This window comes from Castor canadensis, chromosome 2 (genome assembly GCF_047511655.1).
Source record: "Castor canadensis chromosome 2, mCasCan1.hap1v2, whole genome shotgun sequence".
NCBI classification, from domain to species: domain Eukaryota; kingdom Metazoa; phylum Chordata; class Mammalia; order Rodentia; family Castoridae; genus Castor; species Castor canadensis.
Window position 1 is genome coordinate 173,669,907 of NC_133387.1, and position 105,842 is coordinate 173,775,748.

The 105,842-nt window shown below is 38.2% G+C and overlaps 2 protein-coding genes across 8 annotated transcripts; one reads left to right on the top strand and one right to left on the bottom strand.

Annotated features, from left to right (window-relative positions):
- Positions 1–9,362: 9,362 nt before the first annotated feature.
- Positions 9,363–23,171, bottom strand: Hepacam (hepatic and glial cell adhesion molecule). Of its 2 annotated transcripts, none has more exons than XM_074066438.1 (7): positions 22,316–23,171; positions 12,820–13,161; positions 11,870–12,151; positions 11,508–11,607; positions 10,670–10,743; positions 10,322–10,389; positions 9,363–9,808 (listed from the first exon to the last, which is right to left on the bottom strand). In XM_074066438.1, the coding sequence occupies exons 1-7, from the start codon at positions 22,398–22,400 to the stop codon at positions 9,506–9,508; spliced, it is 1,254 nt and encodes a 417-aa protein (XP_073922539.1). In that variant the 5' UTR covers positions 22,401–23,171; the 3' UTR covers positions 9,363–9,505. The 2 variants fall into 2 exon arrangements, with proteins under 2 accessions (XP_073922539.1, XP_073922538.1); XM_074066437.1 differs by having other exon boundaries at positions 10,322–10,392; positions 22,316–23,162.
- A 17,226-nt stretch (positions 23,172–40,397) lies between these two features.
- Ccdc15 (coiled-coil domain containing 15) lies at positions 40,398–102,091 on the top strand. Of its 6 annotated transcripts, none has more exons than XR_012445578.1 (18): positions 40,398–40,466; positions 40,904–41,089; positions 45,861–46,010; positions 46,613–46,801; positions 57,225–57,275; positions 59,791–59,913; positions 60,903–61,010; positions 61,782–62,639; positions 62,856–63,011; positions 63,574–63,696; positions 64,333–64,455; positions 65,640–65,762; positions 66,165–66,287; positions 78,321–78,413; positions 79,434–79,537; positions 99,533–99,709; positions 99,826–99,927; positions 100,031–100,046. XR_012445578.1 is itself a non-coding variant. In XM_074066439.1 (18 exons), exons 1-18 carry the CDS (start codon positions 40,464–40,466, stop codon positions 101,522–101,524), a joined length of 3,015 nt encoding a protein of 1,004 aa, XP_073922540.1. In that variant the 5' UTR covers positions 40,398–40,463; the 3' UTR covers positions 101,525–102,091. The 6 variants fall into 6 exon arrangements, 5 of the variants coding, with proteins under 5 accessions (XP_073922540.1, XP_073922543.1, XP_073922541.1 ...); XM_074066439.1 differs by lacking the exon at positions 99,826–99,927 and adding an exon at positions 101,349–102,091 and having other exon boundaries at positions 100,031–100,179; XM_074066442.1 differs by lacking the exons at positions 99,826–99,927; positions 100,031–100,046 and adding an exon at positions 101,349–101,481.
- The last annotated feature ends 3,751 nt before the right edge of the window (positions 102,092–105,842 follow it).

Here is a 105,842-nt window from a genome sequence, read left to right on the forward strand (position 1 = left end):
TCACCACCATACCTGCCTGGTTTGGGATTTCTTTTTTTTTTTTTTTGTGGTACTGGGGCTTGAACTCAGGGCCTTCACCTTGAGCCACTCCACCAGCCCAATTCTTTATGATAGGGTGTTTCAAGATAGGGTCTTGCAAACTATTTGCCCAGGGCTGACTTCGAGCTACGATCCTCCTGATCTCTGCCTCCTGAGTAGCTAGGATTATAGGCTGAGCCACCAGTGCCCGGCAGCTTGGGATTTCTTAAAGGGAAACTTCACACTGCTTATAACACAATCTACATTTTAATCTTTCAACCCTAAAACTCCTTGAGTCTCAGTATTTATTGCTTTGCATCCAGGTGGCCACCTGCTAGAGTAGAGTGGAGACTTCAAGGTAGAGGATCAGGGCACATCAGTAAGAAGCAGAGGATGGAAGGTAGTGAGCTATAGGCTGAGGATTAGCATCCATCCTCTTAGCAGTGGAGGGAAGTAGGCACGGATAGTCCATTTTCCCTTTCCCCAGGGCTGGGGTGGAGAGGACAGAAGATAGGAAGATAGAAATGACTCAGAACCTTGGGGACAAACTGGGAGATTCCCACAGAGTGTGTCCACATTCTGCTCAAAGACAGTGTAATAAGCTTCTGTGAGACCTTGGAAAGATTCCTTAAACCTGCAAATCAGTTTCCTTATTGGTAAAATGGGAATACTAATAACAGGTCCTAGAGTAATAATGGAATGAAATAAAGCATAAAAACAGTATAGATAGTGCCTGATACATTATAAGGGAAGGGTTTGCCCACTCTATTTGTTTATTTTTATGTAAGTCCCATTACTGAAACTATTTGAGCATCCTCCATGGGAATATTTTTCAGGCTCTGGAAAGGTGGTTGGAGTGAAGGACCTTTTCAGAGTCTTTCCGGTCCTGAGGCCATGTCTGTATCTATAGTGGATAGGCGTTGCAGCTTCCCAGCCTGCCATGTCAGCCCCTCCCTATAACCTGGTTGGCCACACACCCCTCTTAGAGCCCAGCTCCTGTTTACAGGTCTCTTCCTTCCAAATCTGGAATCTCAGTCATTTCCTGGAGCTGTTCACGGAAGGCCAAGGCCAGGCTCTGGGGCTCAAAGGAAGAGTGTCCAGCCTTTGTTCTCAATTGTTCCAGCCAGCTTCTCTGCTGGGCCCCTAACCCAGCTGACTCCCTCCCTTCCTCCCCCTCCCAGCTGGGTTCAGGTCCAGCCAGAGCCTTAGTAGCCTGCCAAGGGGAAAGTCTCATTCACTCCTCTTCCTCTTCCCATTTTAACTGAGACCAGGACACATTGGGATAGAATCAGAACAAAGGAACACAGTGGTCTTTGCAAAACGGGTGTGTGTGGGGTAGTTATGGATGTTCCCATGGGATAAATAATAGATGGAGTGAATGTACTAAGAGTTACCGAAGTGGAAGGGTAGGAGTTAGGATCAAAGAATGGAATGTGGGATTTTAGAAGTAGTACAGCCAGGTGTGTCAGCACAAACCTGTACTCCAGCCCTCAGGAGACAGAGGAAGGAGGATTATGAATCTAGGCCTGGGCTACATAGTGAGATCGTGTCTCAAAAAAAGAAAAGAAAAAAAAAAACACACAACAGAAACAAAAAACACGCAACAAATAAAAAGTGGAAATGCTAAGGATGGTAAGGGTGGTGACCAAGTCCATAGCTGGATTGTGGGTCTATGTGTGGCACACACAGCAGAGTAGGGTTTGTAAGGTCAAGGATCTGTAGGGCCAGATTAATAAAGGGGATATTTATATAGACAATGAAGTCAGGCAAGGAAGAGACAGGAAAGGATATGGGAGGGCAGGTGGATCTACTGTGCCTTTGGCCAACTTGGGGTTTCCCAGGTACTGAGCCTCCAAGAGTGATCAAGCTCTCCAAGGACATTGCTATGAGCAGTCCCTTCTTCAGTCTCTTCTGCTTTTATGCTTGGGGAGACTAAGCAGTTCTCTGCTAATGTTGTAATGCCAATTTGATTTTATCCAAGTCTCTATGATCCAGAAAGATGGTTTACATTTCCCTCAAGGGAGCAGAAGGCTAGTCACAAAGGATTTCAGATCCAGCCCTAGCCCCGTCCTCAGCTGAGTGAGAATGGAAAGTAAGACAGCAAGGAGAGGAACTAGTGCCATACTGTACGATGGAGCCCCAGAGTTGATGGCAGCTGAGGAATGGCCCCTACCCCACACTTGCATACCTCATGCCTGGAGCTGCCTTTGGTACAGCCTCTCCCCACTCCCAGACTCTGAAGAACTGAATACGAAAAACTGGAATGGAGCCATTCCCATAGGACATGAGGACTTCTACTCAGTCCAAGCATCTGGGGTACTCAGATATGAGTGTGATGGTCAATGGGACTTCCCAACAGAGAGGTATGTCTGGATGGCTCACAGAGGTCACAGTACTCATTTCCAGCAACCTGGTTCATCAGTACCCTGATTATCTCACTTCCACAAACTAAGGAAGAGCTGATGGCATGAGTCACAGGGGTGATGTAGATGGATGAGAGCTGCCTCCTGCGTTACTTCAGACTCAGTGACCAGTTTAAATAGTGCCTTCCATCACCCCTAGTGGTGGTGTTTTGTATTTTTTGTGAATAACTCGGTAGTGTTTGTAAGAGGGAGAAGAGAGAAGGATCAGGCACCTTCAGAGTGACCCTTCAGAGGAAATTTCTCTTCACCTCTGGCTCCTGCCTTCTCTCCTTTCTGTGATGTTTTCTTTTCTTTGTTTTTGGAGGGGTTGTTTTATTTTTTATTATTGCATTACTGCTGTATTGGAGGTACACTGTGATATTTATTCTGTGATATTTTCTGAAGATGCAGTCAGTCAGGGACTCCTGCTGGCCTCACTGGCAGGGTAAAAGGTATGAACTCATGAGGTAGTTGAAGTCAGTTATAGTTATGTTGAGATCCTGTTTCCATCTTGTATTGATGAAAAAACCTTGAATAAACTGAATAATTACTTTGAGTCATTTCCTCACCTGTAAAATGTCCACGAGTCAGTAGTGTGAAGTGTGTTGAAAACAGGTATGTGTTCATTGTCCCCTAAGTGTTTTGCTGAACAGCATACCCCTCTAACCAGCACAGCCACAGCAGTTGCAGTCACCCCCAGGTATTCAGGGGCTATGAGACCTCACCCTTTTTGGCCTTCTTGTTTCTTTTCTTTCCTCTTTGTTTGAGTCAGCTTGGTCTCAATCTCTACAAATTTTCATCTTTGCTCCAAGATACCAACAGCTGGAGGAAAATTGAGTCAAAAGAGGAAACAATAACACTCTCATTTTCACAAAAATTGCCCTCGTGTCATTTCACTGGCACAAGTTCTACTCCCTAGTGTCTGGTCCCATCCCTGGGACCTGAAATCACACGTACACTCTCAAACCAACATCTTCTTCACATTTTTAACACCAATGATTATGAGTCATACCTACAGCAAACACTGCCCACTTGGAGATTTCAAAGGCTGCTGATGGCAATATGTAACCATCTGTTGGTGTGTTCAGCAAGAAGGGGGAATCAGTTAGTATACTTTGTGTTTAGTCTGTCAATGTCCTACAACTGAAGACCAGTAGACATACCTCATGTTGAGCAAGATAGAGAGCATGTATGCCATGGGCAACTGTGGAGTGTCTCAGAAAGAGAGCTGCTAGGAAGGATCTATCATCAGATTGGGGTTATGATTGGGTGATTTTGAGGAGAGTCCAATGAAGCACCCTGAATTGGGTGCTCTCAGGAAGAGAGGACATTCTATGATGCTTTGTAGAAGAGTGTCTTTGGTAATTTCCTTGCAAAGTAATACTTAATCAAGTAGTTCTTTTTCTTTTTCTATTAGAAACAGTGCTGCCTTGGGTCTTCATTTTATGTGTCTCTGTTTTGGTATGAATGCATCCCCTCAAAAGCTGTATTGGAAACTTAACCCCTACTGTAACAGTGTTGGAAAGGGGCTGTCTTTCTTTTCCTTTCATGTAACGTCTGACAAAATAATATTCCACTGTATGGATGGACTATGGAGGTGGGGCCAAGTGGGAGCTATTTTGTTCATGAGTGCTCCACCTTCACGAAGTCATGAATGGATTAATGCAAATTAAAATCAGGCTTGAGGCTGTGAATTGGATCTCTCTTGTGGTTCACCTCCTCTCTCTCATGCTCTCTTGTCCTTTCCACCATGGAATAATGCAGCAACTAGGTCCTCGAAGTTGTAGGCCCATCTACCTTGGATTTCCTAGCCTCCAAAACTATAATAAATAAAAGTACATTCTTTATAAATTATTAAGTTTTAGGAACTCTGCTTCACATAGCACAAAATAAATTAAGGTAGTCTCCCAATATAACTGTAAGCATTTAAGAGTTTCTTAAGGGAATAAACCTAGGTAGAATTTCTGAGTCCTGGAGCATAAAAATATTCAACTTTAGATGATATTGACAAATTGCCTTCCAAATCAGTTGTATCAATGTCTTTGAACCACATCCTCAGAACAATTAGTGAACTGTACATAACATGGTAATCAAGTACATAATATAGTAATTTATAGTTGTCTTAATTTGCATTTTCCTGGTTAAAAACATAATAAAGCAGAGCATCTTTTCAAGGGTTTACTCACCATTTATGTTTTCTCTTTCGGGAAATATCATGAACACGTGGACCACTGAGGTCTTATTTAATGCCTTTCAATAAAGGTTTGTAGTTTGCTCTCTACAGATCTTACACATATTCAATTGAATGTAGTTTTAGCTAACTTGTTAAGCCTTGTGCTGCAGATTAGTTGTAAAGATGGCTGCAATACCTCTACCATCCTTTATCCTTATCTCCTTGTAATGCTTGTTTCCCCTTTCATCAAGAAGAAAACTGATTCCTCAAACCGTTGAAGCTGGACTGTCCTTGTGAATTGCATTAATCAAAAGAATATAGTAGAAGTGATGTTGTGGAAGTTCCAAGACCAAGCCTTAAGAGGCCTTGCAGCTTCTGCTCTTGCCTGGAGAAACTGTTTTGAGACTTCCATGGGAAGAAACTTGGTTTAGCCACAGAGAGCAGAGATGAACTACTGTAGCAGAGCACTCCTAAACCTACTGATGAACAGTAAGCCTCAGTCACCAGACATGTGAGTAAGGCCATCAGTCACTAGGCACGTGGTCATTTAGGCATCCAGTTCCAACTGACGCTGTTAGATGATATAGTCACATGCGTGACCCCAGGAAGCACCAGTAAATGAATTGCCTATTTGAGTCCAGTCCCAATCATTGATACTAAGAAGTGCAAGCAAACGAAATTGTTATTGTTTTAAGTTACTCAATATGGAAGTGATTTATTACTAATATTATGTCTAATAATTTGTTACTTCTTTTAAATTTGTTATATAGAAAATCACATAACTTAAATATAATGGCAGTTTTGGCTTTTGTTTCCAATCTTTACACTATTATTTTCTTGTTTTATCAGTACAATGTTGAATAAGGCTATGATTGTGAACATTACTTCTTCATTTTCAAAGAATCATTTCTAGTGTTTAACCATTAAAAATGATGTACACAGGGTTGGGAGTATAGCTCAGTGGTAGAATGCTTGCTTAACACACTCTAGGTTCAATCCCCAGTGCCAAAAAAGCTTTATTTATGTTCTTTTATTACAGTTTGTTATGAGCTTTTAATCATGATTAAAAATGAAATGCTAGAAATGTTTTTTGTTGTATCCACTGAGATAGTTTGTCTCCTTTAATCTACTAATGTGGCAAATGATATTTATGAATTTTTAATTTTTTTTTTTTTTTTGGTGATGTTGTGGCTTGAACTCAGGGCTCACACTTGCTAGGCAAGGCACTCTTATCACTTGAGTCACTCCACCATCCACCAGCTTTGCTTCTGCTTCAATTCTCTTTTGGGGGGTGAATTTTCTAATGTTAAGTTATTCTATTCCTGGCATAAATGGAGTTTGTTCATGAGAGCACCCTTTTTCACATTCTTGGATAATTTGCTTATATATTGTTGAGAATATTTGCATCTATGTTTATGAAATTGGCCTGTAATTTTTCTCTCATACTTTCATTGTCTCTTTTTTTTTGTATCAGAGCTTCATTGGCCTCATGGGATGAGTTCAAGAGTATATACTCTTTTTTCTTGTGACACTAAGGTTTGAACTCAAGACTTTGTGCTTGCAAAGCAGGAGCTCTACTGCTTGAACCATACCTCTAGTACATTTTGCTCTGGTTATTTTGGAGATGGGGATCTCACAAACTATTTGCCCTTTCTTCAGCTGTATTTTATGTATTGTTTAACACTTTCATTCAATTTTTATTTCAATACTTTTTTTTTTTTTTTGCAGTACTGGGGCTTGAACTCAGGGCCTTCACCTTGAGCCACTCCACCAGCTCTGTTTTTGTGGAGGGCTTTTTGAGCTAGTCTTGGGAACTATTTGCCCGGGCTGTCTTGGAACCTGCCTCCTTGAGTAGCTAGGATTAAGGTGTGAGCCACTGTCACCCAACTCAATAAGTTATATGCTTATTATGAAAATTCCACTTTGTTCTTTTGCAAATTTGGCCACTTGTTCATTTTTGTAATTTAATTTTCTATTTCTTTAAGCATTTCTTAATTATTTTATATCTGATCATTTTAATATTCCTAGGCTTTGGGGATTTACATCTATTGCTTCTTGTATCTTCTGACTCTCATTTATTTATTTGTGTATTTAATGACATTTTTTTGTTGTTAATTCACCTCAAAGCAGGACCTAGTTGATTTGAAACAGGAATATCTATCAAGTATCTAGGCTCAGGTGTCCAGTCTTAAGTATTTGGCAGAAGTTTCACATGTCAGTCATGCCATACCTATATGCAATCTGGTTTTAACCCTCACTGTACAAATGAAACTATTTATGCCAAATTGATCAATGATTCCCATGTTGCCAAATTTAATGTGTACCTTTATTGTTGTTTTTACTTTGCTGAGACTAGAACCCAATACCTCATGCATGCTAAGCAAGCACTCTATAACCCGAACAACACCACAACCCTTGATCTGCACTTTTAATTCCTTCTAAAATGTGAGCCCCTTTCTGAAGTCCTGATGCTCCCTCTTTCTTGAAACAGTCTTCTTTGATTGTATGATACCATTATTGCTTATATTTCCTCTTGTCTCCCTTTTATGTGCCTTTTTAGAATCCTTGGTGAGGTTCTTTGAATCTATTTACATAATATAATCTTTGACGTCGTCAGAGATCTACCATGAGCTTTCTTTACTTTCCATTCCATACACTTTCCAGAAATAATCTCATCTACTGCCACAGCTCAGCACCCTGAAAACACCCTATGTCTTACACTCCTCAACTTTTATACGTGCTTCTCCTTTTGTTAGCAATGTGTCTTCTCATCCTTTTAAGTAATCTTTCTAAGACTGAGATCAGGCCTGTTCTCTAAGACACTCTTGCTGACAGTCCCTAATGTGGGTAGAATAACTCTCCTGCGGACTCCCAGAGTCCTTGGTATCTACTTCTGTCATTGCATTTTATACTCTGTATAATAATCTGTTTACTTGTCTTCCTCCATGAGGTTATCTTCTGGGTAGGTCACTGTCCCGTGTGTAGCACAGAATCTGGTCAATGGTAGATAAACAAATGTTTGTTTAGTAAATAAAAGAACACCTGAATGAATGAATGATGATTTTGGAGTAGATGGTTTGGATTTTGGAAAGAGGGTAAAGGGCAGTGAAGGAAGATAAGAGATAAAGGAAATGATTTATGTGTTAAGTTGTTCATTTTGTTCTTCTTGCTTAAGTGAAAAAAAACTAACCATTTCATTTCATCAAAAGTTTATTGAGCATCCAGTGTGTGCCAGGCACTCTGCTAGATGCTAGTGATACAAAGATGAAGATCAAAACAAAATAAAGCAAAACAAAAAAAACCACTTCCTTACTACTCCCCAATTTAAGACAGATTTGGCTTGAGCCTGGGAAGCGGGCCCCTCAGGGATTCAGCACCAGGGTGTGTCATGCTCATCTCACCCTAACCTTCATCCCTATATCTGAAGTCAAACCAGCAGGTACCCCTTCTCCAAGACTTGCACCTCCTACCTGCTAGAGCTGCTTTCCCCTATATGCCTTATCTCATGATGGATGAGGCACCCTGTAATGTTAGGGGATTGGTTCTGGCTAAGGGAAAGTGCCTAGGGGCAGGGAGCTAAGAGATGTGCTGTTGGGGTAAGAACAGAGGGGGCAAGCTAGAAGTCTTGGTGCTCTCGAGGCTAGGCAAAGCATGCCTGGGTGTGGAGGTGGTGGTTCAGGGGCTTGGGGAACTGCGCATGGGATGGTGGAGAGTCTGAGTTAGAGCTTAGTTGTTGAGGAGAGGTCAGGGATGCAAGGCCCTCTGGGAACAGTAGGGAGGACAGGACAGAACACCTATGGTTTCTTTCTCTTTTATCTTTTTAACTGCCCTCTCTCTTCACACCATAGTCTATTGCCTGACCTCCATACTGTTGGAAGACAGTGGCCTGGGTATGACCCGACCTCTCGGTATTTGGATGATAGTATGATTAGGTAGTCTGCCCTGTCCAGTGGCCTGAGATGTGAGCATCTGGGAGCAAGGCAAGTGGGGGACAAAAGGCCAAGTTTGCCCTGACATGCTGGGAAACAATAAGCTTCCTCCACTCCCCATCACTTCTCTAGAGATCAGAATGTCATTCTCTTAACAGCTGGCGGAAGTATCAAAACCTTCCCAGGAATGATTGTTTGAAATGCTTGTTTTGTAAGGAAGCCAGGGAAAAAAAATGTGAGGGGTTAAAATCAGTTCCCACCAACCTAACTTTCTGGGCCAGGGGTGAGTGGGCATGCACTTCTCTATGGAGATAAATCCGCCTATCTTTTCATGAACAGAGACAGGAAGAATGCCCGAGGGAGGCTTCGGGAGGAGGCCAAGTGTGGGAGCCTTGAATGCTTTACTCTTCCTAGAGCCAAGGTCCCTATGCGGGCTCCTCCCCTACCACATTGTACTAGGGAACTAGGCACCCAGAGGAAGTATTCTAAGACCCTGCCTTCACAATGATTCCTTGGTGCCCAGAACAGTCCCTGTACAGCCAGGAAGTGGCATCGGACTTGTCCTTAGTTAAGGACAACTGTGCGTTTGGGGCAAATGTTCTTTCTAATCTGGACTAATGCCGCAGAAGGAAAGGGAGGTGGGTGAGAAGCATAAGGACTCCCTAGGAAGCGCCCAGGATCCTGGTGGGGGTTAGGTTACTGATGTTAGTTTCGTAAGACCCTTCTGGGGGTTGGGCCAGAAATTTAAAAATCTATATAGTCCTAAGAGTGCACAACCCATACTCACTGAGAACACAGCCAGTAAACCCAGAGCAAACGCAACCTGACTTCACCACCAGATCAACTCCCACCTGCGCATGCGCTCACAGATCCGCACTCCAGACACCTGCGTCCCCTCGCCCCTAGCTGGCGGCGCCTTCTCGGCCCAATCCCCGAACCGCCGGCCGCAGACCTTGGGCACCTCGCGGGGTTCCCAGGGCGGCTCAGGCGCTGATCTCCACCGGGCCAGCCTCGTCTTGCTCGCGGATTATGTGCACGCCCGCAGTCCGCAGTGTGCGCGAGGCGCTGCGCGAGCGGCCCGGCGAGCTGGGAGCCCGCGGCGGCGACGTGTGCGTCCGGCCGGTGGCGGGGGAGCGCGCCGGGGAGCGCGGGTAGCGGCGGGCTGAGCGGATGGGCAGCCCCGGCGAGCGGCCCGGCACGGGCGGCGACACGGAGTAGCCGGGCGGTCCGGGCTCTGTCGTGCTCCGAGGCTCTGGAACAGGGTTCTCTTCGGGCTCCGGGGAGTCCTGGAAGGACACGCACCGCAGGGGTCAGCGGACTGCTGGCCCAGTCTAGGGAGCGCGCCCGGTGTTGGAGCGCGCTGGGGCTGGCGAGGTGGAGTCTCCATACTCCACCTCCTGGTAGGCGGCAGAAAATCTCTTTTTCTGGGAACACACCTCACTTAATTAACATGGTGCCTAGCAGATAATAAGTGCCCAGTAAATGTTGGCATGCATTAAGTGCTTTGTCACTTTAATTCTCCTCTTTGCACTGGTTTTGGGATAGCCTGAGACATAGTCATGAAGTTGGAAATCAACAGAACTGATGTCCAAAGACCTAGATCTGTCACTTACTTACTTGTTTAATCCTGTGCAAGTCATTTTACTTTTCCTAGCCTTATTTTCTAACCTATAAAATAGGGTAACACAAAGATTTCACAGGTTTTCCAAGTACTATTGAGGGATACCAATGTGGTATGGCTTCCTAGCATGTGGTGGGGGTTCGCGGTGTTTGGGGATACCCAGCCCAGAGGTGCTCACCTTGTCCTTCAGGATGTAGAGTGCCATGGGGTTCTTCCGCTCCTGTTCGCCACTTCGTGGGAGAGTGTCTGCTGTATAGGGGAAAGAATGGGGTGCTGTCCAGGTTCAGACCCTCTCTACTAGCAGCACCTATGCTTTTCACTCCTCAAGTGACCAATCAAATCCCCTCCACAACCTCCTCCACAATATCTGAATTCTTAGTGTCCTGCCTTGGTGGCAGTCTTCTAGCAGTTGGTGGAGGAAGGGGCCCTGCAGAACTGACTTCCTTGTTGCCCATTTCTGCCTTTTTCCAGCAGCCCACTGATCTGAGTGCTGATGGCATGGGTGAGTGGGTGGCTGGGAGCTCACCTTCTGATTTCAGGCGGTCATCATTCTGATCCATGTACTCCAGAGAGTTTTGCTTCTCCAGCTTCCTCTTCTTCCTGCAAATCAAACCACCCCCACCAAGAACAGAGCTATTGAGGGGGACACAGGAAGGGTTTGGATGACCATGAGAGAGGACTTGTGACAGGAGGATGGGCTGGGTGTAGTATATTAGTTTTGGAATGAGTTGCATCTAGGTTTACGTGTTGAGGCTGTCACTGGCTTGTGACTGTGGGCAAGTTATTTATCCAGTCTGAGTCTCAGTGTCTTTATCTGTAACTGGAGGTAGTCAGTTGTAAAAGGTAGCATGCGAACTCCAACCATTCTGCCTGACCCAAAGAAGATGCTGAGCAAGTGAAACCGTTATTAACAGTCCTGAGGTGGTCTGAGGTAGTGAGCACAAGATGCAGTTGCATACAAATTGAAAGATACATCTTTTGGGATAAGATGAGGAATCCAAAAGGAAATTTAAAGAGTCAAGGAAAGAGCCATGAGTGGCGGCTCACACCTGTAATCCCAGCACTCGAGGTGGAGGCAGGAAGATAGAGAGTTCAAGGCCATTCTTGGCTACATAGTGAGACCCTATCTCAAAAAAAAAAAAAAAAAAACCCCAGAGAGACACAAGGGCAAAGGAAGGCAAGGCAAAAGAAAGAAGGGAAGGACTTGGGGCTTAGGAGTATAGCTCAGTGATAGAGTGCTTGCCCAGTATGCACAAGGCCCTGGGTGCAATCCCCAGCACAGTAATTATTTAATTAATTAATAAACAAGCTTGGTGTTGGAACGGACTCAAGGGTAAGGGTGCTCAGGGTGTGGAACAGGTTACCTAGTCTTTTTGGAGGGTTTCCAACAGGCACAGACTGTCACCAAGGTCACAAGGAGGAAGATACCTCCTGTAGACAAGATGATGTAGAGGGAGCTTCTTCCTAGGGAGAGGAGGGCAGACAAGTGGGAGAGACTTCAGAAAGGGGCAGCAGGTGTGGCAAGTAGAGCTTGTGGCACTGGAAGGAAGAGAAGAGGAGCCCTAGGCAGGATGGTTGGCAGAGAACAGAGCTTGTACTTCCTACCTGTTGATGTCCTCCACAGATAACTGGCCCATCTCTGCCCTTTTTCTCCCTCCAGAGTCACTCTCTGGGATGCCCTTAGTCCCAATGGACACCTGTCACCTAGGCAGGTGGGGAGACTCACTGTACACGGTGATCTTGACAGGCAGGCTGCGGACCTGGCTGATGGGGTTCTCCACCACGCAGCTATACAGGTCATCGTCCTCCATGAGCACACGGGTGATGGTGAGCACCTTTTGGTCAGGAGACAGGAGTATTCGCGAGTCATTGAGGAGGGGCTTGCCATCCTTCAGCCAGGTGTAGCTGGGCTTGGTACCATTCTCGTGGGAGCAGTTGAGGGTGAAGGCCTCACTGAGCTCTAGCACAGTGGTGGAAGCCACTATTACTTGTGGCCTGGAAATGGGCACTGAACCCAGGGGAATGAAAAAAACCCATGAGTAATGGCCTACAAAGCTTCTTCCTTCCTCTTCTTTACTCCATACCTTCCCATACACCACAAGTCAGCCTGTGGGCTGAGAAGACCCTTCTGGGATCCTCAGTCCAATCCTTTCCTATCATCCATCTATCCATCTATCCACTATTTATCAAGTACCTGCATGGCACTGGGATAACAATACTGAATAAGCTAGCCATAATGTCTGTTCTCATTCTTCCCAAATACCTTTCCAAGACCACTGGACTTTAATGTCTTCAACTGACCCAGCCTGGGTCAATTTTCCTTAACTAACATTAGGGAAAAACTAGGACCAACTGTCTGGATTCTAATCTTGGCTCTACCAGTTATGTGAGCTCAGGCAAGTCACTCAACCTCTCTGTCTCACTTTCCTCACCTACAAAATAGAGAGGATGACATTAACTATGTCTAGATGATTGGAAGTATTAAATAAGTTGACATTTGCAAAGCATTTAGAATAGTTTCTGACACATAACAAGCACTCCACCCATGTTAGCTGTGCCTATGTACCCCTTCTAATGTCCACTCAGCTCTTGAGTGCTTTTATGTTGGCTTTTCTGGCAGACCCTACCATAATCCCAGTCATCTGTCCTGCCTCCTTCCCTGTTAGAGAACTTTACCATCTACAGTGAGGTTGATGGTCTTCTCCCCGGTGAAGGTGTCATCGGTGATGGAGATTTCCACCTCATAGGTGCCCTCATCGGCCAGCTGCAGGTCACTGAGAAGCAGGGAACCATTTTCAAAGAGCCGAATACGGTCTCGATAGTCAGGACGCAGGGTGCCAATGACCTCTGTACCAATGGACTGTACCACGGTCACTGGCTTGTCCCGCTTCAACTGCCATTTCACCACTGGCTTGTCACTGCTGGTGCTGCTGTACTGCACAGAAAGCAGGGCTGACTTCCCCACCATGCCGTGGATCAGACGCACTGGGCTGGTGATGTTCACCCCCTCCAGGGGGTCTGTGAACAGAGGCCCATGGGGAAGAGGGTAGTATCAGGCCCTTAGCTCCTTAGCCCACTCCCACTGTTAATCCTTCTGATCTCCCAGTGTGCCACCCCTCTGGGCCCTTCACTTCTTGCCAGTCATTGATTCTTACCTATGGGTGCCATCTTCTCTCCCACAGTAGCTCTGTGCCCCTCCTCTGTCCCCCTTGCAGCTAGCCTATAGCCCTCCATTCTGCTGTTGCCTGGCCCTCTGCCTCTCTGGCATTTGTCTTATGGACAATTCCACCTACCCCACACTATGTTTCCATTCACAGAAATATTGACTGAGCACCTCCTGTGTGCAGGTGCTTTCCTATGGTCCTGGGATAAATCAAAAGCAAAGCAGTCAGACATCCCTACCCCCTGAAACTTATAGGTTACTAGACGTTAAGGTGAGTTGTCAGCTCTTCTTATTGGAAGTTGGGATGACTGAAAATGGAGGAAGCATGGGGATACAGATTCACAAAGAAAGGAGTATGACATAAGATGGTGCTTAGAAAGGAGAAACTTAGGGACCAGAAAACGTAGCCACTTCCCAGTCATACCAAGAGCCCCTCTGCCCCAAGAGGCAAGTAGCATCTTACTAGGTCTACCCAGTGCAGAATAGTTTTACAATTAGGTATGCAATTTGGGAGAATTCACCCAAACTCTAGCCTAATTTGTATTGTCTATAGAGGAAGGATTTGGATAAACAGAACAAAGACTTTGGGCCTTGCAAGACTGGGCTCTAGCTGGGTGTGTTGGTGCAAGGCTGCAATATAGCACTCAGGAGATAGAGGCAGTAGGATCATGAGTTTGGGGCCAGCCTGGGCTACACAGTGAGACTCTGTCTCAAAAAAAAGAAAGTCTGGACTCTACCAGTTACTGGCTGGGTGGATTTGGGCAAGCAATCTTTCTAAGCCTCAGTCTTCTCATTTATAAAGAATAGGAACAATAATAACAGCAACAACTTTATCGCATTCATAGGATTGTAAAGCACAATATAATATGCATATCAGTTATTGTTACATAGTGGAAAGAACCCAAGATTGAGCATCAGAGATCTAGGGCTATTGCTGAGCTGTGTGATCTTGGAAAAGCCACTTATCTGTTAGGGGTAGATTCACCATGAGTGGTAGGCTAGATGTTCTCACTGGGTAGTTCCAGCCCTGTGATTCTAGGATTTTACTATCTTGTCCAAGGGAAGCCCTGTTCGAAGACACATCTCACTTTCTCAGGCTTCTTAGCAGCTTTGGAGCCTGAAAAGCTTTGTTCTTTGGTGTCTCCTGGCCAGGTAGAGTCTTCCAATCACTCAAAAGAGAGTCTTCTGGAGAGAGTGCCAGTTGGGAGCAGGAGTGAGTTCAGCTGAATAGACACACATACGTGCCAGGTTCCCAGTCCCTCTGCACCTCAGCCACTTCTTTGATTATCTCTGAAGGTCCCTCTTTCTTTCTCACCCTTACTTTTCACTCTGCCCTAGTGCAGTTTAGAGTTGCGGAAACTGAACTATATCTTTTTATTTCTTCTTCTCCTTATCAAACCAGAGGGCCTGGACCAGACCAAGAGACAATTAAAGTAAAAAGTTGGTTGTGAAGATCAAAGCAAATTTTATTTACTAAACATATTCAATCCATTTTTTTGAGCAAGTGCTTTGTTAAGTAGTCAGCTCTTCATCTTTGTAAGAGGTCAAGGAAAGGTCTGTTGACTTCTCTTTCATCTCTCTGTGCCTCAGTTTCTTCCTTTTTCTAATGAAAGTAGTGGGACCAGATGATCTCTGAACCCTTCCCAACTCTGACATCCTATGATCCACTACCACCCAGGTGTTGTTAAATGATGCTACTGATTAAGGCTTGCATAGATGTAAATTTCTGAACATTGTGTGCTTGTTATTGAAGGGAAATCTTAATCTGAGGAAGGTAGAAGGTCAAAATCAACTATTTCCAAACTTTTTATTAAAAGTATTTTTATTCCCATGAGATCTTATATAAAAATGGAAATAAATATAATATAGTTCCAACTCACCTGCAATGGTAGAAGAGGTAGTAGAGACCTGAGTCCTATCTTTCCCAAAAACTTGGGGATCTGCTAGGAATTTCTATAGTTCTATGCACCAGATGGAGATCTGTTTGGTCACATGATCCCTAGGTTTCTTCCAACTTTTAGTCTCTGGTTATTTAAATGTGAGTAACTGCCTAGCAACTGCTAGGTCCCAGGCTTGACTTGATTTAGAAAAGCAAACTTTCAAATTTCCCAGAATAGGCAAATAGGCTCTGCCATGTATGCCTTGAAGTGGTTCTGAGAAAAACCATGGAGCTTCATGTTAATGAAGCCATGGTGGTGATGATCAAAGAGCCAGGGAGCATCTATTCCCCTTTCTCAGGGAAGTGCAGAGCTTTCCCGGAGTTTAGCAAATCTGAGTAATGACCCTGCTATGGTTTGTCCCCAAAAGGTTTATGTTTTGGAAGCATGGTCCCAATGTGGTGGTAGTAAGATGTGATGAAACCTTTAAGAGGTGGAGTTGGTTAGCTCACTGGGGGTGCTGCCCTTGAAATAGATAAAGGCAGTTATTGTGGGACCTTAAGTTAACTCCCCAGAGAGTAAGTTGCTACAAAAGAATGAACCTAACACCTTTTTCCTCTCTGGCTTCTTGTTTGACCATGTGATTTCCCTCACTTGCTTGCATTTCTTGAAGCCATCAGCCATGATATAGTTGTGGTCCCTTCATTAGAGCCAGTGTCAAACTGTTTGGGCTTTCTGTCTCCAAACCTGTGAGCTAAATAAATCTCTTTCTTTCTAAAGTACCCAGCTTTAGGTATTTTACTATAGCAATGGAAAACTGACTAATACAGAACTCAAGCACCAAACTTTAAGGCTTTTCATTTCCAGGAGGCTGGGCAGTGATGGCCTCAGCCCAAGACAAATGGAAGGGATTCCCTATCTTCCTTCTATAATCTCTGACCTCCCTTGAGCTTCCCTGGAGTATACTGTTTCCTATCCCATTCCAATGTCCCTTGGAATGCCTTCCCCCTCTGCTCTTTCTGCCAATTTAAATATTTATTTTGCTTAAAAAAACATTGGAGAATCAATAGCCTATGCCACGGGCCTTACTCTTATTTAGGTGAGTGCCTTCCTTATACCTATGAACATGGGTGTGCCAATGAGTAAAAGAGATGCGTGCACAGGCACTCATCAGAGAATGGAGCAGTCTTTCTCAGAAGCTGACAAAGAGAGCATTTTGCTGAGCAATCGGTTTTGCAAAAACTTTAGCTACAATCAGAATTTGTCTTATGTTCAGCATTCCACAAGTTTCAAGGGACACAGAGAACTGGAACAGGAGCCAAAGCCAGACACAGAGTGAGGAAATGGCTAACAACTCAGGTCCAGAGTGACAATAAAAGGTAGTGGGACTATTCAACCTGGAGAAACAGTTAACTTAATCATTGTCTCTGAGGTGTCATTATGTGGAAAGTCTGTTCCCACCAGAAACTGAACAAAAGGAAATTAACATCCTAGCAAGATGTTCCTGTCAACCTAAACAATGCCCCATTGGGTTAGGTCAGTGGCCCCTCCTCAAGGAGGAATTTTGACCTGCTGTGATACCAAGGAATGTTAAGCTTCACAGTATAAGAATCTACTTGCAAAGAGCCTAGGGTTCCTTTATAGCTTCTTCCCTCATTTCTTCATTTTTTATGGACTCCCTATGTTGGGCAAAAGTTTCCATTTTACCAGTATTTGTCTTAAATTTACCTTTGAAAAGTGTCAATGGGAGGGTGCCAAACTTGTGTTCTGGGATTTGGTCTCTCCAAACCGTATCCAACCTCTCTAATACCAAGGACTATAGCTATATCCCTTTTTTACCTGCAGCATTTTGCTTGTTTGTGCCTGTCTCTGTTCTATACAAGAATGAAAACAGAATTTTTAAACCTGTTGAAATCATCATAAAAAAAGGACTAAGGTAGAAAGGAGAATAATGGAGGGGATGAACCAATGCAGGATGTAATACATATGTTCATGGAAATGTCATAATGAAAGTTCTGTGTAGATATCTTAACAAACAAAAATGTCTTCATTCAAAAATGGAGGACAGGAAGGTTGAACAGGTCCTGTATGGGGGTTGGTACCAGCAGAAGGGAGAGGATATAAGAAAAGCATGTAGGAGGATAAATATGGTGGAAATATTATATATTCATGTATGAAAATGAAAAAAGAGACCCGTTGAAACTATTCTTAGAATGGGAGATGGGTGAATAAAGGAGATGATGAATTTAAGTAAGATATATCGTAAGCACATTTTTAAATGTCACAATGCACCCCTCAGTACAACAATGATATGATAATAAAAAAATGAAGGACAAAAATTCCATCTACCCCTTTGTCCATCAGGGATACCTTTCCCTGGGCTTTGCTTTCTCCAACTATTTTGTTGCCTTTTTGAGGTGTGGTACCCAGACCTGCACACAATCCAAGAACAGCACAGGGGTCATATTCTAAAAGGAAAGACATATTGTTGTTTGCTTTTGTTTTGTAGAAAATACTGTATGGTGCATTACTTATATATTATTATTATACTTATATAAATGTTGGGATTATTGTCTTGTATTCTTATATTGTTATCCTGTTGAGGCCTAGAAGGGATCACAAGGTTGTGAAAACATTTGAGGGGTCATTCTTTCAGGGATGTGTAAGAGAGTCAGGAAATAGAAACTGTGAAGAAGGCAGCTGGGAAGAGAGGAGTCTAGAGCTGTTTATTCCTTAGAGAGCCTAGATGCTTAGGAACACATACCTAGCTCGTATGTATTAAGCCAGCACAAAGATTTACTATGTCTGTTTTTTGGAGCAATCCACAAAACCAATAATCCACAATTATTGTTAAGCTGTCAATTTTCCTAAACTAATCTAGATTTAATACAGTATCACTCAAAACCCAGCAGTTTTCCCTTTTTGATATTGCCACCAAGATAGATCAACAGAAAACAACATCCCCAAACAGAACTGTCATACATATTGGTGGGATGATAAACTGATACCACCACTTTGGAAAATAGGCCATATCTATATACATACACATACATATGTATAGATTCTGTGCTGTGGTTTACCTGTGTCCCTCAAGGATTTATGTTTTGGAAGTCTGGTTCCCAGTGTGGTGATGTTAAGAGATGGTGGAACCTTTAAGAGGTGGGGCCTAATGGGAGTTCATTAGGGCATTAAGAGTGTGCCTTTGGAAAGGATTAACATAGGGAGAACTATGTTATGCTCTGGCTTCATGTCTCTCCTTCCCTCTGGCTCTCATCTGTGATCATGTCCTCCCCATTGTTAAGGTCTGTGTATGAAGTGTTCACCAAAAGGTTCTTGTGTCAAAGGCCTGGTCCTTAGGAGGTGGATCTAATTATTGAGAGGTGACTGGATCATGAGGACACTAACCTCACTAATGGGTTAATCCATCCACGAGTTCATACTGAATGGGATATTGGGAGGTGGGGCCTGTTCAGAGGAAGTTGGTCACTGAGGATGGGCCTTGGAGGGATGTATCTTGCTTTAGCCCTTCTCTGTCTCTGTCTGTCTGTCTGTCTGTCTCTCTCTCTCTCTCTCTCTGCTTCCTGTCCACCTTGAGGTGAGCTGCTTTGCTCTACCATATGCTCCCTGCCATCCTGATGTTCTGTCAGTCAATTTTCTAGCAGTAGACAAGCCTTAGTTGAATGTTCTGGGAATTTGGCTGTGATGATTTTAGGAAAGTCTCATTTGTTCATATCAGGGGCCAGAGCATTAAAAACTTAATGTGTTACTTGTCTGAGGTTAGTGGTGGTTGCTGCCATAGCCCTAGATTAAGATAAATCTTCCAAGATGGCCACACATGGTTCAATCCTCCTATGAGTACCAATCTTAGAAACTACATTCTCCAACTTCCTTTGCAGTTACATATGATCATGTGACTGAGCTCTGGTCAACAGAACTATCGCAACACATACTGACCTGGGTTAGCAAAAAAAAAAAAAAAAAAACCTCTTCCTTGTCTGTCCCTCTGTTGCTTTTGTTAGCTAGTTAGTCAGTTTGTTTTAAAATTATATATCTGGAAGATATAAAGAGAAATCTCATGGTGATCCTTGGAGATACACTTTAAAGTTGATAGAGCCCCATTAGCTTTCTCCCTGACAAACTTCATGCACCAATGTCTTTCCTCATCCCAGGCTTACAGCCACATTGAACTATCATGTAGTTAATGCCCAAAACTTAAAATTAGGAATTTATTTGTCACAGAAGCTGGCATTTTCCTCAATAATATAGTAAAGATGGCAGGAATTCATTAGAATCTCAACTCTGCTTGTTAGTCCACAGCAACACAATGGTCTCTGACCCTGCATTTACCTAATACCTGTCCTAACCATTATCTTATTAGCATGGTTTATATTTCAAATTTTTGTATATTTATTAAGTTACATCACATACAGAAGGTCCACAATCACCTTACATTTTTGCCTAGTCACACTAACAATTTTTCTATAATTTTTTCACTTACCATTGGATAACTTAAAAGAATTTGGGGACATTTCTGCTTCATATATTTGATTCCCAATTCACTGCCTCCATAACGTTAGCTCTCATTATTCCCTCAACTCATTGTAATCTCAATTGTGACTCTTCTCAGAAAAGCTAACAATAACCTCTTTTTTGGCGGGGGACGGCACTAAGGTTTGAACTCAGAGCCTCACGCTTGCTAGGCAGGTACTCTACCTCTAGAACCAATCTGCCAGCCCTCTGTTGTGTTGAGTATTTTCAAAATAGAGTCTCGTGAACTGTTTGCCTGGGCTGGCTTTGAACCACTATCCTTCTGATCTCTGCCTCCTGAGTAGCTAGGATTACAGGTGTGGAGCTAACAGTAACCTTTGAATTGTCATGTGAAATTGATTCTTTTAGGTCCTTATCATTCTCCTCCTCTTTGACACATTTGATGGTATTGGTTCATTCCCTGAAAACTTCTAGCTCTCCTATCTCTTTGACAGTTTCTTTTCAGTCTCATTAATAAACCTCTCTTTTTCTGCCTTCCTCTACAAATCTTGGGGTTACCAGATAGTCCATTTTCAGCCCAATTTTTCCTCCTCCTCATTGTTTTAACTCTTATCAATTGGCTGACAGCTTTCAACTACCTCCCTCTAACCCTGATCTCTCTGTTACCCAGATTCAGGCTACTTGGCATATTCACACAGAAGGACCAGGCATTTCAACTTAAACATGTGCAATATAAATCTCCATATCCCCTAACCCTATCTCATTTTTTTGTTTAAGGATTCACACAGAAACCTTACCTCCCTCTCTGGATCCTCCCAATTCCTATCAGTCACCAGGTCCTGACTTTACCTTCAAAATATTATTTCAGTATGTCTCATTTTCTCTATCTTTATTGTAATTTAAGTCCACGTTGTATCGCTCCTGGACTATTGCAGTAGCTTTCTTATGGGCTGAGTGGTGGTCTCCCCCAGTTCATACAGTAAAGTCCTAATCCCCAGCACCCCAGAATATAACCTTATTTGGCAGTGGGATTATGGCAGATCCAATAAATTAAGATGAGGTTCACCCTACTCCAGCATGTGTCCTTATAAAGTGGGGGAAATTGGACACAGATATGCAAACAGGACAAATGCTGCCTGAGGACTGCAGTTATGCTGCCACAAGCCAAGGAACTACCTGGAGCTGGAAGAGAGACCTGGGGCAAATCTGTCTTCGTTGGCCCTGTCTAAACATGGCCCTGTCTAAACTGTGATCTCCAACTTCTGCCTTCCAGAACTGTGAGATGATGAATTTCTGTCGTTTAAGCCCCCAGTTTACAGTACCTTGTTACTGCAGCCCTAGAAAATCAATAATACAAACTTCCTTTCTTATTTGCCTCCACTGCCTCCTAGCTGACCCAGGGAACTCTTTGACCCTGACAGTCTTCAAATTAAAAACCACCCAATTACCTTCCTCAGCTCATTGTTTATAGATTATATTCCAGTCTTGCCAGTATGGTTTATAAGGCTTTTGCCTAACTTAATAAAGAGTTTCCTCTCTAGCAATGCTGAACTGTTGTGTTCCACCTAAACACATGAGGTCATTTCAAGTTATTGACCTTTGCCCATTTCCCCAATAATAATGCCCACTCAAACCATACCTAATTTTCTTACCCTTTAAAATTCAGTGCAGACATTCCTTCTACCAGGAAACCTAACCTGATATTCCCCCACCCTCATCTTGCCCCAGGGGTAGGTGACTTTTCTCAGATGCCTATGTATTATCTGCACATCCGACTCATAGTAGTTCTTGCATTTTGTTAAAGTGATTTCTGCATCTGTTTGCTCCACTAAGTTGTGCATTTCTAGGCTTTGTAATATTATGTGTGGGGGCCTGTGTACACATAAAATATATTTAGTGTTTAAAATAAGATAAATTTTCCAAGGAATTGGTAGGGGGTGCTATAGCAGGTAGGTGTCTAGGAGTGAATTATGGATAGGTTGGTATTACAATCCCAAACCAAACTAGGAGGCTCATTATCCCTAAAGCTTCTTATATTTCCCATTCTGTTTTACACTCAGAAAATTCAGTGTGTGTGTGCGCGTTTGTGTGTGTGTGTGCGCGTTTGTGTGTGTGTGCGCGCGTTTGTGTGTGTGTGCGCACGTTTGTGTGTGTGTGTGCGTTTGTGTGTGTGTGCGCGTTTGTGTGTGTGTGTGCGCGTTTGTGTGTGTGTGTGCGCGTTTGTGTGTGTGTGTGCGTTTGTGTGTGTGGGGGGGGGGTTGGAGAGGCACAAAACCCAAGATTTTCTCTCCTTCTCCCTCCAAGTCCCACCATAATCCTTTAGGAATGCCAGACTGGCCCACGCCAACTAGCTATTCCATAAGAAGTGGCATAGTGCCCTCCATCTAATGTGCTGAATGCCGTGGGCGCTTCAAAGTCAGGCAACCTTTTGGGGAAGTGGGTCCCCAGGCTGGGTGGGAGGCACATGGAATGAAGAGATACATTCAACACTGATGCCTCAATCCACTGACATGCTTCCCACGCAGCTGAACTCTCTTTCCCCTCCTCCCGCCCAAAGCCATCAAGCTCTGAACTCTCCCCTCCCTCACCGTTGAAAGCCCCGAGTCTGTCCTCCAGACCCTTTTTTACCCTTCTAGTCTCTTACCTGGCTGAATCAGAAGCAGGTAGACAAAAGGAGCGAGATGCAGGACCCTGGAGGCTCTGAACAGGGCTCCTCTTTCTCTCCTCATTTTGGGTGGCGTTCTCCAGCTCTGGTGCAGACAATTAGCATGATTTCTCCACTCTGGGCACGTCCCTTTGTACCAACTCGGAGTTTCTCTGCCCGAATACAACCCTGCCAACTTCCCTCTGAATACACAGAGCTCTGTGTGTGCTGGGTTTGTTCTCTGCTCTTGCTCAGACCTGGCATTTTCTAGTTTCCAAGCCCTATATCCCCAGTTTGGACAGGGTATCTGCTTAGAAGGTAATCTCCAATGCAGGTTCTATCTTGGGGGGCACCTGTGGCCCAGGGGTTATTCCCTTGTCTGCACTGAGTCCCACTCCCAGGGCAAATGAGGATCCGGACTCAGTGAGGGAACTGGGCTGGGACACATTCAACTGAATCTTGTGTTCTAACCGACTCTGTCTCCACTTCACACTCCTCATTCCTGAGAAGGGTCTGTGACAGAAGAGACCTCCAGTAAACTCTGAAAAAGGTGAGAGAGGAGACTTTGAAAAGCTGGGAAATGAGATACTCCAAAAGACCGCTGAAGAAATGGAAAAATCTGTTTTATCTCAAAGAAAGAAGATGGGAACATGGTTTGAATTCTGTTACTTTCACACCTGTCCTCAACCTGTTCAGGATTCTTCTATAACAGAATCACATTGATTCTGCTGACATGCTGTGTTCATTCCCCTTCGTTCAGCCACTGTTCTAGAACACGTCAGAGCAAAGGTGAAGGTAAAGCCCCAACAGCCAGTATCCTGGGGTTCTGTTACCAGCACAAAAGCCTAGCTGTGTTGTTCTGTCTCTAGGCTGTTCTGCTACCCCTACCCTGGCCCAATTCATGTGGCCACACCTCCTCATGAGGTGTGGCCAGAAGATGCTTTGTAACTGTGCAGCTTGTGATCTCTTTGAGCCTCCGACTTCATATCTGTAAAATGGGGAAAACGATTCTTTACAGGAATTGCTGGGAGAATTGATGAAGATCTGGCACAGGAGAATACCTAGCAAATTCTTTGTTATAGAGATGGCATTTAAGAGTGGATATGGTGGCACACACTTGTGATCCCAGCACTTGGGAGGCAGAGGTAGGAGGATCTGGAGTTCTTGACCATCCTGGACTACATGAGAAGACCCTGTCTCAAAAATCCAAACAAACAAAAGCAAAAACAGTAACAACAAAAACCCAATCACACAAAAAATCAAACTCTTTTTTAAAGACTGCCTTTTCTTCTTTCCTTTGTCATTCATACAGGGATCATTATATCTTGTGGAGACCAGAGCGCTCAACTCCCTCTTAGTCTCCTCTAACCCTGGTTTTAGTTTTATGAGTGCAGCAATTATCTCTACCTATTCTTTTTACATACTGGACAAAGCCCTGCTAGGCTAACTTTTCCAGGACTTAAGCATCAGTGCATAGCCAATCAGAGCCCAGGCAGGAGAGAAGTGTTGGGAAGCATTGGTTTTGAACTTCATGGAGGAACTCCAAAAAAAAAAAAAATTCTGAAATGCAATTTTCTTTTCCTTCTGTATCTCTATGTCTGTGTCTTTTCCTAGACAACTAACTCAAGGCACCTGTCTGCCTTTGGAAGACTGTTGTTCTAGCAAGTATGCAAAGCAGGGGAAAAAGTCAGCATTCTGCTTCTGATATTTAAAGTCATGTTTTAGAGTCAGTATCAAGATGAAAGGCTTAACAGCCAGTCTTCGAAAAGAACAAAAGGATACTCTAATTTCTTTTACCAATTCCTGTGACATATTGTGGAGCAGTCTCTGGACCAGATCACAGAATTCTAGGGAATAGCCAAATGGCTGGTTTTGCCCATAATGGCTTGGCCTTGAGACTTATTGGGTGGGTAGGAATAAAAGAAGCATATGATGTTTAGGAAATAGAAAGCCTGAAGTCTGGCTGTTTTAGCCTGGAGAACTATGTGAAATAAAATATGACTGAGAGAGACCTCAGATGGATTTCAATTCTCAACACCCTCTTTTCTCCACCCTAAGGATGAGGCCTAGGTTTCTTACACCTGCACAGGATTTGCAAAGTGTTTAAAGCTCTTTGGAGACTCAGATGCTGAGAGGATAAAGAACTGGTGGGAAGCAGAAGACGGATCAAAGGAGCCACAGTGCACAGGACTGATGGCAGAGACCAAGTCTAGGGCCACTAGCTGCTGTGATGGAAGCCAGCATGTAGCTTATCAGGCCAGGGAGCAACCTAGTAGGAATAATGAGAATATCACATACATCCACGAATACTGCCCTTGCTGCAACAGGGTCTTCTCAGCCATGCCACTTACACTTGCCCCAACTCTTCTTAGAAAGACTCCTTTCTAAGTTGGGGTTGGGGGAGGAAATGAGAAAGGCTGTTTGAGCAATTGCCTGAGCTGTTCAAGCATAGATTGAGCTACCTAAGGAGAACATTAGCATGGACCAGATTTACTCAGCAGGAGGGATTAATGCAGAGTTTTCCTCTGTTATCCTGAAGGGCAGAGGCTCACACAAAGACCAAAGCAACTTCCAACACAACAGGGTGTTACTTTCCTTTGAATATCTGAGTGTACGGGAACATTTTTATAATTCTGCTTTGAGTGGTATTACATGTCTTCTTTTTCTTCTTCTTTTTTTTTTTTTTTAGAAATACCAGGGATTGAACTCAGGGCCTCACACTTCTGGGCAAGCTCTCGACCACTTGAGCCATGCCCCAGTCTTAGAGTGGCTTTGAGATGAGCAGAACTATATAATCATCTGCTTATGTGCCTTTTACCTAATAATCAGAGTAGTTCTTTATTTTCTTTCTTTCCTTCTCTCTTTCTTTCTTTCTCCCTCTCTCTCTCTCTCTCTCTCTCTCTCTCTGTCTCTGTCTCTCTCTCTTCCTTCCCTCCATCCCTCCCTTCCTTCGTTTCTTCCTTTCTCTCTTTCTTTCTTTCCTTTCTTTTTCAGTACTGGATTTGAACTCAGGGTCTTGTACTTGCCTAGCACTTGAGCTACACCCCCAGTACTTTTGCTTATAGCTTGTTTTTCAGATTAGGTCTTGTGCTAACTTTGCCTAGGCTGGTCTCAGATAGTGTTCCTCCTAGCTCTGCCTCCCAAATGTCTGGGATTACAAGTGTGTACTACCATGCTTGACCTCAGAGGATTCTTTAAGGTCTGTGTTTATCTCAGCTGAGTGTGTTTGTCTTATCTAATTGATGATGTATTTTTTTCTTTTTAGGGATATCCTGATTGTTAATATTGTGCTTCTTTAATGTCAAATATATGTTTATACTTGTTAGTTTGCATGTCCAATTCTTCTGTTTAATTTTTCATGGTACAGGAGTTTGAACTCAGGGCTTTGTACTTGCTAGACAAGCACTCTACTGCATGAGCCACACCTCTGGCCCCGCATATCCAATTCTTGGATCAGATATTGCCATTACTGTGGCCTTCTCCTCTTCAGCCTGGTAGATTCTCCCAGGCAGAGCTTATAATTCTTCATTCCCCTGTGTGTCCTCACAGAGCCCAGTTTGAGCTCTGTATGTGGCTGCCCCAACAATGGGGTAGACTGCCTGTCTGCCTGATGGCAGAAGGACCCTTGCTTAGCCAAGGCCCTCACCCCTGCTTCCTCTGATCACTCCAACAGATTCATTTCCGCAGGCATTGTACTCCTCTGAGCACTGTGGCCCAGTTCTCTTGGCCCCTGTGCTATACACAGCTGCTTCAGGCTCCTCCTCCTTGGCACCGTCTCCAGGGCTCTGGAATCCCAATTCATCACCCTAGCAGCGGGGGTACCCAGACCTGCTGCACTCAGAGCTCTGCACTGGTCTCCCAGATGCAGACCCTGAAGCTCAGAACAGAGCCCCGCCAACATGTATACATCCACCAGCTGAACTCAGAACTGCCTGTCTCTGGAACAGGAGGAAGGAGGAAGTAGTTGTTTTAACTGAGTCACCATCTAAGCAGGTACCTATGGGAATTGGAAAAAACAAACTAAAAAGCAGGTGGGGAATTGTAAAAGTAAGCTCTGTCTTCCAAGAAGAGCTGAAGGTCTTGCAGAAATGACTGCAGAGTAGTGGACTCAACCTGCAGCAAGACATATCCTTGTCCTTTTTTATTTCCCAGAGGAGGATGCCAAGTGACAGGCAGGTTAAGTAATTTGCCCAGAGTTAAGTTGTTATTAACTAGAGGACCAAGACATTTAAGCTACTGAAAACAAATAAAAATTATAAAAGAAAAAATAAAGTTACTTAATAGTAGAGGCAAGAAAAGGTAACACACACACACACACACACACACACACACACACACACACACACATATATACATACACACACACCCCAAATTTTAATAACTCTATCATTAGATGTAATAGAACCCCTACTTACTTGACATGTTTCTCTGTCTCTGGGCTGTGAGAGGAAAGATAATACTGCTAGAGAGGTTTTGGAATTACCTTTAGTAATTCTAAATAACAATAACATCAGTGGTGACATTTATATGTAGTACTTCCTCTTCCTGTCCTTCATTCACATCCTTCTATTATTTGAACTATATCTGTCTCATTCACTAAATTTTAAGTAGTCTTTGGCAGCAGAAAGAAACAAACAAAACAAAAACCCTTCCAACAAATGACCCCAAAATTCCTCTGAGGAAAGGAATTTTCTTTAACAAGAAAAATATCTAGCTGGGTGCCCATGGTTCACGCCTATAAGCCTAGCTACTCAGGAGACAGAAGTCGGGAGTATCATGGTTCAAACTCGGCCCAGGCAAATAGTTCAGGAGACCCTATCTCAAAAACTCCCAACAACAAAAAATGGGCTGACAGAGTGGCTGAAGTGGCAGGCACATGACTAGTAAACGCAAGGCCCCAAGTTTAAACCCCAGTACCACCACCAAAAAAAAAAAAAAAACAAAAAACAGAAAAAGAAAAGAACGATATCTAGATATGCCACTTGGAGTAGTAGGTAAGACTTACAGCAAAAAGAGTTAAGGAATAAAAAGATAAACTGCACTGCATTAGAAATACACCTGAATTTGGGGATGGGAAAAGTACAAAGAGAAAGAAATGAAGGCAGAAAAAGGAGATTAGCAAGCAACAAGGTAGAGAGCTGAAGAAAATTTAAGAACAGCTTGCATTGTTATACAATACCACACCCTCCCATCTTCTTCAAAACTTCCAGAAAAGCCTACTGCATTCAAATGCAGTATTTGTGTGTGCTTCTAGACAATAGAATATGGCTACCATGGTGACACGTTAGCCATTTTCTTGATTAGGCTACATTATAGAAGATGCAGACCACAGGTCTTTGACTTTGAAGAAATATCCTGCCTTGTTCTGAGGGCCACATGGCAAGGACCTGTTGGTTTCCTTTAGGAACTGAGCCAAAAAATAGGGATCTCAGCCCTATATCCACAGGAACTAAATTCTTCAACAGCCATATAGCTTGAGAGAGGACTCTGAGTTCCTGATGGGAAGCACAGACCAGCTGATACCTTAAATGAGTCTAGCGAACCCTGAGCAGAGGACAGGTCTAAGCTGTGCCAGGACTCACAGAAACTGTAAGCTGAAAAACATGTGCTACTAATTTTGTGGTGATTTGTTATGCAGCATAGAAAACTAATACAGATGTGAGCGTGTGCATGCCTGTGCATGTGTATGTATGCATCCACATCTATACTCTTGAAGGATTGAGTTGCAGGTCTAGCTCAACGTCGTATGGAAGAAGAATTAGCGCAAGTAGAACAGAAAAGTGATCTTTAAATTGACAAATTCATCTGACGCAGTTTGGTTTCAGAGATTATCCTAAGAACTTAGGCCTTCAAAACTTTGATATCTTAGTTTGGGTTTCCTCAGAAGCAGATCTTGAGACAACACAACCGTTTATTTAAAAGGTGATCCCAGTAGAACCAGGTATAATTTGGATATTCCTTATTTAAAATACTTGGAACCAGAAGTACTTCAGATCAGATTTTGAATTTAAAAAAAAATTTGGAATATTTGCATATATATAATAAGATATTTTGGGGATGACCCAAGTCTAAATACAAAATTCATTTATGTTTCATATACAACTTATTTACATAGCTTGAAGATAATTTTATACAATGTTTTCAGTGTGCCTGTGTTTTGACTGCAATACGTTATCTGAGGTCAGGTAAGGTGTGAAATTTTCCTCTTGTGATGTCATGTTGGTGCTCAAAAAGTTTCAGATTTTGAAGCATTTCAGATTTTGGATTTTTGGGTTGGGGACGCTCAAACTGTACGTAGTATGTTGAAGAAATGAGACATGAAGGGAAATAAGCCAATAAGGTAGAACATAAGGAAGTTCTTATTATGGTCAATTAGGGCTTAATCTTTCTTAGAACTCTGGGAACTAGTGAAGAATATTCCTTAGTTATGCCATGGGAGGGGCAAGGGAGCTGGGATACTTATCTACCAGCTACATACTGCTTCTGAGGGATAAGGGAAGATTAATGCCCCAGACTTTTAACCTCACCCTCACATGGAGGCATCCTGCCCAAACCTTTCCTTTTCTAACTGGTGTGTGTGTGTGTGTGTGTGTGTGTGTGTGTGTGCGCACACACACACACGCACACATGCTTAACTCTGTCAGGCATTTCAGTCATTCATTTCATTCTCTCGGTACCTATTTTAGGTAGCGATTTAACCCCAGTTTACAAAGAAGAAAACCTAAACTTCCAAGAGGTTAGCAACTTACTAAGGTCACATAGCTATTAAATGGCAGGTTAATCTGAGGAACCCAGGTTTATCACCAGCAAAATTTAGGTTTTTGTCTACCCCTCACCGCAATCCTCTGCAGGAAGTCCTCATCCTGCACACTTGAGCCTTCGTTCTGGTCCAGCACCTCATTTCTGGACCAGAGGTGTTTTATATCTACTCTCTAAAGTTCAGGATGTGAAGTGGACCTCTCTGCATATTCCTTGTGCTTCCTACTATTGCTGAAGGAATTTCTGGTTTTGTTTCTGTTCCATAAACCTTAGGGTTGTCCCTACCCTAACTTCAATTTGCTCTGTTGGAGAAAGGACTGAGGAGGCAAACACCAGCCAGAATATTTGTATAGCTGCTCAGCATTGCCTGGGAAACAAGGAATTTGTGTGTGGCTTTGTGTTGCAAGGAGGCAGGGCCCAGCTTCTCTGAACAAGAGGCAGATTAACTAGCTCCGTTTGGAACAAAACAAGTTTTTATGGCCTGGACAGTGAGGAATGGCCCTCCCCAAGGACACTTTTTCTTTTCTTCTTCTTTCTAAAGTTCTCCTAGGTGGCCCTACTCTGAGTCGCTTCTGAGAAACATTAAATAGAAAGTGGAGATTGGGTCAAAAGGGGCCTGCCTCCTACTCTTCCCAGGGCTTTCACCCTGAACATTGGTTTTGCTGCATAGAGATTTCTGTAAATGTGAAGAGTCACTCGAGGAAAAGGGTTCAGTGGAGATATGTGTTTCCAAAAGGTGTGGGGGGTTATTTGGAGAAATACATGACCCTGAAGGTGGTGTGGGGTCCTGGGTAAATTTTGAGGAGGCACAGAGGAAGGTGCTCTCATTTCTGTCCTGGAAAACAAAAAAAACATCAAAGCCTTTTATGTTGAGAGTAAATATTTGATTTCTGAACAGAATTCTCGCTCCCTCAGAAACTGAGAGGACCTCAGGCTTGTGTCCATGACTGTTAAACGTGTCCTATTCAGCAACTCTCCAGAGGAACAAAAAGGAGAAATTAATTGGCCTTAGAGGGTTGGAAAGAATCAGCTTTTGTTGACCTATTTAAAATGCTGCAAGGACATTCAAGAGAGCATCTCTGAGTTCTCTTCTTGTGAAACCTTCTGTTCTTGTAAATACAAACAGGTTGGGAAATCACGGGGAAGCCACAAATGATGCCCAATCCTGAAAGACTCCATTGTTTCCTTCCTCCTACTTCCTCAGATGGTGTCCACCCACCAACCACATTCCCGGGAAGGATTTGCTCTCATCCCCCCCCCCCATCCTCCTCCCAAAGAGGGAGGCACAGAAATGGAAATCAGATGGTCAGCATCCAATAATTGCCTACTGTGTGAGGAGCACTTTATGTTCCAGACGTTAAGAATGGTGGGATGTGGGAGGTGGGGAAGGCGGCATATTCAAAAACAATAGCTGGGCTGTGGCTGTAGCTCAGTGGTAGAGCACGTGCCTAGCATGTATGAGGCCCTGGGTTCTATCCCCAGCACCATAAAAGCAAAAATAGCTAACACCCATTCCCATTTAGGAGCTTAAATATAGTTGGGAAAGGTGCATCTGAATCTGTGAGTATTATTAATACTACATTTTATTTAATCTTCTAACAATTCTGTGTAGTAAGGTTTTTTTTTTTTTCACTTTTTTCAGAAGGAACATGAAGCTCAGAGAGGTTAAGTAACCTGCTGTAAGTCACGCTTTTTTTTTTTTTAGTTGGCACAGTCCAGACTCCACCTGTGCTTCTTGGTCTAGGTCTTATAAAAGATGCCTTTCTAAGTGACCCACAAGTAAAAGTAGGTAGAATAAAGGAGCACCATGGGAGGGTGAGGGAAAGAAGGATAAGGTAGGCAACAGGGTTCAACAAATAAAGCCTACTCAACAAAGGAATGATGGTCCCCCAATTGTGAGGCCAGGCACACTAGGAAGACAGATTTGGGACACATGGGAGCCAATCTAGAGAAAAACAAGGTTTCTTAGAAGAAGGCTGCATCTAGGCTGGTAGCGGAAGAAGCCTTAAAGACAGCCCAAAGTTTTCATCCCTGTGGCAGGACTTTCAGGATTTGGCTTTGTTTACTTTATAGATCCTGGCCAGAGTCAGGTCTAGAGGATTCTGTGTCTGGTTTGCTACCTGAGAACTTAAGGAATGTGATCTATTAAGATCCTTTGATCGCAAGTGATAGAAGTTCAGCTTGGACTATTTGAAGCAAAAAGGGGGTATTTCCTGTATGGCGTGACAAATTCTGCAGGAAGCAGGAAAATTGGAAAGAAGCTACTTAAGTGCCATCACAGTTATCACTCATCTCTTGCTGTTGGTGTCAGCTTCATTTCTCAAGCTGACTTCCACTTTTGTGATGGTGACATGGTTGCTAGGGCCTCTACATTATCAATGCTATTCATTGTGAGTGTCTGAGACAATGGGATATTCTTTATCTGTGCTGTCAAGTATGGTAGCTGTGAGCCCCGTGTGGGTAGTAGGACTGAGGAAATAAACAATAAATTTCATTTCATTTTAATTAAATAGTCATACATAGCTAATAGCTAACATATGGGATAATGTAGGTTTTTCTTCAGGGAGAAGAATCTTCATGGAGGTAGTTTTCAAACAAATCTTAGCAATGGACTATGGTTGGCTTAGATTTGTGTCAATTGCTACAGTTAGGAGAATATAATAGTACCCCAGGCTGGGCCATGTACCTAACCCCACAGTTGTAGGTGGAGCCATCACTAGAAAAAAAAAATAGGGGAAGGGATGCTGGGCATATAAAAGAAAATCTTCTAAAAGATTTTTGTGACTTCTATGTTTCTTCCTACAAAGAACAGTAATAATTATTGAAAATCCATTATGTGTTTTGCATTTTACATATGTACCTTAATTCTCACAAAAAACAACCCTGAAAGATTAATTTTTAGCTTTCTAGATCTACAGAAAGGCTCAGATAATGTGACTTGAGCACAGACAGCAAAGCCAAGTGTATAAATCCTAGTTTGTCTTCAAGGTCTCTATGTTCTTCACTGTAATATGCTATCCCTAGAAATTTGGGATATAGAAAATGTGACAATAATAATGGATAATTTTAACAATCATAGCCAAACATGCACAAATGAGTGGCCTGAATTTTAAAAAAATGGTTATCTAGAAAGCCTTTCTAAATATGCTACAAAACATTCAAAAATTCCTCTTTTGATGTTGCTTTTAGGTCCTGAAACATACTTTTAAAGTATCTTTAATGATTATAACTTTTATATCTTAAGAGGTTTTGTTTTGTTTTTAGAGACAGGGTATTACTATGTAGCCCAGGCTGACCTCAAACTCTCAATCTTCCTGCCTCGCCTTCCTGAATTTTGAGGTTATAGGCATGCACAGCCATGCATTTAAAAAATAAGTCAGAAGTATGGTGAATAATGTAAGTAACTAGGCTAGTTAGAAGGTTACTTTTGGAGGTGGATAAGGAGGAGGAAGAGCAAAGAAGGATAGTGCTATGGTCTGCCTTGAGGAAATAGCTCAGGATACTGGTTAGCCCCAGAAAACTCAACTTGAGGAGGAGGTAAAAAGGGAGTATAACTCAGCTACCTGAGGTTGAGTTCCCAAAATTCAGTCCTCTTGGGGGTGGGGATAGGTAAGTTTCTCACTTCTATAGAGGTTATCTTTAGGACAGTCTCTGAGGACCGACATGTGACCAAGTTTTCTAATTTGTTGCAGGTGTGGGTCAGTCAGCCACAAATAAGAGAGTAGTGACCAAATAGCAAGTTGCTCCCTGGTGTTCAAAAAAAAAATAACCAGTCAGTTCTGTGTGGGGTGGACTGCTGCCAAGGACCCAGTGACTTGGGGCTTTGTGCAGACATGACCAGGGATCCCCAGTCACAGAGAAAGGATTATTCAGTTCTGCTGAGGACTGCTTAAGAGAAGGGTCCCCACACTCTGTACCAGCAACACTCATTCTTTTACATTTCTGAAGATGGAAATTTCTAAGCAAACAATTCTTTTGCTGAGAAACCAACTCTGGTCATATAGAATATAGCTTTGCTGAAAAGATCAGAAAATGGGAGCAGGACCTGAGACTGATTCTCCCAGGCTTTTAGAGAGTATAAATTCTTACAAAATCCCTGGCTCAGCTGTTAGTGGGAGTCATAGACCTTGAGGTAGAAGTTTGAAGAGAGCAAAGAGCTACCTATTAATACTTTTTTCCAGATATGGAGGGGTGTGTGTGTGTGTGTGTGTGTGTGTGTGTGTGTGTAGGTATGTAATTTAACAACCCTCTGACCCTACAGTGGTGACTGCTTTTTGTTCACTACTACTCTGTACTCTGGGTAAAGGTGGGATGGGATTCCTTCTTGCTACTCAGTCGCTTCATGCTATCTCTAAACCATCTCTCTTTTTCTGAACCTCAGCCCTAACTTTGAATCTCATGTTACAGACTATACCATTCACTGCTTTCTAAGTTATAATCATCTACCAATTTCCAAATCTTTTCCTGACGTTCCTCAAAGATTATTGTTCTCCACTCTCACCAATGCTGTTCTTGTCATGGTTTTTGGTGATTTCAGTGTTCACTTGGTAATTCATCCAGTGCTTCATTCTACATTTCTATGGCCCCTTTTCCATTGATCTTGTTGTTTCACTTATCTCAGCACTCTCTCCATTGGCCCTACCATAGGCTTCATAGTACCTATAACCACAGCCTCTATACTGTTACAAGCATCCCATTCTCAGACCATTACCTCTTATCAGTGTGCTTGTTTTAGTATCTTATTCTAACAAACCTTAGACCTCCACTGGAATCTCTCCTTTTTAAAAAAATATTATCATAATATTGTTGTACTTGGGATACTTTGTGACATTTATAAAAGTGCTTACAGTACATCTTAGTCAAAATCACCCTTTCCATCATTCTCCTTCATCTTCCCTCTTTCTTTCTTAGAACAGTTTCAACAGGTCTCCTTTTTCCATTTTCATACATGAGTACATAATATTTCCAGCATACTCACCCTTCTACATCCCTTGCCTTATATCCTCCTCCTTCCTACTGATTCCAACTCCAGACAGGACCTGTTTTACCTTCCTGTCCTTTGTTGTTGAAAAAAGATATTTCTGTTTGTTTAAGATAGCTACACAGGGAGTTTTGTTATGGTATTTCCATGCACATATGTATTATATCCTGAATTAATTCATCCCCTCCATCTTCCTCCTTTCTACCTAGTTCTTCTCTTATGGTGATTCCAACAGGTTTAAATATTCTATATTCATTCTTACATAGAAAGTACATCAACCCATATTCACCTTCTTTACTTCCCTCTTTCATCCTCCCCCTCTTGTTAGTTCTTTCCCCTTAGCATGACCTATTTTTTTCATTCTTGTCCCTTGTTGTTTAGGTGTTTTTTATTGGTTAGTGAAATTTTTACCTTGGTGTTATACCTGTACACACATTGTGCTTAAATCGGTGTAACTCTCCTTCACTGCACTTCCTTGCCCTTATCCCCCTATCCTATGTTAACAGTTTTCAGTGTGTTTCATTGTGTCTTGTTCCTACACAAATGTGATGTATTTCATTACTATTCACTATCTTTCTTTCCTTCTTTTCTTTCTCCCTTGGTCTCCTCTACTAGTCCCACCTTTGGGTACATGTTCTGTATATATTTGTATGTATGTATAATATTGTTTGTATTTGTATTGGGCCTATATTCCATATATAAGAGAAAGCATGTGGCCTTTGGCTTTCTGAACCTAGCTAACTTCACTTAAGATATGTTCTCCAGTTGCATCCATTTACCTGCAAATGACAAAATTTCATTCTTCCTTATGGCTGAATAAAATTCCATTGTATATAAATATTGCATTTTCTTAAACTATTCATCAGTTGTGGGGCATCTTGACTGCTTCCACAGGCTGCCTATTATGAATAAAGCTGCAATAAATATGGGTAAACAGGTGTCTTTATTGTAATTTTACTTATATTCTTTCAGTATATTCCTAAGAGTGGTGTTGCTGGGTTATCTAGTAGTTCTACTTTTTGGTTTTTTGAAGAACCTCCATACTGTTTCCCACAGTGGTTGTACTAATTTACTCACCTTCCAACAGTGTATGAGAGTTCCTTTTTCCCCACACCCTCACCAACATTTGTTGTTTGTGTTCTTGATGGTGGCCATTCTAACAGGAATGAGGTGGAATCTTAACATAGTTTTGATTTGCATTTCCTTTATGGTGAGCATTTTTCATGTGTTTTTTGGCCATTTGGACTTCTACCTTTGAAAAAGCTCTGTTCATTCATTTGTCTATTTCTTTATTGGGTCATTGATTTTTTTGGGAGTTTAGTTTTTTGAGATCTCTGTAAATTCTGGTTATTAATCCTTTGTCAGATGTATAGTTGGCAAAGATTTTCTCCCATTCTGTAGGCTGCCTCTTCAGTCTGGTGATCAATTCTTTGGTTGTGCAGAAGCTTTTTAGTTTCATGTGGTCCCATTTGTTAATCCTTTCTCTTAGTTGCTGAGCCATTGGGGTTCTATTTAGGAAGTTATTGGCTATGCTTATAAGTTCCAGTGTATCCCCTATTCTTTCCTGCACTAGCTTGAAAGTTTCCGGTTTTATATAAGGTTCTTAGTCAACTTTGAGGTGATATTTGTACAGGGTAAAAGACATGAATCTAGTTTCAGATGTCCATTTTTCTCAGTAACATTTGTTAAAGAGGCTGTCTTTTTTTCCATCAAATGTTTTAGGCCCCTTTGTCAAAAATTAGGTGGCATAGCTACATGGAATCATATCTGGGTCTTTTGTTCTATTGGTTTCATGTCTGCTTTTATGCTGCTTTTATTGCTATGGCCTGAACCTACAGTCTTTTGATCCTACCAACTTTTTACTATCTTACTTTCTACTTGTCTCCCCTTTTCTCATTAACTACTGCTATGGCTTGGATGTGGTTTGTGCCCTCAAGAGTTCATGTGTTGGAAGCTTGGTCCCTGGTGTGGTGATGTTAAGAGGTGGTGGAATCTTTAAGAAGCAGGGCCTATGGGGAGTTGGTTATGTCACTGGGGCTACTGCCCTTGGAAAAGATAAAGGTAGTTCCTAAGACAGTGGTTTATTATGAAAGAATAAGTCTGACCCCTCCCTGCTCTCTGGCTTTCCTTCTCACCATGTGATCTATTCTATACACGCTCCTATCATGATGTTATTTAATTATAATGTAGTGTAGCTAGAGCCAGTGCCATGTGGTTTGGACCTTCAGTCTCCAAAACTATGAGCTAAATAAGCCTGCTTTTTTTTTAAGTATACAGTCTCAGGTGTTTTGTCATAGCAATGTAAAAAAGATTAATACATATACTTTAAATGTCTTTGTAAAACATCCACTTACTTCTTTGAATTAATCTTTAATTTCTTGCCCTTTTCTTGCTCGATAACATTTTTTGTAAAACCTCAACCCTGGCTAAAGTTCAATTTTTCTATTTCAGGACTATAACCAGGCAATTGAAGAAAAACAATTACATAGACAGATCTCACTTTAAATTCATGATCATAGACCAGGTATGGAGGCTCACATCTATAATCTTATCTACTTGGGAGGTGGAGATTGGAGAAACACAGCTCAAGGCCAGCACAGGCAAAACATTATCTCAAAGAACAACCTGGGTATGTTGGTATGTGCCTGTAAACCCAACTATGAAGAAGGCATGGCTAGGAGGATAATGGTCTGAAGCCAGCTCTGATGAAAAGTACAAAGCCCTATTTGAAAAATAACTAAAGCAAAAAGTGCTGGAATGTTGCCTGTAAATCCCAGCTATGCAGGAGGCATAGCTCGGAGGATCATGGTCTGAAGCCAGACCAGGCAAAAAGTAGGAGAACTTATTTGAAAAATAACTAAAGCAAAAAATGCTGGAAGTGTTGGTTAAGTGGTAGAGTGCTTGCCTAGCAAGCAAAAGGTCCTGACCTCAAACTCCAGTATCACCAAAAAATAAGCAAGTTCAAGATCATGAACTTTACATGAGTCTTTAAGTTCATCCAGCAGTCATACATGTTTCTAGTCTGTTTCCTCTTTTCTGGAAAACCATTTTATACCTAAATTCCTTACTCAAACCTCCAACATCTCTCCCTTTATTTTATTAACTGGTGACTTTGCTTCTTACTTGTATTAGTTATGTCTTGCTGTGTAACAAATTACCCCCAAAATTAACTTGTAAAACAACAAACATTAGTTCATACAGTTTCTGGCTGGATAGCCTGGCCAAGGGTCTTTTATGAGGTTGCTGTTAACTTGTTGGCTGAGAGTTCAGTGCCTGAAGATTTGATTAGAGCTGGATCATCTACTTCCAGTCCACATGGGCCTCTTTATAGGACCGCTCATGACATATATGGTTTCCTTCAGAGTAAATGGCCTGATGGAGAGTAAGAGTGAGAGCAAAATCAAGTGCGGGAGGGAGAGGACACAGTGTCTTTATAATCTAACCTCTGCAGTAATACACATAGAGACCAATCTGGGCACAATGTGGGAGGGGACTACAAAAAGATGTGAAAACCAGGTAGTGATCATTAGGGGTCAAATTGGAGGCTAGTTACAATAGTATTTTACATAGAAAACAGAGAAGTAAGAACAGGACCTCCACAAGCTCTACCACCACATTATACAATTATCACCATTGTCATAATTAACTACTCTTCCTACTTTTATGGCCAAAGCCTCCACTTGCTCACTATAACTCATTCCCTCTTGCATTTAAGGACACCGATCCTGAAACTCTCCCATCTATTCCCTGTATTATTAGTTTTCTCTTGTCTACATATAATTTTCATCAAAAGAAGACATAGGCTGTGATCTTAAAGAACCCTCCTCTAACTCTACATCTCCTTTCAGTCACATATTTCTCTGTGTCTCTTTAAAAATTAAACTCATTGAAGAGTTGAATAAAATTGCTATCTCCAATTCCTTCTCCTATTCCCTGTTAAATTTCTCCCTTTGGACTTTTGACAACTGCTCCAAAGACATTGCTCTTTTTAATGTTCTCAATGACCTCCACATTGCTAAATCCAATAGTCAATTATCAGTCTTTATATTATTTGATCTCTCAGCAGTATTTAACACAGATGGTCTGTTTTCTTTAATGAATTTTTTTCACTTGGCTTTCAATCTATCACATAGTCTTGGTTTTCTTCCTTAACTTCCTGACTGATCCTTACTAATCTCTTTACATTTTCTTCTTCTTAGCCTCTTTAATGTCAGAATATTATGGATCTTAGTCTTAGGATTGATTTTCTTATTTGACCATATTAGATCATCCAACCTTACTGGTTTGAATTTATAGGCCAATATTATGCTCAGATTTATATTTTTAGACCAGATCTCTCCTCTAGACTCTTTTATCATACTGCTTTCTTGTATGTTGATTAAATAAAACTTAATCTGTTCCAAACTGAATGAACTCCTGATCTTCCCCTTCCCAATCCTGTTCCTTCACTATCTCCATCATCTCAGTAATCCCACCCTGTTGGCTACTCAAGAGGAAACCCCTAAGATTTTTTCCTTCTTTCTCCCCTACTTTCTCTTCCTCCCCGCTCACTCACATACACAGCACAATCCATATCCACACCTTCTACAGATCCTGAAATTCTTGCCTCCCAAATATGTTCAGAATTCAGCCATTTCTCACCATTTCCACCACTACGTCCCTGATCAAAGACATTATAATCTCCTAACTGGATTACTGCAATAGCTTCCTAGTGGGTCTTTTTTTTACCCTCACCTCTTCTGTGTATTCTCAATACTACATCCAGAGTGATTTTTTTTGTTTTTGTGTTTGAGACACAGTCTTGTTACATAGCTCAGGTTGGTCTGGAATTTGCTATGTATCCCAGGCTGGCCTCAAAATTGGATCCTCCTGCCTCTGCCTCCACCTCCTACAGTGCTGGGACCATAGACACACACTACCACACCTGACCAGAACATTTTTTATTAATTCAAGTCACATTATGGCATTCCTTTGTTCTAAGTCCTCTAATGGCTCCCTATCTCAGCACATTATGAGGCTTACCATACTGTATATGATTGCTCATGTCCCAAAATTTGAAGTTCTGTCTCAGCTTGTCACCTCTCATTCTTTCATTTATAGTAGACTCTGCTTCTTCTCAACCAGGAAATGCTCCCACGTTGGGGCATTTGTACTTGTTCTCTGCCTGGAGCACTTATTTTAAAAACAAAACAAAACAAAACCCTTCCTTGAAGATTACAGTGGCTTGTTTAATCTTCTCATTTCTTTGCTCAAAAGTACCATAGTAAAGCCTAGACACACACACACACACACACACACACACACACACACACAGAATTGGGGGCAAACCTTTCAGGATCTGTGGAAGGTGGGGGTATGGGTTGTGGTGTGTGTGTTCAGAGACGTCTTATTTAGTATTTAAGCCCCACATACGTTCCCTAGTCTCTTTTTTCTATTCTTTTACGTCAGAGCATTCATTAGCATCAGACATCATGTGTTTATTCGCTTTTTCCCTTTATTCTATGGTAAATTCCCCAAACAAGGGATATTTGTTTTGTTCACTACTTTGTATCTCCAGCGCCTAGAAAAGTACTGGTATGGGAGTCAGCTGTGGTCGCACATGTCCGTCTGTAATGCAGCTACTCTGACGGCAGAGGCAGGAAGATTGAGAATTTAAGGCCAGCCTGGGCAAAAGTAGCAATATCCTATCTTAAAAACAATGTAAAAACAAAAGGGCTGAGGGCGTAGCTTAAATGGTGTAACACTGGTTTAGTAAGTACACAGCCCTGTATTCAATTCCCAGTATCTTAAAAAAAAAAAAAAAAGTACTGGTAGATAAAAACACTTGCAATAATGTATGCCAGAAATGAATGCATGGGCATCCTACAAGGCTAATGAAGTGTTCCTGGATTACAGCAGAGTTAGGAGCATTACGGGTGACCACTCAAGAGGCTACGATGTTCAAATACAAGAATATGAATTAAATTGTCTTGTAAACGTAACGAGCTGTAAAAAGGATTAGCAGGATATACTGTTACATCTGTTTGTTGAGGAAGCGCTGCCCGCCCTTTCTGTGCTCTTCCCGCGCTATCCTCAAATGGGAACCTCGCCCGCGCAGTCGGTGGGATCTCAGTTTCTCGAATCCCTTTTCCTGAGGGATTTGGGACCATCACAAAGCGAGTCGAGGCACCGCTGGCTGGCCACGCCCCAGCCAGCAATTACCCAGTGACCCCCGCACGCCCACCAACTCCCGCCCCCTCAACAGGTCAGGAAGCGGAAATGACGGAGACACCAGCCCCTGAAACCCCTCCCCTCCCTTCTTCCAGGCCCCGGGAGGGGACGCGAGGCCCGGAAGGGGTGGGCACAAGGGCTACGGAGGGGCGGGGCGGGTGTCCCACGGTCCCACCCAAAAGTGGCGGTTTACTTGAGATGGTAACCTTAGCACCCCACGTAGTTTGAGTCTGTGTCGAGCTGCGGGGTGCTCAGAAGCAGGCTTTTATCTGGCCGGGGGCTCTCGGCGGTTGGGCTCTACGTACTGTATTGGGACTCTGCCTCAGACCCAGGTTCTGCTTCCATCTCCCCGCCCCCGTGCTCACCCTTGGGCGCAATTTTCGTTCTCCCCAACCCGTCGTTGTTTCTCTTTCTCCTTATCTCCATTTCTTCCCGAAGGCGGTTAGAAAACCTCTTTTCGTCTTATCACTTTTCTCTCTCTTTGTTTCTCTAGAATCCTTGTTTTCCTACTTCCTGCTAGGCTTCTTTCTGCCTCCTCGAGCATTTCTGTCCTTTTCAGAGGCCCGTGACTCCTGTGTTACGACGTTCGAGCCCTTAAAGAGGTCGCTTGAGAACTTTAAGCTTTTCCTTTCTCCTAGTCACACATGCCAGGACGTATGGCCCTCGTCAAGAAGCCTCGAAATACCACAAAGTTGCCCCTGGCTTTAAACCCCACGAAGAGCAAGGACGTGTTGGCAGTGCTGGCTGAGAGGAACCAGGCTGTAATACCAGTTGGGGCATGGGTGGAACCTGCCTCACCAAATAGTTCGGAAATCACAGCACATGTGAGTGTCAGTTGGATCCACATGTAGTGGTCTTCCCCTCCCCCCTTCTTTTATTAGCCCTCTCTAATTTTGGGCGCTTAAAGGTAAGCAGTTGGAAGATGGTATTTCTATACTGTTATAAATAACGTTCTGTTAGGATTATAGAAGAAGCATGTATTTGGTAAAACTTGCTACATTTTTAGTTGGCATAATCAAATATTATTTAGTTACTACCTGCCATATACATCATAATGCATGGGATAGGATATATATCAGTTCAGTTCACAAAATTTTGATTGCTTGCTCTGCACAAGACTTAGGTACTGTCTACATCTTCCAGATACTCTGCATTTAGTAGGGATGACCGTTGGTCACATTTCAAGTAATATTAATTAGCTCCTTAAAGTTTATGATAAGTTTTGGGATGGAAATTCAGACAAAATGGATTAAGAAAAAAAGAGAAGGAGATTAATTCCAATGGGGGACTGAGAGAGTTTAAATATAAATTCTGTGAGGACAGACACCTCTACTTTTTGTTCATTCCTGCTCTGGCATATAGTAAGTCTTTAGAAAGTATTTGTTGAATGAATGAATGTAGAAATATGGTCCGTTGGCCGTGAAAGACTGGAAATGCAGTAGATACATATGGTAGGGAACATTTCAGATGAAAGGATACTTTTTCAAAGTTAAAATGTGTACATGTTTTCAAGATGATTCTCATATACCATTTAACACATGAGGACAGTTTTTGTAAGAAGGTTTTTGGTAGTTTCACCAAACTTCCCCTTAGTTGTATTGTGGCACTTACATTGTGTTATAAGTTGTTGTATATCTACTTTCCTGACGGGGTGTGAGCTCCTTGTGCATAGGGAACAAACATTGTTTATCACCACATCTTAAATATTGTCTAATGTAGACACACAGTAAATATTTATGGGATGCACAAAGTGTGTGTTGGTCTTCTGTATGTATAGGCAAGTGTGGAAAAGTAGGAGGTATGTTCCCTTAGTGTAGGAGAAATGAGATATGTTTCAAGTAAATGTTAAATAACAATGCAATGTAGTATATTCATTTTGTTTATTTCATATGTATACATGTACATAGTTACTGATTTATTCCTACCCTGCCTGTTTTCAGAAAGGACTAATATATAAATAAGTGCTAATAATATGATGCTTAATCGAAGAAGAAAGATAGGACTTTGGGTTGGTATGACCCAAGAAAGTTGGATAATCAGAGAAGGGAAGGGAACGAATCTCCTATTAAGGGCAATGGGGACATAGGAAGTAAGTCAGGTATTCAAGATTCTAGGGTAGAATAGATTGGGTGTAGTGAATAGTTTATTAGAGGATGGTGGTTGACAGGATTATGGAAAATAGATGTGGGGAACTAGAAAGTTTTGGAGAAGGTATTTATTCTTTTTTTTGGTGGTACTGGGGTTTGAACTTGGGGCCTTATGCTTGCTACGTAGGTGCTCTACCATTTGGGCCACTCCTCCAGCCCTATTCATTGTTTAATATTTACAGATGAATTTCATGACCAAATAGTGTTTTGATAGATTAATTGCTTCAGGGTTTTTTTTGTTAGTACTGGGATTTGGACTCAGAGCCTCACATTTTCTAGGCAGATGCTCTACAGTTGAGCCACTCCGCTAGCCCTTTTTTGTGTTGAGTATTTTTGAGATAGGGTCTTGGGAACTATTTGCCCCAGGTTGGCTTCAAACTGAGATCCTCCTGATCTCTGCCTCCCCAATAGCTAGGATTGCAGGTATGAGTCACCGAACCTGGCTACTCTTTTAAATTATGCTAATCAGTTCCATTCATAGGGAGTTTTCTAGTAGAACTCTCTTGCTTTAACATATTTTGTCTGGTAATCTGCCCTTATTAACTGTCAGCTCAGAGTAGATGTAAATAGTTACTTCTAAAATTTGGTTACTTTAAGATCATGTCTGTTCAAAAGTGCAGCTTCTTTCATTTTTCTCCCCAAAATTTCAAGGGGCCATCAGGATTCCTAAAAGTGTCATAGAGCCTTGCTCTTCCACAGTAATAAAACTAGCATCAAAAGACAATGCTGTCTTACTACCATATATGGTTATTGCTTTCTTTTTCTTCTTATTTTGTTCTGGTTGTCTTTTGCTGTATAATGAACCACCCCAGAAAGCAAATAATACTGTGTGTCAGGAATTTGAGCAGGGATGGCTTGTCTCTGCTACACAATGTCTGAGGCCTCAGCTAGGGTGGCTTAAATAGCTGGACATGACTGGGACAGCTTGATTGGGTTCTGGCTGTTGGTTGAATTCCTTGGTTCTTTGTTGTTATGTGGCAGTTGATAGGTAGCAATGTCTAAGATGGCTTCTCACATACCTGTCACTTGGGCTAGGGGGACTAGGATGGCTGGGGACTTGTTGGATGTCTTTCCCATTCTACATGGCATATTTGGCTAGCTTGTGCTTTCTCACAGCATGGTAGTCAGACTAATCAGAATTCTTCTATGGCACTGGCTTCCCCAGAGTGAGCATTCCAAGAACTTTATGACCTTGCTTGGGAAGTCACAGAGCCAACACTTTTGCCTCATTCTCTTGGTTATACAGAGCTAGATCAAATTCAGTGTAGGAGTATACTAAGCAATGGCATGTATACCATGAAACCTGATTTATTCAGTTGGGAGGAGTGATCATCTTTGGAGACTAATTACTATATGATCTAAGCCTCAATTTCATCATACATGAGTTATCCAAAATGTGTTCTTTGATTATTACAAACACTTCTCCTTAGATATTCTGTATGGTACTGGAAGGCTATGAGGAGTTAGTTGTACAATCAAAACAATATTTAACTTTGTTTAACTCAGTGTTTCTCAAATTTGTTTGACTCTCGCTGAGAACTTCTTAACATCCTGCCCATCCTGCAAAGCAAATGTTCTTGCACAATTATAGATAGGTTTTTTTTTTTGGTGGTGCTGAGATTTGAACTCAGGATCTCTTGCTTTCCAGGCTCTACTACTTGAGCCACCTCCCCAGCAAGCCCCCAACTCTTTTTTGCTTTAGTTTGTTTTTCAGTTAGGGTTTCGTATTTTGCCCAGGGTCAGCCTCAGACTGTGATTCTCCTACCTTTGCCTCCTGAGTAGCTGAGACCACAGGCTTATGCCACCACACCTGCTTATTTTTTGAGAAAGGGTCATGCTAAGTTTTTTGCCCAGGCTGACCTTGAACCGCAATCTTCCTGTCTCCATCACTTGAGTAACTGGGGCATAATTTGCTAAGAAATCTGTGTTTCTTAATGCTGGTATATTCTTATCTTTGGTTTATAATTGACATTCATAATCTGTAATTAACCCTGTACCTCGATAAGATGTTTGATAATCTTAGTGTGGGGGTAAAAGGGGAAGATGAACAAAATGGAAGTAAAAGTTTGAATGGTTAAATTTGTCTGGGGCTTGAGTTAATCTGGGTCAGTTGTTCAGGCTTTATTGTGTATATCTCTCCTTTGGAATTACTTGACCTAATTGTTCTTTGCTATTTGTATTGAATGTGTCACTCTTATGGACCATACTCTTAGAGAATAGTTTATAGGATAGATTTCTTGGAAAATTTAAAATTCATTTGATTTTGAGAATTTAATGACAGCCTATAAGCTAATCAGAGACACTTCAGATTTAGAAGTTGGAATCACTGTTAAAAGAAGCAATGGGAAGACAATATGATGATGATTTTCTTTAATTTGAAAATTCCTTATGAAGGAAAGTCATACAGTCAAGAGAAAAGGAGTACAAGATAGAACGTAAGTGTTGGAGTAAGAGACACAGCTTTCTTAGTTGCTAGCTATAGAATCTTGAACTACCAAAGAAGGTTACTTAATCTTTCTGAATTCAATTTTCCTCATCTGTAATATATGGGATTACTTTACTACTGAAGATAGTTTTCATGATAGAGTGATAGAAAGTGCTTCTCACATAATAGATCCTTAATATTGCTAACTACTATTATTTTAATTACTGTGGTTGTTATTCAGAGCTCTTAGTGGAACTGAATGCAGACCAGGGACTCAAATATGAAAAGTGTTCTAGATTATTTAGAATATATTGTGTAATTGAGGAACTGTATAAATACTGAGTACCTTGATGGTCAAGACTTGATACTGTATTGCTATAGGGGACAGAAAGAAGTATTAAATACATTTCTTGCCTTCAAAGAGTTCATAATCTAGTGGTGGTGTTAATAAGTACTGTATAGTAACATTAGTAACGTGAAAGGTACCATATCATAAGAGCTCTGAGGAAGTCAATGCTATGGGAGGTACTGGGAGTGAATATTGAATGGTTTTGAAGACTGAGTAGGCCTTTTTTAGATGGAGATATGAAGAAGGGTATGCTGGGTTAAAAATGGAGTGTAATTATAAGTATGAGGGCATTTTACAGTAGGACATAATCTGGTAAGTGGTGAGTAATGTGGTATATCTGTGCTATTTACTGATTTTAAAAAATGTGTAATAGAAGTGGATTTAAGTTGATTCATTAAGAATTAGTAACAATACCTTTTGTTTCAGTTTTAAAAATTAAGATTTGATATGAATATTCATAATTTTTAGTGTATGATTTGGTTTAAATTCTTGGTTACTAGCCATATCTCATCTCATTGGTTCTGAACTACTATGATTTCCTTACCCTCTGGGAACGTTGGATATAGAATTGAATTATTTTTTTCAGCATTATACACTGACTTCTTTGTGTTTACAACAGCCATAACAGGCAAAACTTTCCATTTAAGTTCATTTTTTATCTTTCACCTTTAAAGACTTCAGCATGTATGATTGAGGAAGAACTAAAAGAACAACAAAGAAAAAAGCAAGAAGCTTTGAAACATTTTCAAAAACAAGTCAAATACCGGGTAAATCAACAAATTCGATTGAGAAAAAAGCAGCAGCTTCTGAAGTCTTATGAAGCAGTAAGTTCAACAGTGAGCCTTAGTAAAGACTGAATAAAAAGTGTATGTTATATGAGATAAGCTATTAGGCAGTAACCAAATTACTTTTCAATTCCAAGCTTTGTGTAATCCCACTTTCTAGTGAGCACAGTAGATTTCTATGTAGAAAACCATGTTTTATTCCCATATTTTGACAAACTTTTTTGCTTTTACCAAATAGTTGATAATAATGTCAGGATTTTGGATTTAGATTTGAGTTTAAATTCTGACTTTACCACTTACTAGTTATATGACCTTGGGTTAAACTTTTCTGATTATAGCTTTCTTATTTATAAAATCTCACAGGGTTGTTCAAGAATTAGATGAGATGACTTAAATTTAATTTTTTTTTTTTGGTACTGGGGTTTGAGCTCAGGGCCTCACACTTGGTAGGCAGACTCTTTACCACTTGAGCCATGCCCTAGCTCCTAAATAAATTATTAACACATAGTAAGTACCTGGTAAATGTAAGTTGCTCTCCCCACCCTTGTTCCAAATGAAAATATTTTGTCTGCTTAGAGGTATTATTTGATTGTATCAGATTGGAGTGGAATCTCATTCTCCCTCTTTTTGCCTTTGTGTAGGCAGAAAAAGAAGGCTCTGTAGCCATGCAATCTTCAGATCGAGCACACTTAACTCCTAAAAGGACAAGCGTTTTTCCAAGTAATTTGAATGCTGCTATTGGAAGTTTTAGGTTACCCCATTCCCAGATGGTTGGAGATGTAGTAGAAGATGGAGAAAATCAGAATAAATTATTCCAACAAGCCCAAGCTGTAAGTACATACTCATTTTATTTTATGTCTGATTTCCTTCCCCCTCCCCATCCTGTAAACTGAAAATATGATGTATCTAGGATATGAAATAAGGGTAAGGGTTATCACATTCAACTTCACTTTTTATTCCCCCTTTTATTTAAGTTTGTAAGGTGGGGAATTGTGGGATAATGTTTTATTTTATGTTTTTGAGACAGGGTCTTTGTTAGTAGCCCAGCCTAGTCTGAAACTCACCATGTAGCACAGGCTGGCCTTGAACCTATGATTCTTCTGCCCCTGTCTCCCAAGTGCTGGGATTACAGTTGTGCACCATCACGTCTGACCTTAAATATATATTTTTTTCTAATTTACCTTTCTTTCTTTTTCTCTCTCTCATTCCCTTTCTCACTCTCTCTCTCATTCCTTTTCCCTTTGCCTTGCCTTGCCTTGCCTTGCCTTGCCTTCCCTTCTCTTCCCTTTCCTTTCCTTCTTTTCTCCCCAGTACTGGGGATTGAACCCAGGGCCTTGCACTTGCTAGGTAAGTGCCTTTACCACTTGAGCTATACCCCATACTTTTTCTGTTTTTATTTTGTTTTTGAGATAGGGTCTCACTAACTTTTGCTCAGGCTGGCCTGGAACTATTGATCCTCCTGCTTCCACTTCCCAAATAGCTAGGATTATAGATATGCACCACCATGCCTGGCTCATTTATTTGTTTTTGGTAATGTACTTTAGAACCATCCAAAGAAAGAGCTTTAGGTAAAAAAAAAAAAACATAGATTTTCCAAATTATACTGAAATTATGTTCTCAGTAAGTTACTATCAATTTGTAGCATATAGATAGAAATGATTCTTTTTTTTTCTTTTATTCATATCAGAAATGATTCTTAACCTTTGTTGCAAAGAGGTTCAGTATAGCTAAGGGGCATTTCATTTATTATTTATGTTTTATCTCTATTTCTTATTTTTCTCTTTTAATCTTATCACAGTAAGTGGATCTGTAGTTATAGATCAAGTAACATCCAGAATTTTTGGAAAAATGTAACTTTTATTTAGCAACTGATTTTATATACTTAATATTTAAAAATTAACTACTAGAAATGAACTCACCCTCTCAAATCACTTGACTACATCCAGTCAGTTCCTTCTTAATGTTATCACAAGCTTTAAAATACTCTTTACCTCTGCTTTGGGAATTGTTCTTCAACTTATTTCAAAACACATTCCTAAAAAGCAAAAAACAAGCCCCCTCACATTCCTAAGGATAGTAGAGGAAGAGAAAAATGTGGAAAATGATGACTGTGTGAAAATAGGAGTTGTATTATTCCCTAAATTAAAGTGCTTGATCATAATCTAATTGGGTTATAACTATAAATAGAGAAAGCTTTAGAAGCACAAGTTGTCATGTTGACATTTTGTTTTTAAATTTACTTTTCTCAACACTGACTTTTTCTTGGCCTTGTATGTAATCATTTTTATAACCATTTTTGTTTTTAAGATTATGAACAGGAGCCAGGTGTGGTGCACACATTTAATCCCAGTACTTAGGAGGCTGAGGCAGGAGGATTGTGAGTTTAAGGCCAGCCTGGCCAAGACCCTACTTCAAAAGAAAAAGAATTATGAGTAATTTATGTAATATATATATATACATATTGAACCAGGCATTGAACAAAGTGTAAGGGATTGGATATTGACTAATACGGATCCAATCCTTGCCTTTATAGTACTTAGAGCATTCAGTCCCACTATAGTGAGAATTTTACCTCATCTGTATAATGCATGGACAGAACACATCAGTCGGCAGATATTTGAATGCACTATATTTGTTAAACCTTGTGGGAATACTAATAAAATGTGAAAGAAGACTCTAAATGGATTTATATTTTTGAGTAGTATACAGAGCTAATAGACTCCCAGTCTATTAGCTAATAAAAAAAAGTGTATATATATTAAAAAAATAGGTTATCTATAACTAATAGATAATATATTTAACAATATAGATACATTTGCTGTATTTGACCATAAAGGTATGCATGGGCATTCATAAATTTTAAAATGCTGAGGAAATAGTAGGGTAAAAATTCTTGGAAGAGATGGAATTAGGGCCTACATCTTGAGCACTCCATGAGCCCTTTTTTGTGATGGTTTTTTCTGAGATAGATTCTTGAGAACTATTTGCCCAGGCTAGCTTCCAACTGAGATCCTCCTTATCTCTGCCTCCTGAGTAGCTAGGATTACAAGCCTGAGCCTCTGGTGCCTAGCTGAACAATACATTTTGAATTGGTAAACTGAATTGAACGTTGAATTGATAAATTCAAGGGGATTTTTACTTGGGAGGAGCTGCGGTAGAGTCTGCAGTGAGCTTGGTGTATTTGGACAGCAAGTGATGAAGCCTTTCTATTTGGTAATTTATAAAGGAAATTATCAGAAAATGAGGTTAGATAAAAGTCAGGTTATAAAAACCTTAAATGTTATAAATTTAAAAAATTTATATCTTGTTTTTCTTTTTTCTTAAAAAAAACATGAATCACTGAGGAATGTTATGTGATTTAACTTTGTAAACGTTTGCCCATACAACTCTGTGACACAGATGTTTTTTAACCTTACCTTTTGGTTGCAATTTTTATCCACTAGATGTCGATATAAAGCTAGACAATGAAATTGTTCAAGCACTAATTAGTTTTTTTAGAACTGGTTGAATAAATGGTGAACATAATTCATTTTCTGAGTGTTAGTGAACTCAGTTTTCTTGTATCTTGAAGCTATACAAACAGAATCTTGAGGTTGCAAGGGTTTTTAAAAGTTGATCTAACATATTGAAATATTTAAAGAGGAAATGATTTGACATGTGTAATATACTGCAAAAATAATATAAGGGTGAGATGAAGTGGGGAACTATTAATAAAGTAAGATTGGCCAGAATAAATGTTAAAGCTGGGTAAAATAGTATTCTGCTGTATTCTATATACAATTGAAGTTTTCCATACATTCGAATTTACTTAAATGTAAATGTAAATGTTATCCACCCTTTCTCTCAGAAGAATTCTTTTATACCATATATAAATATAAATATATTTCTGCTCTGCTAGAACACTTCTATTATTGGATATATCTTTCAGAATGTTTATTTCATTTTTAGGAAACTTGAAGTTATTGCAACTTTTAAAAAATATATTTGGTCAAAACCTTTTTCCCTGTAATATTTATTAGCGGTCCTAGTTTTCTCCTCTCAAATAATATATAAAACACCCTCTAAGTTTACTTTTAATTATTTAATTATTTTTTCTACGTTTTAATTTTTCTGTTTTAGGTTTTTACATTCCTAATGCCTTGATTGATTTGTTCTAAGTGCTATTGGTTTCCAGTGTCCTTTTCAAATATGACCCTCAAAATTAAATAAAATACTGTATTTCAGATGTTACTGGCTGGGATCTCACTTATTCTGTACCCATTCCATCCTCTACTTATAATACTCATTATTACCTATTTGTTCAGAGGTCAAATAAGAATGAGCACCTAAAATTATGATCTAGAGTCATAGAACTAAAGGAAATTTCAAGTAGTTACAGTACAGCCCTTTCTTTTGTGTGATATTTGTCTTTAGGGATCCAGTTTCTGGAGTGTCAGTTACTTCATTTTGGTTGGGAATTGAAGAGTATCCTATCACTGTTTCATTTTCATCATATAATAATTTATGAATTTTTATACTATTCACCCTTATTTCTTTTTTCTTCTTTTCTCTTTTACTGTTTTTACATTTACTTACACGTGTATTCGTTGTTTTTTCCACAATACCTCTTCCCACTTCCGGGCAGAACCCATTCTGCCATCTTGTTCTCTGATTTTGTTGAAGAGAAAACATAGGAAATAATAAGAAAGACATAGCATTTTTGCTAGTTTGAGATAAAGATAGCTAGCTATACAGAGAGATTCCCAGTGTTGCTTCCATGCACTTGTATATTGCAACCTACATTGGTTCCTCTCTAACAGGCCTCTTCCCATAGTGGCCTTTGCCAATTAAGATTACTTTATTCGCTCCTCAACAAGGGAGCACATCATCTATATTTAAGTTTTAGGTTTCCTTTTCTTTCCCTGTTTCTCCCATGCATATTCTCCCCTTAGTGTATGACCCATGTCCAATAATATTACTGCATTTGTTTTTGGTCTGTAATCTGCATATGAGGGAGAACGTGATTTTTGGCCTTCTGAGCCTGCTAATTTCACTTAAAATGATGTTCTCTAGTTTTATCCATTTACTTGTGAATGACAAAATTTCATTCTCTGTGGCTGAGTAAAATTCCATTGTGTATAAATACCACATTTTCTTAATCTATCATCGGTGTGGGGCATCTTGGCTTTTTCCATAACTTGGCTATTGTAAATATTGCTGCAATAAATGTGGGTGTGCAGGTGCTTTTGTAATAACTTGAGTCACATTCCTTTTGGTATATTCCTAGGAGTGGTATTGCTGGATCATATGGCAGATCTATGTTTAGTTTTTTAAGAAGTCTCCATAATGTTTTCCAAAGAGGTTCTACCTAGCTTACATTCCCACCAGCAGTGTACAAGGATTCCTTTTTCCCCACATCCTCGCCAACACCTGTTGGTGGTGGTGTTCTTGATGATAGCCATTCTAACAGGGATGAGATGGAATCTTAGTGTGATTTTGATTTGCGTTTCCTTTATGGCCAGGGATGGTGAGCATTTTTTCATGTTTTTTGGCCATTTGGACGTCTTTCTTTGAAAAAGTTCTGTTTAGTTCTGTTGCCTACTTTTTTATGGGTTCATTGATTTTTGGGGAGTTTAGTTTTTTGAGCCCTCTGTATATCCTGTTATTAGTCCCTTGTCTGATGTACAGCTAGCAAATATTTTCTCCCACTTTGTGGGTGGTCTCTTCAGTTTAGAGACTATTTCTTTTGTTGTGCAGAAGCTTTTTAACTTCTGCCTCTCAAATGCTGGGGTTATAGGCATGTTCAACCATGCCTGGCTTCTCATTTTTATTTTTCGTTACAATGTCAGTTTTCTAGCTTTTTACTTTTTTTTAGTTAAGTAAATGTTATGTGAAGTGATGTGAATTAACCTGCTAAATTTTCTATAGCCTACTGTTTGAGGTAGGCTTTTTGACTGCAAGAATTCAGGCTAACCTTCCCCCCCCACCACCAAGCAAAAGGAAAGCTTATTTCAGGAGTACACATGGGGACTGGGGACATTGCTCAAATGGTAGAGTGCTTGTCTAGCATGGGCAAGGTCCTGGGTTCAATCCCCAGTAGCAAAAAAAATATATATATACATGTGTTAATAAAGACAGAATCAGAATCTCACACATACCCAGACTCAAAGTGTCTGCAACTTGAGAGGTTTTCTAGAGCTAACTAAAGAAGTTCCAGTGGTGATAAGAGCATGGGCTTGCTAATCTTCACACCAGCATTTTAATCATTGAGTTGATTTATTCAGTTGCTCTCAAAGGGTATCCAACCTTCCCTGTTTGTCTAAGATCAAGGCATTTCCTGGGACATGGGTCTTCCAGTGCTAAAACTATGACAGTTACCAGAACGCCAGGACAGTTTTGGTCACACAGTCTCTACATATGTGCTTCTTTCTTACTTTTTCCCCACTACTAGCTGGTATTCTCTCCACTTCTTCACAGCTTTATAATTTTGGCATACTCCTTTTCCATCTTTTTTTTTTTTTTTTTTGAGTTTAGCACCTTAGAGGCTCAGATTCTGTCTTTCTCTGAATATTTCTTAGTTTGTTATCTCTGATAATGAATCTTTATTGACCTGGTTTGCCTTTTTTTGCATTAGGTCTAGGTTACTGGCCATCCTATAGATTGTTAGTGATAGTGATAAAAGGAAGCTAATGCAATCCATGTCTTACATTGGGGTTTCTGGGCTGTAATAAAGGACTTGTTTGAGTTTAAGTTTTAACTGTATAATATTTTGTGACCATTGTAAAGTCTAACCCATTTAAAAATAAGCATGATATAATTTGCAAATAAACTACATTGTATTTAAATAGAGTTCAACTTTGGGAAGATTTTTATGGCATTATACACAATTTAAGTTGGTGTTACTTTCCATGGCAGTGAAGTAGCTGAAATTCTATAAATGTTAAATCTTATCTGTTCTGTTTTCCCATGACCTAATAGTATTGTTTCATTTATGTAGTTATGTGTAAATATTTCCTTTCTAATCCCTAATTGGCCAAAAAATTACATGAACAAACTAAAAAGAACTGAAGAAAATGTGAGTGAAGAAACATGTCATAGTAGATATCTATAGTTGTCAAATTTTATCCTTACACTTTTTTCTTTTCTTTTTTTTTTTTTTCTTTTTTTTTTTTTTTTGTGGTACTGGGGCTTCAACTCAGGGGTTACACCTTGAGCCACTCCACCAGCCCTTTTTGTGATGGATATTTTCGAGATAGGGTCTCTTGAACTATTTGCCTAGGCTGGCTTTGAATCACGATCCCCCTGATTTCTGCCTCCTGAGTAGCTAGGATTATAGGCATGAGCCATCGGCTCCCAGCTCCTTAAACTTTCTTAATGTTTTAAATTTTAATACATGATCATACTTGCTTTAGATTTTAAGATTTAAATCTCAAAGTTTGTTTATATATTACAATTTTTGTTACATCAGATAAATGTCCCTTTGCTAATTGTTAAAGTTCTGTTTATGGGTGTGAAATAGACCTTCATGCTATTGTATGGAGAAGACATTGTATCAAGACCCATATTACTTAATGTGCCACTACACACCCCTGTTCCAGTCATCTAAGGCTGGGGACAAGGCTGCCAGAGTTGATCCTTTATTAGGCATTGTGGGGCTGGCAGTTTTCCTTAGAAGGCACTGTTTTTGGTTATCTGGCACATCTGGAATATCATCTCTAGTGGTCAGTGAGGATGAAACACATGTATAAACGCATGCACATATGCACATACATATGTAATATGACAACCTGCAATGCACCTGCATGCTTATGTTGTTCATGGAATGGTAGTTTTGAGGGGGAAATTATCAAGGAATCTTTTTCCCCCTTTTTTTATACTTTTAGTTTTATTAAAATTATATATGCACATAATTTAAACAAGTAAAAGATAAAAGATGGTACAATGTAACTTAAAATCAGAAGTACTTTTCCTATTCCCTCATTTCCCTCTCTTTAAAAACAACTATTTCCTTTTTAAGTTTTGCTTTTTGGTATTAACATTCATATTTCTATGTATTACACTTACAGTGCTCCTTCTTGATTAAAAAAAAAATTAGACAATTTTACTGATGTCCCACTAAGAAAAATCTGGATTTAGTTCTCTTTCTACCCTCTCCTGTCATTACACATGGAGTTTTCCATTCCTTATCCTCTCTTTATAGTTATATTGTAATTTTGCTTGGATTGATATTCAGCATTTACATTGTTATGACTTTGTAAACATTAATCACAGCTGAGCCAGGTAATAAACTGTGATTACTTTTCCTTCTGTGTATGGCTTTTTGTTTTATATGGAGTCATAATAATTTTTCACTTGCTAGGTTTTCTATATAGTTTTAAATAATTCATCTCCCTTAAAGGAATATTTAAGTTTTGGTCAGAGATTTATTTCTGGTTTTTGTTAATAATAGTTAACAGCTATAAAAGAATGAACAGTGTCTAATTCTAGTATAAAATAGACTTTTGATTAAGTTTCTTTATTTTGAGTATTCATACACAGATTACACATGTACAAATGTATTTTAACCACATACACATAAGTATATATGTACAGATGTAATGATCCCCATTGTCTTGCAATAAGAGGAATGTCCTTATATACTTGTTCTCTTAATTATCATATATTTTTACATCATTTTATAATAGTAATATTCCTCTGTTTTATGTTTTTATTTAGTGCTTATGAATATTAACTTTGATCCTTTTATTAGTTATTCTGGTGGATGCTATAACACATTACCTCAAGTTTTTTCTTTTTTTTTGGCAGAACTGGGGTTTGAACTCAGGGCCTCATGCTTGGTAGGCACTTGGTAGGCTCTCCCACTTGAACCACTCCACCAGCCCCAAGTTACCTGAAATTTAATGACTTAAAATGACAGAAATGTATTTTCTCACAGTTGTGGAGATCAGAAGTCCAAAAGCAGTTTTACTGAACTAAAATTGAGGGCCATACTCCCGCTACAAATTTTTAGGGGAAAGTTTGTTCTTTATCTTTTCCAGCTTTTGATGCCTGTCTGCTGGCATTCCTTTGCTTGTGACCACATCCTCCCAATTCTCTGCCTGTGTTTTCTGAACCTCCCTCTTATCGCTCTCTTACAGTGACACTTATGATGGTATTTAGTGCCCATCTGGATAACCCAGGATTGTCTCCTCATCTCAGGACCCATAACTTAATCACATCTACAAAAGGCTTTTTTTTCCATATAAAGTAGTATTTATAGTTCTAGGGATTAGGACCACGTGTCTTTGGCCATTATTCAGCCTACTGTAATCCTCAAAGTTAGTCATTGAAAGGGCCTTAGAAAGTTGAGGTTCAGTGAAGTCTTAATGGAAGAGAACAGAACAAATGTTACGCATATTCCTATTGCTAGATCAGTTGAAATATCCTGCTTAAGGGACTGTAATCAGTCTGGCTCTAGTAGAGATTGGGACTAAAAGGGGAATGAATATTCTGAACCCCTATTTTAAATTTGTAGCAATGGAGCTTTTGTATCCTCTGTCGTGTGGTATGGGGCAAAAATACCTACCATAGCTGATAATGAATGAAAGCAGGTGTATTCTTGGCTCTGTATTTTTCTTCATAACTTCAGCTGCACATATATCTGTTTTTGTATTGTGAATAACTCTGTCTTGATCCTACTCTGCAGTTAACTAAATCTGTAAGACTTACTCTTTGTAGAACAAAGAATAATATTTCATGGTGATTTATCTAGCTAGATGTGTAGGCCTCTAAAAGGAGGAACAAAGCAGAGATGATATACTGTGGAAAAACGGGGCTGGTAGTAAGTAGTGTTTTTAGCCCTAGCTCATTATTAGTGAAAAAATTTGAAGTATTTGTTATATCTGTAAATGATAGTCATCATTTTCCTTCAAGTAAATCTTGATGCTGTTAAAGTTTCAGTGAATGGGTTAAAAGTAGTCCTGGCGTTTGCCAGGGGTGGTGGCTCATATCTATAATCCCAGCTACTTGAGAGGCAGAGACCAGGAAGATCATGGTTTGAGGCCAGCCTGGATAAAAAGTTAGCTAGACCCTATCTCAAAAAATAAACTGGGTGTGGTGACACATGCTTGTCATTCCAGCTACATGGGAAGGATAGGTAGGAGGATCATAGTCTGAGGTCAACCCCAGGCAAAAATGTGAGACCCTATCTAAAAAATAACTGAAATAACTAAAGCATGAAAAAAGAGGCTAGGGGCATGGCTCAAGTGGTAGAGCACTTGCCTAGCAAGCTCCAGGCCCTGAGTTCAAACCCCAGTACCACCAAAAGTGTTCTAGCATTGCCATAATTCTCTTAAGTAGTGTGGAGATATACTTGTCCTCTACCTGATACAATGCTTATCCTAAAAAATAGTATAGATCACAGTTCATCTCTTTCTTTTCCCTACATTCCCCCTCCCCCTCTGTCTTTTTTTGTTTTTTGAGAAGGATCACTATGTTAGCCCAGCCTGGCCACAGAACTCATGATCCTCCTGCCTCAGCATCCTGAATGCTGGGATGACAGATGTGTGCCACCTCATCTGACTTCTAAAATGGGACTTGAGATTTGAGATACAAAAAGAATAGGCTGTGCTCCTGAAAAAGAAATTAAGATAGGTATACACTGAAATTAGTAACTGTAAGGAATGAACACAATAGACATTTGTCAAATGTTACTTAGAGTAGTTGAAACAAATTGTTTCTTTTGAGATACTTGCTTTCTAGGTTAACTTTCTGGAGGAGATCTGAGAAAAGACTTCAGCCTTAGTTTCAGATGGTGAGAGAGGAGAAGGGATTCATGTAAACAGGAAAAAAGTTTTAGGGGAACTAGATGTAGTCTTCTAGCAAGGAGCAATGAAAGCAGTTAAGCATACAAGGACCAGTTGGAGAAATAATTCTTTATTAAAAAGATAGATAAAGTAAGGAATGTGTCTGCTCAGTAATTTCCAAGAATATTCACATTTTAAGTTTGGTATTTTGTGTACATACATAATACAAAGTATGCATTGTTTAAAAACTGATTTCAGTAGCAGCCCTTAAATCAGGTTATAAGGTTATCAAGTTATTATCTTAGAATAACGACAATAATGTTGTAAAACACTATCAGCAGATCAAAGTCTCCTTTGCAAGTAATATTGTCATAAGTCTGGCGGTTTTTTTTTTTTTTTGAATAAGGTTGAACTGTTTTCCTGTGGGAATGCTTACTGCATTTGGTATTAAGACTTTAACCTGTCTGTTTTTTCCAACTTTCTCTGGCAGCTTAGTCACACCATGAAACAGGCACGTCACCAGCTGGCATCCTTTAAAACTGTGAGTAAAAAAATACATCAGTATTTACAAAAGGTAGAAGGAAAAGCTCTCCCACTCAAAAAAAAAAAAAAACTAATTTCCAATGCATTGTGTTCAAGAATACAGGTGAAAAATAAAGCTTTATTTGCATCTCAGCAAAATTTAGAACTGTAAGATATTTGGAAATAGCCATAATATCCCTCAGTCAGAAGTGTTTGAGTAAATTATGATATATCCTTAAATAGTCATTGTAAAAAATATCATGTTTTTAGAGAATATCTGAAGACAAGGGAAAGTATGATTTAATGAAAGTGAGAAAAGTAAGATATAAAATTATATATGGTATGATCTCAATTTAAAAATATGTATTCATTCAATACGTATTTATGGAATGTCTATCATTGCTAGGCATTATTCCAGAAACAGGACTTACATTGGTAAAAATAAAGACAAAGTCCCTCAAGAAGCTTCTGTACAAGAAGAGACATATATAATAATAAACAAGCAAATACAGACTTTCATGTGAAAAGTGCTATAAAGCAAAGCAGAGCAAAATAGAGAGATGGGGAGAGAATGCTATGTGCATAGAGAGATGCCTGGAATAAGTGACATGAGAGATTAATACTCTTAGTGTGTGTGTGTGTGTGTGTTGCTATGTTGCTAGGGATTGAACCCAGGGCCTCACGAGTGCTAGGCAAGTGCTCTACCACTGAGCTACATCCCCAGCAATGCTGACTGTTTCTGTGTATTATTATAGGTAAATTTTATTTTCTCTTTGTCTTATTTTTACTTTTTTTACATAATATATGTATCTTTCTAATCAGGAAAATAATAAATACTATTACTTTTTTGCAAAAATAAAGGAATTCTTTTGACTCCAAATGTAAGTTTAGAGTGAATAATTAGAATCTAAATGTGGAGCTAGACTAAAAAGAATATTTAAGCCTTTATTTGTAAAATGACATTGTTTTGGTGCATATTTATTTCAGAGTTGACAAATTTGGATGTTCGACATATACATGTTCCTGTATTTACTTAGTTTTGGCATTAATTTCAAATTTTGATAGGAAGCATCTAGTAAAATAGGCCATTTGTCTTTTTAGTTCATTTATTTATGTTTCCTTCGTTAAATGTCTCTTATTTCTTTCTCAGTTTTGCTTCCTAATTGGAAGGTTCTTTTACATTTTCATAGCTCATGTATATTCACTTATCAGTTAACAACAGGGACATGCTTAGAGAAATGTGTTGCTAGTTGATTTTGTCATTTTATAAATATCGTCATCCATACTTAAAGAGGGCTACCATGTCATTAGGTGACAGTCTATGGACTATCATCACAAATGGTGTATTTACCTTAAGTATCTCAGCACAACCATCAAAAATATTTGTCTTTTTATATGTTTGCATTTGGTTGAATAATAAATTATAAGAGTATCCCTCAGTAATAATTTAAAAACTTGTATGTTAAATAAGTAGACATAGATGTGTGTCCATATATGGCAACCCCTGCTGGATGTATTCAGTTTGATTGCCTTTTTCTGACATTGTCTTTATGTGACTCTGGAAATACTCTTTCTTTTGTACCTCAGTTATTTTCCGAGGCTTGGTTTTTTGACAATTTTCATATCTACCATGGATTTGGCAGCACTGTGGTTTGGGCTATTAGACCCAATCCAGGATACTATTAGAAAGAGATGATTGAACATCACCAGGAAAACAGTGTTGTTACTTCCTAGAGACTGATAATTTATATTGTTTGGGATGTGCTCAGGGCTTTCAATTGGTGTTTTTTCAAAAAGAGTACTGTTCATAGGTCTGACTGAAATAATTAGTCCTGTAGAAGGAGGATTAATTCTGAGATTAACATCCTTATGCAAATCAATTTTATACACCAGAGGTGCCATTTTAAGTATATTCATTATTACTAGGATGATGATAATGAACTTAGACTTGCTAGCTTCAAAAGAATGCATATGTGAACTTTTGTTGGGTTGGGAATGATCTGAGAAATTAACAAAAATTTTCTTACTAATTATATCTAGTCTTTTCCTTAAATTGAAACAATTTTTGCCCTGTCAGTTATGTGAAGTAGGTGTCTGCCAATGAGAAAGAACAGTATATAACCTAGTCATGCTTTGCTTTCATTTCCTTATTAGACTTTAGTTCCATTAGAATGTGTCTGGTTGTTATTCTTGTTCCAGACTTGGAGGGTACAAGTAGAACATACACTTGCTTGGGCTCTTTCAGGTTGCTAAGACTAGTGTCATGAGTCCTCTGAAATTGTTAGTGGCTAGAATGGTGGCAGATTGTCATTTATAAAGGTTATATATTCTCTTCTTCATTTGTTTCATTCCATATGTTGACATGTGGTTGGTTTGAATGTTTGAAGAAGAGCTCACTGTATTTTCCTTTATTCTATATAAGGCTACTATAGATCATACTAAGATCATATCCAGATCTTTTGAAAAGGTTCGGTATCATGAGAATATTGTTTTCTCTAGACTATTTACATATGTCTTGACTTTTTTTCCCCTAGAAAGCACTTTCTAGAAAACCAGAATACATCAAGATAAATATAGGAACAAGAAGAGAGTTACCCCTTAAGATCCATCAGGATCTTTTAGCTACTGTGCATTATCAGAACTTGATGGAAAATCAGGTAGGGAAATGAGGTACAAATGTGTATTTCCTATTTGTACTTCTTATGGAGAAAATGTCTATTCAAATGCTATGCCTAATTTTTAATTGGGTTGTCTTTTTATTATCAAGTTTGAAGTGTTTTTTATGTACTCTGAATAGAGGTCCCTTATTATAGAGCAGACATATTTCTCCCATTCTGTGGGTTGTCATTTTACTTTGTTAATGCTATCATTTGCAGCACAAAAAATTAATTTTGATATAGTTCAATTCATTTTTTTCTTTTAATGAGTATCTAGTAATCCAAGGTCATGAAGTTTAATTCTATGTGTTGTAAGAATTTTATACTTTTAGGTCTATGATTCATTTTGAATTAATTTTTGTGTATGTTGTGAAGAAGTGATCCAGTTTCATTCTTTTGTATGTTGATACCCAGTTGTCTGAATGCCAGTTGTTGAAAAAGATTACTCTTTCCCCATAGACTTGTCTTGCACCCTTGTCTGAAATCAATTGACTATAAATGTGAGGGTTTGTTTCTGGCCCTCCATTCTATTCTGTTGACCTATATGTCTGTTCCCATGCTAGTATCATACTGTCTTGATTACTGTAACTTTTTGGTGGGTTTTGAAATTGGGATGCTCAGATTGGTCTTTAACTCCTGGGCTCATGTTTTAGCCTCCCAAATGCTGGGACTGCAGCCAATCACCACCACATTAAGCAATATTTTTATCTTAACAATATTATTTCACAGTTCTAAGCATGGGTTGTCTTTTCATGTATTTAAATCTTTAATTTCTTTGAACAATGTTTTATAGTTTTCAGTGCACAATCTTGTACTGTAAACATTTAATGCTGTTTGAATATGCTGTACTGTTAAAATTACGTTAGCAGTGTCCTGAAGCTTAAGATTTGTATTGGAATCATATTGTTTCTACTAGTAATAGCTACCTTTAGTTTTTGTTTTGTTGCTTTTGTTTTATTTTATTTTGTTTTATTATGCTTTTTCTTTAGGGCCCTGACTATGTTATGACAGATGAGAAATGGAGAGAAGATTTGTTTTGTGAGGAACAGCAGGATCTCCTTTCTGAAGACAAGACTATGTCTTTCAACAGAGTTCAGGTTAAGCAATAAGAGTAACTAAACTATTGTGCTTTGAACTAAGGCTTGCCAGCACTGTTCTACTGGTTTGGGATTTTAGATTTAGTTTCTTTTTAAGTTGGGCAAAAACTGATTTCACATTTTTATTCTAGTAATTTGTTTGACTACCCTATCATTTTAAGATTATTTTAGGAGTCTCATGTAAAAACTAGATTTTTTTTAAATTTTGTTTTTTTTTATTACCATATTATTGATATACCAGGGTACATTGTGACATTTACAAAAGTGCTTACAGTGTATCTTAGTTAAGTCCACCCCTGTATCATTCTCCTTTATCCCCCTTCCCCCCTTCTTAGAATAGTTTCAACAGGTCTCATTTTTCTATTTACATACATGTCTACATAATATTCCCACCATATTTGTCCTCCTTCATCCTTTCCTTATGTCCTCCTAACTTCCACTGGTACCAACCCCCAGACAGGATCTGTTTTACCTTCCTGTCCTTCGTTTTTGAAAAAAGACATTTTTGTTTGTTTAAGATAACAATACAGGGAGTTTCATTATGACATTTCCATGTATTTATATATTATATATATGTATAACACATAGACATGTATGTATATATGTGCATATAATGTGTATGAGTGCATGTATGTATCCATGTATATTATGTATTATATCCTGGTTCATCTCCCGCATTTTTCTCCTTTCTACCTTAGTCCCCTTCTTTTGAAAACCTAGATTTTTGCTATTACCTAATGTTCTATATTTGGTGTTTATATTCACTTTTAGAAAGTAAAGTTCAAAACTCCATTATTTGTTGTGATGGAAGAGGACAAACAAAAGGAGTTGTATTCTCAGAGACTTCAGGATATTCTGCCAGAAGCCCAGGATTGTCTTCTAGAAGCTCAGTGTGATCTGCCAGAAACCCAGGGTGATTTGATAGAAGTCCAGAGCGTTAAACCTGAATCTCCAGGTGTTGAGCCAGATATTCGAACTATTGAGCCAGAATGCCAGACCACTGGGCCAGAAAGCAAAGTTATTAAGACAGAAACTCAGAGTACTGAGCTAGAAGATGGGAATACTTATTTGGAATCCCAGGATTTCCCACCCCAAAACCAAGCCCTTGTACCCAGAGGCCAGAATTTTCTATCTAAATGTCAGGGCCAGAATTCTCTACCCAAAGACCATGGTGTTCTCCCTAAAGACCTGAATATTCTACCTAAGTCCCAGGACCAGAATTTTCAACCTGTAGAGCAGGATTTTCTACCTGGAAACTGGCTTGTCCTTCCCAAAGAACATAATATTCTACTCAGAAATCAAGACCAGAATTTTCTACCTAAAGACCAGTGTGTCCTCCCCAAAGACCAGAAGTTTTTACCCAAATATGAACACCAGAATTTTCTACCTAAAGATCAGAATTTTCTACCCAGAGATGACCAGTGTGTTCTCCTCAAAGAACAGAATATTCTACTTGAATATCAGGACCAAGAGTTTCTCCCTGTCAACCAGGATTTTCTACCTAGAGACCAGAATATTTTACCCAAATGTGAAGACCAGAATTTTCTCCTCAAAGGCCAGTGTGTTCTCCCAAAGGACCAGACTACTCTACACAAATGCCAGGAGCAAGATTTTCAACCCCCAAATCAGGTAAAATAGAGTTGAAAGGAGCTATAATAAGAAGAAATAAATTACTTAGAATTTGGAGTGGGACTTCAAAAGATTATATTATAGCTGATTTGGAGATCTGTAGTTGGAAAATATAGTTTCTCAAAACTTCAGGGTTCATACTAAGTGTTAAGTATTATCAGAATATTATCACTAGCTGGACAATTTATTATTTTTTTTTTAAATTTTCTTCATTAGGAAAAATATTTCTGGCCGCCACCTTCTGCTTTGACAGCTGGAATATGGAAAAAGGAGTGTCCCACAAGTACCCAGTGGTATCTTTCACACAGATTCCCACGCCAGTTCTCCACCAGAGATAAGTTAGAGCAAAAGGAAGAAGAGGATCAACAGGAAGTAAATTTCTTAGGGTTGTGGTTGGGCCTTTGTTAGAATGGAGTAGATTTTTGTTTTATTCCATAAGTTGCCCAGTTATACTCTGACCTCAGTTAACTTCAAAAAATTCTCACTGAAGCCTAAAGTCTAAGTTAAGTTGTTCATACTTAACTGAAGAATTCATATTTTGGATTTGTTCTCTTTTAGGAAGCAAATTTGAAGCAACCAGCATCAGTTTTGATAGTTAGGCACATGAGAGAGGAGCCTCCTCTTGATATCCATCACAATCTTCTATGCAGCCATCATCAGATCTCCATCAGGGACAAGGTAGAACAGAAAAAGGACAGAGCCCAGCAGGATCTGAATTGTTTAGGGTTTAGGTTGGAGATTGCAAAGCTTGTCCTCTGTTAAGCTTCGGAACTGATAAAAAAGCATACTTTTCTGTCTTATTCCATTATATTTCACATTACCCTGGACTAAAAAAAAAAAAAGATACATAAAGGTTCTCAACAAAGCCCAGAACATTATTGTTATTCTATTACTGTTTGTGGACACTTTATAGTTTGTGTTTTTTCTCTTTTAGAAAGTATGCTTTAAGGAGCCATTCTTTGATAGGACAGATGAGAAAGAAAGAGAAGACTTTTCTCTGGCAGGTGATCAGTACCTGCCTCTCACACCCCAGTTCCAGGACTTCATCAGAGATCAGGTAGAGCAGAATAAAAAAGAGAAAGAAATGGGAAATTAAGTATTTGGGTTTTACAAATTCTAAAACACTGGTAATTTGAAGTATAGAATTAAGGACTTTGGAGCTAACCTAAGAATACAGTATTTTAGTATTCCTTTCCACATTAGTGAATGAAAATCCTAAGTCTTATTAGAGCAGAACTCCTACTTTAAGAAGAATGGACATAAAGTATAAATCCTTAGTAATTCAGTTCCTGCTGGTCTCTTGTTTTCTGTCCTACTTTGTGTTTATCTTACTAGTGAACTACACAAATCATATCTGGCTGATATATTGGTTAGAATATTTTAATTGGTCAGTATTATTCTCCTACTCTTGCTGAGTCTCACAGTATTATCACAAGCATACTGCTTCTACATGAACAATATAGGAAGAAGTAGCAGATCCTAAACTACTTTAAGATTTGGTGAGCTTGTCCAGTTGTTCTGTCTGTGGTTTATGATTAAGAATTAAAATATTCAAAGTTAGATAAAAAGTGTAACATCCTCACTGATATCAAAACATCAGAATACTCTTACATGATCCCATTTCTCTGGAGTTCTCACTGAAGCCTGCAAGAGTATGATAAGTATATTCCCTTTGTTTTTGTTATTCCTTTAGGACATGTTTCTCTTACAGCCCTCATCTTTTATGAGAGAAGAGAAAGAGAAAGAGGAGTTGCCTCTGGAGTATCATCAGTATGTTCCACCTAAAATCCAGGACCAGTTCTCCCCTGGAGAAGAGGTAGAACAGTATTCACAGAAAGAGGGCTATGCACTTTGTAAAAGGAAGACTGTGATAAATTACTAAGATTGGGCTGAAGTTTATCAAGCTAGCTTACATGTGGAATACATAGACTTAAGGCCTCCATAGTTAGGCTAAGAGTAAAATGCTTTCAGTTATTTCAAAATGTTCCAGAATCATCTAAGATTTGCTTTAAAATACTCATAGAAAAAGTTTGAGAAGAGAGATGTAAAGGCAAAATGTTGGTAATTGTTGAAGTTGAATGAGGATACTTTGTGATTCATTATTTGATTTTTTTCTATTTTATGTTTGAAAATTTTTGTACACATATACACAACATACATACACAGATCCATAACTTTGTTCTGTTATCCTTACCTAGTATTATTACCCTAGGATTATCATTGAAGTCTAAAGTATTATAACTAGTCTATCATATTTGTTTAGATAATTAGTTTCCTGTTCTGTTGTTCCTTTAGAACAAGTGTGTCAAACAATCTTTATTTTTGGAGAAATGGGAGATTATGAGATGAGTTGCTTTTGAAGAGCTGTCACCATGTTTCACCTAGTATGTGAGACCTAGCCTCTCCCAGAGAATAAGTAGAGACTCATACAGTGAAGAGTAGGTAGCAGAGAATAAATTGCTTAGGCTTTTTTCCCCTTGGTTCTGGGATTTGAACAGGGCCTCTTGCTAAGTAGGCACTCAACTGCTTGAGGCATGCCTCCAACCCCTTTTTGCTTTGCTTATTTTTGAAATAAGCCCACCATGATCCAGACTGTGATCCTCCTATCTTAAGCTTCCTACCAGAGCTGGAATGACAGGGTGCCACCACACCCAGCTTTTTCTGTTGAGATGGGGTTCTCCTGGACTTTTTGCCTGGACTGCCCTTGAACTGCAGTCCTCCCTATTTCAGCCTCTCAATTAGCAAAGTTTACAAGTGTGAGCCATGTGCCTGGATTTGCCTAGGTTTTGGCTCAAGGGCAATATAATAACTGCTTCAAGGGTTTAGTATTAAGGTGAGTAATAATTGGCAAAAAATATAATGTCCTCTTGTTCTGTGATGTATCACACTATTCTGATTGATTGAAACTACCTCAGGCCTCTTTACTGAAGCTTTTACTGTTGCTGCAGGTGTGATGCTTCTGCTTGGGTAATTTGTGTCAATGTTTATGTTGTCTTTTAGCACAGGAACTATGGGCAGGCATCATGTGGTGTGACAGATGAGAGATGGAGAAAGGAATTATTTCCAAAGTGCCATGGATATGGGTTACATGAAATCCAGGATCCAGGCTCTGCCAGAGAGCAGGTAGAGCAGAATATAGTAAAGAGTAAGCAGCAAAAAGAAGAGTTTGGACTGGGCTTGTCAGGGCTATGTTACTAATATTACCAGTATTGTTATCATTTTAACTAACAGCTTATATTCACTACATACTTAAAATAGCCAGAATGGTTTTTTAAGTTTGTACACATTATTTTATTTAATCCTTATAAGTAACCCTGGGAGAAAGATATTATCTTTGTTTTATAGATGAAATTTAAGATTGCTTTGCACATAGAGTTATCCATGGAGCGGCAAGAAGTATGTCTAATTTTATGCCATAATACATCAAAACATTCTGACTATTTAAATTACTTTAAGGCTATTACTAAAGCCTATAGTATTGTCTCTACTATTAATGTCACCACTCACACAATTTGTGTCTTTCAGAGCTTACACTTTAGACAGCAGCCATCTATTGGGACAATTGAAAGGTGGCAAGGGAATTTGCTTCTGGATGACCATCATCATCTTCCATCCAGGCACCAGAGAGACACCTGCAGCAGACGACAGGTAGAACAAACCACAGAATAAGGCAATGGAAAGAACCCTTGAAACTGTGAACCATTTCACACCTTTATAATAGGCACTTATTGGACTGGAAAGGAAAAGGCTAAACAGAAAGCAGATTTTTGTTTTATTTCAGAGCATGCAAAACCTATCCTAAGATTATTTTGGAACTTTTACTGTACTCTAGGGTATTGTTAGAAACATCTTTTGCTTACTGGAAAAATACATTTTGTGTGTATGATTTATAAGAGGTATATTTCAGGTGTCCATTGTTCTTTATGGTGTGAGAGGGGAAGATATGAACAGTTTCTGAGGGAGAGGAGTTATAAGACTTCCTCCATTGGCCGGGACTAGATCTCATCAGTAAGCTGGAAGAGTATAAGGCAGGACCACCATGAAATAAACTAGTTAGATTTAGGGTGGAGTTTGTTAGGACTATTTTGCCTAAGGTCTGGGACATTGAATTAAGATCCCTGTTTTTTAAAAGAAAATTTTACAATATCCTGGCCCACTAAGATTTCTTCATGGCTTAATAGAAGTCTAGCTTATTGCTGCTAACATTGTGGTTTTCTGTTATTTTGGAAAAAAAGGCTTGGTAACTAGCAATTTTAGGCTAGTTTCTCTGAAAAATAAACAGAGAAATTTCCTCTTGGAAATTTAAGAGGCAGAAAGAAAAGGAACCAAGGAGGCAGAAAGTATGATTTGGACTAAGGCTTCAGGAATGAACTGCAGCTCCCTTGTGATTTTTAGTTTGTCTATAAGTTGGCCTCTAAGGGTATACTGTCATGATTTATTCAACATTGTCAGGCTCTTTTCTGTGTCAGGTCTTTTGCATTTGTTTCTTTGCCTGGACAGTCTTCTTTCCCTTTTTCCTTCACAAAATTGATCCTTTCTCATCTGTTACTGTTTGGATATAAAATGTTTGCAAAGACTCACGTGTTGGTCTCCAGATGGTGGTGCTATTGAGAGGTGATTGGATCATGAGGGAGCTAAACTCATCAGTGGGTTTAATTCATTGAATTTGTAGCTAAATGGGCTGTTCACAGGTGGGACCTCGTTGGAGAGACTAGGCACATGCTTTTGGAGAGTATATCTTGTTTCTGGCCTGTTCTGTTACCCTCTGCCTCCTCTCCACTATGAGGTGGACCATTTTGTTGCATGACATGCTCCCTGCTATGAAGTTCTGCTTCACTATACATGAACCCAGAAGCAATAGAGCCAAGTAACTATGGACTGAAAGCTCTGAAACTGAGCTGAAGTAAATGTTTCCTTCCTTAGTTGACTTTCTCAGGTATTTTATCACAGTGACCAAAAAGACTGGCTAACACATCATCCATTAGGTTTCAGCTTAAATGGTACCCCCTTGTAAAAAACTGCCCTGATCACCTTATGAAAAACAGATCTTCTCTCTTCTCTTTATATCTGTCCTTTATTGCATTCTGTTTGTTTCCTTCTCAGTACAAAACAATTTGCAATAATTTATTTGCACTTGTTCTTGTTTTCTAAAGATTTCCTGCTGCACCATAAGCTTCATAAGAGAAGTGCTATTACATAATTTTGTTTTGTGGTATATGAACATCATTTGGCACAGTGTCTGGTACCTGATAGTCTCTTGGTAAATATATTTTGAACAAATTAGCCAATCAGTCAAATACATGTTGAGCATCTGTTAGGTGTTAGTGATTATTTAGTTACTATTAAAGATATAACTGTGAATAAGACACAGCAAGGCAACATAATTACTAATAAAAGAACATAGGACATTCACAAAGAATGAAAGAGGGGTACCTACTCCTGACTGTTCAATTCAGGCTGAAGCTTTGATGATCTAAACCACTTTTGCTTGTCCTTCTTTCAAAAACCCTGAAAATCCCTAACCCTGGAACAATCTTTTCTCCCTTTTGCATTTCCAAATAACCCCGCCTTATTGGAGAAAACACTTTAATAGTGTATGGTGTAGATTAACACTACTTTTATAGTTGGTGTTTCCAGTCATGCCAAGTTCCCAGTTACTGCTTAACATTTTTCTTTTTTGTTCCCTGTCAGCTCTTTCTAGTGCCCTACACTAACTATTCTAAACCTTAAACACTCCCTAAATTTCTTGCTGCACCTCCATATTCTCAGACTTCCATAAAGAAAATAGAAGCCACCACACCATAACTAGCTGCTTAACTATTTACTTTTCTTTTCCCCTGTCACTATTGCCTATTCTTACTATCCCAGAGTTACTTCTTTCTGGATTCATATTCTGGATTCCCTAGCTTTCTTTTCTTCTAGATCCTTCCCCATTAATTATCCTATGACACAAGTATATCTTCAATCACTCTTTCCCTTTCTTAGCTCTTCTCTTTCATAAATATTCTCATCTTTTCCATTAAAAAGTCTTGAATTTATAGTCAATGGTTTTAAAACATACATAATTCCTTCATGGCTCTTGTTTCTGACATAATTGTGATCTTGCTGTAAATAAAAATTTCCATGATTGCAGTTAATTTTTTGAAATAATAATCCATGTTTACTGTCTCTATTTTACCATCCCTTCATTTCTCAGTTTTCTACAATCTGACTTCTATCACGACCAATACTCTTGAACTGCTGTTTACAAAGTCACCTTTGTCCTCCTTGTTAATAAAATCATTGAAACTTTTTACTTTTTATGTTAGTGACTTTTCTGCAGTATCTAAAACTATTGACTACTTGTTTCTTTTTTTTTTTTTTCCTTCCCCCCCTCCCCCCAGTACTACTGTTTGAACTTAGGTCTCATTCTTGCTAAGGCAGGTACTCTACCTCTTGAGCTACTCCTCCAGACCTTTTTTGGCTTTAGTTATTTTTCAGACAAGGTCTTGCATTTTTGCCCAGCACTGCCTCAGACCATGACCCACCTACCTTTGCCTCCCAGTAGCTAAGATTGTAAGTGTGAACCACCATGCTTGGCTTGTTTCTTTCTTTTTCTTTTCTTTTTTTTTTTTTTTTTTGCAGTACTGGAGCTTGAACTCAGGGCCTACACCTTGAGCCACTCCACCAGCCCTTTTTTGTGAAGGATTTTTTCAAGATAGGCTCTCACAGAACTCTGCCTGGGCTGGCTTCTAACTGCAATCCTCCTGATCTCTGCCTCCTGAGTAGCTAGGATTACAGGTGTGAGCCACTGGTGCCCAGCCTGCCTTGTTTCTTAAGATGACATCTTGCTAACTATTTTTGTCTGGGGTGGCCTCAAATTGTGATTCTCCTGTTCTCTGCTTCCTGAGTAGTTGGGATTACTAATATGAGCCATTGTGCCTGGTCTAACTGCTTGTTTCTTCTTGAAACTCTTCTTCTTTGCCTTTTTTGTAACACACATCTTTAGATTTACTCCTAAAATTTTGGTTACTTTACTGAGTCTTCTTTGCTTCCTGAGTTTGTTTCCTAATGGAGTTCTTTAGGCTTGGCTCTAGTTTACCTATCCCTTCATACTCTTTCTGTGAGTGATATTTTATTTCTGTGTCTTCAGCTACTCCATGTTAGGATGATTTTGAAATCTGTCATTTGGCCAGCTCTTTCTCCTGAGCTCCAGCTTTCCAAATACCTGTCAGTCATCTCAACTCTGATATCCCATAGGTATCTTAAACTGAAGATGTTTAGAATTGAACATATCACTCATTCCAAAGCAATTCTTATACTCAAATAACACACAAGCCAGATCCTAGGAATTAGGTCCACATCCCCTTTCTGCCTCAGTCTTAGACTGTATTGATAAGGCCAGGCTGTAGCAGTTCAGTTTCATATTAAGCCCCACTTTCCATTTCTCTTCTCACTGCCAAAGTTTTAGCTCAGGCCTCCATTGTTTCTCATCTGGCCTATTATTGCTCTTCTAACTGGTTTCCTGTCTTCAAGTTTCCTACTCCATTCCATTTTATCCTTTATAATACAGCCAGAGAACCTTTTAGTTTTAGAAATACTAATTTTTAGTCAAAAAAAAGGTCAAATAATGAGAATGCATTTTCATTCAAATTGTAAAAATTCAGGTGCACAAATAGAGGGATCAAAGTTATCTTTTATTATTCTATTTCTTCAGCCTTTTCCCTCTCCAAACATATCTGTCATTACTTCAGAGCTCATGTAGACTGTATTGTTTGCATGCAGATGTGTATGCATGTACACACACACATATTTTTTTCTGGTGATACTGGAGTTTGGCACATTCACACATAAATATAGTTTGGATTGTATAAACGCCTATGCTGGGTTTTACATAATGACATTGTATTATGTTGATTACTCTAGCTTGTTTTTTTTTTTTTTTTTTTTTGAAGGCCAAGCTGGCCTTGAACTCCTGATCCTCCCATCTCTTTCCCGAGTGTTGGAAGTATATGCCACAATGCCTAGCTATAGCTTGCTTTTCAGTCTCATATATTAAACTGTGATATAATAAATTGATTTTTTTCCTCTTTAGTATGGATATACAAATACTCAACTGTATTAACAACCTTTTGGAGATTGGCTTCTATTACATATACCCACTAAAAGCAAGTAGCAGGATCTCCCTGCCAGGTTGTGACAAAAAAAAAAATGCTTCTAAGTATTGCCAAATGTTACTTGAAGGGTAATTCCATCCTTCGATTGAAACCACTGTGTTAAGGAGATATTGTTTCACCTAGAAAAGTTTAAGAGGGGAAAAACTTAAGCTTTAAGAATGAATCTGGGGAGCCAGTTGCTGATGACTCACACCTGTGATCCTAGCTACTCGGGAGGTTAAGATTGGGAGGATCACAGTTTGAGGCCAGCACAGAAAAATAGTTTGCAAGACCTATCTCCAAAATAACCAGAACAAAATGGACTGGAGGTGTGGCTCAGGTGGTAGAGTGCCTGCTTTCTAAGCACAAAGCTGTGAGTTCAAACTCCACTCCCACCCAAAGGAAAAAGAAAAACTAATCTGAGGGAAGAAAAGAATAAAATGGTGAATCCTGTGTTTTTTATAATATGTGATGAGAACTTTATTGTAGAACTTTTAAAATGAAATATTGGGAGATAATACTATTCTACTTACACAGTTTTAAAAATATAAATGAAATACACAAAATAAATTCTTATAGAATGTTCAAACACTTTAAAAGCCTTTTTTAAGGCCCCACCTTTTAATTCTGTTTCTAATTGTCTCCTTTTCAAAGTTAATCACTGTCAAGAGTTGTATGTATTCTTCCAGTTCTCTTGTAAGCATTTGTATACATGTGAATGTAGGTATGTGTTTTAAAAATTATGGTAAAATGTACATAACATAAAATTTACCATTTTAACCATTTATTTATTTTGGTTTTTTGAGGCAGGGTCTCACTGTGTAGCACAGGCTGGCCTTGAGTTCATGATCCTCCTGCTCTTGAGTGCTGGGATTGCAGACAGGCAGGTTATTTTTTTCAAGTGTGTAATTCAATGGCATTGGAACATTCACATTGTTATGCAACCATCACCATTTGTCTCCAGAACTTTTTCCATCTTGTGAAACTGAAACTCTATGCGTATTAAACAACAACTTCTCATTCACCCTTCCCCCGTTCCTAGAATCCACCATTCTCCTATTTTCCTTAGTATAATGTTATAGCACAGGACAGTATTTGCTTTTAATTCTGAATATTCCATTGTGTATATATACTGTACTTTGCTTATCCATTCACCAATTGATGGGTGCTTGTGTTGTTTCCACCGCTCATTTGTTACACATAATACTGTAATGGACATGGGCATGTAAGCATGGAGGTAGAAGTGTCCAGTTCCATGGCTGCCTCATGAAGCCAGTAACTCAAGAGGCAGAGTTATGGAGGAAGAAAGAGTTTTATTAGCAACAAGTCAGCAAGTGGAAGATTGAAGGGTTTTACCCAAATTCCATCTTACCAAAGGTTACAAACTCAAAAGTGTATATATATATATATAAAAATGTTGGGTTTCTGAGGAGTCTGATTTTTAGCCATAGCCAGGTAGGCACTGGAATATTATTATTACTGTTATTATTATTATTATTATTACTTGCCATGCTGGGGATTGAATGCAGGATGTCACACATGCTAGGCAAGTACTCTGCCACTGAGTTATACTGCCAGTCCAGTCATTAATTCTTATAGTGATCCATTCTCTTTGTGTGGTATTGGTTAATTATTGCATAGGGGAGTGAGGTGGAACACAAATCAGTGAAAAACAGACTTGCTACTGTTAGGAGCAAGTTAACCCATTCTTATCAGCTTTAATTAACATACTTGCTAGTGCTAGGAGTGAGTTACTCATTTAGTAGCTTCAGGTATACAATACCTGTTCCAGTCTCTTTTTAAAATTCCTTTGTGTACATACCCAAGTGTGAAATTGCTGAATCATATGGGAATTCTATTTTTAATTATTTTGAGGAACTGCCATATTGTTTTCCATTGTGATTGTACCATTTTATATTCCCACTAGTATTGCACAAGTGTTCCTTTTTCATGTCTCTACATCCTCACTAATACTTATTTTCTGTTTTTTTTTTTTAATTTATAACAGTCATCCCAGTCTCATTATGATTTTGATTTGTGTTTTCCTAATGGTTGAAGTTCATCATCTTATATGCTTATTGGCCATTTGTATATCTTTAGAGAAATTCTATTCAAGTCCTTTGCTATTTTAAAAAAGTCAGTTTGCTTTTTTTTTAAATTGTTGAATTAGAGGAGTTCTGTAGGTATGTCTGATGTATTATTTGCAAATATTTTTTCCTATTTCATTCTGATAGTGTCCTTCAGAATGTAAAAGTTTTTAATTTCAATGTAGTCCAATTTATTTTTTCTTTTGTTACCTGTGTTTTTGGTGTCATATTTAAGAAATTGCCAAATCCAATGCTATACGGCTTTCTGCTGTTTTCTTCTGAGAATTTTGTATTTTAGCTCTTATTATAGGTTATTGATCTAGTTTGAATTAATTTTTGTATATTTTATATGGTAAATGGGCAGTTTCATTCTTTTACATATACATAGACATTTTCCCCATACCATTTGTCGAAGAGACTGTCCTTTCTCCATTGAATGGTCTTGGCTTTCTTGTCCAAAGCATTTGACCATATATATGTATGTATAAATATATATACATACACACAAGGGTTTGTTTGTAGACTGTCAGGTCTCTTCCATTGTTTTGCATGTTTTTATATCAGTATCACATTTTGATTGCTGTAGCTTTTTTTCTTTTTTTCTTTTTTTTTTTGGTGGTACTGGGGTTTGAACTCAGGGCCTTTGTGCTTGCTAGAAGGTGCTCTACCACTTGAGCCACTCCTTCAGCCCATGATTGCTATAGCTTTGTAATAAGTTTTGAAATTAGAAATATGTGACTGCAACTTTATTCTTTTTCAAGATTGTCTATTTGGAGTTCCTTGAAATCTTATATTAATTTGAAGAAAGATTTTTCTATTTGTGAAAAAAATGCCATTGGAATTTTGATAGGGATTGTGTTAAATACATAGATTGTTTTGAGTAGTGTTGGGATTCAGAAAATGATATCCCAAAGTATAATGCTTTGGGCCTCAGAAGCAAGCTTTAAAAAGCAAAGTCTCTTTAACCTTTTCTGTTCTTTTGTCTCCTTTCCCCTTTTTCTCTGCCAAGGCAGGTCACAGGGAGTAGAACTTCCTTTTCCCCAACAAAGACAGAAAGCCTAAAAATATCACTTGAATCTTTCTCTGCCTTCTGTTTTAGAGCTTGCAGCAAACATTATCTGTCTTGCAGTAAATCATAAGAATGACCTCCATTTTAAAAGAGGTGCTGCCCCATACACAGACGGAAGAAACGCTGCACAGATTGACTGAGAAGAATCTTGACAGACAGGTCTTTCTGGGTTTCTCCACTGAGTCTTAGCATTAGAGCATACTCTTTGTCTAATCATTTCTTAGATGTCTGTCTGTATTTCATTGAACCTAAGCGTACAAATGAATAGTTTACCTTGGGTCTTTGGGTTTTCATTCTAAAGATCCTCATGTACATGAAACTGTGATAGAATAAATTTGTTCTGCTTTTCCCTTGTTAACCTGTCTTTGTTAAAGAGGTTTTGGCCATGATCCTTAAGATAGGTAAGAAAAGATACCATTTCTTTTCTCCCTTACAGTAGTATTGACATCTTAGCGATAGTAGTCTTCTGATTCAGGAAAATGAGTGTCCTTTTATTTAATTTTCTTTCAGCATTGCTTCATAGTTTTCATTGTAAAAGTCTTTTGCCTTATTGGTTAAGCTTATTTGTAAGTGTTTTTATTCTTTTTAATGCTATTGTAGATAGAATTGTTTTCTTAAATTTCTTTTTGGATTATAAATTGCTTATGTATAGAAATATAACTTTTGTTGTTGTTTATGTTTGTTTGTTTTTGTGTTGCTGGAGATCACATCTAGGGCCTTGTACATGCTAGGCAAGTGCTCTACTGCTGAGCCATATCCCTGGCCCCAGGATAACAGAAACAGTGGTTTTTGTGTTGATTTTGTATCCTTCTGTTGCAAAATGTATACAGTTCTTTTGTGGACTCTAGCATTTTTGGAGGCACATTCTCTTTTTTTCTACCTCTATTTTCATCAACCAATGAACACATAACTTATTTTATGGATATTTCTGTTTAAAGACACGTTATTTAATATACATGGTTTGGACTGGAGATATAGCTCAGTTATTGACTTTTTTCATTTGCCTCACATGTGCAAGGCCCTTGGTTTGATCCCTAGCACTACAAAAAAAAAAAAAATGAGAGAGAGAGAGAGAAAACATAATATATATGTTGATCTATTAACATTGCCAGCACTGTAACTCATGCTTGCATGGAAGCTTCTTTAACGCATGTTGTTTTTTTTGGTGGGGGTTCAGGAGATTGAATCACAGCCTTTTTGTGTTTAGGAATAATAGGTAAGCAAAATGCCTGGGGGCCATCTTAAACAGTGAAATCACCAACAAAAATGCAAGAAACTTGGCATTACGTAGACCACAAAAGGACACCTGTATACATTACAATAAGAGCTGAATGGAAAAGGCAAAGCAGAGCATTGCCTTATTCACTTCAGGTTGACATGCATTTTGGGTTACTCAGATTTTTCATAGCTCTATGCATGTCTGCAAAGGGCAATATAAGCTTTGTGAGTGTTGGGATTACATAAAAATTTTAGTGAATAGGCCAGTTTATAAACATGGAACATGCAAATAATGAAGATTGGCTATAATTCATAAGCATGTAATCGATCTATTTAAAATATGCAATTCAGTGTTTTTGGTATATTTTCAAGGTTATGCAAATATCATCACAGTCAATTTGAGAACATTTTCATAACCTCCCAAAAATTCTGTTTCCAGGAGTGCTACACAATGTTTTTCCTTTATCCTTATCTCTAGTGCTAGGCAACTACTAAGCTGTTTTATTTCTATGTAGATTTGCCTGATCTGGTCATTTCATATAAATGAGATTATGTAATATTTGGCCTTTTGTGACTGATTTCTTTTAACTTAGCATAATATTTTCAAAATTCATTGATGTCATAGCATATAGCAGGATTTCATTCCTATTAATTGCTGAGTATTTCCATTTTATGCATATAGCACAATTTATGTATCCATTCATTAATTGATGGGCATTGATTTGTTTCTACTTCTTAGCTCTTATGGATAATGTTGCTATGAACATTTGTGTACAAGTTTTTCTGTGGACATATTTTATATTTCTCTAAGTGGCTTCAACAGTTTTCATTCCCAGCAGAAGTGTATGAAGGTTCAGATTTCCCGCATCCTTGTAATCCTTTGTTGTTGTCATTTGCAGGCCTGGGAATTGAACCTAGGGCCTCCGTTCATGCGAGGCAAACACTCGACCACTGAGTTATACCCTCAGCCCCACACCTTTATGTTTAATTATTTTCCACTCAAGTAGGTGCTTTCATGTGCTTGTTGACCATTTGTATGTGTTCTTTGGAGAACTATTAGAGCCTTTGTCCATTTAGTAGTTGTGCTTTTTGTGTTTTGAGTTGCATTATGAGAGTCCTTAATACATACTGGTCCCTTTCCGAATATATGTTTTGCACACATTTTCTCCCATTTTGTAGGTTTCTTCGTTTTTTTTTTTTAATGGCTTTCTTTGTAACAAAAAAGTTTTGAATTATGAGATCCAGTTATCTACTTTTTTGCTGACTTAAGGTTTTAGTGTCGGATAAGAAACCATAATCTAATAAAAGGCCCTGAATATATACTAGTATGTGTTACCTTTAAATTAATAATCCACTTTGAGTTAATTTTTGTATGTGATGTGAGGAAATGGTATAGCTTTATTCTTTTGTATGTGGTTAACCATTGTCCCTGCACCATTGTTGAAAAGACTGTTCTTTCTCATTGAGTTGTCTTGGTACTCTTGTTGAAAATCACTTGATGTGAGGGTTTATTTTTGAACTCTCAGTTCTATTCCTTTGGTCTATGTCTATCCTTATGCTAGTAAAACATGTCTTGATTATTATAGCTTTGTTGTAAAGTGTTGGGAAGGGTGAGTTCTCTAATTTTGCTCTTCTTTTTCAAGATTTTCTCAGCTAACCTGATTCCTATCATTTTCATAGAAATTTTAGGATCATCTTGTCAATTTCTGCAAAGAAGTCACCTGTAGTTTTAATGGAAATTGCATTAGCTCTGAAGTTTGAGGCACATTGCCATCTTCAGAATATTAGGTCTTTTAATCAATAAGCATGAGATAGCTTTCCATTTATTTAGGGGTCCTTTAATTTCATTCAACAATGTTTTGTAGGCTTCAGAGTATAAAATTAATACTTCCTTTATTCAATTTATTCCTAAATGTTTTAGTCTTCTTAGGGTATTATAAATGAAATATTTTTTCTTAATTTTGTTTCCAGCTTGTTCATCACAAACAAGTATAGAAATATAGTTGATCTTATATCCTGTTGTGATCTTCTATCCTGTAGCTTTACTGAAAGACAAATATCTTTTAAACTAAAGAGATAAAAAAGTAAATATCTTATTTCCAAAAGTTAGTGTTGCAGGCCGTGTTGAGAGTTCTTGCCATCATGGGCCAAAGAATTGGTTCATGAGGCACTGGATTGACTTGTGAGACAACAAGGTCAGCACAAAAGTAGGATTTATTAGAGGGAAAGGAAAAGCTGCCCTTAGCAATGCACAGAGAGCCTGGAAAATCTGTACCTCCCTATTGTTTACATAGAGGGGGTTTTTTATTTGGTCCTTTGTGTTGGGGAGGGGAGTCAGGAGTCAGAGATGGAGTGGTCTTTTGACATATCTCTGTAAGAACACACTCTATTGGGGAGGGGAGGTGTAGGAGTCAGGAGTGGAGTGGTCTCTTAACATATATCTGCAGGAACATACACACAGTCCTGTGAAAGCCTCCTGTTAATTGGCCTTGTGTCATTTTGAGGCATCCCCAGGGGGCCATGACTTGTGAAACACCGTGTCCCTTTACTGGATGTAGAGCTCACAGTACTCTCATGGGGAATGGGGCAACTGGCTCATTTTATCTTCTGATCCCCCAGACCCAACATTAGAGATCATAATGACCCATATAATGTCCAGGTAGATTACCAACTTACAAAGTTTTCCTAGAAAATATGGTGGGAAGTTAGTTCCTCCATGCCATGCCAGTTGATTGATAAATTGTTTCCAGGCTTATATTCACTGTAATCGTGCCTTTTAAGAGAGTTGTATAGATTGAACATGACCGTAGACTTGAGATATTTAGGGATCTGGCTTTGTATTTGGATTTAATCCCAGCCATACTTGTGCAGAATGATTTCAAGTGACCACTTTAAGAGAACTTTGTTTCTGAACATTTGATTTGTTATTTGTTCATTCATGTTTTTGACCCTAATTTTTTTCTTTAGTTTATTTTGTTGTTGTTTGGTTAGTCAATTCCTTGTGGAACTGCTTCCTTTCATTCTTTTTTTGCTTTTATTCTTTTATATTTCTTTTTTGGTTTTGATCCAATTGACTTCAAGGTTGCAGGAAAAAAGAATTAATAGATAAAAATAAAGGATTCACAGGGCTAGCTTTTGGTAATTTTGTCTATGTCCCTGGTCTTTCTAACAGGAGTATGATGACAATCATTTGGGATTGAGCACTGAATTCCAAGTTCCACTGGCATTTCAGTCTGGAGTAGATCAAGAAGAAGACAAGAAAGAGGTATATAATAATGATGTTTTTGAATACCATGATAATATAAGTGAAGTTGGGGGCAGTTTGCTGCTTCCTAATATATTACGAACTAATACTGCAAATTCTAAAGAAGTTTATTGTCTCTTCCAAGCTCGTAAGATTTAGAGTACATTGATGTGAATCAAAGATTTGATTGAAGTGAATTTCTTCAGTAGTATATATTTGTTGCTATAACTCATTTAACGGAACATTTTAAATTTATGGCTTCCTTTTATTTCCCTTTCCAATTTAAAGTTAGGTTTACACTAACCCTGGCCATGAACCGGAATTACATGTGGAGATTTTTCAAAATACAGATGCCTGAACCCAAACCAGATATACTGAATCTCTATCTGAAAACGTAGGTTTGGGGCATTTGTGTTTTTATGATGCATCCTCAATATTGAGAACTGCTATTTAATAAACTTTTTATAATTTCTATCAAAAAGCCCATACCCTAGTATATGCATAAATATGCTTTTTCCCATTTGAGTGGCCTGTGTTCTTAGAGAATATATAAATCCAGAGGTATGAAGAGATCACACACAGTGTACTAGCACTTTTTTAAAAATTATACTTGTTCCATTTATGAGTACAATACTCAGCATTCTATGCTCCTCCTTGCCATGTTAAGCTAGGCCCTCCTTTTATGGCACACAGTACTTGGGAATACAGAGTAAATTTGTATATATTTTATTGTATCAAATATAGTCACTCCCTTAAGTACTGTAGACAAGGATTATACTAAGGGCAAACTAGATTAATGCTTCTTTCTCTGGTTTGTCTGTTACATGATAAGTGCTTGAAAATATAAAATTCTTATATGTGAAAATGCAAAATTCTTGTATGTGTTATTACCCTGAATTATGAGAGATGGGGGAATTAATGACTTAGTCCCATGTTACTTCTGTATCATACAATTTTCTTATCTATAGCATAAGAATATTTTCCTTCCTTATGAAGTTCTCTGAGAACAGAATTTTAGGAATTTTAACTGCTTTCCTTTAGCGTCAAAAGCAGTATCTGAGATACAGAAGACTTTTCATGGATATTGAGAGAGAACAAGTAAAAGAACAAAAAAGAGAAAAGGAACAAAAGAAGAAAGTTGAAAAGTAAGTTCTTTGATCCTCATTCTGAGGCTAAATTGCCAGTTAAATGTTTTTGGAGGCTGTGTCTTGGAAATCATCAGGTGTGGATTCAAGGTGTAGCTCAGTGGTAAGAACATAGGTTTAGCATGTACTAGGTTCTGGGTTCAATTCCCAGCCACCCCTTTGTCAATTCCTCCTCCCCTTTGTCCCCCAACCAAAAAAAAAAAAAAAAAAGCAAGCAATGAATTTACTCTCTGATACATACTGAAAACAGCCACTTTTGATCTGGGTAGAATATTGAGGAGAGCGAACAGCTATGGTTTTCTTACTTGATATTTTTTATCCACATCATTCTTTTAGAGCAGTTTCAGGTTCAAGCAAAATTGAGCAAAGTGGCTTATTTTTTATTCCCACCAGGAGGTAAACAAGAGTTGCTATTCTTCCATATCCTTGCTAACATTTGGTATTGTCAGCGATTTGTATTTTGACCATTCTAATAGGTCTCTCATTGTTTCTTTAATTTTCATTATCCTCAAAATTATTTGCTGGCTGTATATCATCTTTGGTGATATGTCTGTCCAGGTGTATTGTCCATTTTAAAAATTGGATCATTTTTTTCTTGTTCGTGAGTTTTAAGAGTTTTTGTATGTTATGAATACCAGTTGTCAGATCTTTTGAAAATATTTTCTCAGTCTGTGGCATGTCTTTTCATTCTCTTGACAGTGGCTTTTGTAAAGCAGAAGTTTTGAATTTTATTTTTTTTTATTATTTTTTTTCCTTTTTCTTTTATTATTCATATGTGCATACAAGGCTTGAATTTTAATCAAGTCTTACCAGTTCTTTTTCATGAATTATGCCTTCAGTGTTGTATCTTAAAAAAATCATTGTCATATCCAAAATCATCTAGATTTTTTTCCCTGCATTATTTTCTAGGAATTTTATACTTTTGTGTTTAGCATTTGGCTTTCTAATCCATTTTGAGCTAATTTTTGTGAGATGTTTAAGGTCTTTGTCTAGAGTAATTCTTTGCATGTAAATTCTTTACTTGTTTTGTTAACACTTATTGAAAAGAGTGTCTTTTATTTTTATTAGCATATTAGTATTGTACTGGGGGTACATTGTGATGTTTATAAAAGTGCTTGCAGTATATCTTAGAGTCATTCCTCCATCATTCTCTTTTATCAACCCCCCTTCCCTCACTTCTTAGAACAGTTTCAACAGGTCTTGTTCCATTTTCATACATGAGTATATGATATTTCCACCATATTTGCCCTCCTTCACCCTTTCCTTATGTCCTCCTTGCTCCAACTGGTACCATCCCTCAGACAGGATCTGTTTTACCTTTCTGTCCTTCATTTTTGAAAAAAGACATTTTTGTTTCTTTAAGACAGCTATACAAGGAATTTTATTATGTCATTTCCATGTATTTATGTATTATATACCAAATTGATTCATCCCCTCCATTTTTCTCTTTTCTACCTTAGTCATCTTTTTATGGTGATTTCAACAGGTTTAAATATTCTGTATTCATTCTTGTGTAGAAATTACATCAGCCATATTCTCCTTTACTTCATTTACCCTCTCCCTCCACAAAATGACCTGGTAGGACTTTGATTAGAATTATGTTGAATCTGTAGATCAACTTGGAAAAAATTTACATGTCAACAATATTTAGCCTTCCTATCCATGATCATGGAATACCTCTCCATTTATTTAGTTTTCCTATTGTTGTTTCATCAGCTTTATACTTTTACTCATATAGCTCTTGTACATATTTTATGAATTTATACCTAAGTTTTTCACTTTTTTTGGGTGCTAATGTAAATGATAGATTTTTTTTAAATTCCAAATTCATCCATTTATTGCTGGCATATTAAGAAAGTGATGGATTTTTATACATTAACCTTGATGTTATTGTTTACTAGTTCTAGGAATTTTTTTTTTTTTTTTGGTGAATCTTTTGGAATTTCTGCACAGATGATCATGTCATTTGTGAACAAAGACAATTATATTTCCTCCTTTACAGTCTGTACACCTTTTATTTCCTTTTTTTATCTGATTGCATTAGCTAAAACTTCTGATATAATGATGAGAGGAAGTGGTGAGATGGAAAATCCTTGGTTGTTCCTGATCTTAGCAGAAAAGCTTAAGAGTTTCTCACCACAAAAGTTGTAATGAAATCTCATGAATCTAGTGTAAGGATTCATTTCCTCAGATATAATTGACCTAGTATGCATAGGACACTAACTGATAATAAGTATATGAAAATATTTTGAAATTTGAGAGTTTTATATATATGTATGTGTATATGTATATATTTAGGTAATAATAATTTATTTGTATTTTTACTTATAATACTGTAACTGAAATTGCTATAAAGTTACAGCCAACACCAAACAATGCTAGCATAGTGGTTCAAGTGGCAAAGTGCCTACCTAGCAAGCATGAACCCCAGTACCACAAAAAATACATGAATGAATGAATGAAAAAGAAAAAGGGGTTAAAGTGAGTATTTTAATCTTTCTTCTTAAAAGGCTTAGAAGAAAACTGCAAGTCAAATTAGAAAACCAGAGGCCATAAGGATAAGTGCACTAATCAGCAAACTTTTATTTGCAGTAAACTATTGTAAACAAATGTGCAAAAGAGAAAAATCAACAAAGGCCAAAGTTATTTTTTTGAAAGTTTTCTTTTGCCAGGAACATATGACTTTTACTAATCAATTAAAAAGACCAGAGAAAATGCAATTTACCAATATTAGAAATGGAAAATGAACCCTTACTATAGAATTTATAGATATTAAATGATAACATTGAGGCATGAAGTTTGCACTGAAGCATTTGACAATAGTGATGAAATAGACAAAATAATAAAAAGAAATAGTAGCTAGCAAGCATGCATGAGACCCAATACCCACTAAGGCAAAAAAAAAAACAAAAAAAAACCCTAAAAACTAAAACAGATATAAGAGGAAATTTTAAAAATCTGATAATCCAATGATTTTTCTATGAGATGTTTAAGAGTTATTTCATATATGTTTTTATTCTCATATACTTTCCTCTGTTTGAGATATATAATAATGCTTTTGTCTAAAAGCCACCTGACACATATGCGGAATCTAGAACAACAACAACAAAAGAATAACATGACAGGGACAGTTTTGGGAGGGGAATCAGTAGGAGGCAGGAGGCAAAATGAGAGGGTGGTAGGGATCAATTATGATTGAAATGCTTTATATGTGTGTATGAAAATAGAATAATGAAGCTTTAAAAATGTATTTAAAAGGTGGAAACGGGATAAGAAAGGGCAATAAAGGAGCTGAATTCAGTCAAAGTACATTATGCATGTATGAATATATTCCAATAAAATAACTTTGTACAATTAATTTACACTAAAAATGTAAATAAAAACCACCTGACAAAAGCTACTGCAAGTGTGTGTGTGGGGGAGGTGTGTGTTGGAAAAAATCTTTACCTACTTGTCTAGCCTTTTGGTAGAATTGTATTTGAACATTTGAAGGACCTACTCTTAGTGTTCTTAAGGATTGTAGTTATATAATCTCTCTGTATAACAAGTTCAGACTCTAAGGATATTGGCTTTCTAGAAGGTCATAATACCTAGGCCAGATTTGTCTTACTATTATCCCAGTCTTTTAGCTATAACTGTGGTCTGATCAGTATCAAAAAATCTTTCAAATGGAAAAATGAGACCTGTTGTAACTATTCCAGGAATGGGGGGAGGGAGGTAAAGGAGAATGATGAAGAGGATGAATTCAAGTATGATATATTTAATATATTGTAAGAACTTTTATAAATGACAAAAAATGTACCCCCAGCACAATAAAAAAAATTAAATAGCCAAAAAAAAATTTTTTTAGTTCCATAGTACCCATATATAAGCATTTTACAGGCTCATCAGGTTTAAGACAAAATGGAAATGACTTAGTTCAGTTCATTTAAATGAAGCCAATATACCCCTGCTGTAGGTATTTTATATCTAACCTCAATCTTCTTATAGCAGGCTCACCACATGGTACAGTGGTAGCAAAACTACTGACCTTCTTTGGAAGCTTTTTTGTTAAGGCTTTTATTTTATTGCCATATCCTATTGAATAATCTTTTTTTTTTCTCTTGAATTTATACTCTTGACCTCAGAAAAATATGACTCACAGATGGTATCAGAAACTTAAAATTGATAATTGGAAAATAATTAAGACTTACTTTTTGCCTTTTCCTTCTTGAGAACACTAAATAAGTTATGTCTTCTTTGCATGGAGGTTATGTGATTTAACTTGAAGACAAAACCCACATTAGTAGCATTCTAAAATAATCATACATATGCTTTGTAAACAGTAATTGATAGCTTGCTTTACCTCACCCAGTTAAAAGAATTATGTGGTTTTATTCATTTGCTTAGCAGCTATTTATTGAACTTCTGTTAATTGGTAGACATGCTAGATTTAGAGGGTGTAAGAAATAAAAGACATCCCAATCTTAAAGGAACCTACTAATAGATTTGACTGACAAGTGGGGAAGCAGATAAATAGACCATTATAATACCTTATATTAAGTGTTACAAGGCAGTACAGTATGTAGTTAAAAACTTGAGGAAATATATGTTCAAGTCCCAGCTCTGCTGCCTATTGACTGTGTGACTCTGAGAAAGTAGCACAGTGATCCCAAGTTTCTTCTTTATAAAATAAGGATAATAATGTTATGTATGTCATAAAGTTGTTGGAGGATTAAATATGTAAATACACTTACCACAGAATCTGGCACATAGTATTTGCTCCATAGATATTAGTTGCTTTTATTATTAAGAAAAAGCACAGTACAATAGTATATGGAAGCACAAAGAATGTGTTTTGAAACCAAAATTTGGGGGCTTGAGGATCAGGAAAGGGAAGAATTCCTGAAGGTTTTTTTGTTTGTTTATTTTTGTTTTCTTGCAGTACTGGAGCCTTGAGCTTGCTAGACAAGTGGTCTACCTGGTCTACTACTTGAGCCACTCCCCCAACTCCTGAGCTTGGTTTTGAAGTATTAATAGGAATGGTGTAAAAAAAAGGTTGGAATCAGATTGTGGAAAGAATATATAGGAATTCTAGGCAAAAGGAACTACATTGCAAAAGCAGTTATTCATGAGAGAATGTAACACTTCTGAGTTTGATGTGATTAGAACTAAAGATATGGCAGGATGTGAGCTTTAAGAAATAAAGACAAGATCATAAAGAGCTTAGTATGTCAGGAAAAGGAAGTTGGACTTTACACTGAAAATAGTTAGGAGCCCAATTAGAGTCATTTGGGAATGGATAAGAGTAAATATTAGGAGGATATTGAAGTAACACTTACAGAAGAGAATTGATTTAAAAATATTATATATTAAACCCTTACTGTGTGTCAGGTGCTTTATACAGATTATCATCTCATTTAATTGATACACTACTGCAAGGTAGCAGTAGTTATATTCATTGTTTACAATGTGCTAGGCGTAACATTGAGTGCTTTAGAGGTATTAGCTCATTTACTCATTTCAGTAACCTTATAAAGTACATTTGATTATTCTTTTTCATTTTAAAGCTGAGAAAATGAGCGCTGTGGTTGTTAACTAATTTGCCTAATTGTAAAGACCACACTTAGCAAATGTAAGAACTGGGAATTTAATCCCCTAGATTTGACTCTTATCATCTAACCTTTTGAAACCTAACTTGGCCTGTCACATAAGATTAATGCTTATGTGGCAACTAGTGGAAGCTAGTAAAAGCAGATTTTTAAAGCTGTCAAAAGTTGACAGGCTTTTGTCAGAGGTAATTTTAAGGATAAGTCTCAGATTTCTGGCTTGTGCCACCAGGTAAGTGGGATACTGTTAAACAGGAAGGAGGTGGAAAGGATAACTTCAGATTTGGGCATATTGAGTTTGAGGTGCTTAAAAGAAATCCAAGTAGAGAGTCAGTAGGAAATGTTAGTTATTCTTAGTAGTGATTTCTAAGATCACTAAGGAATAATACTTTCAGTATTAGGGAATGGAAGACGGAAAAAAGTTGAACAGAAAAATAAGATCAGCAGGCAAAGATTTAGACTGTGCTAGATTAGGCATTAATCCTATTGTGTCAGACAGGTGGATTTTACCTACCTCCTTAAGAAATTATTTTTCTAACAGAGCACCTCTCCCCTACTGAAATAAATCTGTTTCTTCATCTTCGAAGCAGAATTTATTTTATTTGAAAGTATGAGTGTTGATAGATATCTGTGATTGCTCCAAAAGAAAGAATCCAAGGAGTCAAAAGATAGCCCTCATTTGTAGTTGTAGGTCTTTATTTTCACTTAACTTTGTAAAGGATTATGTATGACTTTATTGTATAGAAGTGAACTGAGTAACAAGAAGAGTTCATGATTTATTGTTGAAGTTATAAGAATATATTTTTATATTCTTTTATGTAGTTTTCCAATGATACTTTGTTTTTAGATTCTCTTAAAAATGAAAATATTGATCTTTTCTTATTGTTTACTTGTGTAAACACGTAGTATATTAAGTTTATAAACCAATTTTTAACCTCATACTTTTTTACTTCTCAGTGAAAATCCAATGCTGTTTTCAGAATACCTCTTGGCATAAGCAGAAAACTATTATAATAATATTTATGTCATTGCTCTCAAGAAACAGAGGTACTGACACTGATTTCTGACACCTCTTCCAGTTTCTATTGTATATCAGTAAAAAGTATATGTATATAAGAGGCCTTGGAGATATTAAGAAATAGAAACTTGTTTAGAGAGTAATTGTTTATAGCAACTTTTTTAGTCAGCACTATGATTTTGGATTTTATGCTCCCTTCCAAACTATTGTATATAATGGTCGTTCTTACCCTGAGGATCTGACCAAAACTATAGAATCTTTTCCCAAGAAAATACATGTGAGACATCCAGTGGAGATGTCAAGTTGACAAGGAGATAAATACAGGTTTGAATCTCAGAGGACATGATTTGTGACAGAACTGTAGCTTTGTGAGTTATGGATAGTTGTGGGTGTTAACTGAATCAGAGGACATACATTCATCACCTGGGGAGAGGGTATAGTGTAAGGAGAGTGTCTAGAATTGACCTTTGAGGAGATGCATTTGCAAAGAAGGCAGAAAAGGATGGTCCAGAGGGGTATATAAGGAAATCTGGTGAAAATACTGTCACAGAGGCAAGAAAGAGTAATTAGCAATGAGAGTGCAAGTAAAATGAGGATTGAAAATGCTCCATCAGAGAGAAATAATAAAAATAAAAGCTGAAATCAACAAAATAGAAACCAAAAAAAATACAAAGAATTAATGAAACAAAAAGTTGGTTCTTTGAAAAAATAAACAAGATCGACAGACCCCTGGCAAACCTGACTAAAATGAGGAGAGAGAAAACCCAAATTAGTAGAATCAGGAATGCAAAAGGGGAGATAAAAACAAACACCATGGAAGTCCAGAAAATCATCAGAGACTACTTCGAGAACCTATATTCAAATAAATTTGAAAATCTTAAAGAAATGGACAGATTTCTAGATACATATGATCATCCAAAATTGAACAAAGAGGAAATTAATTACCTGAATAGATCTATAACACAAAATGAAATTGAAGCAGCAATCAAGAGTCTCCCCAAAAAGAAAAGTCCAGGACCTGATGGATTCTCTGCTGAATTCTATCAGACCTTTAAAGAAGAACTGATACCAACCCTCCTTAAACTGTTCCACGAAATAGAAAGGGAAGGAAAACTGCCTAACACATTTAATGAAGCCAGTATTACACTTATCCCAAAACCAGGCAAAGACACCTCCAAAAAGGAGAACTATAGGCCAGTCTCCTTAATTAACATTGATGCAAAAATCCTCAACAAAATAATGGCAAACCAAATTCAACAACACATCAAAAAGATTATTCACCACGACCAAGTAAGCTTCATCCCAGGAATGCAGGGGTGGTTCAACATTCGAAAATCAATAAATGTAATAAACCACATTAACAGAAGCAAAGACAAAAACCACTTGATCATCTCAAAAGATGCAGAAAAGGCCTTTGATAAGATCCAACACCATTTCATGATAAAAGCTCTAAGAAAACTAGGAGTAGAAGGAAAGTACCTCAACATTATAAAAGCTATATATGACAAACCTACAGCCAGCATTATACTTTACGTAGAAAAACTGAAACCATTCCCTCTAAAACCAGGAACTAGACAAGGATGCCCACTATCTCCACTCCTATTCAACATAGTACTGGAATTCCTAGCCAGAGCAATTAGGCAAGAAGAAGGAATAAAAGGAATATAAATAGGTAAAGAAACTGTCAAAATATCCCTATTTGCAGACGATATGATCCTATACCTTAAAGACCCAAAAAAGTCTACTCAGAAGCTTCTAGACATCATCAATAGCTACAGCAAGGTAGCAGGATATAAAATCAACATAGAAAAATCATTAGCATTTCTATACACTAATAATGAACAAACTGAAAAAGAATGTATGAAAACAATTCCATTTACAATAGCCTCAAAAAAATCAAATACTTAGGTGTAAACCTAAGAAAAGATGTGAATGACCCCAACAAGGAAAACTATACACTTCTGAAGAAAGAGATTGAGGAAGACTATAGAAAGTGGAGAGATCTCCCATGCTCATGGATTGGTAGAATCAACATAATAAAAATTTCTATACTCCCAAAAGTAATCTACATGTTTAATGCAATTCCCATCAAAATTCCAATGACATTCATTAAAGAGATTGAAAAATCTACCATTAAATTTATATGGAAACACAAGAGGCCACGAATAACCAAGGCAATACTCAGTCAAAAGAACAATGCTGGAGGTATCACGATACCTGACTTCAAACAATATTACAAAGCAATAACAATAAAAACAGCATGGTACTGGCACAAAAAGACATGAAGATGAGTGGAACAGAATAGAGGACCCAGATAGGAAGCCACACAACTATAACCAACTTGTCTTTGACAAAGGCGCTAAAAATATATGATGGAGAAAAAGCAGCTTCAACAAAAACTGCTGGGAAAACTGGTTACCAGTCTGCAAAAAACTGAAACTAAATCCATGTATATCACATCATTCTGAGTGAGGTTAGCCTGGCCCTAAAGACCAAAATTGTATGTTCTCCCTCATATTTGGACATTAGATCAAGGGCAAACACAACAATGGGATTGGACTTTGATCACAAGATAAAAGTGAGAGCACACAAGAGAGGTGTGAGGATAGGTAACACACCTAAAAAATTAGTTAGCATTTGTTGCCCTCAACGTGGAGAAACTAAAGCAGATACCTTAAAAGCAACTGAGGCCAATAGGAGAATGGGACCAGGAACTAGAGAAAAGTTTAGATCAAGAAGAATTAACCTAGAAGGTAACCCACATGCACAGGAAATTAACGTGAGTCAACTCCCTGTATAGCTGTCCTTATCTCAAGTAGCAAAAACCCTTGTTCCTTCCTATTATTGCTTATACTCTCTCTTCAACAAAATTAGAGATAAGGGCAAAATAGTTTCTGCCAGGTATCGAGGGGGTGGGGGGGAGAGGGGGAGCGGAGTGGGTGGTAAGAGAGGGGGTGGGGACGGGGGGGGGGAGAAATGACCCAAGCATTGTATGCACATATGAATAATAAAACAATAAAATAAAATAAACAACTTAAAAAAAAAGAAAATGCTCCATCAGTTTTTCAACCTTCATTATTGTTCCACTGTGGAACATTTTTAGACATTTTTTTCCCAATTGCCTCTTAAAATTTTAATACACAGATGTAATGTATTTCTGCTTATGTACTTTGACTTTTTGGAGGGCCACAAACTATTATAATATCAAAAATTCTTTTGTCTACTTGGGGACAGTATTAGCCCTGTTGAGAATACATGTGTTAAATGAATTTAGTGACCTCAGCCAGAGCCACTTTTGGTGGATTGATGGACCTTAACACTATTTTGGAGTGGCCAAGGAGATGTAGAACTAAAGACAGAAAGTCTAGATAACTTTCTTGTCATGTTGACTATGGGGAAGAAATAACTATAGGGGGAGGAACTGATTCTGTCTTTTCTGGTAACTCCTATTACTAAGACCTAAGGTGCCATCCTTTGAAAAACAATGTTGGTGTGTTTCCTTACCTTTTAGTTTGCTGGTATAGAGAATTATTCTACTAAGACTTCATATATAATCATTTATGCTCCTGCTTATAGTGCCTGACTTAACACATTTTGAATTTGCTCATCTTTTCTGTTATCATTCACTTGGCTTCATTTATATTACGTCATTGAATATCTCAGTTTGATTTATTACATTTATTTATTTCACATGGTCAGGAGTTACTGAACTTAACAAATAAGGAATGCCCTCAAAGTACTTTTCTTTACTGATTGCCTTTAGAATAAGAGCTCCATGTTCATAGATCCCTAGCCAAGAGCACTGTAATCTTAGGCTTATCTTTTAAATTTTGTGCTCAATCTTTTCATTTTCTAGCTTATTTTTAGAGAGCAAAGAGACATATATTTCATAGTCAATTGTGACATGTATATGTACCTATTTGACTTTTTCCACATTACCTTTTTCACATTCCTAGTACACTGCCTTATATGCCTTTAAATCTTGATCTTCACTGGTGTTAAAAGATATCCCTCTGCCCAGGTTGCAATAACGAGATTTCTCACCTCTACTCTTTTACAACTTTATGTTGCATTTGAGTTTCAACCATGCCATAAAAATGATTTTTATATTCTTTGAGAACTACTCAATTTAGATTTACAGTTGTGGCTTGGGAAATACTAGCAAGTGTGGGAGGGAAATTGTAAGAAAATCCTTGTTTGAAGGAGCCTCGTCTCTCTCCTAGGGGCAGTGATTAGCTGTGGAACATTGCCACATTTAGTTTTACAACTACCACATCCTGTCTGTTTTTCTAGTGTCTCATCTTTCAGCCTTTGTAAAATGGCTTCTAGATTTTTAATTTTTTCCCTGTATTAATCTAAAAAAATGCAAAGTTTTAATATACTTGGAGTTGATAGCCTGCCACAAATGGGTAAAAGCCCAGAATTTTCAGCAGTCTATGCTTTATTGAAGAGACATGAGTGTGAATTGACCTCATACTACTCTTAGAAAAGAATATTATTTCAAGGTAATTTTTAGCAGCTGGTCCTAACAGCATATATTTATATGTTCTAGTCTTGAATCAGTCATATTTTTTAAATTTTTAGTGCTGGGGATTGAACCCAGGGCCTTCCACATGATAAGCAAGTGCTGTACTACTTGAACTATGCCCCCAGACCTTTTGTATTTATTTCAGTTTTGAGACAGGGTCTCACTGCCACCTTTGCCCGGCCTGTCCTCAAACTTGTGATCCTCCTGCTTTCACCTCCTGAGTAGCTAAAATTACAGATATGTGCCATCACTCCAGCACCAAAGCTCTTCAGTTATGTTTTTTCATGACTTTCTCACTGAGTTTAATTTCCTCTAGTCGTAAGTGGGCATTTTTCATAGGTATAATTAATTGTTGTATAGTAAACTGTACATATTTAAAGTATAAAATATGATAAGTTTTGACATATGTGTACACACATGACATATGTGTACCTTCATAGGATAGTAAACGTATCATCCCCAGGAGTTTTCGCATGTCTCTTGGTACTCCCTCCTTCATGCCTCCTATGCCACCTCTTTCCCGGGCAACACTTTTCAGCTTTCTATTGCTGTGGATTGGTTTGTATTTTTAAGAATTATGTACAGACATATCTTGGAGAGGTTGTGGGTTCACTTCCAAACCATTGCAATAAAATAAATATTGCAACAGTAAGTCACACAAATTTTTTCGTTTCCCCGTGCATATAAAAGTTAGGTTTACACTATAGCATATTTGCATTTGTCTAAAAATGTGTGTACTTTAATTTAAAATACTTTATTGCTAAAAAAGGCTAATAATCTGAGCAAATCCTAATCTTTTTGCTGATGAGAGTCTTGCCTCAGTGTTGATTGCTGCTGGTGATCAGAGTGGCGGTTGCTGAAGGTTGGGGTAGCTGTGGCAATCTCTTAAAATAAGACAAAGATGAAATTTGTCACATCAGTTGACTTTTCTTTCATGAAAGATTTCTTTGTAATGCACAAGACTCTTTGATAGCATTTTAGCCACAGTAGAATTTCTTTCTAAATTAGAGTCAGTCCTCTTAAAAACCCTGTGACTGTTTTATCAAATTTATAAGTTTATATAGATAGAATTGTAAATCCATTGTCTTTTTTTACCATGTTCACAGCATTTTTAGCAGGAGTAGGTTCCATCTCAAGAAACCATAAGATGTAATTCCTCATCCATTGAAGTTTTATTATCATGAGATTGCAAGAATTCAGTCATATCTTTAGGCTTCACTTTTAATTCTAGTCCTCTTGCTATTTCTATACATCTGCAGTTATTTCCTCCACTGAAATCTTCAACCCCTAAATGTCAACCATAAGGGTTGGAATCAACTTCTTCCAAGCTCCTGCTAAAGCTATTTTCACTTTGAAAAGTCCATGAATCATGAATGTTCTTAATGGCATCTAAAATGGTGAATCCTTTCAAGAAGGGTTACAGTTTATTCTGCCCAGAGCTATGAGAGGAATCACTTGTTGCAGCTATAGTCTTAAAAAATGTATTTCTTAAATAGTAAGACTTAAAAGTTGAAATATGGTCTAGGGTGTAGTTTAGTGGTAGAGTGTTTGCCCAGCAAGTGCAAGGCCCTGGATTGGATCTCCAGCACCAAAAATAGAAAAGTAAAAAACAAAAAAGCTGAAATTCATTCCTGTTCCCTGTGCTGTAAAAAGTTGCATTGGCAGGCATGAAAACATTAATCTCTTTGTACATCTCCATCAGAGCTCTTGGGTGATGCATTGTCAATGACCAGTAATATTTTCAAAGGAATCTTTTTTCTGAGCAGTAGGTCTCAATAGTGGGCTTGAAATATTCAGTAAACCATATTATAAACAGATGTGCTGTTATCCAGGCTTTGCTTTTCCATTTAGAACATTGGAGAAATAGATTTAGTATAATTCTTGGGGGTCCTACGATTTTCAGATTGGTAAATGAGCATTGGCTTATTTGAAGTTTTGTAGCCAAGATGTTGGCTTTTCCTCTTTAGCTCTAAGAATTCTAAATTGCATCTTCTTCCAGAAGACTGTTTCATCTACATTTAGAATCTGTTGTTTACTGTAACCACCTCCATCAGTTTAACTAGATCTTTTGGCTAACTTGCTGCAGCTTCTTCATCAGCAGTTGCTATTTCATCTTACAATTTTTACGTTACAGTGTGGCTTCTTTCCATGAACTTCATAAACGAGCTTCAACCTTTTCTTCTACAGCTTCCTCACCTGTCTGAGCTTTCATAGAATTAAGAGTTAGGGCCTTGCTCTAGACTAGGCCTAATTAGAATGTGGTAGCTAGTTTCATTTTTCTATCCAGACTAAAAATATCTCCACATCAGGTAAGCTGGTTTCACTTTATCATTCATTCATTCATTGGAGAAGCACTTTTAATTTCCTTCAAGAACTTTTCCTTTGTATTTACAACTTGGCTTTTGGGCACAAGAGCTTTTAGTCTATCTCAACTTTCAGCATGTCTTCCTTCTTCACTAAGCTTAATCATTTTTAGCTTTTAATTTAAAGTGAGAGACATTTGACTTTTCCTTTCACTAGAACACTTAGAGGCTATTATAGAGCTATAGTTGGTCTAATTTCAGTATTGTGTTGCAGGGAATAGAAAGGTCTGAGGAAAGGAAGAGAGATGAGAACAGCCTTGCTGTGAAGCTGAACACAGGCAACATGCATTATTATTGGTTAACTTTGCCATCCTTACGTGGGTTCATGGCACCCCAGAATAGTTACAATAGTAACATCAGACACTCCTGATCACCATAATAGGTAAAATAATGAGAAAGTTAGAAATATTGCAAGAATTACCAAAATTTGACACAAAGTAAGCATACATTGTTGGAAAAATGGTGCTGTAGACTTGCTTGATAAAGGGTTGACACAAGCCTTTAATATGCAAAAAATGCAATAACTATGAAACATAATAGAACAAAGCACAGTAAAACAAGATGTGCCTATAAATGAAATGATACAGTATGTATATACTCCTTTGTGCCCAAATCCTTTTACTCATTTGGGTTATTTTGAGATTTGTCCTTGTATGTATTAAGAGTTCATTCCTTTTTGTTACTGAATAGTATACTATTGTATGAATATAAACTATTTATCCATTTATAGAATGATGGACATATGTATTGTTTCTAGTTCTCGGCCATAATGAAATTTGTGTACAGGTCTTTATATGGACATATGCTACCTTTTCTCTCAGCTAAATACCTGGGAATAGAATGAATGGATCCTGTGGTAGGTGTTTATTATTGTTTTGTTTTCTGGGGGGGCAGTATTGGAGTTCGAACTCAGGGCCTCATACTTGCTCAACAGGCACTTTACCACTTGAGCCAAGCCCTCAGCTGCCAAACTGTTTTCCAAAGTGGTTGTCCCACTTTATATAATCTCCAGCAGTGTATGACCATCCAAATTCTTTTACGTATTCACCAACACTTATGATCAGTCCTTTTCATTTTAACTGTTTGAATTGGTAGGTGTATAGTAGTGTCTGATTAGTTGCATTTCCCAAATGACTAATGATGTTCAGCATCTTTTCATGTGTTTTGTTTGTTTTAGGAGGAAATATTTATTTTAGCTCATGGTTTAAGCGATTTCAGTCCATATATTGATTCTGGGCCCATGTGAGGTGGAACATAATAGTGGTGGGAGCAGATAGAAAAGGAGGTTGTTCTCCTTGTGGCTGTGAAGCAGAGGGAGGGACAGAGAGTGGCCTAGGATAAGATACAGCCTTTTAGGGCACACTTCTAGTGACCTGTTTCCTCCAGCTAGGCCCTACTTCTCAAAGTTTCTCAAACCAGCTGAGGATTGCCTTCAACACATGAGCCTGTGTGACCATTTCATATTCAAACCATAGCATTCAGCCCCTTGTCCTCAAAGGCTCATGCCATCTCATAATGCAAAATGCATTTGTCCATACCCAGGAGTCCCCAGAGTTGTTCAGAAGTCTAAATCCAGAGTCTTTACTAAGACTAAGGCAGTCTCTTAACTGTGAGCTCCTGGAAAACCAAAAATAAAGTTGCATACATCTAAGCTGCAGTGGCACAGAGTAAACATTCTCATTCCAAAAGGGAGAAACAGGAGAATATCAAGGTAGAATCAGACCGAAGCAAGACCAAAACCCAGCAGGACAACCCTGTGTAGCTACTGAATCCTATAGCTCCATGTCAGGCATCTGTGGCATGAGGTGTTGTGAAATGAGCTCCAGTGGGCTTGGACAAGCCTTGCCTATATAGCCATGCCATTGCATAAATTCCCTCTTGGACTAGCTACACTTGTTGCCAGCAACTTTTCTCACAACCTTATGAATTGCCTTCTTGGGGGCTGCCTGCAAAGATTCTGACCCTGTTTTATCTTTCCAAGATTTCCTTTAAAAAAGGATCTGTGGAAGACTCTATGATCCCCTAACTCTTACATCATGCATGCCTGCAAAACCAGCATTACATGGAGGATGCCAAGGTCTGCCACCAGCCTAAGCAGTAGCTTGGGTCCTCTTGGAGAATGGCTCCAGTAGCTTCTGACTGCCTAGGCAGCTGAACTTCCCTGGGTGACCCTGTGTTTCCAGGGAACCCTGGAGCTCTTTTCTCTAATAAAGTCTTTTGAGTTAAAATCTTTACAGTCTTGGTCCTGCCATGGGTGAGTGGGTTTTGGCCAATTCTTAAGATACCCTCATGACATCTTTCCTAGCCAGGTGCCGGTGGCTCATGCCTGTATTCCTAGCTACTCAGGAGTCAGAGATCAGGAGGATTGTGGTTTGAAGCCAGCCCAGGCAAATAGTTCATGAGACCCTGTCTTGAAAATACCCAATACAAAAAAGAGGTGGAGGTGTGGCTCAAGTGGTAGAGCATCTGTCTGCCTAGCATGATGAAGTCCTGAGTTCAAACCCCAATACTACCTAAAAAAAAAAGAAAAAAAAAAAAGACATCTTTCCTGTTGTCCTGGTGAAAGGTACTTGATTTCTTTTTTATGGAACTAATCTTTTTTTAGCAACTACGTCGTCATCCACAACTTTCAACTCTGCTCTTTTTCTGGCAAACCACATTTTTTAAATCTTTCTATTCCAGTTTTTGCTCCTGATTGTCACTGTAAACCTGGCTAAGAGCAGCTGGCAATCACTATGCTACAGCCTGAATGCTATACTGTCTTGAAGTTTCCTCCACTAAATTAATTAATCCATTACTTTTAAAGTCAGCCTTGCTCAAAGCCTTGGGACACAGACAAAATGTAGACAAATTCTTTATCAGAATGTTACATGAATTTCCAGTGAGTTCTCATTTCCACCTGAAAGCTTATGAGCAAACTTTATTGTCTCCATTTCTAGCAGCAAGGAGAGGTAAGATTTATTTTAGGTCATGGTTTCAGAAGATTCAGTCCATAGTCACTTGGCACCATACTTCTAGACCCTAGACAAGGCAGGAACATGCAGAGGAAAAGGCTTTTTGCCTCATGGCAGACAAGAAACAGAGCTTTTCATGCCTTTATTTGCCATCTGTATGTTGTGTTTGGTGGTATTTGAAACCCAAGTTCAAAAATGGTTGAGTTTTGAGAGGCCTTTAATTTGAATACAAATCCTTTATCAAAGGCTTCTTTTTAAGTGATGAAGATGTTCTAAATTGCATTGTAGTGATAATGAACTTCATGGTATATAAATTATAACTCAGTAATGGTATTAAAAATGAATTATTTATATATGTGGAGGGGCAGAGTTGGGGGGTTATTTCTTTTTCTTCTGTTTGTTCCATTGATCAATAATGGATTAAAAGAGATAAATCAGAAAAGATTAGTACCGTTAATGTTCATTGCTCCATTTATCTGTCTGTCTTTACATCAATACTCTATACTAATGCTTGAAATCAGATAGTGTATGTTAACCATCCAGGTTTGTTTTTTTTTTTTCAATTAACTTGGCTATTCTAGGCCTTTGTATTTCCCTGTGAAGTTAAAAATCAATGTTTCAATTTCTGTTAGAAAACTTCTTAGATTTTAATTATGATTGTGTCCAATTGGGGAAAATTTAGAAGTGATATATTAACAATATTGGGTCTTTCAGTGTATGAGCAGGTATATCTGTATGTAGCTCTTTAATTTTTGTCAGAAATGTTTTACAGTTTTCAGTGTATGGACATTCTTACCTTTAGAACTATCCCTAAGTATTTCATATTTTGATACATTATAGATGGTACTGTCTTAAAATTTCTACTTATGATTGTTGGTAGTATATGGGAATGCACGGTTGAATTTTGGATATGACTCCTGTTCCTTGCAATCTTACTAAACTAAGTTACGAATTCCATTGCATTTTTATGTGGTGGTCATGTCATCTTAAGTAAAGCCTCCCAGGTAGCTGAAATTACAGGCGTGTGCCACCATGCCTAACTTGTTTGTTGACATAGGAGTCTTACTTTTTGCCCCAGCTGGGCTTTAACTGTGATCCTGCTGATCTCTACCTCCTTAGTAGCTGGGATTACAGGTGCCAGTACTGGGGTTTGACAGTACTGGGATTTGAACTCAGGGCTTCACGCTGCAGATGCTGTACCACTTGAGCCATGTTCTAGCCCTTTTTGTCTGGTTATTTTGGAGATAGGATCTCACTTTTTGCCCAGGTTGGATTGAATTGCAACCCTCCTATTTTACACTTCCCACCATAGCTTAGATTATAGGCACATACCACCACATCTAGCTTTTTTCTGTTAGATGAGGTCTCATGAACTTTTTTGTCCAGGCTGGCCTGGAACCATGATTCTCCCAGTCTCTGCTTTCTACGTAATTTAGGGTGACAGGTGTGTCACTGTGCCTAGCTATTAGTTCAGATAGGGTCTCACAAGCCTTTTGTCTGTGCTGGCCTCAAACTGTGATCTCCAGCTCTCAGCCTCCCAGTTAGCTAGGATTTGAGGTGTGAGCCACCATTGCCCAGTAGGTGCCATTTTTTAATGTGATTGTTTTTTTTACTCTTTTAATTATTTTGTTTTTTCCTGTGGTTTATTTTAGAGAATGAATAAATTAAATATTTTTATGCTTTCAGATTTACTTTCTGCAATGTCTAATCTGTTGGTAATTATATCTAATATATTTTTATCTCACAAAATCAGAAATTAATTATTGTCTCTATAAGCTTGATTTTATTCTCTTTTATATCTTAACTTTTTGAACATACATAGTTGCAATAACTTATTTTAATGTTCGTCTCTGCTAATTCTAACAAAACAGAATCAGCTTTAGGTTGATTTTGATTCATTGCTTTGTCTCCTCATTATGAGTTGTGTCTTTGTGTGCCTGATAATCATTGATTGGGTGTCCAACATTGTGAATTTTCCTCGTTGGTTGCTGAATTTATTAGTCAGCTTTCCATTGCTGTAACAAATAGCTGAAATAATCAGCTTATAGAGGAAAAGTTTATTTTGGCTCACAATTTTAGAAGTTCCATTTCATGATCAGTTTTCCCCAGTACTTTTTGCCTGTGCCAGGGAGCATGTGGCATAGCAAAACTGCTTGCCTCATGGCCAGGGAGAAAAAAGAACAAGAAAAGGACCAGTATCCTATAGTTTCCTTGGGGCTTGCCCACAATGACCTAAAGACCTCCACTATCACCTCTTAAAATTTCCACACCTTCCAGTAGCATCAATCCGGGGACCAAATCTTTTACACGTTGGGTCTGTGGGTAACATTGTAGATCCATACTATAGCACTGTCTCTCTTCGTGTTCCTATGAATTTTCTTGAGTTTTGTTTTGAGGTGCATTAGATTACTTTGAGGACTTGTTTTTACAGTTTGCTACATGGCTCTGGAGCAGTGCTCAGTCTAGGACTAAATATTATTCCCCATCACTGACTTAAGATCTTCTTGACTGTAGGTAGAGTATGGGAGAATGAATATGGTGGAAATATTAATACTTGTGCATGAAAATGGAAAAATAAGACCTGTTGAAACTGTTCCAGGAATGGGAGTAGAAAGGATAAGAGAGAATGATGGAGAGTTGAATTCCACTGTGATATTTTGAAAGAATTTTGGTAAATGTCACAATGTGCCCCTAGTACAACAGTAATAATTTAAAAAAAAAAAAAAAAGATCTTCCTGAGTACCTCACCTAATGCCCTGTGGATTATGAGTTTTTTAAGCCTGACTGGTGGGAACTGGTACTGTTCCTTGCATTGTATAAATACTAGGCACTGTTCCCTCTTATTATTTTGGATGATTCTTTGCCTAGCCTTTCATATGTACACCAGTCAGTACTCTTGCTGTATATTAGAAAGAAACTCTGTCCTGGGATTCTCTCTCTAAGCAACTCCATCTCCTCTGGGTTTCTGTCCTTAAGTCCTAGTTGTCATTTTCTGCATTCTCAGCTCCATCTCCTTAACTTAAATGAGTCTACCAGACTCTACTTGAATTCTCTACCTGTGCCACTGCCTGGCAGTTTTAGGGTTGTTTGTTTGTTTACCATCTGTCAGGGACCAGTTTTTTTGCTGGCTAATGACCAGTGTCTTGAAAACCATTTTCTTGTGTTTTATCTAATTTACTTTTTTTTTAACTTAATAAGTTTCTTTGGTTGTTTGAGGTGGGAGGGCAAATCTGGTCCCTGTTAACTCCATTTTGGCCACAAGCAAAAGTCTTTTCTACAGTAGTTTTAACTTTAGAGGTCTATGTGCTAGAATTCTTCAGAAAATCTCTTAATGATAGCTACTTTTCATTTCTCTTTGGGAGGCTGTGTAGATAAAATAACTGTAGGCTGAACTCCAATCAGCAGGAACTTTTGAAGATACTTGGGGTATTGAACTGATTTCCTGACTCTCTTGTTTCTGGGAATTTCTTAAGTTATTTGGATCTGGAAACTAATTTTGAATAACAATTATATGAATTCCCTAATGTTATGATTTTGTTCTCAGAATTAAGAAAAAGAAAGAACAACAACGTTATGCTGAAGAGCAGAGAATCCTAAAAATGAACTTGCATGAAGGAACATATTCAGAGGAGAAGATGAGTGACATGTTAGCTCAGTTACGACTTGAAGAACTAAAAGAAACCAGAGAAAAACAGCAGCAGAGAGAAAAAGAATACATAAGGTGATTTGAAAAGTTCTGCATGAAATTCTGCTTCTAGATGAGACTTAGTAGGAAGCTGGTGTTTACGTTTTTCTAAAAAGAGAATTGATTGTGTTCTCTCACTTTTCCTTGTTTAGGGGTACATAACTTCACCAAGTATCCTTATTGGCTAATACCTCTTGGGAATAGCACTACATTTTTCTTAGTGCTATTTCTGGGTACAGAGAGGAAGAAATGAGGTACAGAGATATGAAGTAGTTTTAACAGTGAAAGCTGTTTGTAAAATCAGGATTCGTTCTTAATCTTTTCTTCACTTTGCCTCACCATAGTTTATTTTTCTAGATATATAGAAGCTCTACGAGCACAGGTCCAGGAGAAAATGAAACTATATAATATTACTTTACCTCCATTATGCTGTTGTGGTCCTGATTTTTGGGATGCCCATCCTGACACCTGTGCCAACAATTGTATTTTCTATAAAAATCATAGAGGTAAGTTTCTTGAAGGGATAGTTGAGGTCTAATAGATTTTTAAAAAGCAATAAAAATAGAGACTGTGGTAATTTAGTATTTACTGAGTGCTTACTATACATGAAACACTGTTATTAATAACCTCTTTACAAAGCAATTATCTGAGGTGATGAAAATTATTATGGTGTGTTTTATTTCCCTTTGAGACCTGTTATCTTGTCTCCATTTGTAATGGAGAAATACTTTTCAACTCATTCCACTGTAAGGTTTTCTTTTAACTGAAGATTACTAGAGTTTGCTTTTTATAGCTATCTAAGTTAAGACCCTGTCTTCTAGTTGAATTCTCTTATCCACATACTTTAGCACACTTACTATTATTTCATACATATTAGACTGCCAATTCTGCTAGAGCACACTGAGGAAAATGAGGAATGTGATTAAGAGTCCCAGGTAGAAAAAATGAAGTCCTGTGCTTCCTATTGTCACTAATGTTTCTGTTTCCTGTCCATCTTTAATAAATGTATTGATGAAGAGAGTGTAGAAATTATTTAGACTTCATATACACACTGAAAATAATGCTGGTATTTGTATTCCTAGTGCATCTCATCAGTGGGGTATGAGTTTCTTATCAGTCCTACCTGAGTTATATTTTTAAAACACAAATCTGATCATTTATTCCCCTGTTCTAAAAACTTCAGGGCTCCTATGATAGTACAAAATGCATGGCATAATTTCTGTGTCTCAGGCCACATTCTAGCTTTAATAAACTTGCTATTTTCGGTGTCATATTTTTTAACACCTTTTGCACCTCATACACACAGTTCTGTACATATAATGCCTTCTTTATTTCTGTTAATCCTTCACGGCCCACCTTAAATGATATTGCTTCTGAAAATGTTTTCAATACCCCCTTCCACAATTATCCCATTCATTTCCAGCTTCATTCTGTGATAGTATCTTGTATATGTCTCTGGTTTGGAAGTACTATACTGCAGTTTAATTATTTTTGTATCCATTCTTTCCATTCTCTTCTGTATTCATAGAGTGCTTGTCATGTTGTAAGTACTCAGTGAGTATTCCATGGATAAAGTTAATGTCTTTGAAACTCTGGGTAGAGAGGCAGAACTAATAGTAAGGAGAATTGTTTGGAATTTTACTCTATTCATTACTGTGAAAATCTTTATTTGCAGCATATAGTCGGGCATTGCGTTCGGTCATCAACTCCTCTGATATCTCCGAGGGGAATGTAACTCTTCGAAGTGCCATTCGTAATTTTGCTTCTGCACATAGACGGACTTTGAAAAAAATCTGTAATAAGAATCTGAAATCAGCTGAAACAACTGACAGTATTTCAGCCTTCATTTAAAATCAACCATGAGAAATTATTTAGGAAAAGCTGTTAAAGTGTATGAGATGTATTATCTGAAAAATACTATTCCACATAATAATTATGTATCTGTCTGTAATTACATATCTGTTTTGGGACTAAGACTGAAAGTTGACTTCCAAACTTGTCTCCTTTGTCATGAAGCATATGAAGCCTATTATTTTAAAAGGATGATCAGACAAGTAAGGTCTCTCTTACTTTGCTGTGATCAGAGGAGCTCATGAAAAATCTCTGAGATTATCTCATTTATCATCTTTCTAAAACTGTGTCTGGAGTCTTGATAATATTGAGAATGTCTGGCTAAAGCAGAAAAGAAAGTGATGAAATGGGTTTCTGAGTATTAGTGATCATCTGTATTGTCATTAGCTTTTCTAGTTTTGTGCAACAATTAGAAGAGTTTGAATTTGATCTTCTCAAAATTTTCTCTCTCCTGTTTTTTGCTTTTTAATTTATTACCTCTTTCCCCATTCAGTGAGAATGGACCTAGGGTTTACAAAAATTATATAATTGTACTTTAAAAAAACTCAAATAAACCTTTTATCTTTTGCATGTCTTTTAAGTGAAGTAATTGTGAGTGACATTTCAAAAAATGAATATGAAGTCCAAGTGAGTTAAGCCCTGTCTCATTTCTCTATCTTTAAAAAATCTGGTGAATTACAAATCAAATAAGAAAAAATATAGAGCAAATCAAATAATATCAATATCACAGTTGGTATAAATTTATTATTTTTCATGCTATTTCCTGACACAAAATGTAAAAGGCTTAATATAAATTTAAGACAGGTATTGTCTCCTTTTCCTACTTTCTCTGATATCCTCTAATGTAGACCTATATGCTAAAGAAGCACTTAGGTTTCAAAAAAAATGCCTAAACTTCTACCTAGGTCACTGAACATAAGAGTCAAAATTACCTGAATGACAAGATTGACTGGTTACTTAACCAGATTAATTATCCATTCAGCCAAAATACTTCAAGTAATTATATACTTGATTCAGTCTTGAAGACTTGTATTTGAGATAATTTACATACTGTATACAATTCACCCATTTAAAGTATACAATTCAATGGTTTAAATATATTCATAGCGTTATTCAACCATTATATCATTGTTAAATTTTAGAACATTTTCATCATTAAAAAGGAGCCTCCATGATCTAGCAGTCACACTTCTGGGTGTTTATCCAAAAGAATTAAAAGTAAGATTTGGGACTGGGTGTGGCTCAAGTGGTAGAGCTCCTGCCCAGCAAGCTCTAGGCTCTAAGTTCAAACCCTAGTACCATATTTTTAGCATTATTCATAGTAGCCAAGAGGTAGAAGCAATCCAAGTGTTCATCAGTGGATAAATGCATAAACAAAATGTGAATGTGAACATACACAACAGAATAGTTTTCAGACTAAAAAGGAAATCCTGTCACGGTACAACATTCTGCTAAGTAAAATAGACACAAAAAGACAAATACTGTATGATTCTACTCATAGAGGTTCATAAAGTAGTCAGATTCATAGAGACAGAAAGTAAAATGGTGCTTGCCAGGAGCTAGATTTAGGAGGATATGAGTTATCATTTAATACATAGAGTTTCAGATTTGCTGGATGAAAAAATTCTAGAGGTCTGTGTCACAACAGTGTGAATATAGTTAACACTACTGACTGAACTATACACTTAAATAGTTATAATTGTAAAATTTAGTTTTTACGTTTTTCATTATAAAAATTTTTTAAGTAAAAATAAAAGGATCCTCTGTACTTGTTACCAGTTACTCCCCATTCTTCCACCCCCAAAAGTTCCTTCGCACCCTAGGCAACCACTAATCTATTTTCTGTATATATAGAGCAGCCAGTTCTCTACTTTTCTTATAAATGGAATTGTGATCTTTTGTGACTGTATTTTTTCATTTAGCCTAGTGTTAAAAATTCACCCATGTTGTAGCAGGTATCAATGTTTAATTGCCTTTTTATTGTTGAATAATATTATATTCTATGGATAAACCACATTGCATTCATCAGTTTGGTACAGTTGGTAGACATTTCAATTGCTTTCATTTCTTGGCTATCATGAATACTGCTATGAACAATTGTTGATTAGGTATATGTTTCATTTCTCTTGAATATATACCAAGGAGTATAATTGCTGGGTAGCATGGTAGTTTTATGCTTAACCTCTTGAGAAAATGCACTTTTCCAAATACTTATAGTGTATAAAGGTTAAATTTCTTCTTATCTTCACCAACACTTGTCATTACCTGTCTCTTTGAATAGAGCCATCCTAGTAGTTGTGAAATGTTATCTTATTGTAGTTTTAATTTGCATTTCTTGATGGCTATTAATGTTGAGCGTATTTTTCATATGCTTATTGGCCATTTGTGTATTTGTTTTGGAGAACTGTTTGTGGGTTTTTTTTTCCAGATCCTTTGTCCATTTTGTAATTGTCTTTTTATTATTGAGTTATAGAAGTTCTTAATATATTCTACATATAGGTCCTTTTATCCGTTATATGATTTGTGAATATTTTCTCCCATTCTGGGGATTGTCTTTTCACTTTCTTAATAGTTTCCTTTGGAGCACAAACTTTCAAATTTTGTTGAAGTCCAATTTATGTATTTTGTCTTTGTGGCTTGTGCTTTTGTTGTAAGAAACCATTACCTAATCCAAGGTCACAAAGATTTACTCCTTTTTTTAAGTGTCTTAATAGTGATGATTCTTTTCTTTCCTTTTTTTTTTTTTTTTGTAGTACTGGGGTTTGAACTCAAGGCCTCATGAGTGCTAGGTAGGCACTCTACCACTTGAGCCACTCTGCCAGCTGGTAGGCCTGTGATCCATTGTGAGTTAATTTTGGGGTATGGAGTTGGGGGGTCCAACTTCATTCTTTTGCATGTGGATAACAAGTGTCACAGCACCCTTTGTTGCCAGATCTGCAATCCTAGCTTTCAGGAAACTGAGGCAAGAGGATCATGGGTTAAAGGCCAGCCTGGGCTTTTTATTGAGGCCTCAAACTTTGTAGAACTCATTGACTCTCTTTTTTCTTTTTCTTTCATCCTTTATTGCTCCATGAGCAAATTATGTCAGCTCTGGCTTCATAGTGTATCTTCATTTCACATTTTCCCACTGCCAAATACCTAATCCAAACCACCATCATCTCACTTATGGATTATTAGAAGAGTTTCCTAAGTAATCTCTTTGCTTGCACTTTGTATATTTTCTCATTACAGCAGCTAAATTTTAAGACATTAAAAAACCAATCTTCTGATTTCCACTTCCCCACACACCCCAAATGAATAATAAGTGTTCCTTACTGTAGTCTTCAGTAAATGACAACTCCATCCTCTTTTTTTGGCCATGAAAGTGTGTCGTGAACCTTCATTCTTGTCTTTCTTGTACAGCCCATATCCAGTCCGTGTTAGCTTTACCTTGAAAGTACTCAAAACACAAGAGTGCTTACCTCCACTACAACCCTGGTTCAAATTGTTATCATAGCTCTCACACTGAGTTATTGCACTAGTTCCTATTTGGTTTTCTTGCTTCTATACTTGCCCATTATAGGTTGTTCTTAGCACAGCAGCCAGAGAAATCCTTTCAAAATAAGTAAGATCATATGCCACTCCTCTGCCTAAAACCTCCTTTTGCAGGCTGGGGACCAGTGGCTCATGCCTGTATCCTAGATATTCAGGAGGCAGAGATCAGGTGGCTCAAAGTTCGAAGCCAGCCTGGGCAAATAGTTCTGTGAGACCCTATCTCAAAAAACCCTTCAAAAAAATAGAGCTGGTGGAGTGGCTCAAGGTGAAGGCCCTGAGTTCAAGCCCAAGTACTGCCAAACGACGACAACAGCAAAAACTCCTTTTGCTTCTCATTTTACTCAGTAAAAGCTGGAGTCCTTACAGTATTATACAAGGCTCTATAAGATCTCATCCTAATTACTTCTGAGAACTTATCTCTTTCTGTTTTCCTCTTTGCCCACTCAGCTCAACCACATTGACCCTGTTCTTCCTTGGCCATTCCAGAGATAACTTCTGTTTCAAGTACTTTCCATTTGCACTTTGCTTTGGATGCATTTCCTTCTATATGGTTTGGTTACTTCCTTATCTCCTTCAAGTCTTGCTCAAATGTATTTTATTAGTCCTACCCTGACCACTCTACTTTAAAATGCAGCCTTCCTACCTACCCCATATACAAGTGCTCCCTGTCCCCTTTTCTACTTTTTTTCATGCTATTTATAGCTGTATGACATATCATTATTTTACTTAATTTTTATTTTCTTTCCACTAGATTGTACACTCTCTAAGGAACAGGATTTTTGTT

Excerpts from the sequence above, each read along its gene's own strand:
- Hepacam (XM_074066437.1), bottom strand. The coding sequence starts at position 22,400 with ATGAGGAGAGAAAGAGGAGCCCTGTTCAGAGCCTCCAGGGTCCTGCAT. Across the intron at positions 10,744-11,507 it reads AAACCCTCCAAAAAGACTAG|GAAGAAGAGGAAGCTGGAGA; the intron begins GTAACCTGTTCC and ends TTTGATTTGCAG. Across the intron at positions 10,393-10,669 it reads TGACCGCCTGAAATCAGAAG|CAGACACTCTCCCACGAAGT; the intron begins GTGAGCTCCCAG and ends TCCCCTATACAG.
- Ccdc15 (XM_074066439.1), top strand. Across the intron at positions 57,276-59,790 it reads AGCTGGCATCCTTTAAAACT|AAAGCACTTTCTAGAAAACC; the intron begins GTGAGTAAAAAA and ends TTTTTCCCCTAG. Across the intron at positions 78,414-79,433 it reads AAGAAGAAGACAAGAAAGAG|CGTCAAAAGCAGTATCTGAG; the intron begins GTATATAATAAT and ends GCTTTCCTTTAG.